Genomic DNA, 143,184 nt, shown 5'->3' on the forward strand with positions numbered 1-143,184 from the left:
GATGTCTGGAGTTTTGATCTCCTCCATACCTGCTTCATGCCCTGGTGGACGAGGCTGTGGCTCCCCCACAACCTCTAGCAGATCATTACATGAAGGAACCTTTTAAAAACAAGCGCGTTCATGCTCACAGGTGTACACACGGGTGATCACACACACAAACTACACCCTTTTTGGCTCCTACCTCAAAGCACACTGTGCGCTGTCAATCTTACGTGCTGCACAATGTTTAATATTTAGTATTTACTTTTTTCTTTCTCAACAGGTGATCCAGATGATTGATATATGTATTTTTTGTGTCTGCTTATTTTGTTGTTTTTTGCCCTTTATCCCCGTCCCTCTTCTCTACTGTTTTTCTTTCCCTCTTTCTTTCTCCCTTTTCTTTTCCTCATTCAAGTCTGTCCCGTATCTAACAAGTGAAAATGAAAAATAAAATAAACAATAAAAGGTGAATCAAATAGATATTACGGCAAGGCTGGGATGGTCCATTTGGTAAAGTAAATCCGTTGGGCATCTTTCTTCGCCTTTAGACAATAATTCTGATGGCAAAAGAACCAAACGGGACAGGCAAAAGAAACAAAAACAAAAAAAAACAACTTTGCTCTGCTTCTCTTCGTTTTTGACTGCACAATATTTTTAAGGTCATCTGATATAAAAACCCAGACCAGGAAAACCGCCTTCATGTTTTTCTGTGTTTTATCCTCAGTTACTTTGCAACAAAGGCATCTGCTGTGATGCTTACACCTTTGATAAAGTCTCACAAGTATCAGCTTTCTTTTTATAGATATAAAAATATAGATATGTACTGATAAGTACAGAATTATAATATTTCTGACTGTCTGGGGCAAAATTTCCCCGATTCAAATCGATTCAGGACCTTGTGAATCGGAATCGAATCAATTCTAGAAATCAGTGACGATACCCAGCCCTAGTGTAAACCTTACACACTGGGTGTGTAATAAATGTCTGTACAGGCTTCTTTTACAGTATTGATGACAACCACCATCATCATCGCGGAGGGATGACGCGAAGTAATTGATGATGGTTGTCATCAATTACTTTGCATCATTCTGTCATACTTAAAAAAAACAACACAAATTTAACATCAAATTATGGCGTGCACAGTGTTTATCAGCACAATAATTCTGGGTGAGTAATGTGAGAGGAGCAGTCTGAGCGCTAACGTTAGCTGGCTGCACGACTCTGAGCTTCTTCAGTATGAAATCGAGCCTGCATCCATCAACCAATCAGCAGAGTCGTTGTGACCGACAGGGATGCTGCAGGAACACATAATACTGTGTACATGTAAAGAATGTACACGCTTTTTCTTCTATATTTAGTTTTAATGCAGAACAGACATCATACAAACACATTTGTAGACACATGCACACATTTATAGAAAGACAGGTGATGTGTTTCTATTTACATCTGATCAAATAAATAAGGAGTACATAACATCGTCACATGACTGTTAACAGTGGACTGAGGAGCAGGATATGCAGGTGGGAAGTCACATGTTGAAATCTGCCATGTGCCTCTGAACAAAGTGCTAGCAGCAGAGTCCAACACATGACTTATTAGGAAAATATTGACTTACATAAAATATGATGAAATACAACAACAAGGCACAAAAACTGAAATTCCTTTAAATATCAATTATTAAATAAACTACTAATGACTTTTACAGTTGAATATTTATGATTGTTAACAGGAAAAAGAGAACTTGGCCAAACAAAAAAAAAAATCATTTGTACTTCACTTATTTACAGTTTAGTAATTACTGGACAGTTAATAAATCCATCACCTGTGTTTATTATTTTTTTTTCTAATGAGGCAGGTTTGGGGCTCCGTGCACTGCTCTGACTGTCGTGAACAATTACTCGTGGTTATGTCTTTGAAGTTCTAGTCACTGGAAGGAACAGTCTGACTTTAACATGGTGACCACAATCAGTGTGACCAGAAGCTGATGATCAATAACTGACACTGTGTGCAGGTATCAGGTGCGTTCATGTTGGCTTCACTGAACCGTCTTCTAGTCTCAACAGTATGAATCTATAGCAGGCGGATCCGGGAGAGGAAGTCCTGATCATGACGAGGCCTCTCACCCCAGCCCTCAGTCACGACCAGTTTGGTCAGCTCCTCACTCTACAAGTTACCAACTCACAAAGTGCAGATCACACAAACTCTGAGGGGCTTTTCCTCTTCTTTTGGAGCCAACACATCCCCCTACAGACAGTCTAAACGCAGCCAGTAACAGAGAGTTCGATATAAAGTACCGCTCCTTTAAAGGACGGTTTGGTCTTTGTGGTTGTGTGTCACGGAGGGATTAAAGCTGCCTTCATATCAAGCAGACATTAACACAAAGAACAATCTGACCTCACCGAACGGTGGCGTTACCAACACCCCGCTGCTCCGGGTGGTCCAAATACCCCAACCAAGCTCTGGTGATTCAGAGGTGACTGTTCAAAGACTCATTATCACCAAGGAATGGGTGGTCTCTGATAAAATCACCATCAAACAAGTGAAATATGAAGGCCGTAATTTCTGCAACAAGACCTCTGAAAACAAAGAGGTGAGTCTGGTGCTGACAATGTAGACCTCCATATTTTTAAAATCCAAAAATCCATATTCTGAAATTTAAAATCAGTGATCGAGTGCTGCAGTAATTCCAAACTACTGCATCAGTCTGACCTCTGAGTCACAGGAGTTGGGGCTTCAGGGAGGTCAGGTGAAGAGGTGAAATGCTCGGCACACAGCACACACTCAACCTGGTCGCTTTTTACACCGGGAATGAATGTGAGTTTAGTGGTTAGTCCTCTCACAGTGGAGCTTTAAAGTTTAAGTTTAAGTGGCTGCAGTTTGGAGCTTTAAGCGATCCCTTAGTGTAGTCCTGATTCCACCTGGACAGAAAATGATGTAATAACCCTGTGCAAAACACGGCATCCTGCACAGAAAGGTGCTCCCATCAAGATTTCCAATAAGATATTTACATTTCTCAGATAGCAGAAAGAATTCTAACTGCAGACTTTATATACACATATGATAACTTCTTTGTTTTAATATTTCACCCCCCTGAACATTTGTGCCATTACCACATGCTAGAACAGCTTTTCCTTTCATGCTCACATAAATTAAATAATTATGTCATCATTAAAACTTGAGCAGCTTGTCATTGTTACATCTTTGGTTATAAACTGAGAGTCGTAACATGTAGAGGAGAGCTCGGACAACTCTCTCTTCAGCTCAGGCTCTGAAACCTTTCCCTCAGGTTCTTCACGATGCTCTGCTGACCTTCCGCCTTCGGTCCTGAGGTTGATCTCGTTTTCTGGGAAACATCTTGATCAGCAGACAATGCTGTGGACTTGTTCTGCTCGGTTTTGGCCTTCAGTTCCTCCCTCTGTTGGTATTCGTCAGACTCCTGGTAGGCCCGGCACCGGTCGATGACAGCCATGATGGAGATCTTCTCTCTGCTGGTGGGTGAACGGATCTGGATGTAACTTTCATCTTTTTTGTCTCTGGCTGTTTCTTCTGGCTCTGGAAGCTTCTCCATGACAATGATCTTGTGTTCGGGGTCGTTTGTTAGGGGGGCCTCAGCTGCAATGTAGTAACCGTCGTTTGCCACCTGGTCCTGGAGTTTTTGCAACTCACTCATCTGAGATTCACTCAGCCGAGGATCCAGGGAATTGGCTCTGAGGAGCCGTCTGCTGCGTTCCTCTCGGCTGGCGTTTCTGTGAGGCCTTTGTGAAGAAACCCTTCTGGGAGCTTCATCAGCGAGGAAGCAGCCTGAGGAGCAGCTGGAGTGCCTCCTCAGACTGCTGTCGAACTGCTCCGGGATGGATCGACTCCGACTGACTGCGCTCTTCTGGGAGCAGCTGTTGGCGGAGTACTTGGAACGGAGTTCCTGGACATCGGGCCAGTTGAAGCCTTCGAGGGGAGGAGGTGGACTGAGGGGGCTGCGAGAGTGAGGCCGGCCCGAGGAGACGCCCCTGGAGTTTCCCGCTGAGCTGGAGGTGAAGCCGAGGGTTAAAGACCTCACGTGGTCTACGGGACTCAGCGGCAAAGAAGTTGCCTGCTTATGAGAAACCAGCGGCAGAGTCAGGCTGGATTTACCTGCCAGAAAAAAACAAAACAAACGAAACATATTTAAATCACTCTTAAATTTGATCGTTACAATGTTCGGATAACTGACAGAAATGATTAACAAAAGCCGTAATAATCCATAAACATATGTTTGGCTTCTACATAAATCAAACAATGGTACCACATGCAGCTGTGATATTTTACTTCAGCTTCAGGAAAGATGAGCTCATCACTTTAGGCTGTTCAGATTATAATCTGCCCCTAAGCAGCGCATTTTACCATCTTTACCTGAAGGTGGCAGTACAGAGTTATAACTACATGTGGTACCATTGTTTTTTGTTTTTCTTTTCATGCAGCGGGTGCAGACTAAGCGTGTGTGGGCAGGTTGGACTGATCGGTTGCTCAACAGGAAATGGTTTATTTAAAGAAGCAGAGTTTGCTGAAGGCAGGGCAGGCTCAGGCTGAGCAGGACTGAGTATATACCCAGTTTTGCAAACACACAGAACAAACATTTACAACAATTAATCGCTTAACATCCAGCAGGTCATCGAGCCCGTGCAGGACTCAGAGTATGGTCAGGGTTAACATCACACTTTTCCCGTACATGGTATAAAAAAAACAAGATACATTTTTAATCCAGTCTCTCCTTTGTGTTATCACCTTACAGGTGTACTATCTGATTTTCTAAATTAAAATTTCATATAAAATGGATAGGTTGACGATCGATAACCCTAACTGTACCACAAAAGGTCACTGATGACCTGGTGAATGTCAAGAAGTCAAAAGAGAATTAAATACAGTTTCTGAATTGCGTTGGTTGAAGATTTAGTGGTCCTATGGTCACATAGACAATCAATAGATAGATTTCCTTGAGGATTGCTGGTTTGAAATGTTAAGCAGTGTGCAAAGTGACGTACCCGAACCTTCCCTCTCCTCCACCACACTGGCTAAGCTCTTCTTTCCAAAGAGGAGACCCTGACTTCGCTGTCGGACCACCGGACTGGAGGTTTTGATTCGCTGACTGTACTGACGAGCCAGGTGGAGGACTTTGCTCGCAATCTTGTCCACTTCGACCACCTGGTCTGAAGCGCTACTGGGGTGGTCCTTTTCTGCCTCCACCTTCAGCTGGTTGACCTGAGGCACTGGAGCCCTGAGGACGGCGGCCTCTTCCCCAAACATCTTTAGCGTGTCCCTCACGCTTCCTGTCCGGTTCACCTCCGAGGCTTTGGGCTTGAGGGGCATAGGGCTTGTCGACTCTTCTTTGATTGTTCTGAGATCAGAAGCTCTGCTTTCTCGGGAAGAGTTTTTGGTTGGGAAAGAAAGGCCGGAGGTTCTGGAGGTTACTGCAGCTTCTTTGGTTCGATCCTGCCCTCCATCTTCACTCTGGGATTTTTTGATGTCTCGCTCCATCGCCTGCCAGATCTTAATCATTTCAGATGAAGGTTTGAAGTCTTCATCATCAGAGAGATTATCCTGCACACTTTGAGACCTGGACCTCTGTCTGCCTTCTGAATCTTCTGGATCAGTGCTTCTTTGTTCAGACTTCAAAGAGTCCAAAGAGCCACTACAACCCATAAGATCCTGGGTGTTTTGGGGTAAAGCAGAGTGTGACTCTGCATAAGTAGGGTCCACAGTGGAGGTGGAGGAGGTCGAGGTGCTGTTGAACCGGCTGACGGAGCTCCTGACCAACCCAGATGGTATGTATGTGAGGCTCTCTCTGCGCCGAAGACTGAAAGTGGCATCTTGGTTTTCAGCATTTTCATAGTAACTCTTGATTTTCCCAATGAGCAGCTGGTCCTGCTTGGACAGCGTGGAGTCCCGTCTTCGCCTAATGCTTCGGTCGCTGTCAAAGAGACTGTCATCTCGAGGAGACAACATGGTCAAATCGGATCCACCGAAGGTCTCTGCAGAATTGGCAACAAAGCTGCAGAGCCGCGGAGGTCGGTCGTCTGCTTCGGCACTCAGGCTGAGGCTGCTGCCACTCCTGCTGGGTAACCGAGGTGAAGGACAACCGAGAGAGCGGGCGTCATCCTGGGCCACGGTGCCTCGCTTGATGCTGTTGGTGAAGTGCTGGGCGATGGAGCTAGCTTTGTCCAGGACGGAGGATGGGAGGATGCTGATGGCTTCGCCTTCCTTCTCTGCTGTCTCCTTCTCGTTGTCCTCATCATCAGAGGACTCCCCACTGCTCAAGGTCTTCAAATCTGAATCAGGTGTAGCTGAGGATGGCTCCTCTGTGGGTTCTGGATCTACTTCAGGTTTCAGGTTGTCTGACTTTCGACAGGAATTGGAGATGTTGGAAGGGGTCGGATCAGTGAAATGTTCTGGTTCTGAGATTGGTTCAGACATCTTCTCCTGTGGTAGTTTCTCTACTGCTGGCTGGACAGGACAAAAATACAGAAGCGGTAATTAGAGGTGGGAAATACAGCCATGATGCAAGAGATTACGACCACCTGCAAACACCCCCCACCCCTCAAAATCAACAAGCACTGACAGCCCAGAGATTGGGCGATCTGGAGATGGCCTCACAACTGCAAGTCAGCGACTGAGTGTTACTTACCTGCTTAGGTGTCGGCTCGGTGCCACCTGGCTCTTCTTCTTCAGGGAGTCGTCCATTTTCTTTGTTAGAGTTGTCTGAAGAGACGCTGCCTCCCTCTGTCTCCTTCAGCAAAAAACAAACAGAACAGGAAGTCAAGAAATGCTGGAGGAAAAGAAAAGTTTTTATAATATGATTTAAAAAAATCAAACCAAGAAGTCATTAGTGTCGTTCATGGAAAAGCTTCTTACTCAGTTTTAAAGAGTGTTTGTTATTATTGTGTGAACTGAACCTTTATTTATTACATGATACAGAGCAGCCATCAATGCAAATCAATGCAACAAAACTGTGAGAGGCAGCAGCAAATGTCCAGTTCATCCAACCACACCTAGAAACGCGGGATCACCAATCGTATTCATGCTCACAGACAAAGATGGATGTAAAGCTGCAGGACGAATGTTCGAAGAAGCTCCCAGAGGAAAAAACAAACAAAACAACAACTTTTAAACTTTGCAAAGATAAAAAGCCAAAATCAGTCAAAGAGCTGTTCTCATTCTTTAATACGACAGGAACAGTTTTTGGGAAGTCCTTGTTTGTTTGTTCTCCAGAGTCGGGTGTTTCAGTGCATACAGACAACCTTCGCTTAGCAAAAACATTTGATCCAAGAAAAACTGTCAGTGTGCCTCATTAACCTGCTCACATTTCACATTTCTGTTTACAATAAACAACTTCTAAAGTCAATGTCCCCAACTGAAGGAGGTATTGACGGAGACACTGCAGGAGGCACAGAAGTCAATGAGATTATTTCTCAGTGTGAAAATGTAGAGCACTCGTGTTGTTGAAAAACATAACAGAAAATGCTTTTGTGGTTAAAGGAGGTTGTTTTTCCCGCTGCTGTGGAATAATGTGCACGCCCGGGATTGCTACAATACAGCGCTGGTGTCCTGACCTGGTACTGATGTCATTCAGACATCAAACTGATGTCATGATCAACAAACCAAATAATGTTCCAGACACTGACCACAGTATGGCCTTCATCGAAAAGATTATGGTGGGCAGCTGGATATTTTTCAGCTGAAGCACTTTGCATGAGGTATGTGGAATGGACCTGTTCTTTATTTCCACCTTTGAAAAGCAAACATGGGACATAATATTTGGCAGCTGGCTCAGCGACTTTGGGCTGTACAGACACTGTGAGCTGCATTCATATCAGCAACCAACCTAAAAACAGGACCTGGTCGCTCACCTCCTCACAGAGACTCTCACAGACTTCTTCCTAAGTTACACCTGTTGGTGTGTGAATTAGCTACAGTAGTAGGTTACCCTGGATATTTATGCACATTTCTGCTTTTAATAATCACAAAATAAAGTGCTGCACCAGTCTTTGCCATAATAAGAATAATAACGGCATAAATCTCTTTCTGGTTTAAATGCTCAGTTTGGTCAATTTTTTTCTATTGTAGGAAACATCATCTTCAAATGTTTTGTTTTTAAACACCAGAGTATGTATTTATTCAAACAGCAGAGGACCCAGGATGGAACCTTGTGGAGCTCCACGTGTTAGCTAACCAACTAGCCATCAGAACAAGAGCATACTGCTTGTTTTTAAGTCTCTTATAATGGATTAGAACTAGTAGAACTCTTAGGTCAGGTGATAAGTTGCTTCTGATTGTTCCTAGAAGCAGACTAAGACACAGAGGTGACCGGGCCTTTGCGATTGCTGTGCCTAAACTTTGGACCAGTCTGCCTCTTCAAATGAGGATCTCTCCAACACTCGACATTTTTAAATCCCGTCTGAAAACACATCTTTACTCCCTAACTTTTAACTGTGACTGAGTTTTTGTTTTGTTCTCGTTGTGTCTTTGTCTTTGTTTCACTTTTTAGTTTGTACAGCACTTTGGTCAACTGTGTTGTTTTTAAATGTGCTTATAGATAAACAGATTGATAAGATTCACAGAGCTTAGGACTTTAGAGATGATGACTGAGGTCATGAGTGCTCATAAAACCTCAACATCTTTCTGATTTGATAGATGTGAGGTTTTAACAAAGCTAGCCTAGCAGTTTGCTGTTGCTTCCAGTCTTTGTACTAATCTAAGCTAAACCTTTTGCAAAGAAAGTGACCCATCTGAAACAATCTGACTCAAGGAAAACAAAAAACAATGAATTTCATCCAAACATTGTCAGTTCCTTTAAACGCTGCCCCATGTGGTCACCCTGCGGTAGTTAAGTGTGTTGAACCCAAGCATGCAGCTCGGCTGGTGTTAGATGCCCATGAAGCAGTTACTTTGAGCTCCACAGCAGCATCCTTGTAGTGCATTACAGGGGCTGTGGGTGATGAAGACTGGGCTGGCACCGGAAAGCCTCACCGTCCCCGCGGCGGAAAAGAAGGCCTGGACAGTGACGTGCCAGCAGGAGATGGCAGCAAGCACGGAGCTGGCAAAGTCGTCTACCTGCTTGTCCTCCAGCAGAGCATCATCCAACTGACCCGCCTCTTCCACGCTGCACAGCAGGCGCTCTAGCGAGTCCTTCCTGCTGCCGAGCTCCGCCTCCTCCTCCGTGACAGACTCCCCCAGCATGCTGCTGCTGACGGCAGCCCGCAGAGAGCGCCTGTCATCTGAGCACTGCAGGACGTCACACACTATCATGTTTCTGCTTCCTAAAACTAAAGTGTGGCTCTGACAGCAGGACTGAGCCTCAGTAACCCTCACCGAAACATCGCTCATAAGAACACATCAGAAAGTTCACAGTCATAAACAGAAGAAAACAGAAGAAACAGTCTTTAAATCTGAGCAACAGCAAGCAGGCGTGTGTTCAATGAGTTTGGGTCTTACCTCCAGGAGTGCTGAGAGTCCAGCAGGGGATTCAGCAGAAGAACAAGAGCAAAAAGATTTGTTAGACACAACAGCTTTACTTGTGAACATCTGCAGCTTTAATCAGCCCAGAGAGCAACAGGCCTCAGAATCCTCACAGTGTTTTCTACCACGCTAACCCTTATTTAGGTCCACAGCGGGTCAATCTGTTAGAGTCCAGACATTTTATTGAATTTTGCCCAAAATAAACATCTGCAAAATATTATAAGAGATAACCTAGAGGTCCAAATGCATGTCTGAGAAGGAAATCTAAAACCTGGGCAGAATACAACCTAAACAAAAACGTTCCAAGAGAAACTACTATGAGGACAAAAGTCACAAAAGTGGACATACTGATCAAAGATTTATCAAAATCGATTTCAATGAAATGACTTTACCTTTGTTGCTTTTCAGGGTTTGTTTGATTGGCTCTGGAGAGGAAACAAAACTGGTCGTTACACATCAATAACAACAAGATACCTTGATCAGTAATCCAGGTAATCTGATTACCTGACTGTCGGCGGCCCTGACGAGCATCTCGTGGGAACTCGTCAGAGTGGCAGGATGTGGCTTTCTTCAGGCGCTCAGGACTGTAACGGTACTTGGAAGGATCTACAGGGAAGCAACAACAACACAGAGGAGCATTTCATCACATCCTTATTAATCTTTGCTTTTATTAATCTTCTACAGCAGAAGAGATGTTTACTCACAGATGGAGTCCATCTCCAGGATAGCTTCTTTTGCCTGAAACACACAACTAACCATTACTGGTGTCTGCACTGGTCACCTGGAGCGATATGGGTGAGTATACTGATGCTTCTGACCTTCTGTGGGATGATGGCTTGGTGGTTTTCCACAATGATGCGTTTGATGTGATGAGCCCAGAGCTTCTTCTCCTCCACCGTCTTAGCCTGAAACATTAAAAGACAAAAACACAGAGTGAACTCCGATCCTCTCAGGCTTAAATATGTTGGCTGGCGGGTGGAGGTCGACTCACCTGGACGGTGTGAGGCTGTTTGGGGTTTTTGTAATGCATGACGCTGAAACTCAGGGAGTCTTTGGCGTTTTCGTTGAGCGTCAGTGTGGAGCACTGAAACCAAGAGACAGAACTAAGAATCAAACCTGCACTTAAAACAAAGACCTGAAAACCTGCAGCTCTTAGATGTTTGTCTGCTGCCACTCACAGAGATGTGCGTCTTGTAGACATAGTGCTCGCCGCGACGTTTGGTGATGAGCAGCACCCGGTCAAAGAGAAAGAGCGTTCTTTCATTTCTGGCTCGATGGACCTTGAAATTTCCCTCCAGAACTAATTCTCCGTATGTGGTGAGATCAGGACCTTTCCAGTTTAGCAGCAGTGACTGAACCTCCTGAAGAACCAAACACAGAAACACTCAGACACTCCAGCCTTTGGTTGTTTTGGTTTGTTTTTAAGGAAGGAAGCCCTGAAACAACTTTGTAGAAAAAGAAAGTTCAACCTTTCCAGATTTAATTTCCTTTATCAGAGCAATTCAGTGCAGGGCTTCCTGTTTGAAAATGTCACCACTGGGAGCAAACTCTCTCTAAACTGTCACAAGATGTCAGAGCTAATAAATAGTTCTTATCTGGGACACGCCTCTCTTACATTTACCTTCTGATAAGAACTTCATCTGCACAGCCCAAAAATAGGAATGTATTCATTTAAAGTTATTTTCTATAATAATAATAATAATAATTATGTATACTTTATTGATCCCAGTGGGGAAATTCCTCTTTGCATTTAACCCATTCACCATTGGGTGCCCGGGGAACAGTGTGTAGGGACGGTACCTTGCTCAGGGGTACCTCAGGGTAGCCGTTCAGTGGATTCGAACCCTCAACCTTCCGATCATGGGGCCGCTGCTCTACCTACTGAGCTATCCCTACCCCAATATTTTCTTTTCACTTTATAGCCATAATTACAGTGTGTATAGAAAAAACTTTGTTTTGCCATTAGTTACCTGGAGTCGGACGGCGTGTTCGTGTTTTCTCTTCATGTCATTAATGTACCATGCCACTCCCGTCATAGTGTAGAGGGCCTCCTCTACCACCTCATAACCGTCATCCTCTGGGTCAAAATGCTTCTCTATCTCCTAAAGAAAACCATTACAAACACCAACAAATCAGCATAAAGTCATGTTCAGTTGAACTCGTTCATGCATGAATTATGACAACCTCAATCTGGATATTTTTCTTAAGTATTTTTATTCATCTTTAGGCATGAAAAAAAAAAGAATTTTGAACTTCATTATTTTTTAAACACTTAGGTGGACAACTGTGTATGGAGTGACACATCAGTGTCTAATGTATCAGTGTCTAATGTAGTGGTTTATGTGCAAGTACACCATCAACACTGACACAAATACCTGAAAACAGCCTTTGGATAGCTGTCCACTGTAGTGACCACTATGCATGAAAAGGTTAAAACATACAATTTTATGCAGATGATACCAATTTATTTATGTAAAATGAAAGAGACACGATCACGCTGTAGCTTCAAACCAAATAACCAAAAAGTCTGACAAATATTCCCCAATACATGCTTGAAAGTATATATAGTCTAAAAAATAAAAGAAGACTCCCAAAAGGTTGATTCTGTTCATCTGGACGTTTTCAGTGGGAGAAATCATCACTTATCCAAGTGACTTCTTCAGTCTCAGCTGACTGCAGGTTTCCCCAACTTTATAAACAGTACATTTGCACAATAACTGAAATGTTCACTGAATGAACAATGGGCTGTGAGGTCAGTTCGTTGATCATTAATATGAAAATTGTCATGACCATGGATCAACAACCATTAATCAATGAACACTGATCAAAACCTATTGATCAATGGCCACAAGTACCATTCACAGAGAGTTCGGGAATGGCTGCAATCACAGCATTGTAAGATGGTGACAGATGTACCATTAGGCCCCCTCCTCAATTCAGAGATGGGCTTTCCCTTTTCATGTGGCCTCCTTGACTCCCCGCTCAAACCAGCATTCCTCCCTGTCCATGATGTGTACATCCTCATCATTAAAAAGAAGACAGTCTTCTTTTTAATGAAGACTGAAGGAGTCTTCATTAAAGAGACTCCCTCTCAACCCAAACGAATCATCCACATCTGGACGTTTTTTCCCCAAATACCGTGGATATCCACTCAAACTTCACTTATGTGTTGCTCATATAGTTTTCAGTTAGTTGGCTAAAAAAAATATAACTAAGACGATAACTTCTGCTTTCACACCAGGAAATGTCTGAAGACACTTTAACTCTGACTGATCCTCCGGGAATCCGTGTGAGTCTTCGTGTGAAATGTAATGTAAACGTGGCCTTAGACATATTTGCTTCATCTCAGTCCTCTGGTCTATTTCTACAGGTTTGGATGTAGGTGTAACTGGTTGTCAGGTGTGCTGGTGTGGTACCTGTAGCAGCAGGTGGTATTTAAGGATCCTCTGAACAGGTTTGAGCAGGTATGAACCCAGAGGCAGCGAACGTTTAAGCGAGGATTGGCGGTCCCGGAAAAATTTGGCAAGAGATTTGTTCCTCATGCACTCCGTCAGCGCCGCCACCGAACTGCAACAGGAGAGAGGAGACAGACAAGTGTGGACAGGTTAATGTGAATGAGACAAGGTTTTTAAAATGTGCTCGAAACCTGACGTATGGGAAAGCAGTACAGCTGCTGTAGGGCTTACTTTGGGTAGTTGGTGCAGTACTGTGTGTAGATGTCAAAGTACTCGCTCTGAAATACAACAAACCAAGAGTTTTATCAGCCGCTGCTTGTACAAACCATCCTCACCCAAATCCAATCAGATCTGGTCTCACCTTGATGACAAAGCACCTGGCGATGGCGACGGGGTCGTTGTCACACTGGTCGAGATCCTGAAGCAGCTCGCTGTGAACAGGAAACACTGTCACCGTGGTGACCCCAGCAACAACAACGCTTTGCATGTCACCAGGAGCAAACCAAAGGAAACATGAAGTTTTTCTCTCGTTTCAGCAGTTTCCTTGGTTCTTACTTCAGAGTCTGAACCCTAACGCTCATTTTAATATTTCATGATGTTCTTCTGATGTTTTGGAGTTTTTACCTTTAACCATGAAGGCAGACAAGAAGGAGGGAGGAGAGCAGACGAATGACATGCAGTGAAAGTCTCTGTTACCTTCTACTCGAATGACTCGACTAACACTAAACCAAAGGCTGACATCATGGCGGTCATGGTTATTTTTATATATACACGATCTGGTTTGTGTTACGGTGTTCGTCTGTGGCTGCACCGTTCAGGAGTGAAAATGGGTGAAACGGTTTGTTCATATTTAACCTGCTGAATCGTTCCTAAACATGAAGGCACTCAAAGTCACAGCAAACAGAGCACTCCATGTTGTGCAGTAGAACAGCGCTGCAAAGCAAACTCACCCCTCGACAGGAAACAGAGAGCGCTGACATGGGGGAGACGTAACATCAGCGTTAACCGTTTTAGACAAAATATCGTGCTATGATAACGGACACATTAAACTTTGTCTTCTTCACCTGTTGAACTCGTAGATGTCCTCGATGTTTCCAAAGAGAGCGCAGACCAGCTCAGGACGGATCGACAGATCCGACTGGTCGGACTGATCGATGATGTGAGCCAGGTAGTCCTGCAGGACAGGAGGGAGAGGTTAGTAGAGTGGACGGAAGGAAGGAAGAGACAAGCAGGGAAGAAGAGGATAAGAGGAAGTGACAGAAAGGTCAGGGGTCACTTTTTAGAAAGCTCAGCATCAAATAAAACACCCTTTAAAATAAACTGGAATGTTTCCATTTCTCCAACAGGAGGCAGACTGAACGCTCACTGAGCTATACCACAGTAATCTGATTACTTCTGGCTTGATCAGAGATGCTTTCTGTTTGATTAAATATATATATATATATATTCCATATGTTTGGTATTTATTATTGAGGTAAGTACTAGAGATGGCACGATACCACTTTATGTCCGATACCGATTCCGATATCATAAATTTGGATATCTGCCGATACCGATATGAATCCGATATAGTGTTTTTTTAATCAACAAAACTGTTTTTTTTAAATATCTTGCTGCATTTTGTATAAGTTCATACTCAAGTTTAAAACAACAACTACACTAAAGCTATTCTGTTATACCTGTATGCAAAAAAAAAATATTTCATAGTTCAGCAATACTGATCAATCTAATAAACTTAAACCTACACCATCCTCCCTATTCTGGTATTTTAAAGAGTACTTAGCGTAAATATTAAGCAACCTAACTAATAGGGTTCCAACTCCCAGCAACAACAAAAATAAATAAATAAAAAATAGGGAACCACCCCTCACGCTCCACCTCATGATGCTTAATCGACGTAATCAACCTTAATTTGATGCAGTGTGAAAAAAAAAATGCACAGAAATCAATTATTTTTCAAGAAATATTAAATAGATTCAACATCTTTCTTCAACAAAATTGCAGACTGCACAGATGGTACCTTCCCAAAGGAAAAAGTACTATAGCTTACTAGGGTATATATATTAGACTTAATAGTCACTATATACAGTAATTGACTTCTATTCATTTTACATCAAATTAAAACTTTGGGTGTAAGATTCGGATAATTATTTATTAAAAGCTAGACATTTTAAATGAGAATAAGAAAGAAAAGTATGTCTTTGTGCCCCCTTTTCCCTGTTAATGCCCTGGCTAAACTTTGCTAGATCCGCCCCTGCACAGTTACCAGCCGTCAGCTACGTAGAAAAAGATCCTCGAGTAGAAAGTAATATTAAATAAATTCTAACAACAGCTTATCAAGCTTAAACGTGCTGCTGTTGTTCAGCCGCTGGTTTCCTCTTTCTGGTGCAAAGTGGGCCAAAAACAAACCGGAGAGATGGACTCGTGACAGAAAAGCCGATCAGCTGATCATTAAGCAGTTTCATGATTGAAGTAGCAGCAAGAAGAGGCAGTCGCTTGTTAAGCTTAATGCAGGAATGCTTTACAAACATTCAGAGATGGACTTACACACTTGCTTTACTACTCTCGGGGATAACTTTGTCGGAGATGAAATGCCGGGTTGCTAGGGAAGCTCCAAATGCTATCCGACAGGTCCCGCATGCCACAGCCGCTGTATCACGTGATGCATACTGCTCCGACGTGCTAACGTTCTGAGGTGAGTTACGGCGTGTTGCAAGTTTTGTGAGGTGCTTTCGTGATATTTAATGGATCGGATTACATTTTTTATTTTTCTCCGATATCCGATCCAGTAATTTAGGTCAGTATCGGACCGATACCGATACGTAATATCGGATCGGTCCATCTCTAGTAAGTACATAAACACATTTATTGTTTTAAATAAAAGTGACTACGTATTTATTTATGTTCATTTTTATAAACTGAACTTTAAAATCTGTGTATCAGTTTATGTTTAATGTGTCAGAGTTTACTTGATTTTTAAATATTTTAAAAATGGAGAAAACTCGTATGTCTGATGTGTTTACGGATTTCATATTACATATTCTATCTCACTTAGAGCTTTTTTAGGAAACCTAAAACTTGTTATTATTTTATTATAAGGACAGGTCTTTGTTATTCTCTGAAACCTTGGTAAATAAATCATAATAAATATCTGTTAGAGTATTTCTGTCGTATCCGTTGCTCCTTCACTGGTTTGTTTTTTGTTTTCCTTTTTTTAAACAGCCTGGTTTGATTGAGTCGTACTTCAGACACTGAAACAGGTGCGTGCAGCTTGGTGAGCCTGTTACATAAGCAGCTAATCCCATCACTGCAGAACGTCTTAGCTTGTTAATTATAGTCTGGCACTGAGTCATGGCCAGGGTAACGACTGACACCGCGAGCTGTCCTCTGTACGTGGAGACGCGTTCAGGAAACGTGTATGTTTCACGAGCCCAAAATGTTCAGACTAAGAAAAATGGATCAATTTTTGTCCTGCGTGCTTTCAGAATAGAAATGAAATGTTTGAAGTTCAGACAGTTTTACCTTGGTGAGTTTAGATTAAAACTAAAGGATGAGAAGCTCATGCATCAGCAGCTTAAAAACCAAACCCTGTCCAGCTCCATGGTCACTGATCATCGTTTGAAAATAAGACGCCAAGGATGGAAGTGTTTCTACTTCATGTTCTACACCATGGAAATGATCCTGGGCTCATCCACTGCCACCCTCTGTGGACATCCAGGTGTTTTCATGAGATCACAGACTAGACTTTCAGAGAAAAGCTTAGCGCCTGAAGTTACTTTAGAGTTAGTTTCAGGATAAAGCGCCAAACCATCAGCGAGCGTGATCAAAGCAAACCTGACTCGTCCTGAACCCGCCGCTAGCGAGCAGCAATCGATGTTCCAGGTATTCGGCAACAGAATTCCAGGAACTCAGGAGGTGGTCCTGAGTTAAACTACCAATGAGAATAAAGGATATGGTTGGACGGGTGGCTACCTAGGCAACCACAACGACCAACCATCCATATCAGTGACAAATTTGAGCCCGTAGAGCCCACACCTGTTACCATGACACCTATAGGGTCACGCAGTTAGGTAACTCACCTCCACGATCATGCGCAGATCTCTCACGTACATCCTCTCTGTCTCGATGATCTCCATGACGACGCGGTCTAGGTAGGTCAGCTGAGGGTTGGGCGCCATGCTGGCACGGATAAACGGTGAAGCCGGCTGCCGGCGGCTCAAGGTACGACTCCCCTTCCAGTCTTTGTTGTTGTTGTTTTTGTTATGAATGAAGCTCCGCCCCTTCCTGTTGGGTTGGGGGCTCGACCCCTGGAGGTCTGCAGCGACCTCCTCGGGGCTCAGGTTAAGGTTGATGTCAGGGTCCGAGGAGGAGCTGGTGATAGATGAAGGCAGCGCGAGGTTGTCGTCTCTGGAAGATCCAGACCCGGAGGACAAAGTGGAGATCAGGCTCACGGGGCGCCGGTAAGATGCCAGCAGGTCGGAGGAGTCGGAGGGTGTAGACGATGGAGCACGCTCATCGCTGCTGATGGAGGCGGTGGACAGGCAGGGGGACTCTGAGGAGGGGAGGGAGAGAGATGATGTCACTGATAGCAAACTTCTACATCATCACCTTTCACAATAAAAGCACTGAGGTTTTTCCACTGTCAGTGAGGGCAGAGTTTCACAATAAAAGCTTGTGTAAGGAGAAGTTAGAACATGATGAATGTTTGTCCGCAAGGACAGATAAAGCAGTGTGTTATTTTGGTCCTGGAGTCTGAATTCACTTTGAGGAAACACTCACGCCTCACATCCACAGCTGCAAACATCTGGACAGGTTGTAGCCTATTAACCACACCTGAGGAATGTCAGGAATCCAAATGTGTTTAGATGTTTTTACAGTGAAGAAACAGTTTGTACAGTGTGAAGCAACTGAACGAATGAGCAACATTTCAACATGTACATGCGGGCTGCTTGGCTGGGAATCAAATGTTCAGGAACTGACTCATCAGGTGGTTCGAGCTCCGGGAGTTTCAAAGTGAAACGCCTCAAACGCCCATTTCTTCCATCGACCTATAGTTCCTCTGGCATCCAGCATAGGCAGCAGTGAGTCAGTCCCCATTGACTCCCATATTAACATAAACATGTTTACAGCCTGTAAACAAACACTTTGATCTATCTTCAAAACACCTGTAGTCTATAACTCACTTGTTTAGTGTATGAAGACTGAGAGTTTGCATTATCAGGGGCGTGGCCTCTGTGACTTACAGGTGCATGGTTACACAGATGGGTGTAGCTGCTAGCTGTCTTATTTGTGCTATTTTATCCTTTAGGATGAGTTTCATGATATCATCGTGACAATAACAACATGGCTGCTGTGCAGTTACTTGCTGATGCTGGCAGATGTTTACAGGTATGACACTGTGAGAAAGTGGAAGCTACACATTCGTGTTTCATGTATGTAACCAGATTCTCGGATCAGGTGTTCAAGCATGGTCCAACCAGCCAATCACAGCAGGTTCCCACAGACTCTTTCAGTGAAATCAGCATGTAGCAGATCAGCGATAGTCATTGATTCCTTTTTGATTAATTGGTTTAGCTTCATTGACAGATTTCTTGGAATCGCATACTGAGAGATTTGGTTGGCGCACGTACCGGCTAACCAGTCCTGTGAGGGTTTGGCTAAATATCTGAAGAGCAGCGACACCGACAGTCCACCTGAGACACAGACACACACATTCAACATGTGGACGACAACAGTAGGACAGCAGAGCGCTCCTGAGACAGGAAGTTCCTGCTGCCACCGTCTCTGATGTTCCCGTTAAACATGCACAGAACTGTCAAACCTGACTTCAGAACACAGACAGAGCATGCTCCCCAACAGGTGGAAAAGCAGGCACACAAAGGCAGGGGGTAACCAGCTTTGGACCTGTCCTCTCTGCTTCGCTGCATACACATTACAAACTGCACTTGAACACAACAGCAGCTCAGGTCTGAATCATTTCAAACGGATCCTCTGTCCAATACTCAACAAACTCAGACACAAACACAGTTTCCTGAATTTCCTTCAGAATAAAAGTCAGTTAAAAGCCTTTAATGTGAAGCTGTGGGTGAAGTAAATTAACCCTGCAGGACTTTCAGCAGGGGGATCAGACGGACCTCTTCTGGCTCCGAAGAGCAGCTCAGCCGGAGGGTTTCACGCTGTGTTCACTTCACTCTCCCACATGACAGGAATCTCAGAAGCCAAAACACAAATCCTCCTTGAGAGGGAACACAGGAGAAGGAGGAGGAGGGGAGGAGGAGTGCGTGTTTGAATGAAAACAGCTTCGCACACACACACACACACACACACACACACACACACACACACACACACACACACAGTAGTCCGTTAGGTCTTTGGCTTCCTGCCATTCTGCAGCCAGGGAGGCGTTTACTCACCAGGCAGGAAGGGAGTGAGTTTATGGATGTGATAAGAGGCCTGGTGGGCCAGTCACAGCTCAGAGCTTACATTCAAACACCTTCAAACACACACAGGGTTGACCTTTGACCTCTGCAACCGTTGGACCAACAGGAAGAGCAGCTTTTCTAGGACCCTGACCAGAGTTTGAAACCAGAATAAAAACTCAAACAAACAGGAGAGAAATGAGCTGAAAACATCTGAAACCTCTTCACCTGCTCCGTTTAACACCTGTGAAGAAAAACGTGTTTGTTTAAAAAAAAAAAAAAAAAAAAAAATTATCCACTCCGCTCATAGCTTTAACACTAATGAGCTTTATTCAAACCTCTGACACTAGAAAACAGTCTCTGAGACCTCACTCCATCCAAAATGCTGCATCAGGAAAAAAGTCTGAGATTTTCAGGGACCATCTGACGACGACTCACCAAACCAGCGGCGCACAAACACTCGTCTGAGCCGCCGATCCTCCTCCACACTCCTGAAAGAGATCTTCACCTGTTCCTCTGAGCAGAAACACCTGACCACAGCTACATCGCCTCCTCCTCCTCCAGTCAGACTGCGCCACATGCTCCTCTGATACCCCATTGAACCTGAACGCTGGGCTCAACAAACGTCCTCAAAAAAGGCTCAAAAACAAAAAGCGGATGAAAGAGAAGAGGTTGAGTTTTCCTGCAGCTCTAAAGTGCCCTGAATGCCCCACATCTGTAAACTGTGACTGCAGAGCTGAACAGAAACATGAGGAGGAAGAGGAGGAGGAGGAGTTACAGGAGGAGGAGAAAGGGCAGACAGCAGGAGGAGTTGCTGAGGGGAGGAAAAGATTTAAAAAGTGAGGAAGATGAAGGTCCTTCCTCCTCTCTGTTTGGGTTCAAATGAATAAAAAAAAAAAAATATATATATATATATATATATATATATATATATATATATATATATATATATATATATAAAAGAATCACAAAGAAACGCTAGCAGAGGGAGGAGCTACAAACTGACCTGACATGAGCCAGAAATACACTAGAGGGCGTTACTGAGCAACCACAGAGACTCGGGATCTGATCAGAAACATCTGAACAAACACAAGAGCTCACGATTTAATGATGACATGCAGCAACACAGACACAACAACACGGACACAGGCAGCAACATGGCAAAACAGACACACAACAACACAGACATAAACAACAGAGTCACAGACACACAACAACACAGACACACAGGCAGCAACAAGACATCACAAAACACAACATTACAGCAACAGATACACAGGCAGCAACACAACAACACGGCAGAACCACGGCAACCTCGCCGTCGGCTCTGATTTACTCGTCGCTCGCAGGTTGGCCCTGCCCCTCTGGACAACTTTAATCACTGTACTCGACTGAGTGCCTTCCTCTGCGCCTCCTCGCACACTTTCTCTTCAGCTCTGTTCAATGGGACCTGAACTGCAGTCTGAAGATTACCCAGCTGCACCTGTACTCATCACTGATGTCATCCGTTTCTGTTCATAAAAAACTTTATTAGCATCATCATTTATTTTAGGTCCTCTTTTATTTCATTTTAAAGAGTCACATGTTTACTGGGGATGCAGCCTGAAACACATCACTGAGTGTGGTTTCATTTCAAATACAAACGGAGCTCCGCCTTAACCTACTAGGAACTGGCGTCCACATATGTGGACATCACATTTGTGGGATGTCTAGACCAAAATAATACATTTTGCTCTACAAGGGCTTGATATCCAGTTACGAAGACAGTATACTGCCACTGTTCTATCAAAATTTAAAACAAATGTCCTCCTATGTGGCTCTCATTTCTCTCAGAAACAAAAATCAGGTTTAAAAAAATAATAATAAATAAAAAATCAGCGGGGCTGATGACAGCAAGCTGGGCGGTGAGGTGAGCACCATAACACGTGCAGGCCGCATCAGGCGTCAGGGTTCACCGCCTCACAGCAGGTCTCAGCACACTCACACAGGAAGTAAAGGCGCCCTCCTCAGCGACCTGCACAAGTTTTCATTTTTCAAAATAAAAGTCTGCAAGGCACAAAAAGACACCTTTTTCAGTCTGACAATGAAGTTTCCCATCGCACAGTCTCTCATCATGTCTGTCTTTTATTATTTAAAAGCACGATGACCTAACCTGTTTCAGTGTGAGCCTGACATCACCGCGCTGCAGCTGAAGGTCTCAGGTTAGCATCTGTGGCAGAGGAGCTGGAACGTTCTGCGTGAATCTGTTTCCGCTTTCTCTGGATCACAACAGATGTGTGATCGTGTTGAAACTACAACACGGACCACAGATCACCTGACCTAAGTGATGCTCCATAAGTCACAGAATAAATTGTCTCACCATTCCTGCAGAGATGATCTGGGGGAACTCATTACCTCCATTGGTCAGAGGGGCCGATGGCACAATATGGCAGCCTCGCTTATGTCAGTCTGCCCCAGGGCAGCTGTAGCTACAATTGTGCTTTGCCTGCACCAGTGTGTGAATGTGAGAGTGAATGAATAATCGAATTGTAAAGCACTTTGGGTGCCCAGAAAAGCGCTATGTAAATGCAATCCATTATTATTATTATTATTATTATTATTATTAATTATTATTATTATTATTATTATTATCCCCTCCATTTCCCAGCTGACCTGAAGCAACCACAAACCCTGATCAGCAGATGCTGAATGGAAGCACAGCGATTCACAGCGTTTCCATGAATCAAACGTCCCTGCAGCCACGAGACGTTTAGGGTGTGAAAATTCAAAACATATTATGGAAATGGAAATGCTTTGAATGAACATTTACATGATCCGAGTCACGTTCGTCCTCTCCAGCACGCTGCGTAGCTATGAATAATTGGACATCATCTTCTCCTTGTCGCTCCTTCAGCTCAGCGAGGTCAGAGCTGAGATGTGTCTTACTTTCACTGACATTGATGGCTCAGCTCCAGTTTGAATGTTTTTATTCCTCCACCTCCTGCTCCTCCATTTTGTTTCGGTCTGTTTGTTTGTGTCCTGAAGCGTCTCGGGGAAGGGGGGGGGGGGGGGGAATAATGGCCAACTGTTCTTGAGACACAACGGAGCCGTTTAACCACAGCGTCTCGCCATGATGCCACAACACACGCCACTTGTAACCAGCAGGGGTGGACAAAATATCAGGAACAGGAACAGATCAGTGCTGCAAGAAGTGTGACGCTGTGAGTCGTGAACGGCAGAGTTACGGTTTGTATCATACAAGAAACATGTGTGAGAGGAAACAGTGAGTTAAGCATTCATCACGTTGAAGGTCCTGATCTGTGCAGCTTATCCTCTTTTAGAGGAACCAGACGGGACAGAAACGATCTTGATCTTCCTAAAGATCCTTCAAACCTCACACAGCTTCAGCCCAAAGTACTAAAACGTTTTATTGTTTGTTGTGATGAAAGAAAAATGTGTGAGTTCAGACAGAAGGGGTGCTGCTGCTGCTGCACAAGTCAACATCAACTAAAAGCCTTAGTTTCCTGATATGTTATTTTTATTAGGTTTTTTTTTTTTTAAATCTGCAGACGAACACAGTACAGGAAGCTGAAGAGCTGACTGGCTAAATCTGTCTCACGTGTGGCGTTCCACAGGGTTCAGTCCAAGATCCTCTGATGTTTCCTGTTAAAATATTTCCTAATGTAACACTCAGTACTTTGTTTTACTGGTTTATAAAAAAAAAAATCTGACATCTGAGATGACTCATGATTGGCTGCTTTCACACAATAACTTAGGAAGTGGTGTCTGAGGATATGCATCACTTCCTGTCAGAGTGCTGAGTCAAACAGCAGGTAAACAAAACATCTTCCCCCTCTGCGGGGAAGAAAGTAGGATTAACGTGGAGCGTCATTGTTCCTGCACACCTCGAATGCCTCATTCTAACAGGAATAACCCCTCGTTTCCCATAAGCCCCTTTCACCTCCTGAACCCCGACCACAAGCACGGAAACAAAATCTATAATCTGTCGGTGTGATCGATCAGCAGCTGCACAATGAACAAGTACAGTGACATTTACACCTACAGATTAATCATCTCCTTATTGATAAGCATGTTTCCTCAGCTGGAGGCGTGTGTGTGTTAATCTGGAGTAATGGGGATTAAAGTTGTGAGTTAATCCATCACAGATTACACACTGGAAACAACAACAGGAGAAGCAGAGCTGAACACTGTGGACCTGAGCCACTGTAATCTGCACAGGTGAGCTCACTTTAAAACACCAGCAAAGTATAAACTACATTCCGCACAGTGGCCATACTCTCAGGTACGCCCAGGACTACTGGCCTCACGTTACCTGTTACTCAGACTCACACCTGCTGACAAACAGCTTTATTTGACGTGTTTTTCTTAGCTGATGTCGGTAAGCCTTGTGGCCAGTCGTCACTCACTTCTCCCGTTTTTAATAATCTGGGTAAACGTTGATGTTTCACACTGTGATGAGGCTTTCAGTGATTACCATGCTCAGGGTTTCTGTTATTGAAGAACTTCTCTGATGTTCCAGTTTATTCATGTATGAGTATTTAGGTCAGTCGTCCACGGAGACAAACCTGCTGCACACACACTGAGATCTGACAGACAGCAGCTAGCACATGTTCATACCAGCGTTTCATGAACATGAACATGCACAGCTCTCTGAGTTAGAGCTGTGGGACAGACGGCCTCACGCTTACTCCACTGTGTTTACAGAGAAGTTGATGGTCCACTCTGATCATCACCGCTGGTCTGAGGTGTTTGATTCTGTCCATGATGGACCAACACCTGCACTCTGGTTATGTCTGTTCCTCTGGGCTCTGTTCAGGTGCAGCTGTGCTGCCCTGTTCTTTCACAGAGGAGAGGCTTTCTCTTGTGAAGTCCTTCCAAGCAGTCATACCCGTTCAGTCTGATTCTCAGAGTGCTGTCATGAACTCTGACCTCAGAGTAGCAACGATGTGCTGAAGTACGTTGTAGTTTCTCCACCTCAGAGCACGTCAGTAAGATCCAGCGAGTGCGAACAGCCGGACTCCAAACTTCACCTCCTCACACACAGGAGCCAGTCTGAACCAGTACTGTGTGGACCAGAACTGCCTCAAACCAGTTTAAACAAAGCAGCATGATGATGTCATCGCGATAACCCCACCACCTATCTTATGCAACACATCAGCTGGTTCCCATAGTGATTAAGAGGCAGGTGACTTGAGATCATGTTCAAGTCTGACACACACACACACACACACACACACCTCCTGCTGGGATCAAAAGTAATCAATAAGAACTACTCGGCAGACTGAATCTAGAGACTTCAGTTCCCATGACGCTCTGGGGCATGGCTGCCACATTCAACTGGTTTGAATCACACAATCAGGTTTAATCAGCATGTTTTCTACCTGCTGCTCCTACACGGAGTGATTTGATTGGCTGTTAAACAGAAAGGTAACCTTCACACAGTTGTTTCTACAGCTGATCCAAGTCAGAGACCAGATTCCTACACAAAAAGCTGAGTCACCTCTGCAAAAAAAAAAAAAAAAAAAAAAACATCTCTCAGCACTTCACCCTTCACTTGCAGAAACACCTGAGATTTGTGCTGAAACTCTAGAATCCCAGCCTACCTTAAAGGGAGCGAGAAGCAGATCCCAAAAGAGGATGTCTCCAGACCGAGTCTCCTCAGGACTGCCAGGTCTCACTGATCCACCTGCCGCCCTGATGCCAGGGGGTGGAGCCTAATCTAATTGGGCTCAGAGTAACGTGGAGCACCAGATGCCACGTGCTGGTGACTGACCTGCCCCGCCCCACCCACCCCACCCACCCCCTGCCCTCACACACACAAACACACGTCTCATTTTGATAGCTTAATGAGGACATCTAATTGACATAATGTTTTCCTGCCTAAACCTAATCATAACCCTGACACTAAAACTGCATTCTGAGTCTCAAAAATGTCTTCAAACCCATGGGGACAACCGTTTTGGTCCTCATAAGTAACTGTTTATACAAAGACACACACCCTTACCCACACACCCACACACACAGTCTCTTTCATTTCTCTTTGTTCAGGTTTAGTTTTAGAAACATCACTCTAATTTTTTATTTATTTTATTTGTTATATTATTGAAAATCAGATTATTGTAAATATTAAAAAATATATTAAATGTTTTAATTATTTATTATAATTATTTCAGTTATTTTTTCTTTTTATTTATGTGGGACCTTTATTTATGTTATTATGTTTTTTTATTTATGTTTTTTTCACTTTTTCAATTCATTTTAATACTTTTACTTTGCGAACTATAATTTTGTACATTCAGTGTTCTTCATTCTCAGGTTTTTATGTTATTGTTTACAGTCATTAAATTAATTATTAAAAGATTTGTTTTTATTATTGATGTTTATTTTCTTTTTATCATGAGTCGGTGGATGTTTGTTGTTTGTGAACGTGGCTGATTTTAATCTTGCTTCTGCTTTTTCACTTTTTGCTCTCCTGCAAATCGGAGCACCGCGCCTCGAAGGACGCAGCGTTCGCTTGCAGCTTCGTGTGCATGCAAACAGGAAACAACGGGCCTGACGTCACTCTGAGGACAGACACCCTTTGTCCTCCAACAGTGCCGCCAGCTCGCTCCAGCACGCAGAAGAAAGACACCTCACATCAACTCTCGCCAACAAAGACTCATCTGTGGTTGACCAGGACCAGAATCAGGACCGGGACCAGAACCGGGACCAGCAGATAGTCCTCAGGTCCACCTGAGGGAGTCGGAGTCTCACAGGGACACCCTTCTACAACTTAAATAAAGTTTTTGCCAACTGGAGCAGCTCCAGAGAGTGCCCCTACAGAACGGGAAGTCCAGATGCGTTCAGGGAGCTCATAATTTAAGTCAGAACTAAAACCAGGGTCCAAGAGGAATAGGAAGAGCGTCTTACCTTCATCCATGGGGAGATCTGAGGAGGAGCAGAGAGATCCTTCAGGCATCACCTGCAAGCATGCACGTGCACACACACACACACACACACACACACAGGAGACTGATGAAGACCTTCAGCTGTTTAACATAAGCGGCAGCAGTCAGTACGTGCATCATCCGGTGATGGAGGAGGTCATGTGATCAGACTCACCTGAGTGTGCAGAGTGATGATGAAGGCAAAACAGAAACCGAGCAGAGCGAGGACTGAAGAACTGGACCGACAGAAACCTGCATAGACATCAGGAAGTGACACGATTCAGAGTTCACCTGTGATGCATCCACTGATTCCTGTGTGATGATTTTATGTTTAAAGCTTTTGAAGCTTCCTGTTCACAAACTTATTACAGTTGTTATTTTTACTGCTCATCTGACTGTCCACAAACTCAAATATGAACATAAGCACCAACAAATTCAATTAAAAATAATTTAAACAAAATATAATATAGTAAATAATTTAATTAATGACTTTGTCATTTCTTAGGTTAACAAAATGACTTGTGTGAAAAAAAAAACCCAGGATTTAGAAATGTATTTATTCAATGAATTCAAATTTTTACTCTTACAATTCCTACAAAAATAAATGAAAATTTTAATAATTTAATCTGAAGTCTTTCAGCTAATTTCAGTTATTGGGTTTGGTTGATTTTGATGAATCTGAGTTATTCATCAGAAATAATTCATTAATAAAATGATTAAAAAAAAGAAAAAGTCTCATTCCTCAGGCAAAGAGACAGAGCACGTGCAGACTGCGGCACTGCGCAGGTATGAACCTTGGATGGTTTCCATGGCAACACATGAACGCGCACTGGTCGACTTTCCTGTCATGGTTTTCCAGGTGAGCCTGATTTGAATGAAGTTTTGCTGTTTATAACCTTTAGATGAACAAAAGCTCAAAGTGTTTATGAAACAAACACAAACAACCAAACATAAAGAAAAAAAAGGCAGCAGCGAGGAGCAGCTGTGATCTGAGCTCATTAAAGCTTGGGCAACGCGGCTGTTTCCTTCGCGCGGAGCTCCGTTTAAAGGCGTCTAATTTGGTGTTTTCTGATTTTCTCTGCAAACACAAACATGTCTGAACTTGATCGTGTACTTTTTCTGAAACACCTGGGCCCATCTTTGTTTTCGGCTCCTCGGGTTTCATCACACAGCCTAATCTGGAACGATAATCTGTGAGCAGTACAGACTTGCTCCCTGGTCTGACTGCTCCGACCGACAGCTGTAAAAGTTGAAACATCCAGGAGGAGACGCGGTGCCGTAGATTTGAGGTGCACCCGCCCTCATCATACCCCCACCCCCGAGTGTCTGTAATACGATTTGAGTTGATCAGCTCATCTTTAAATGTGAAGACTTCCTAACGGATTTATGACTGAGAATCCCACCTACACGCTACGTGCCTTTGCTGTGATGAAGAGGATCTGAGCTGAGCCCGGGCTCTTCCTCTGAGGCAGAACACTTCCGCGAGCACAGCCTGGAAAGTGACCCGGAGCCCTGGCAGGACTCGGAGCTGCTCCCGGAGGAGTTTGTGAGCCAAAAAAGTTAAAGTGTGGACTCACCTCAGCCTCATTTACAGCCGCCACAGCCCTCCAGCTGCCCCCAGCACTTTACAGGAAAAATAAACTCTGCAGCACGGCTTCCTTACGGTCTGCGCCGACTCCCGCTGCGCATGCGCACGCGCTCCCTTTGAAAAGTAGAAAAACGACTGAAACTGCGCTGACGCGTAAAATACACCTGAGAAGCGGAAGGTGAAAGAAATGAAAGACAGAGACACACGTGCGTTAATCAGTAAGAAGGGGACAGAGGAGAACAGAGAGTTGAAGGGTGAGGTTACTACCTGTCAGCGCTGGTACCTCTACATTTGGATGGACCGAAGGTGATAAGCTTAGTGCTGTCCCTGTTTTACTAGAGAATGTTATCAGACATCCAACATCGCCATAATAAAACACATCAGAGCTCTGCAGGTAAATACAGGAGCCAAAATAGATTTGCATAAACGCAGCGTGTCATTCAAGCAGCAGCAATAGAGGCTGAAAACGAGCCTCATCTGCATTTCTGCGTCATCGATTGAAAATACGCCGCGGAAGAGATCAACACAACCTCGTTCAGCTTTCAATTTGAAATCTGTGTGTTTCAGTAAGATTCAGTTATCCCAATAACAGCAGCACAAACAAATCATATTAATAAGAAAATAATTCATGAAGTAGAATAGCTCAAAAAATAAAAACATAAATAAATATGACAACCCCATCAAAATAGTTAAATCTTAAAAAATGAGAGAAAAAGGAAAAGAGTAAAACACACTCGCACAGACACACACTGTAAATGTGTGCACGGATCCGACACACCCAAACTGCACTGACCACTCGGGGGCAGCAGAGCTCCACAGCACCAGAGGAACTAAATCTGTGCACTTGTTCATTACTGGCTTTGAAACATGTTTGATTTTGATGTATTCGTGCCTGTGTTTTCCTGCTCGGTGGACTCGGACCTTCACAAATGTTTCCTCTGATGTTAGTAACAGTTTTAGTGCAGCAGGCTTCAGATCTGCCGATTAGTGAACTCAGACACATTCCTTCAGGTGGAGATTTGAGTCAGTGACTGCTGTGCGAGTCTGCAGATGTCTGTGACTCACAAAACCGTCAGTTACAGAACAGCGAGCCTAAAACGAGTCCCGACCTGTCCGAGGGCAGAAGAACAGCTCGTGACTCCGGCTGCAGCAGTGTCGAGTGTAACGTCTGAGAGCGCAGGCAGAAAAGTTTTCACCTCCGTTCTGGAGTGCAGTCTGACATGAGGCATGAGATTTGGTCTGATTAAAGTGAAATCCGCAGGCCGAGCTCTGGATCTCGACCCTGACCCACATCCACGCCTGTCACCCTGTCTGTAATCAGTCCAGACTCGACTTCCTGCAGCTGCTGGTTTCCACATTCTTCCACCCCATGATGGCTCTGGGAGATGTTCATTGGCTCCTGGTTCAATCTGATGTTTCAGCGAAATTGCTGAAGGACAGTGCTGATGTGACTAATGGAAGGAGTTGTAGTGATGATGCGAGAGGCAGGGTTTGGGGCCAGCTGCAGGTATGTATGGGCCTGAGAGGAACACCACAGAGAACACAGTTCGAGTCATCGATGTAACAAAGGAGTGAAAGAAAAAGGCAGTGCTACTGGTTGTGACAGGGGCCCAGACTCAAAGCCGTCAACACCATGCGTATCATATATGTTCTTTTTCTAACTTCGCTCGGTGTTTCACTATGGGAATCGCCTCGGCGTGACCAACTACGGAAGCTCCAATGACACCACGTCTGTCTATGACAGACCTGTCGAGCCGTGCTCAGGGCTCCACCCCCTCATACTAACACGGCCGACCAGCTCCTCCTAACTCATTCTCGCTTTCTTCCCGTGAGAAACTACTTTGAGCTCCCTCAGCGCATCCAGGCTAACTTGATTAGCTGCTTAACAGTTCTCAGGCGTCCCGTGTAGGAGTACGTCGCCGAACGCAGTTTTTCCGGTTCCAGTTTGGATCGTGCTGAGTAGGTCCTTTGAAAGAAGTGTACTTAGAGTTGCACTGTGGAACAGCAACCGCGTCAGGCGAGCTGTCCCAGCGGTTCCTGGTTTTAGTTAGCGAGGTAGCCGACATTGTGTGACTCTGGCTAACGCGTTACAGCGAGTTGTTTGTTCAGTGTCCGGCTACCATTAACTTGTTAGCAGGCCACGAACCGCATTAGCTTGTTGGTCGACCTAGGGTTCGGTTAGCATTAAGTTGCTAACGATATTGGCTAGCGGAGTGCAGCTAACGTGTCACGATGAGCTGACTCCCGCGGCGACTAGATCGGATTTAACACCCACTGCTAGTCCTAGCTCCTTACGGGCTAACGTGTCGAGACGAGCCTGGTGTAGCCTAGTCTCACCCCTTTCCGCTAACCATGTCTACGGCTCCTACTCCCTCCAAAAGGTCAGAGTCGAAGGCTAAAGAGGCTGCTTCCCGCCCGTGCCCCGCATCATGCGGTGCCACCATCTCGGGCAGGGACCCTCATCCAATGTGCATCGTCTGTATGGGTGCCAAGCATGCTCAGGCTTCACTGGCGGACCCTCAGGGATGCCCACACTGTGCTTTGATGCCAGAGAAAGTCCTGGAAAGGAGGCTGAGAGTAGCAGTAACGAACAGTCAGGACCCCTGCCTGTCAGCTGCTACTGCTACGAGCGATATCTGGGCGGACATGATGGAAGAAGAGTCCCCGCTCATGCCCCCATCATTCGAGGACGTCCTCGATCAAAACGTGGGCGAGCCGGGTGGCGAGGACGCGGAGGGCGATGCCGACTCCGACCTCCTCGACCTGGAGGACATGGATGAGGAACAGGAGGATGACTCTACCTTTCCTCCCCAGCAGTCCAGGCCACCGAGTGGGGCTGAAGTTGCACCCCCGGTGGACAGCAATTTGTACGAGGTCTGCAAACGGGCTGCTGCCAAGCTAGGCATCCCATGGACAGGCCGCCAAGGATGCCGAAGGGGCAGAACGCGACCTGTATGATGGCAAGAGGCTCCCACCAGCCTTGCCTCCATCGAAAGCAGCTTCTGCCAGCAGTCCCGGCCTGCATGAAAGAAATGAGTCGCTATTGGTCAAGCCCTTTTAAAAGCAAGCTTCTGACCAAGGGCTGCTCTAAGCTTGAGATCCAGGGGATTGGGTGAACTGGGGCTGACCGAATCCCCAGCAGTGGAACCTTCAGTGGCGTATCACCTTCACCCTAACCGCAGGGCAATCTCAGCTTCTTCTAGCATTTCTTTGCCCAACAAGATAGATCGCCTCACGGCATCTATTTATCAAAGGATGTACAAATATGCTGCACAGTCAGTATGCTCGCTTAATGCAGTCACACTGCTATCAGCATATCAGGCAGAAATTCTGGAAGACATGGGTCGTCAGCTTGACTCGGGTTCCCCGAACCCAGCCCTCTGGGATGAAATCTGCGTGGTTAATGATCTCATTCTTCGCTCCTCCAGGGGAGCAGTCCAAGGGTGTGGCCGCGTTATGGGCCTTGCAGTCTCGGGCGAGAGAGCCTTGTGGCTAAACCTGTCAGGCCTAGGTGATGCTCAGAAGGCTGAGGTCATGGATGCAGCCTATGACCCAACCAAGGGTCTCTTTGGCCCAGCCCTGGAGAGAATGAGAGAAACAAGCACCGGCAGAAAGCAGGAGGGAGAAGCATTCAACCTCTGCTTACCCAGAAAACCTAACTCTCAGCCCCAGCAGGTGCCAAGAGCTGGCTTTGCAGCAACAGCAGCAGCTGTGAGAGGGAGACAGAGTGGGGTCAGAATGCAGAGAGGAGCAGGAGGCCAGCAGGGTGCCCTCCAGGCCAAGATAGAGAACCGAAGACCTTGAGGCAAGCATTCCTTTGCAGCAGTTGCTGCAAAGAACAAGCCGTCACACCCCGGAGAGGGGAAAAAGAAGTGGTCAGCCTAGCACACCTGCAGCATTCTGTGTCACCCCTATTTTCTCCCCCAAAGAGAAGGAAGGTGTTAGAAGGGGTAACCAAATCACTCCAAAGTTCAGGGTCTCCGGAAGTTTCCAGTTCACCAGGAGCACCCTCTCAGTCTCCTCCTCCAGTTCAGGGAGGACAGACTTGTGGACAAATGGCGCAGTGTCACCAAACACTCCTAAGCACTCTGTCTGTGTCACCAAGCACTGCCCAGAGTCACCAGACACTTCACTGTGGTTTGGGGGTAACAAAAGAAATAAAACGTGCATTTCTGCAGCCAGGCAGTTTGCCAAGGGCAGAATGTCCCCCCAGTTTCAAAATAAGAACAAAATAAAATCACTGCAATTTGTCTTTGTTCCCAGCGGGGGGAGCTCACGCTCTTCCCGAGGGGGAGAGCCCCAACTCATTCCAGGAGACAGGGGTGACGTCACGCTACCGCGTCTTCAGAGGCCCGCTCGCAGCGCGGCTGGAGCGGTGTCACGCATGCGCAGTTCATCCCTGGGTCTTGTCAACCATTTCCCATGGTTACAGACTACAGTTTGCGGCAAAACCACCGAGATTCGGCGGAGTGTTAGCTTCTGTGGCCAGTGATGATTCAGCGAATGTGCTGGAGGAGGAAATATCCTCCCTGTTGCACAAACAGGCGATCAGAGTGGTTCTGAGCGAAGAAGCTCAGCAGGGTTTTTACTCCCGCTATTTCCTCATCCCGAAAAAGGACGGAACGTCGCTCCGTCCTATTCTGGATCTGCGTGTGTTAAACAAGCATTTGAGAAAGTACATGTTCAGAATGCTCACACAAAAGGCGCTTTGTCGCTCAATTCACACAGGCGATTGGTTTGTTACAATCGACCTATCAGACGCATATTTTCACATCGCCATTTATCCTCCACACAGGAAATATCTCAGGTTCGCTTATCAGAGCGTAGTGTACGAGTTTCAAACTATCCCATTCGGGCTATCCTTAGCTCCAAGGGTGTTCAGCAAATGTGTGGAGGCAGCGCTGTCTCCGTTAAGGAACAGCGGCATCAGAATATTCTCTTACTGTGTGGAGGCAGCGCTGTCTCCGTTAAGGAACAGTGGCATCAGAATATTCTCTTACATAGACGATTATCTAATATGCTCACGATCGCGCAAACAGGCGATCAAAGACTCCAAGGTGGTAGTGAATCACCTCACGGAGCTTGGGTTCACAATCAACCTGGAAAAGAGCCACTTGGAACCCGCACAGTTTACAGAGTATCTAGGGCTCAGAATAGACTCCATCTCTTATCGTATCGCACTTTCAGAGCGGAGGATCGCATCCTTCACTCACTGTCTTTCCCGTTTTCAGCTGGGGAAAGTCGTGCGATTCCGACTCTGTCTCCGCCTCCTCGGCCTCATGGCCTCATGGCCTCGGTGATATCGGTGGTACATTTGGGGCTGCTTATGATGAGAGATTTTCAGCGATCGGTCGCTTCTCTGCAGCTGTGTCCTCGCTGACATCTCAGTCGTGGTGTAAAAATAACGCAGCCGTGTATCGCGGCTCTCCGGCCTTGGAGAAGCCCAACAGCTCTCGCTGCGGGGGTACCTCTCGGGGCAGTATCATCCAGGGTGACGCTGACCACAGATACATCCCTGTCAGGTTGGGGTGCAACTATGATGGGCAGAGCAGTGAATGGCGTTTGGTCACAGAGACTCGCTCTGAATCACATAAATGTGCTGGAGCTCCACGCGGTGCTCCTAGCCTTACGGCATTTTCTGCCGTTTCTCCGGGGTCAACATATTTTAGTGAAAACAGGCAACTCCACTGTAGTTGCTTATATCAACCGCCAGGGCGGCACCCGTTCCTGGCAGCTACACAGGTTAGCCAGGGAAATAATTATGTGGAGCAGTACTCGGCTCCTCTCCCTTCGGGCAACTCATGTGCCAGGAATTCTGAACAGGGGGGCGGACCTCCTGTCCAGAGGAAATTCACTGTTCGGAGAATGGAGGCTTCACCCACAGGTGGTGGAGCAGATTTGGCAGAGATACGGCCGGGCTGCCGTAGATCTCTTCGCCTCGCGAGAAAACACACAGTGCCCTCTGTTTTTCTCCCTGTCAGACGCACATGCACCACTGGGCGTGGATGCGCTGGCCCATCCATGGCCAAAAACTCTGCTGTATGCTTTCCCTCCCCTCAGCCTGATCTCCCCAACACTGATCAGAGTGAGGGATCAGGGGCTGTCACTGATTTTAATAGCTCCACGGTGGCCATCCAAACACTGGATAGCAGAAATCATCCAGCTTCTGGTGGACGAGCCATGGCCGCGCGGGGGGAGATATACCATCCCCATCCAGACCAGGTTGCTCTCTGGGCCTGGCCCGTGAAAGGTGGAATTTGAAGGCAGCAGGCATGCCTCCGAAAGTTATTGAACCCATTCAGAATGCCAGAGCCTCCTCCACTCGTTCCATTTACAGCAGTAAATGGCGTGTTTTTGAAGAGTGGTGCCATGAAAAGCAGATTATCCCTTTTCAGTGTTCAGTGGTGGAGCTGTTGTGTTTTCTTCAAGACTTGCTGGACAAAAGGAAAGCTTTTTCCACCATAGAGGTCTATTTAGCAGCTATTTCAGCCTGCCACGTGGGGTTTGGTGATAAACCTGCCGGGCAGCACCCCCTTGTATGTTGCTTCATGAGAGGGGCGAACGCTCCCAGTTTCTAGACCACTGGTCCCTTTATGGGATCTGTCAGTCATTTTAGACGCCCTCTCCCACCACCCCTTTGAGCCTATTGGGGCAGTGGGGTTGAAGTTTCTCTCTCTTAAAACCACTCTGCTGTTGGCTCTAACCATAGCCAAGCGAGTTAGTGAATTACAGGCTCTGTCTATTCACCCCTCTTGTCTACAGCTGGCCCCGGGACTCACTAAAGCACTCCTGAGGCCTAACCCAGCCTTTGTCCCTAAAGTGTTGGAAACGTCATACAGGTGCTCTACAGTAGAGCTCCTAGCTTTTCACCCCCCTCCATTCTCTTCAGGGAGGGAGCAGAGGCTGAACACTTTGTGCCCTGTCCGGGCCTTGGGGACTTATGTTGACAGAACAGCTGGATTCAGGAAGTCGGATCAGCTGTTTGTTTCCTGGGCCTCCCCTCACAAGGGAAGGACCATATCACGCCAGAGGCTAGCTCATTGGATTGTAGAGATTGTAGAGCTGGATGTTGCACAGTAATCCCTGGCTCAGACAGTGCTGGATTCTGGTGCCTCAGGTTTGACCTGAGATACTGGAGTAGCATTGGAGAGTAGCTTCGGGAGCTGGCGCAATCCGGGAGTGGGCCATATCTCCCATAGTGAAACACCGAGAAGTTAGAAAAAGAACGTTGGGTTACTTAACGTAATCCCTGGTTCTTTGATAACAGAGTGAGGTGTTTCACCAACACTTCCCTCCTTGCTTAGGCACGGAAAGAAATCTGCTTGGAATGAGTTAGGAGGAGCTGGTCGGCCGTGTTAGCATGAGGGGGCGGAGCCCTGAGCACGGCTCGACAGGTCTGTCATAGACAGACGTGGTGTCATTGGAGCTTCCATAGTTGGTCACGCCGAGGCGATTCCCATAGTGAAACACCGAGCGAAGTTAGAAAAAGAACATATATGATACGCATGGCGTTGACGGCTTTGAGTCTGGGCCCCTGTCACAACCAGTAGCACTGCCTTTTTCTTTCACTCCTTTGTTACATCGATGACTCGAACTGTGTTCTCTGTGGTGTTCCTCTCAGGCCCATACATACCTGCAGCTGGCCCCAAACCCTGCCTCTCGCATCATCACTACAACTCCTTCCATTAGTCACATCAGCACTGTCCTTCAGCAATTTCGCTGAAACATCGGATTGAACCAGGAGCCAATGAACATCTCCCAGAGCCATCATGGGGTGGAAGAATGTGGAAACCAGCAGCTGCAGGAAGTCGAGTCTGGACTGATTACAGACAGGGTGACAGGCGTGACATTAGCATCACTGCACGTAGCCCTGTTATTTTAAGGTAATCTATGGCAAGATATCAGGGCAAAAATTCGCCACTTTTCTAACCTGTTTGGTTAAGAAATGGCGTAAAAACTGTGTTTAATTATTCAAAAGGCCATAAAAAACGGCGTTTGTTCCGACAGAATGCTGTTTTTTACGCCACAGACTGGTTCCTTGAACGCCCCATCTGAGTGGCATTCTTTGAACGCCGCTTTTTACATCACTCGGCAGAAAACGGCGTTCAAAGACGGATAAAAACAGCGTTGTTTTGTTTTTGTTTGGTTTTTTTTACAGCGTTCTGTGTCAGCGTTTAAAACGCCTTTTTTCTTGAAATTATGCAGGGCAGTCCTCATGGTGCCCTCATCCAATTACTTTCAACAGATTTCACCCAATCAAAGAAAAGGAAGTGCAGACCATACTAATTCATTACAGATTCACCTTGCTGCTAAGTGATTGCCTATTCGGTACCAATGTTTGTCACAGTATTCACTTGTATTATAATCCCACTATGCATTTTGATATGTTTAAAGCATAATCTAGCAGACAGAATGCTTTTTCTGAAACCTTAACTGTGTCTGTTACGACATCTTGATGCATGCTCAATCATCCAGGTAAGTAAATCTCCAAAAATTGATTCTGTTCATCTGGACATAGCGTTTTGTGGGAGAAACGTTTCGCCACTCATCCAAGTGACTTCTTCAGTCTCAGCTGACTGCAGGTTTCCCCAATCTTATAAACAGTACATTTGCATAATGACTGAAACCAGCCCACTGAAGGAACAATGGGCTGGGAGGTCAGTTACGACAGTTCTGCTCATTTCTGAGCTTTTTTAATATGTTCCTCTTTACTTCTCTTAACTTTTGACTTACATCTTAGCAATTAGATTCTGCCACCATGCACTACCATTTCGTGCTAGTTCTGTTTACTTTTCTCTTCTTTTGTCTCCACTTTTTTCACCCGTATTTGGAGACCCTGCGCATGGCTCCTTTGTTTATGTTAGGGATCAGCTGTTAGCGCTGCGCCCTGCAGCTGCGCTACCGGTGTTCTGGGAATCCATCCTACCTGACAAACCATCCTACCTGTTGTTTCTACGCATGCGCACAACACGAAATTCAGTGGCGAACCATCCTACCTATGTGAATATAAGCTATTAACATACTCTGATGGGTACAATTAAGTGCCAAACCGTCCTACCTCTGTAAATGTAACGTACAAGCATACGTTAACAGCTAAAATTAAGTGGCGAACCATCCTACCTCTGTGAATATGAGCTAGAAGCATAATTTTACAGCTAGAATTCAGTGGCAAATCATCTTACCTTTGTTAATAACAGCTAGACACATACTCTGACGGGTAAAATTACGTGCCAAACCATGCTACCTTTGTGAATGTGACCTACAAGCATACTTTAACGGCTAAAATGAAGTGGCAAACCGTCCTGGCTTTTTAATTATGAGCTACAAGCATACTCTGATGGGCAAAGTTAAGTGGCAAACCGTCATACCTACTTACATTTGTGCTGGAATGACACTGTGACAGCAGAAATGTGCATAAACTACTTACAGTAGGACATTTTGCCAAAGTAGGACGTTTTGTCAGAACACCGGCAGACAGACCCGACATCCCCAGTGAGGGGGAAGAGATGGGGGTGTCGTCGCTCGAGAAGGAGACGTTACAGACCATCTCTCCCTTCTTCTCCTCTTCTTCTTCCGTTAAGTCTGATGTCACTAGCCGTGTCTGGGCCTAAACTCCGCTGCAGGTCCATATATCAAATGATCACTATGGCATTACTGAGAGTTGAAAAACTGTCTAAAGTCTTTCATCTTTAATAAAATGATCAGCGTTCTGCTCTACCAGGTGTAACAATTGAGTTTAACATCCAGGCATCCATGAAAACGGAATTTATGACATCTAACGGAGTTAGAAGTTAGCAGGAAGTTAGCTCGCTAGCTTCTATCTAAATACAATATAGCATGTCCTGACTGCGGGGTTTTGGAAACAAATTAAAACGTACAGCTCTGTTATCACTTCAAACATAAATGAAGACAGAAAACTAAACAGCAGTGACGTTTGTAGGGTTATTGAAGTTTGGCTAGCTGGTATATAATGATGTGCTACATGACCGCTAGCGACACAGCTATGTTAGCATAACATAAACAGTGAAGCTGGAGGATGAACGCTAACACTTTTCCACTCGATAAAAGTTAACGTGAAGGTTCCTGATGGTTAGAGACAAATGCAATTGCATGGCAGGATGCTCTAAACGGACCAAACTTCAGTCAGGAGAACAACTGAGATAATCCATCCACAATACAAGGTTAGTCATTAATATACTGCAACAACATGGGAATAGAGCAGCTGCCAGAGAATTCAACATTAATGAATCAATGGTACAGAAGTGGAGGAAGCAAGAAGAATGAGTTTAATAAAGTTTGATTTATCTGACTGCTTTGTTTCGCTTAATGTGCCTTATAATCTCGTGCACCTTATGGTCCGAAAAATACGTACTGCACACTGCAGTTTAATGTTGCAAAGCACCTCTTTTTAACTTCAGTGGATATTATACATGGCTCAGGATATGTCAGCCCATTTCTACTGGAAATGCCTTTTGGTTAAACTTTCAGCAAGGAATTTGCATTTGCACTGTTACATTTTTATAAAGCTTTAATGTACATAAAAACCAGCTTCTTGTTTAAGTGAAAATAAATGGAAGGTTATCTTTTTGCGCTAGTAAAATTGTGGAGTTGTATTTTGTCTCGCATCAATTATATCGTCAGTTATGTTGTTATCGCAAATTTTCAAATATATATCGTGATAAATATTTTTGGCCATATCGCCCTGCTCTACCATCCACAATATGAAGTTAGTCATTCATATACTGCTGCGTGGGCTGGGCTGTAGTTACATCCTAAGGTTTTAAAAACTGAGCTTAAATAAATGATTAGCGCTAATAAAAGCCGAGGGAGGTCAACACTGATCACTGACTGTTTTAGGAGCTTTTTGAGATTAAATAGAAGAAAATACATAACATTAAACATGTTAACAACACAAAAGCCATATTAAACGCAGACTAATTTAGGCCCGGAAGTAGGATTTGTCACGTCATCACTTAACGACCGGATAACCATTTGAAATGTGAGATCGCTCCCTTGTAAGATTGAGAAGCTAATGATGCTAACCCGGTCACAGTAGCAGTACCCCAGCACTGCCCGGTACTTCCTCTGTGAGTAGGCTGCCCGGCTTCCAGCTGCTGCGGGCAGACAGGACAAGAGACAGAGGTGAGAGGAAAGGAGGGGGACTGGCAGTGTTTATTAAACGACAAATGGGGTATCCCTGGGCACATCGCTGTGAACGCATACATTACATACAACTGCAACGCATACATTGAGCTGTTAGCCATTAGCATGCGTGGATGCAGCCTGTGACTCTCTCTATTCTGGTCAGCAGACTGCAAACGCAATCTCCAAGAGCCCTTCTTCTAATACCAGGGGAATTTAATCATGTCTCACTGGACTCCACACTGCCCACCTTCACCCAGTATGTGACCTGCGCCACCATAGACAATAAAACATTGTACATGCCAATGCAAAAGTGGCATACATTACCCATGCCCCGGGAAGATCTGATCACAATCTGGTGCACCTTGACCCTGTGTACAGCCCTTAGTGCGCAGGGAGTCACCAATCACCCACACAGTGCAGAGATGGCCGGAGGAGAGCATGATAAAGCAAATAAATAACAGAATGATTTTTTCTGAAATAAGTGGAGACCTTAACTTTTATCAAAGTACTGTTTTGTATTCGGAGCCATTTGTCATTCTTTTCCCATCCAAGGCAGAGAGCATTAGGCGGCTAAGCACTGCAGTGAAAAGGCACTACAGCGTAGTTGTTCCCCCTTTGTCCTCCTGTTTCCACTCCCTCTCCCCTCCAGAGAGGAGTTAAACAGTTTGATGGCATGTGGGACAAAGGAGTTTTGAAGTCTGTTGGTTCTTGACTTTGTGAGAAGCAATCTGTCACTGAACAGACTCCTGTGGTTGTTTATGGCCGTGTGCAGAGGATGCCCAGCATTGTCCATAATGTCCAGCAGTTTCTTTAGTGTCCTTTTCTCTGCCACTGTCACCAGAGTGTCCAGCTTCATGCCGACCACAGCAGTAGTAGTTTTTCTTAATAAATTTGATTTGTAAAATTGATCTGCATCACCTCTGCTTGCTAATAACGAGCCTGTGGGACAGTGTCTAGACACAAGCCTTGTTAATGGAGTTTTTTGCAGATTGATCAACCTCTGCCCACATTTCCTTCGGAGCAACTCTGCTTCACTAAGATGCTGTTTTAATATCGAATCATGTAATCAGCCTTTTCTCGCCCCATACCAACTGTTTTGAAACATATTACTGCCATCAAATTCAAAAGGAGTTATTTTTAACGACATAGTCTAGGTTTAAACATATGACATATTTTCTTTGTTACACTGTGAATAAATAATGGCTTTGAGATACGCAAATCACTGCTTTCTTCTGTCTCTCTCTCTTTTTTTCTTACATTTTACACGGGAGTCTGGTATTTTCAGAACTGGGTTTGTACAATCTGTCTAGGGAAAAGTAATCTGCTCTCTAATGTTAACACTTTTTTTTTCAGCTGTGCACTGTCACCACTGTCACACTGTTGCACTGTACTGAGCCAATTCAAGACCTACTATACTGTTTTTTTTTTCAGTTAACTCTTTACTGTAAATGTTTTATAGTTGTGTTTATCAATATCAACTGCTGTAACATTTACATATACATGTATACGTGTGTGTGTGTGCGTGTGTGCGCGTGTGTGTCTGTGTACGAGTGTGCAGTGGCGGTCCTAGACTGTTTGGTGCCCTGGGCGAACACGCCCTCTGGCAGACGCCAACAGAATAAATAAATAAACTGATCCACAAGGCCAGTAATGTTGTGGATTGGAGTTGGACTCCATTAGGGGTGTGTCTGAGAGGCAGATGTTGTCCAAGATAAGGACAGTCGTGGATAATAACTCCCACCCACTCCATGACGTACCGGCTAGTCACAGGAGCATGTTCAGCGAGAGACTGACATTACCAAAAAGCACCACTGAACGACACAGGAAATCATTCCTGCCCGTCGCCATCTCCCTGTACAATTCCTCCATCTAATACACTGTAAACACTGCAATAGTCACACCCTTTTTACACATGCTCTTTTATACTCTGGAATATTCTTGTTAATTTTCTTGATATTTATTTATAATCATTTCTGCTAATCCTTGATATTTATACTTGAGTGATCTGTATATATTAGTGCTATTTCTTAAATGTGTAAAATCTGTAACATAATGTATTGTTTGGAGTTTAGTCTGTTGCTGTTTTTAGAATTTCTTCTTGGACCAAATGTAACCCACATAATTTCCTTAGGGATTAATAAAGTATTCTTAATATGATTCTGATTGTTTCAGGCCTGCAATTGTTCAATGACACATCTGCTTACCTGTATCTTTTCCTCATTTCTCCTCTTCTTTTCTGTCGACAGGGCCCCCTCCCCTGTCGACAGGTTGTGTGTGAGACTTTAAATCCATCCATTCATCTTCTTCTGCTTTATCTGGGGCCGGGTCGTGGGGGCAGCAGCCTAAGCAGAGAAGCCCAGACCTCCCTCTCCCCAGCCACCTCCTCTAGCTTATCCAGGGGAACACCAAGGCGTTCCCAGGCCAGCCGAGAGATATAATCTCTCCAGCGTGTCCTGGATCTGCCCCGGGGCCTCCTCCCTGTGGGACATGCCAGGAACACCTCACCCAGGAGGCATCCTTGTCAGATTCCCGAACCACCTCAGCTGGCTCCTTTCAACGTAGAGGGCTCTACTCTGAGCCCCCGAATGGCTGAACTTCTCACCTTATCTCTAAGGGAGATAAGGTGAGAAGCCACCCTTCGGAGGAAGCTCATTTCCGCCGCTTGTATCCGCGATCTCGTTCTTTTGGTCACTACCCACATCTCGTGGCCATAGGTGAGGGTAGGGACGTAGATCGACCGGTAAATTGAGAACTTCGCTTTTACACTCAGCTCCCTCTTTACCACGACGGACCGGTGCAGCGTCTGCATCACTGTGGCCGCAGCACCAATCCATCTGTCGATCTCCGGCTCCCTTCTCCCATCACTCACGAACAAGACCCCGAAATACTTGAACTCCTCCACTTGGGGCAGGAACTCATCCCCGGCCTGGGGTGGGCACTCCACCCTTTTCCGGCTGAGAACCATGGCCTCAGATTTGGAGGTGCTGATCCTCATTCCCGCTGTTTCACACTCAGCTGCAAGCCATTCCAGTGCGAGCTGGAGGCCTTCACCCTGTTGAAGCCAACAGAACCACATCTTCCGCGAAAAGCAGAGATGAGATTCTAAGGCCACATAAGTGAAAGCCCTCCGCCACTTGGCTGCGCCTAGAAATCCTGTCCATAAAAATTATGATTAGAATTGGTGACAAAGGGCTGCCCTTTCCCACCCACCGGGAACGAGTCCGACTTATTGCCGGCAATGCGAACCAAGCTCTTGCAACGATTGTATAGGGATCAAATGGCCCGTAGCAATGGGTCCAGACCCCCCATACTCCCACAGCACCTCCCACAGGACACCCCGAGGGACACGGTTGAATGCCAAAACAAGTCCACAAAACACATGTAGACTGGTTGGGAAAACTCCCATGCACCCTCAAGTATCCTTGAGAGGATAAACAGCTGGTCCAGTGTTCTGCAAACACGACGAAAACTGCATTGTTCCTCCTGTATCTGAGGTTCAATTAGCGGACGAACTCTGCTTTCCAGCACCCTGGCATAGACTTTCCCAGGGAGGCTGAGAAGTGTGATCCCCCTGTAGTTCGAACACAACCTCTGGTCCCCCTTCTTAAAAATGGGGACCACCACCCCGGTGTGCCAGTCCAGGGATACTGCCCCTGATCTTCACACAACATTGTAGAGGCATGTCAGCCAGGACAGCCCTACACACCCAGAGCCTTCGGGAACTCGGGGTGGACCTCACTCACACCAGGGGCTCTGCCACCAAGGAGTTGTTTAAGTGGCTCAGTGACCTCGCCCCCGGAAATTGGATGGTCATCCCCCTCATCCCCAGACTCTGGTTCGTCCTCGGAAGACGTGTCAGTGGGATTAAGGAGGTCCTCGAAGTACTCCTTCCACCGCCTGACAATTTTCTCAGTCGAAGTCAGCAGCGCTCCACCAGCACTATACACAGTGCAGGTAGAGCACCGTTTTCCCCTCCTGAGACGCCTCACGGTTTGCCAGAATCTCTTCGAGGCAGTCCGAAAGTTTTTTTCCATGGCCTCTCCGAACTCCTCCCACACCAGAGTTTTTGCTTCCAGACTTTAAATCATCAAACTGTAAATTATAAATTTTAAACTGTTATTGACCCCATTACCCCTAGTCCTAAAGTGTATATTTATCTTCTTACTCTTCTTCTATTTATTGTTTGTTTACTTGCACTGCTGTAACTGGAGCCTCGTCATCTCGTCTCTCTATATACTGTACTGTATAAAGTGGAGATGACCTCTCCTCCCTGTGCTGCAAGCAGCAGGCACACCTCGCAAACGGAGGGCGCCCTTACTCCCTGCAAATGGGCGGCAGAAAACCGACCGGTGCCTATGCCATCTCCAAAATGCGCTGGCTGATGTCGGGGCAGCACAAGTACGAGCAACCTTTTTTTGGAGAAGCCCGTGATGCCGCCCCCACCACCCGTGTGTGTATGTGTACGTGTGCATGTGTGTGTATATATATATATATATATATATATAAAAAATAATCAATCACATCCCCCATTTATGTATGCAATATTTTAAATTAGGTATTCAGCTCATTCACCTACATTACACATAAACCAAAACAGGACAGAGTAAATAATAAGACAACATAAACCTTTTTAGTCCCACATGTGAGAAAATTTTAGGTCATGGCAGAAAGTTCAAGTTTAAGAGTAAACGTTAAAAAAACCACAATAGAATAGTGCAGCTGCAGGGCGCAGCGCTACCAGCTGATCCCTCACGTAAACAAGGGAGCCAGTTGCTGGGTCTCCAAATACAGGTGAAAAAAGTGGGGGGCAAAGGGGAGAAAAATGACCAGAACTAGCACGAAACTGTAGTGTATGATCTCAGAATCTGTTTGGTAAGACGTAAGTTAAAGGTTAAGAGACGTAAAGAGGAAAATAAGAAAGAAGCTCAGAAATGAGTGGAACTGCCGCAGTTAAGGTCTCCACTTGTTTCAGAAAAAGCATTCTGTTTTTTACCTTGTTTGCTCATGCTTTAAACATATCAAAATGCAGAGTGGGTTACATACATTGGTACCGAATAGGTAATCACTTAGCAGCAAGGTGAATCTGTGATGATTTAATGTAGTCTGCACTTCCTCTTCTTTGATTGGGTGAAAGGAGTTGAAAGTAATTGGATGAGGGAACCATGGGGATTGCCCTGCATAATTTCAAGAAAACTGCATTTTAAACGCCATCATAGCTGACACAGAACGCCGTAAAAAACGCAGTTTTTATCCATCGTTGCCGTTTTCTGCCGAGTGACATAAAAAGCGGCGTTCAAAGACAGATAAAAACAGCATTTTTTTCCGCCACTCAGATGGGGCGTTCAAGGCACCAGTTTGTGGTGTAAAAAACCACAGACTGGTTGTGGTGTTTCGACAGAACGGAGATGGCTTGGTTTATAATGGAACGTGTACTCAGCAGTAGTTAGCCATCCAAAACATATCACAATACACTTCTCTTCTTCTTTTTTTTTTTTTTTTTTTTTTGCCTGTCCCGTTTGGCTCTTTTGCCATCAGAATTGTTGTCTAAAGGCAAAGAAAGATGCCCAACGGATTTACTTTACCAAATTGACCATCCCAGCCTTGCCGTAATGGTCCATTTGATTCACCTTTTATTGTTTATTTTATTTTCACTTACTGAATACAGGACAGACTTGACTGGGGGAAAGAAGGGGAGAAAGAAAGAGGGAAAGAGAAACAGCTGAGAAGAGGGACGGGGGAGAAGGGCAAAAGACAAAAACCAACAGAATGAGCAGAAAAAAAAAGAAAAAAAAAAGCATATATCAATCACCTGGATCACCTGCTGAGAAAGAAAAAAGAAAACAAGCAGAAGAGAACAAGAGTAATAGAATAAACAACATCACAATGATATATGGGAATATGACAGTAAATACTAAATATTAAACATTATTGTGCAGCACATAAGATCAACAGAACACAGTGTGCTTTGAGGTAGGAGCCAAAAAGGGTGTAGTTTGTGGGTGTGATCACCCGTGTGTACACCTGTGAGCATGGACGCGCTTGTTTTTTTTTTTTTAAAAGGTTCCTTCATGTAATGATCTGCTAGAGGGTGTGGGGGGGCCACAGCCCCGTCCTCCAGGGCATGAAGCAGGTATGGAGGAGATCAAAACTCCAGACATCCAGAGGCCCCCAGAACACAACAGACCAAGGAAGACCAACAGAGGGGCAGCCGCGCCACTGTCCCAGAAAGAGCTGAGGAGAGTCCCAGATGAGGGCTCACTCAGCAGCCGCGGAGCAGAAGCCAGGGGGAGTTGCAGTGACGCGCCCGTGAGCTCCGCCGGCAGCCAGCCATGCCTGAGTGACCGAGCCCCAGGCCGAGAGGCCGGGGGCACCCCACCTCCGAAGTGGCCCGAGCGAGCCCCAGGCTCCAGGCCCCGATAAGCGGCCGCCAAGGAGTGAGCCGGTGTGTACACAGTAAAAAACAGAGTGTCAATTTTACACTTAGAGAGTTGATTTTAACTCTGTTTCAGATAACATTTGGTCCCACTCAAAATTAGAGTAAAATTTACTCTATGGCCAATGTTAACTTTTTAGTGTTAATTCTACTCAGTTTAGTGTCAAAATTAACAACAAAATGTGTAAAAATATTTAACACTGAGGGTTATTCACACTGTTTAGAGTAATATGATTTCACTTTATAGAGTTATTTTTAGTCTAAGTTCACTCTAATGTGTAATAATATTTCATTTTCATTATTTTTTCATATTTATCATATGATGCTATATTTCTAAATGGCTGTGATCTATCCTATATTATGAAAATAACTACAAACATACAGGTTACAGTAACAGCATTTATTAGCATAACAAACTCTTACAAATGACAGTAGCTATGATGCTCACCAGAGAAAGCAATATGGGACCACAAAGAGAGCATTGTCATTCACTCCATACGACAATTGTATGTCAAAAGGCCTGGGATAATGCAGGCTGTCAACATGAAAGACAACTAAATCTTGCTTTGTCCTGGTCAACTCATAAGCATGGAAATGTTCTTGAAAGGCTACTGTACATAATGGCAAAGTGAGAAGTACCAGTTTCTCATGTATTATCAGAACTGACTCAATCTGGTAAAACACAGGCATTTCAGACACTACTTTGCCACAAATAACCAAATGCGGGCGGTAAACAATACCATTCTGTTTAGCCCAGTTCACTTTCATAACTTGAACTCTATTGGGCAGTTGCATTGCTATTGCAATTCCAGAACCTCCTTTTACCATATCTAAAGACACCATTTTTCCTGGACCAATGTCTAACCGACTAAAGGTTGTTGAAGATTGCCAAATGTATGCCATATAATTCTGGTGTTTTTTGGCCAGCGTTTTGGTGATATTTTTGAATGATTTGAGCTGTTTCTTGAAAAAATTGTGCTTACCTTCATAGCGCATGCACCAACTATGAAGTACAGGCCCTATTTTTTGGATGCAGCGAGGATAATGGATAAGAAAATGGTGCTTTGGTAAAAGTTTTTTCTGGGGATACAACATCTTGAACAGTTTGTGGTGTTCCACAATCAAATGTTTTAAATATAACATAGGAGAAACATAGGAGAAAATACAATGTTAACTATCTGTAGTAATAAAAGTAGTAGGTCCCAATGTTGGTCAGTAGAGGTTACCAAATCTCCAAACATGAGGGGAACATTCCTCAGTAAGCACCATGCCTGAATAGCATTCAGTCCCAGATCATTAGACTCTCCACCTAAATTCACAGCTACTGGCCTATTGTTTTTCTCCATGAATCCATAATCAAAACTTTGTATTCTCAAATTCAGTTCTCCCAATGTAAGATGTTGTTCTTTTAAATACAAAAACAATAACTTCAGTTCGTACTGGGCCACTCCTTCCAAAACATCATGCATCACATCAACTGAGAAGTTCTCAGTTGTGTGAAAATATGTCAGTGAATTCAATAAGCATGAACTCTTTACACCAAAAACATAAGGAAGCAATGGATTATTAGACATTTCCTGACAGTGAGCAGTGTGGTTGTCTTTGGTGCGCAACACTATTTTGGGGGAATCTTCAGAGAATTCTGTTTGAAAGTCATCTTTTTCAGCTAAACAAAACCTGCAACAGTACCTTGCACTGAAAGACTCCACCAGACCAAACAAGCTATGTAAGCCTAAATTATCACCAGTGACCTGTACCACACTACCACGAACATAACCACCGAATAGTGGAATCTCAATACCATCGCTCTCTAACACTTTAATGTCTCGAACAATAGGAGCAAGAATTTCACTAAAACCATAACGTTTCAGATCTTGTGCATGAAATAAGGCACAAAGGTGTATGTTGGCCAAAAAAGAATTCCATTTGGGAGAGAAGTTTCTTAAGGTAAAATATACTGCACCCAACTTGTGAATACCTCGCTTGGAACCAAGAGGATTTGCAACCTCAAAGTCATCATAGAACATTTGGATCTGAACTGTGTGCTTTTCTGTTGAAAAAAAGAGGGTGAGTCTTCAATAGAGATCCATCACAAATATCTCTGAGTCTTGAATCACAAGTGTCTGATTTTTTCAACATTTCTCCAACATGCTGACTCTTAAATATTGATTCCAATGTTGATAAAATTGGAACATACATGAATTTATCTTGAACAACTGCCTGATCATATGTTCCAGTCTTTTTATTTCGCCTTGTGTCAAATCTTGAGCCAATTACACATTCAACTGGTTCTACAGTTTCCCACTTGTCTGATAAATATTTTGACCTCTTGTACTCAGAATTAAGAACTGAGAAAGGATTCTCTAACTCATCAAAACATGCTTCAACTTTCTTGCACATTTCTGTTTCTCTTTCATTACTAAATACATGCTTAATGACTGTTTCTTTAGCATGTTGTTGGATATCTTGAACAATCTCTTCCATGGAATTCACTACAGAATTCACTACACTTTGGCCTACACCTGCTGCCTTTAGATCAGAAATAACAGCTGCACAACTATTTACAAGGTCTGCTGAAGATAATTCCGACTCAGCCTCCAAATGTTCAGGCACCACATCAACATTAGCAGTAGTACTTGTGTCCGTAACACTTTGAACTGGTGAAAAATCTAGTTCTGCAGAATCAAATAAACTGCTTACGTGGCATTTGTTCAGGTGCTTTCTAAAGCCAGAAAAACTACTAAAAGAACGTGAGCATCCCACTTGGCCACATTTGAGATATAGTGTCCTCCCAGTACAGAGACCATGAATTACCTTCAGGTGTTTTACAAGGCTGTTTGGTCTACCATGATCACTTTTGCAAAGAAAGCACTTCATTATTTTGATCTCAATGGATACTAACGCACCATTCTTGCTCGCAACTCTGCAACTCTGGGAGTTTCCTTTGTTTCCCCAACATCAATGTTGTAAATGGTTGTTTGCAGAAAAGTGAAAAAGTTGGTCAGGGATGAACTGTATGACGTATCAAAGACATAATGGGCCTTAAAGAGTTCATCAAGGGCTCCTACTGAACCTGTCGCTTTACATGGAAGTGCATGCTTGTCAATCACAATGAAGAAGGTGTGAATGCTGCTTCTTGTGGGTCCCTGAGCAAGAAGGTAGGGCTGACTGCTTCGGGTGATGTTGTCTAGATGCTGCTGTACACTGGTTCCAGCCTACGACAACACATTAAACAGCGGTATTTAGTGACCATCCCATTAGATTAGATCACCTTACTGTACATTACAATGGCGGTGATGGAATATATATTTTAAATAACATACCTTTAGGAATTTGATGAGGTTATCGACAGCTTGAGATGCAGACATCTTTCCTGGTCTCTTTCGCCCTTGTGCAGATGGTGGTAGCAGATGTAGCAGCAGCAAGATAGCAGACATATCACTGTCCCAGCCTACAGACGAATAAACAAAGAATTTCTCCAAAAATACATTCAATAGACAGAATTGCCTATGTAACCAACAATGGCAAATAAAAACAGTCAGTCATACCATTCTCCACTTCAGTAGCTGATTCAGCATTGCACATCAACTCCAAGAGCTCCGAGGTTGGTACAAGTCCATGACTTTCCTTTACAATCTTTGATTTGAGATCGATGGGCCACCTCTCCAAGAATTTGTTGGCAGTGATCTCATCAAACAGGAGTCTGAAATCTTGTTCTATCTATAATGCAAAAATAGAAGATAAGAGAGGTGTAATGAGTGAAATTGCAAGCTGCATGGAATATTTCAATGATTCAACAAATGAAGATGTCTTACCAGTCCTGGTGTGTCCAGAAACCGCGGGAAGACTATGAAGACATCTGCTGCATTCTTATCATCGCTGACCATTGAATGCCGATAAATGAAGGTAGCTTTCATCTTTTCACGGATAGTGTCTTCATCAGCAGAGTGTCTCAAAAGAGCAATAGCTGCTTTTACATCCTCATCTGATAACACTGTCTCAGTGGTGAGTGGTCTGGATCGACCACGGCCTGGCCCGCCAACTTAAGAAAAAACAATTTGATTGACTCCTGCCTACAAATTAGATCAGAATCATTTAAATCACAAAAATGAACTTACTTTTAGGAGATTTGGAAAGTGAGACACTTCTTTCCTCTGCAGCTTTTCTTTGAATTGTCTTCAACCGCCACGCAAGGTATCCTGAACCGCTCTCTGGATCATAGTAATGTTCCTATGTAATTAAATACAAGCAGAATGTTATCAACATTTCTGAGGGCAACTATGTGTTTAATGTTGCAAAGTCCCCTTACTTACATATCCATGTTGTGAATATGGGTCTTCCAGATATGGAAACAGAGCAACAATCCCCTGCGCATACATCACTCTTACACTTTTAGGGGGAGATGTCCTAATGTATAAATTCAGTGATGACCGTCACTCAATTGGCATTGAACATCACAATTAAAAATAATACAATAATAAAAATGTTTCTTTATAGACTACATTTATGATTCTTACCCATGTGCTTCTGTCATCTCAGCAGCAAGTATGTTTATCATCTGTCTTCTAGTTGCATCTGTCAGAGATTTGGTTTTTGCATACTCTTGTATGATGTGTTCACCACCAGGCTTTGTTGTTAGGATTTTTTCAATCAACTTAAATAGACATAAAATATGAAGTCAGAAATTTTTTAAACCTTGAGAAAAACTGGAAAACGATTACATAAAAACACTTCACATCAAACATGCAAATTAGACTAACAATGTTCACTACCTACAGCTTTTGCCTCATAGTTTATATGGCATGGCCTTTTAGGTTGTCTTCCTTCAGTGGTTGCTGCTTCTTCAGGAGGTTCACACATTGTGAAGTTTAGAATTATTGTATCATCCGATGGAGAAGATGATGATGACAGAGATACACCTGTGCATTAAGGAACATGACCAAAGCAGAAGCATTAAATTTAACTGTTAATGCTTCAATCTCAACCTTTAAATTTCATATAAACATATACGTATGTGAGTGATTACCAAGTTCTTCATTGCTCAGCATGACTCGGAAGGTTACAGGTGACCCCTTCACTATTTCTTCAAACACCTCTGCGTCTACTTCTGTGTCAGACTGGTCAAACACCTTCATATCTAGCTGTCTGCCTTCTGGTATGTTAAATTTTAGGCACACTGAAGTAAGGTAAGGGAAAAGAAATGTTACAGAAATTGTTAAAAAAAAAAAAAAAAAAAAAGGCCATGCATTTTCTTATCAAATGGTAGACTAAGGCTATGTCTTCACAAAATATTGATGAGATGAAGCTTAAGAATATAGGTAATTCTCATTCATTGTTGAAGTAGAAACAATTATCAACTTAGGTAGTTGAGTAAGAATATAATTAAGCTTATAATTAAGCTTGTATATTGACCAGGTAAACATTGTTATCTTGTTTTATCCTGATATTCTAACCTTCTTTCATGAAAGCATCAAATGTCAGGTCAGACAGCCTAACATACTTCTGCTCCCCACCAAACAAAACACGCAGCAACATATTCTGTTCACAAAACAAAAGAGAAAAAATAACAAAGGAAAGAGTTTAAGACTGTGGATGTACTTTAGAGCTTTAGTTTTTATACAAAATAGAACCAGTTAAAAGTTAATATTACTTAGCAGCTACAGTATGAAGAAATAAGTAACAGATTAGCTGCTAATAAAGATCCTTTATCAACCAGTGTTACTGCAAATGGACCAAGTGTGACTAACATCTAATATTGTTTAATAACTTTAGTCTACTTATCAAGTATTGGTCGCTCTTACTGCAATTCGCTTTATTTCTGTGAACAATTAATGTGTATTAACATATCATTAACATTGCTGTAAATTAATTTATACAAAATATTCTGAATTAATTCTAAATTAGTGTATGCCTTTGGCATTTGCTTAAAAGAATATAAATCAGTAGAGTAAACTTTATTGTAATGTTACCCACTTTTTCTGATAGTTCCTTCGAAGCTAATTAGCGATTATTAGCTTACTAATAAACGGTAATTTAGTTGCTAAAACTATCCCATTAGACATGTGACAATAATATTATCTAAGCTGCACTTAGAAGAAATACATAGTTAACATGTTTTAGGTTAATCTTAACTCAGTGAGAAGATAACGAACATTTGAACTTTTAGCAACGGTTAGCATGTAGCTACTCGATAATATCATTAAACCTATGGGTAAATGCTGCTAACATTTCCTCATTCGACATCAGTGTAACTATAAAGAGCTATTCAGTTTAAAAATACTTACTAAACAATGTTACCAGTATGGGAATGTTACTTTAACTTACCTGACTGTGGCAGCTCTTCGGAGAAAATTCCGCGTGCGTCACAGCTCTCACAGCATCACAGCATAGTCAGACCGCACACGCCTGCGAACTGGTACTAATCAACACTGTGTGGAGTTAAGTCTTCACTCCATGTCTACAGAACTTTACACTGACTTTTAACTCTGACGTTAGAGCTGATTTACTCCTCACAGAGTTGTAAATACTCTCTCTAGGTTAAAATAGGTTTACACTGAAATATTGACACTCCATTTTTTACTGTGTACCTGGACGCCCATCCCCGGACACAAAGAACCACCAACGCACCGATGTCTGAGGGAGTCCGCCACTGGCAGGGGAAGTGGTGGTAGGGGGAGATAGGCCTCCAAACCTTGGAGGGCCTAAGATGTCCCCAGAGAGGTGGCGCCTGACACCCAACCTGACATATAGACACAGAAATACAGGCACACACATATACAAACATCCATTCCCACCCTCATGCTCTCATATGCACTTACTCCACACTCAACCAACGTGGAGACAGACATAAAGAGACGCTGTACACACGATCACACTCCCCAAGCGTACTCTACAAACCGGGTCTAGGTACCCTTGCCCCTGGAGGGGGGAACTGCACCCAGACCCAGGTGGTGTTACCCTTTTCCCTGCGGTGGGGGGGAGGCAGACCGCCCCGACTCCGCAGCAGCAGGGAGGCCCCACACTCCAGACCGCAGTCGGACGGCCAACTCCTCCTCCTAGCCCCCCCGCTCCAGCAGGTCGCAGAGAATGGGGGTGAGAGAAGACTCCAAACCTCCCTCCACCCGCTCATTGTAGTGTTGATGCATGTGTGTTCTAAGGTGCATTTAAAACCCAGGAGGGCATGGAGCTACCTGCCAGAGAGCAGCAGGTAAGCGCATGGTCCCTCCTGCTAGCCCTCAATGTCTACGTGTATTTAACATTGAGAGGTGGGCAACGACGCCAGGGGTGGGGTGTACACCCTGATGGTACTTTGGATTCCGTGTATCGTGCCCACCCCCAAGATCCTATATGTATGTGTAATGAGAGTGTGAGTAATGTGAATGTCTAAGTTGTGGGATAAAATTGAGGCAGAGGCAGCCAGAAGGGGACGGGGGGACGGGGGGGGACGGGGGGGGGGGGGGTAGCCTCCTCTGCACCCTGGTGACATACCCCTACTCCAAGGTCCTGCATGTGTGGGTGGTTGTGGTGGAGCAGGAAGAGGGAGGCAGCTGGAGATGGGGAGGGAAGGAAGGGAGGGGCAAGTGACCCCTCCCTGGGGCCAGCTCCCCCGCTGACCCCAGTAGGCACCCCCATACTCCGCGACCCACCAGGGAAAGGGGGCCCAGGCCCATCCAGACCGGGGCCCAGCGCAGCAGCGCCTCCCGGCCCCACAGAGCCCGGGACAGTCCGCCCAACCCCACCACAGAGAAAACTGCACCCACCCCACCATCCACTCATCTTCCAGACTACATATGACAATAAACACCCAGGCTGAAATCTTCCTCCACCTCTCCTGTATCTCCCCCTCCTGCAGAGAGAGCCCCTGAGGAGAGGAAAGCTCCTGCAAGATGTGACAATCTTCCCCACCAGTTGAAGAGCCCCCCAGGTGGCTCGATGCACCGGCGGCACCCTGCTCCAGGGCTGGGCCCCCATGCACCCACCCGCCCACAACCCCGGCAACACACCAACCAGGACCCAAGCCCCCGAGGCCCGGCCCGGGCCCCAGCCCAGAGACAGAGCGCCCCCAGAACCTCACGCCCATCCCGGACCCACCCAGGGGCAGCCAGGCTACCAGGTCAGTAACCCACGTCCGTCAGCACAGACCCTCCCCTAGCCCCGCTGCACGCAGCCGCGAGGAAACAGTCACCTGAGAGTCAACAGAGCCCCTAACCGGACATGACCGCTACCCCGGGTTGAGCCCCTCAAGGAAGATGCCTCCGGGGAACCCCCCGACGCCCTAAGCCTGTCCCTACCCCCACACCAATCACAACAGTGAAGGCGGGACCAAACTATGACCCCCCACCCCCACTAGGTGATGGAGCTGATCAAAGGAGCCCAGAGCAATTGATCTGATGTGGTGGCAGAGGCTGTATCAAGACTAATGTAATCTAATAGATAATTTCTATATTGGTTAGAATTAAGATTATTTTTATTTTTCCAGTTCATGAGGACTGTTTTCTTGGCTATGCATAGGGCAGTGAAAACCATATGGGCGATATTCTTTTCTGAAGTGACATTATCTAAGCTGCCCAACAAACACACTAAGGGGGAAGTTGGAATGTTACATTTCAGACACTTCGATAAGTCTTCACATATCTCGCGCCAAAACTTCTGAACTGGTGGACAGAACCAAAGAGCGTGGATATAATTGTCCGGTGAATTGGTTTGGCAGTGTGAGCAGTTGTTGGTAGACGTAAAGCCCATCTTGAACATCCGATGACCTGTATAGTGCACTCTATGTAATATTTTGTATTGAATTAATTGAAGACTGGGATTTCTAATTAGATGAAAGGTTTTTAAGCAAATCTGAGACCAGAAGTTTAGGTCTAAGTTAACTGATAAATCCGCTTCCCATTTTGCAATAGGAAGTGATATTGATTCATCTGTTTTAGAAAGCATTCTGTATATTTTGGATAGTAATTTGGGGGTTTTAAGAGTAAGAAATTGAACCACACTTGGTGGTGTTTGTAGTTCAACTTGACCCGGTTTAAATTTCTTTTTTACTATGGATTTAATTTGTTGATATTCTAAAAATCTTTTCTTGTTGATCCCATATTGTGTAACTAGTCCGTCAAATGAAATAAATTCTGTTCCTTCTAGTATATGTTCTAAATATTTGATTCCTTTACCACTCCAATCTGAAAAGTTTATCATATTATTGTTTTGTAATATGTCAGGGTTGTTCCAGATAGGTGTACGTTTGCATGGGATTAATGAAGACGCCGTCAATTTTAGAAACTCCCACCATGCTGTCAGAGAAGAGCTGATGTTGATGCTTTTAAAGCATTCATGTCGTTGGATGTTTGAGCTGATAAATGGTAGGTCTGAGATCTCTAGATTATTGCAAAGTGCTTGTTCTACATCTAGCCAAGGTTCATCTAAGAAGGTATGTTTTAGCCATCCTGAGATAAACTGAAGCCTGTTGGCTAAGAAGTAGTGCTGAAAGTTAGGCAGTTCTAGTCCTCCTTTATCCTTGGTCTTTTGTAGTGTTTTTAAGCTTATACGTGGGGGTTTATTTTTCCAAAGGAATTTGGACATACATGAATCTAGAGATCTGAACCAATCTTGTGGCGGTTTAGTTGGGATCATTGAGAATAAATAATTTATTTTTGGTAAGACCATCATTTTTATAGCAGCAACCCTTCCCATGAGTGATATGGGTAGACATTTCCATCTAGCCAGATCATCTTCTACCTTCTTTAAAAGTGGGATATGGTTTAATTTAGTTAGATCTGCAAGCTTGGGAGAAACATTAATACCTAAATATTTTATATTTCCCGATTGCAGTGGTGTAGAAGAGGAATTATGGAGGGAGCAATTAATCGGTAGAACTGTAGATTTTGACCAGTTAATTGAGTAATCTGATATTCTTGCAAAAGAGTTTATCAATTCAATCACCCCAGAGATATTGGTTTGTGAATTTTGGAGAAAGAGTAACACATCATCCGCATAAAGGCTGATTTTATGTTCCACGTTCTTGCATTTTATGCCCTTAATTACTGAATTCTGTCTAATTGCTGCTGCTAGTGGTTCAATAAAAATTGCAAACAGTGAAGGGGAGAGTGGGCATCCCTTCCTGGTGCCCCTCAAGAGACAGAAGCTGGAGGATGTCTGGTCATTTGTTCTAACACAAGCTGTTGGGGAATTATATAATATTTTTAACCAGTTTATGAAAGAGGATCCAAAACCAAATTTGTGTAAAGTTGCAAATAGAAATTTCCAGTTAACTCTGTCAAATGCTTTTTCTGCGTCTAAAGAGAATATTGTAGTTTCTAGGTTTCTACTGTATGAGTAGTCTATGATGAAGGTGCTCAGTCCAGTCTGTTGCTGCACTGACAGTGGATCAGTAAACTGTCTCTCTCCCTTCGCCACTCGGAAAGGCTTACGTATCCGCACCCTGTCACCGACCACAAGCTGGGGAGGTTTTGCCCCCCTCTTAGCATCAGTGTAGCGTTTACTCCTACGTTGCTGGTGAAAGACTCTGGCCCTGCATTGGTCATACTGTCCTGTGTCTTTGGGAAACATTTAACTTTGTTCTCATTGGTCTCCCTCTGAGAAGCTGAAACGGAGCTGCTCCAGTTGTTGCATGAGCTGTAGCATGGTAATTCTGTAGCATCTCTGTTACGACGGGCTTCCACGGCTTCTGGGACACCTGTGCAGCCTGAACACAGTCCTTCAGTACTCTGTTGAATCTTTCAACATACCCGTTCGCTTGAGGGTGATACACACTTGTTCTAATGTGCTTGATGCCCCTTTCCTTCAGGAAATGGCGCTGGTGAGGTCGGCTGCCGTCACGACTGCTCCGACCACTTTTTCTTTGTCTTTGTTTTTTAAGTTAGTTTTCAGCGTTTCTAAATCGGTAAAATCATCACCATTGGGTACATTAGGTATGACAGTGACACTCTTGTTTCTATTGGTATACAATGTACTCACAATTCGAAGTTTTTAACTCCGGATCCGAGCTGGCCGAGTGAGATCTTGAGGGAGAACAAAGGGAAGCGGCGGCGGCCTAGAGGGAAGCGAGCCGGCGTCAGGAACAGGCTGAGAGCTCGTGCACACCGCACACCTCTGCCTAGCATCCTGCTCGCCAACGTCCAGTCACTGGAGAACAAGCTTGACGACCTCAGGGCCAGGATAAAGTTCCAGAGAGACATTCGGGACTGCAATCTCCTCTGCTTCACCGAGACATGGCTGAACCCAGCGGTGCCGGACCACGCCATCCAGCCGGCCGAGTTCTTCTCGGTTCACCGCATGGACAGGACACGGGACTCGGGGAAGTCAAGGGGAGGCGGCGTGTGTTTAATGGTGAACAACAACTGGTGCAACAGTGCGAACGTTGTTCCTCTCACACGCTCCTGCACACCAAATCTGGAACTACTGTCCATCATGTGTCGTCCTTTTTATCTACCTCGGTAATTTACATCGGTCATTGTAAGTGCCGTTTATATTCCACCACAAGCGGACACGGTCACCGCCTTATGCGAGCTGCATGAGGCACTCACACAGCACCAGACACAACACCGGGACGCTGCGCTTATTGTGACGGGGGACTTTAATAGCGCCAACCTCAAACGCGCAGCGCCGAACTTTTATCAACACATCACCTGCCCCACCAGGGGTGAAAGGACACTGGACCACTGCTACACTACGGTCAAGGACGGCTACAAGGCACAATCCCGCCCCCCGTTTGGCAAATCTGATCACGCCGCCATCATCCTCATGCCAAAATACAAACAAAGGCTGAAACAGGAAGTTCCGGTTCAGAGGAAGGTCGCGCGCTGGACGGATCAATCGGTGGCCGCGTTACAGGACGCACTCGATGACGCAGACTGGGGCATGTTCAGGAACAGCTCCGATGATGACGTCAACGTGTTTACGGAAGCGGTTGTGGGATTCATCGGGAAACTAGCGGATGATACCGTGGAGACAAAGACTATCACAACGTTTCCCAACCAGAAGCCGTGGGTGGATAAAACCATCCGCGACGCTCTGAGATCCCGCACCGCTGCCTACAACACGGGACTCATGACGGGGGACATGGACCCGTACAAAGCCGCGTCATATAACGTGCGGAGGGCGGTGAAAGAGGCGAAGCAGCGCTACGGGAGGAAACTAGAGTCACAACTCCAACAGAGTGACTCTAGGAGCCTGTGGCGGGGACTAAGGACAATAACGGACTATAAAGCACCAACAACCGGTATGACGAACGCGGCCGTGACTCTGGCAGACGAGCTGAACACTTTCTATGCTCGCTTCGAGGCTGCAGCTAAGGTCTCCAACAATGCTAGTGTTAGCGGCGCTAACGGCTGCAGACAGGAAGATACTGCCAGCACCGGAAACGTGCTCGTCATCTCCGAGCATGAAGTAAGGAGAGCCTTCAAGAGAGTGAACACCAGGAAAGCAGCAGGACCAGACGGCATCCCAGGTCGTATCCTAAGAGGCTGCGCATACCAGCTAGCTCCTGTGTTCACTGAGATATTCAACATCTCTTTATCTCAGTCGGTGATCCCCACATGCTTCAAAGAGTCCATCATTGTTCCTTTCCCGAAGAAACCCCACCCTGCTTCTCTCAATGACTATCGCCCTGTAGCCCTCACCTCAGTAGTGATGAAGTGCTTTGAACGCCTGGTCAGAGACTTCATCATTTCTTCACTACCAGACACACTGGACCCACTACAGTTCGCTTACCGTCCAAATCGTTCCACAGACGATGCCATCTCTCATCTCCTCCACACATCACTCACTCACTTGGACACTAGAAGGGGGAATTATGTTAAAATGCTCTTCATAGACTACAGCTCTGCATTTAACACCATAATTCCCTCCACACTCACCACCAAGCTGGAGCATCTGGGACTCAGCTCATCTATGTGTCAGTGGATCTCCAACTTCCTAACTGGCAGACCACAGGCAGTAAGGATGGGCGGACATGTCTCAGCCTCCACCACTCTCAGCACTGGAGCCCCCCAGGGGTGTGTTCTGAGCCCCCTGCTGTACTCTTTGTACACATATGACTGTGTGGCCACTACCAGCTCCACCACCATCATCAAGTTTGCTGACGACACCGTCGTGGTGGGCCTGATCTCTGATAACAACGAGACGGCCTACCTGAAGGAGATTAGGAATCTGGAGAACTGGTGCCAGAGGAACAACCTCCTTCTAAACGTCAGTAAGACAAAGGAGTTGATAGTGGACTTCAGCACTAAGCAGGAGAGGAACTACCAGACCCCCGTCATCAACGAGTGCCCAGTGGAGAGAGTGGACAGCTTCAAATACCTCGGAGTTCACATCACGCAGGACCTGTCATGGTCCTGTCACATCAACACCGTGGTGAAAAAGGCCCGTCAGCGTCTCTACCACCTCAGACGCTTGAGAGACTTCCAACTGCCCTCCAAGGTGCTCAGGAACTTTTACTCGTGCACCATAGAGAGCATCCTGGCGGGAAACATCTTAACCTGGTTCGGGAACAGCACCATGCAGGACAGACGAGCTCTACAGAGGGTTGTGCGGTCAGCTGAGCGCACCATCCGCTCCGAGCTCCCTGACCTGCACTCAATCTACAGCAGGCGGTGCTGGACCAAGGCCAGGAAGATCGTGAAGGACCTCAGCCATCCCAACAACAGACTGTTCTCTCTGTTGAGGTCAGGAAAGCGATTCCGCTCCCTGAAGACCAACACAGAGAGACTGAGGAGGAGCTTCTTCCCGCAGGCGATACGGTCTCTCAATCACACCACCACACAGTACTGACCCACACATACAGTTCTTACACACACACTGGACTTTCTGGACTTTGTTTTTGCACAACACTGGTCACTATATTCTTCATTTCCGGTTAATACTTGTACAGCTGCTGTTATTGTGTATATATTTATTTATATTTAGATTTCTTCATACATTCTTATATAGTTCTATATTGTGTATTGTGTATTTTGTTGTACAGTTATTTTATTTTCAACTTTAATTTATATATTTTATCTTATTCTTCCCAGTTAAATTTACCCTTCATTCTAATTTGTGTTGTACAGTTATTTCATTTTTAACCTTAATTTATATTTTATTCCTTCCTAGTTAAATTTACCCTTTTTAATTTTTCATATTTATTTCCTATCTTATTCATAGCCTTTTCCTTTTTGTTTTCTTTAGGTCACGAGCAGTTGTCCAAGCATTTCACTACATATCGTACTGTGTATGACTGTGTACGTGACAAATAAAATTTGAATTTGAAATTTGAATTTGAAATCAGCAAAGGCAGATGAAGTGAATTGTGGTCCATTATCTGTCGTAAGCTCACAAGGGTTTCCCTCCCATGCAAAAACTGAAGACAAGAACCTAATAACAGTGTCTGTAGTAGCTGATAAAGTAAAGGCTACTTCTGGCCATTTGCTGAAGTAATCGACCAGTGTGATAGCAAACCTGCAGTCCTGCAACCCACGGTCGCATGGAACACGTGTGAACTGGAACAGTCCCTCATGAGTGATGAAAGCAGTCAGCTTGCGGCTCTCCGGATGCAAAGGTATGCTGAGCTCAGGTCAATCTGGCTGTAGTGAGTGGCACCCGCCAACTCAGAAAACAGATCCTCCATATGAGGAAGAGGATGGCAGTCAGCAATGAGGCTCTTATTGGGTTCACGAAGGTCAACACACAGTCTCAACTCCCTTTTGCACTTCCGGGCCACGACCAGAGGACTCACCCACTCAGCTGCATTGATCCTTTCAATTATGCCAGCTTTGAGTAAGCGAGAGAGTTCTGCTGATACCTCTGTACGTACACTTAATGGCAGGCGTCTCAGCTTTTGACGTACAGGCTGCACATTGTTGGTTACCTGTACTTTATGGATGAACCCTTTACCACATCCAAGTTGAGCTGGTGGAATAGGATCAACATTGTATACAGCAGACTTCTGGTTAGTAGAATCCGGCTCATCTGCAGTTTCATCCTGAATGCGGTCCACTTTGCCTCCGACGATGCAGACGTTCAGTGCTCTAATGAGGTCGAGGCCTAATAGCGGGGAACCAGCTTTGACAATGTAGAAGGAAGCAGGAACTTTTTCATTCTGTGCATGCAGTGCAACTGATGCAGGCAGACAACCCATCACAGCTAACTCATCTTTAGCATAAGTAACTAGTTTGACTTTAGGTCGCACCAGTGAACAGTCTGCAAAATACTGTCTGTAGATAGTTTCTGGCAGAATAGACACAGAAGCTCCAGTGTCTACTATCAGCTCTACCATCTTAGAACCACCTTGTACAGTTTCAATGTCGACAGTGCAGGTAAGCTTATCTTGAATAGCTGCCATCATTTTAGCATCTTGCACGCACAGTACTGCCAGTTCTGGAACCACTACTTCTCTCACTTCACTGACTGACGACTTACGGTGTGTTCACACCGAACACGATGGACGCGAATAAAACGCCCCAAACGCCCCTAATTTGACGCGTGTACATTCGCGTCTCAATGCGTGTCCAAGAAAAATCCATCGCGCGTCAAAAGCGCGTGAACCGGAAATGTGGGAGGAATGTGGGAGGGAGTTGTGCCAGACCGGTATCTTTGCAAGATGGCAGCTGTCGAGCTAGCGCTTGAAGAGAGAGTCTCCCTTCTCTATGTACTGTGGAGAGCAGAGCAGCAGCCGTCCTCGCCGTACCTGGGTCCATCAGGTCCTCCAGAGGCATGAGCAGTTTGGTGAGTTTCACCACTTGCTCCAGGAGCTGCGCCTGGATGACGGCCGATTCCAGCGCTATCACTGTCGGCCAGTTTGAGGACCTGCTTTCCCTCGTCGGTCCCAGCATCGCCCGCCTAGACACCAACTACAGACGCTCAATCCCACCTGCAGAGCGCCTGTCCGTCTGCCTGAGGTTAGTAAAACTATTTAATACGGTAGTCCTTTATTGATATCTGTGCTAATATGCTAAACCATCCAGTTATACACTGCTAACATGGATGTGCTATGCTAACAGTGAATGCTGTCGGTGTTTACTGAAAGCAAACTGTGGTACAGAGACGACTCTTTATAATATTTCTAGTGATACTCAGAAGGTCTCATCAAGTCCTGATTTAATTCGATTTATGCTGTTATCAGTGTTTGCATGATAGCATGGCTGTGGTGTCCTATCAATGTATGCGCTCGGTGTTTGCTGATATCAAACTGTAGCATTAGGACCACTGAGTTAACCTTTGTAGTGATACTCACTCCTTTTTATTTAGAACTGGTTTAATTCTGGGATAGTTGAATATTTGTATATAATCCCTGCAGCTGTCAGACTCTATACAGGGGTCACCAGCCTTTATTAAAACAGAGTTAGATAAAACTGTGAACAGTTTGGTTCATCTTTAGTTACATGGTTCTATCTTGATAAGCTATGTCTTATCACAGATTAATTTTTCAAAAATATTAATGATTTAAGCAAGGAAAGGGCTACATGTCAACATACAACTCTTTATTTCTATTAATGTCTTACTTCATTCCTACCTGATTGACATGTTTAGGAATTATGAGTGATTGGCTCACTGTAGTTGTGAAAGTTGCTACCAATCAAATTATGATATGTTAAAGTTAAAACAAAACACAACTGTTTTAGATATTATCTAATATACATTTTGTAATTATCCTTATAATTACAAAAGGTTTTATGTAAGATTCATGTTTTGTGATTTAAATCTGACATCACAAAAGTATTTTGGAATTTGAATAATGTATTTTGTAACTGCAGTACACGTAATACTGATTTTGAACAATTTTGTCCAGGTTCCTTGTCACCGGGGACTCCTTCATGACCAAGCATTCAGTTACAGAGTCGGTGTGTCCACGGTGAGCCAGATCACCCCCCAGGCAGCGACGGCCATCTGGGACTGTCTAGTGGACGACTTCATGGCTGTGCCTTCACCTGGAGACTGGCGGTCCATCACAGAGGGATTCCAGGAGCGCTGGAACTTTCCTCTGTGCTGTGCAGCTCTGGATGGGAAGCACATCCAGACAAAGGCACCCCATATATCATATAGGAGACACACACATTGATATACACTAAATATTTATTTGATTTCTTTTTTGTGGTGCCCAAATTGATGCACCTGCTTGATTTTGTTTAAACAATTATTGCACACTTTCTGTAAATCCAGTAAACTTATTTTCACTTCTCAAATATCACTGTGTGTCTCTCCTGTATGATATTTAACTGACATTTTTTATTGTAACAACCAACGATTTATACAGGAAAATAATGTCTATTAACAAGGTTGCCCAAACTTTTGCATCCCACTGTATTAGTATATTTTGTCGTTAGTATAATATGAAATAAATTCTACATGTGTCAAGTCGTGTGCCAACATTTGCTGTGTAGTAGAACTGAGACATTAGTCATTATAAAAATTTATTTGAAATAATATTAAAAGTCTCAAACAGAAAAACATTAAACATAAATATATAAAATATAAGAATTTACAGAGAGACAGGAATAAAAAGGACCAGCTGCTCTCCAGAGCAGGAACATGGCTGAGGAGGAAATGCTCCATTGGAGACTGGTGTGGCCTCTTCAGGGACTCCAGGATGGCCAGCTCCACCGCCGATGGACCGTCCTGGGACCCGTCCCTCATCTGCCTCGGAGTCGTCCTCCCCTGTGGGCCTGTAAAACAGCACAAAACACAAAGAAATGAGAAGGCTGCTACTAGATTTTAATTTCAACATTGAAAAAAAAAAACAATAACAGGATATAATCAGATTGGTTGTAGATATTTAGTAAAGGTGATCACAAGGCAATCCCACCGACTAAAAAGGTATCAGTGCTTGCTGTACATATCTGTGGGTGCAGCAGCAGGAGCTCAGGGACTGGGGATGCTCTGCTGCAGAATCAGTTGGTTCTATCAATACAGTATTAAATGTTAACAGGTTGGATATAATAATCATAGAGTAGACAGTGGTCCCTCATTTATTGTAGGGGTTCTCAGAATAACTAGCCCCTGGTCACAGTTCTCACAATTGATTCTCAAAGTGCAAACCTTTGTAGATTGCAAAACGTAAAAGTATTATTATGCCGCGGTTTGTCTTCATCTGCCTGCCACTTTCGTGCGCCTTTTTCCCTCGCGGTGCAGGTGTCTATTTCCGAATGAGGGTCGTAGTTATGGGTGCTTTTGTGCTGTTTTTTCTATTGGACGTGATGGTTATCAAAACCAAACGTGATAAATTTGGCAAGCGCAGGAGACACGGCACGGAGCAGATTTGTCAATCAGGCTGCAGAATGCAATGCTGTACTGTGCAATAAAAAATCAGCGAAAAAGCAAAGCAGTGACGGATGAACAGCGGGACCACTGTGTGCTGTTTATTAATAAACAATAAAATATATTCCTAAATGACAACATGCATAAAAGCAGAACGGTATTTGTACGTCAGTGGGAAAATAGCGGTGGCTTGCTAGCTTTTGTGCGGCTTCCCCGGGTCAGTGAAAACTTTCAAAAGAGAAATGAATGAACTTACCAGGTTGCCCGATCTCTTCACATATCTTCCTCCAAGCTCGGTCCTTTTAATTCCTGTCTCGGTACTGAAAGCAGCTGGTGTCGTACAGCTCCGAGTTGTTTGCTACCGCATTGATTAGCCTTCCCCTCCATTGGAGTATGAAAGGCTTTGGCTGGATCTGCCCCTTTGACCTAGGTAACAGCCACGTTGTCGCGGCGCGATTTGACGCTGGAGTTCAGATTTTTCCAACTCGAGCGGTAGACGCGAAACGCGCGTATGCACAAAATGCAACACAAAAACTCACGCGCGTGGTTTTATTCGCAAGTCAAACGCGCCAGACGCGCTACACTGATGCGCGTTTCACGCGTTTTGGCGTTTTCGCGACGCAAATCTGCTTCCGAATTTTCGCGGGACCCGCAATCGCGCGTCATCGCGCCTTTCCATTGACTTTACATGTAAACCTGACGCTCTATTCGCGTCCATCGCGTTCGGTGTGAACACACCGTTACATACCTTGGCAAAATGTCCCTTTTTCCCGCAGTTGTTGCATTTTGAAGAAGCAGCTGGGCAGTTTTTATCATTAGCTAAGTGCTTGTGAGAACCACACCTGAAGCACTTCCGCTGCTGCTGCTTTGAACCTCCCCGTTTGCGTTGGTCTGGAGTGCAGCCTTTAGCAGGGCGAGGTCCTCTCTTCTGGTGAGCGTGGGAATTTGCCGCGTCGACTGTCTGAACAGGCGTGGTCGGAAACGAGCCGGGTGTGGAGAGTAGAGTAGCGTTTTTGACTGCTGCTTCCACCTGGCCTGCAATAGTTAGAGCCTTATCCAGTGTGAGATCGTCCTCCAGTAACAGTTTGTCTTTCACAGCGCTGAGATGAGCGTTGGAGATTAACTGATCTCTTATCATTTCACTTTCCATTTGTCCATAGTCAGTGTTGGGGAGTAACGGAATACATGTACCGCCGTTACGTATTTAAAATACAAAATATGAGTAACTGTATTCCGTTACAGTTACCGTTTAAAAAGGTGGTATTCAGAATACAGTTACTTTGTTGAAATAAATGGATTACACGGCGGTACTTTCCTGTTTCATTTTGTCGCGGGTCAGGACTGTTTGGGTTTTGTTTGACAGCTATGTTCTGTTGTTCCAGGCGGCAGCGTTACGGTTGCCATGGTTACAGGGCGACGCTCTCTCTCTCTCTCTGTGACTGCGTGTTTCCTGGGTGAGAGAGCGCCTTTTCGTTGTTGTTGTTGTTGTGCTAAGCTAACAGGCAGAATGCTACAAGCATAGCTCTAAAGAATGTAGCATCATGGGCAGTGTTGCAGGGAGAATGGACTGCCATACACGTTATGGGTCTGTGAGCGTGAGGAGGGAGAAAAAGGGGAGTGGAAAGGTACGAGCTGTCATCGAGCAAAAACGGGAGCTGGAAGCATGTAAATATAATAATAACCACTGCAGCCAAGAAGAGTGCCTGACGAGCCCAGTTGTAAGTAAGCTATTAAGACTCGACTGTACGCTGTGTTCGTGTTTTCCTCTGAAACAATAAGGCGTTGAAAGACTGCTCCGTTGGAGCAGTCTTTCAACGCCTCTCTCTGTCTCTCGCAAGAAAAGTTGACCCACACAACAAAGTAAAGCTATTTTTCGGCTACGAGCCGACAGGGACCCCGCCGTATTAGTCAGAGGTCCCTTTACTACAGTTCGGAGCCACGGACCTTCAGTAATAGTAATAAATCACAGCAATAGTACATTCACGTTGTTGTAAAAAGCATGATAATATATTAAGTAATCCAAAGTATTCAGAATACGTTACTGTCATTGAGTAACGTAACGGAATACGTTACAGAATACATTTTGGGGCATGTATTCTGTATTCTGTAATGGAATACATTTTAAAACTAACCTTCCCAACACTGTCCATAGTTAAGATCCAGCTAACGCTCTCAGAGCCACCACATACTGAGAAACAGTCTCATCCGCTCGTTGAATACGCTGTCTGAATGTATGATGGCACGCCACGACATTTACTTTCGGCACAAAGTGCTTCTCCAGTGCGCTCATGGCGTCAGCATATGTATCACCTTGCTCCGGTAACGTGTAGAATAACCGCTGTCCCTCCGGGCCCAAGCAGTGTAGCAAAACAGCGCGTTTCCTAGCATCCGGCCATGCGTCTCCTGTGGCATTGATTACTAGCATGTAATTGTCGAATATTTTCCGCCATGTAGTAAATGGAATCAGTGGCTCACCCACATGTGGAAGAAAAGATGGTGGACTCGGAACTGATGCACTCATCCTCGTCGCCAATTTGTGGTGTTTCGACAGAAGAACGGAGACGGCTTGGTTTATAATGGAACGTGTATTCAGCAGTAGTTAGCCATCCAAAACATATCACAATACACTTCTGTTCTTCTATCCTTCTATCACTATTAGTCACCAGAGATGGGCAATAACGCGTTACAAGTAACGCGTTACTGTAATCTGATTACTTTTTTCAAGTAACAAGTAAAGTAAGGGATTACTATTGCAAAAACGGTAATTAGATTACCGTTACTTTCCCGTAGGAACGCTGCGTTACTGTGTTACTAAAACCGTGATTTTTTGCGAGAATGTCTCACGACAGTGACGTAAGCGAGTGCGCCGTTAGTGACAACAGCTGTGTGCAGATCAACAATGGATCACATATCGATTGTGGGAGAGAGTATGAGCGTGCAGCGTTTAAAGCGTGGAAGTACTCACCTTACTTTGAGTTTGATTCCATAAAAAGTGACAAAAACATTAGCGCCCATCGTGCGTGGGAAGAAAACTTCTTTTTACAGCGAAAAAAACCCCTAAACTTCCAAGCAAGTACCGAGTGCGCAACGACGTAATCGGAAATTCACAGAGAAACTTGCGGATTCTTCAACTGACCGCGGCACACCTGCACCAGGGTAAACCTCCTCCTACCGCAGTCCTGCTTTACAGGTGAAAATAGAGCAACAGGACCGCTGAGTCTTTGACTTTATTTATTTTCTGCTGTCTTTTACTTGCATCTATTTGAAAGAGTGAGTGTAAACACAAAAAATATTTTATTTTATGTGCTGGAATGTGTAGAAAATAGGTTTAAATGTTAAACTAATTTATTCAAGTCAGAGAATGTTGCATATAATTAAATTTTTGCTTGATGCATAAAGTTAAAAGATTAAAACTGATAAAACAAGTTAAAAAAAGAGACTTTTCCATTTTATTACATTTTGTATGATGGATTATGTAGAAAAAGTAGAATTGGGCTGAAAGATCTATCGCTTTATCACCTCTTCAGGTTGTAAATCGTGTTTTTAAAAAGTAACTAAGTAACTAAGTAATTAATTACTTTTGAAAATAAGTAATCAGTAAAGTAACGGGATTACTTTTTTGGGGAAGTAATCAGTAATTAGTTACTGATTACTTATTTCAAGTAACTTGACCAACACTGTTAGTCTCAGAGCCCCCTACTGGTAACTGAGTATATGTTCATATTCAGTCCCCCTTGTAAAGCAACCCTTCACCATCTTCGCAGTGTATGTAAACATAACACTGGTGGGTTTTTTATGGTGTTTTGAATAATTAAACAGTGTTTTTTATGCCATTCTTACAAAACGGTTTAGAAAAGTGGTGAATTTTGGCCCTGATGGCTTGCCAGAGTAATTGATTCCTCTGGGAGTTCATATTGAATGAACTGAAATCAGTAGTGTGATCGTCTTGATATAAGGAATGAGAGAATTGACAGCTGTTAATTTTAATCAGCCTGTCTCAGTTGTTTTAACTCTTCGAATCACAAAGTAATGTGGTAACATTTGGACTGACGAGTTTACTGTCAGCATTTTAATTGCTAGTTTAAAGGCTGTAGGTTGCAGCCATTCCTCTAACACTGTATAAATGTAACAGGCCTCAGTGCAGGTTCTAATAGTCTGAGCTGCTTCAAGCTTTATTTGTGAAGAGCACAGCAGCTTACAAAACACGTAGCTAGCTCGTACAGCTACAAAGTAAAATTTTCAGCTAAGATTACCTTAAAATAACAGGGCTATGTGCAGTGATGCTAGTGTTAGCACGTTACCTTCAACAGGTGGTCAGACGGAGTAAACAAGCACACAGTCAGAAGTTGGGCTCTCCGTTTCGCTGTAGGGCAGGGGCGGAGCGTGGGGGTGGCTTACTGGGCTTAAGCCCGGGTTGTTTTGTCAGAAGCCCGGGGTCTTTTGGAGTGTAATTTTTTCATAGTTAGATGCCTGGCTGACAACTGTATAAAACAAAAAGTACACACAATATTCGAAGCACATAGTGCACACTGTGGGAATTTACGACTGTGCGTGAATCCCCCCTGATATTGGTATAATCCGAGCTCAGGCACTAAGCGACTGAGCGAGGGGGCGGGGCAGCTGCTGCCAGCAGTGAGTGCGCTGTTGGAGAAATGGAGCCAGCCATACTAAGGAGAGCTTAAGTTTGACCAGGTACCAAAGCAAATCATTCGTACCGTACAAATAATGTAAATATGACGGTGTATCACGAAAGATTGATATCAAACTGATCACTTGACCAATATTACGTTACTTGCTCTTCAAGTGAATCAACAAATGGCGAAATGAAAAGCCGAACAAATGCTATTTTTTTAGAGAGTCTTAGCTTACGTGTGTTTATTTCATATTTTCAGTTTTTATCCTCCCCGACTAAATCGGTTTCAGTTATGTACTGAAATATAAGAATGGACATTAGAGGGTTCTTTCAAAGAAAAAACTCAGGTAAATGTTATTTTATATATTATGCTTTGTATGTTGTTCAGTATATTTCTATGCAAAACAAGAGGGATTTCAGTACACAGTAGGATATTCACATTTGTAACCAGATATTTACATACACTTTAGGGAGAAAACATAAAACATTTTTACTGTACAACATTAATTTAGAGTAAACTTTTGTTTTAGATAAATATTGAAATATATTTTGAATTAGTTAAATGTCAGAATAAAGAGAGAGAGATCTGTCTATTTTTATCACTTTCATCCAATTTAGGAGAACACCAGGAAAAGAACTGTGGAGCTCCATAAGTGTGGCTCAATTTTGAATACAATTTGGTGCCATTTGCAATTAAGAAATACAGATAGTTTCTCTCTTTACTCTTAAAGTTAACAAATATGTTTTTTATATTTATCAATCTAAAAAAATAAACATTTAGTCTGATTTGATGTTACAATTAAAAAAGTGTTTGTGTTTTGATCTGAAGAGTATGTAAATATCTGGTTTCCCCTGTATATTTGATGATTGTCAGCACAAAGAGGGAGAGAGAGGAACAGAGAGGGAGAGAGAGGAGAATGAGGACAGAACAGAGATGGAACAAGAGCAGGTGAGACACACATGTTAGTCAAATGGTCGTTTGCCAAAAGTATCACCGTATCATAGGTACTCATGTATCTCGTACCTAGTGTTTCTTTTTAGGTTTGTTATTTTTCAAATTCTATATTTATTAAGTTATGCAGGCTTGTTTGCACAACAAGGCTAAATAATTATATAAACTTTTCTCAATCTAAATAGTGTACTTTGGTAGAATTAAAAAAACAAGTGTAGTGCAGGTATATGATGATTTTTAGTGCTACTTTCATCTAGTTCTGATTGTGGTTCTGTCTTGGTTAAATCCCAAGTAGTCCTGATTTTGAACTGTTGTAGTCCTGTTTTAATTCTGGATCAGTTCTGGGTCTGGTTGAATTGGGGTTTAGTCCTCGTGTCTTGATACAGCCCTGACCTTGTTCTGTCTTGCTGCTTAATTAAAAAACTAGTTTAAGGTGTCCTGCACATGTGATATATATTTTTCCCTATATGAAGTCATTCTTTTTTGAACAAAACTCAAAACAGAGCCTATTAATCTTTCAGTCATTTCTACCCCCCCCCCCCCCCCCCAAAAAAAAAAAAAAAAAAATCCCACATGCATACTACCCTTTTGGGCTAAGCCCCAGGTGTTTCAAATGTCTGGCTCCGCCTCTGCTGTAGGGTCCCTTCATTCTTCGCATATCCGTGTCGATCCGAGTGTAAATCCCGAGGCTGAACGGCCTTTGTACAAGGCACACACACTTCTTAGCAGGGCAAAGCTATGAGCTAGAAAAATCCAGGCAGACAGCCTGTGTCTGTCCAATCAGAGAGCTCCTTACATCCCAAGGTGTGGCTAATTTGCATTGCAACAGGATTTTTAAAATGAGTTGCTAATTCAAATGTTAATCCCTGAGCGAACAGGAAAGGGAAATGGATTTTGAAATGAGGAGTGGAATCATTTTGAAAATCAACTTATTAAATTGGAATTCGAAAATGGTTTTTGAAATGAGTTTTTTAAAAAGCATTTTGAAAATCAATTTATTAAATTGGAATTCTAAAATGGTTTTTGAAATTAGAGCAGGGCGATATGAACAAAAATATTTATCACGATATACATTTGAAAATTTGCGATAACAATATAACTGACGATATAATTGACACTAGACAAAATACTTTACAAGTCCACAACTTTATTAGTGCAAAAAACCCTATCAATTTATTTTCAATTAAACAAGCAGCTGTTTCTTATGTGCATTAAAGTTATATAAAAATGTAACAGTGCAAATGCAAATTCCTTGCTGACAGTTTAACCAAAAGGCATTTCCAGTGGAAATTGGCTGACATATCCTCAGCATAACCATGTATACTATCCACAAAACTTAAAAAGAGGTTATACACACACAATACCGTAATATTATGTTGAAGCGCAGTACGTATCACTCCGCGAGGCTCCTGCCTACGATAGCCGTAATGCTCCTACAATCCATCAAGCGGTGCCGGTTCGTAGCTTAGCAAAGTTGTACTAAAACATTTGACAGATTTTCGAGCGCCGTGTACCACATAAAATCGTTTCGAGGTCAGTAAACACAACCAGAATTCATACATTTTTCAGAAAAATCAAAGGATTGATTTTAAGTGTGCCCTATTTTCCAAACAACACGGTAATAATGACGGCCCGCTAGCATGCGCTACCAAAAATAGTGCTTTGTTGTGTATCTGACGGACGAAAGCTAAACCAGTTCCACACCACTGAAGTTGCAGCATTTTTACAAACCAATTCTGGTTCATCCATTTCATTTAACGATCTGCTTTCGCTCTCATTCTGCGTCGCCGCCATGTGCGTATGTAAACATAGGCACTGCGCATGCGCAGTTTACCCATATTCTATTGCGATATTTAATTTTCCTATCGTTGCCCAAAATTACACCGGTATTACCGTGAACGGTATGATATAGCCCAGCCCTATTTGAAATTAGTTTTTTAAAAAGCATTTTGAAAATCAGTTTATTAAATTAGAATTCAAAAATGAATTTACAAATGCAGAATTTATTCTACAATTAATTATTTAAGCACAGAATTCTTTATTTCGATGCACGTGGCTCTTGTGGTCCTCCATACATTTCAACCATAAGACATCAAAATAAATGATTCAAGTAGTGATGGTAAATTTGATTCTTTTTACTGAATCAAGTTTTAATGAGTCACTCACCAAAGTGAATCAGGGTTTTTTTGAGTCATTTGAGTCACTGAGTCAGTTGACCAGAGAGTGCAAAAAATGCACATTTTCACTCAAACTTAATTTGTTTCTCTTTTCATGTAAATCCTACTGCTAAGATGAATGATTCTAAAAGAAAACAACTATTTTATAGAGCAAAAAAGAGCAAAAACATTTCTAAAATTAAGCAATTTCCTATCAAAATTGCTTAATAAACATTTATATTTTTTTATTTTATTTTAATATATTTTTATTTTTTATTTTATTAGTATTTTCCTTAAATGTGTTAAATATATATTTTCTCATCTAAATGTCCACTGAGCTGTGAGCCAGGTGGCGGTAATGCGCCTTAACATTGGTTGCCAACCAAGAAGAAGAGGAAGCTGTGAGCCAGGAGGGAGGGGGTGAGTGACTGGTCGTGTCCAAATTCATGGGCTGCATCCTCCTGAGGCCGCATTTGTAGACCGATTACATCACAGCGACGCGCCGAAGGCTGTCCAAATTCGTAGACTCCTCCGAATGCAGCCGACAAATGTGTCCTCCTTTTCCCCGAATTTGAAGGATGGGTCGGGTGTGTCCTTTGTGGCCTACCATATCCCAGAATTCATAGCGCGGCCCAGCCAAACTTCAGTTTCCAACAATGGCGGCCGCTACTAAGTTTTAAAATTACTCATAATAATCTTTCTGGGTCACAAAATAAACTTTTAACATATTTTCAGGCGAGAAAGTAGTTGTGTAAACATCAAATATCTGCTCAATTTATCAAGATATCGCATATTTGCAAAAGTGCTTCGACGTTTTCGGAGACGTCTGCTACCCACCTGCTCGATAGCTAGCCGGGAGCTCGAGGGTTACTGATGCGGCCGAGAACAGCACAACTCCCGGCACATCATTTTCAGATCACCGCGGACTTTCGCTGCTCGGGTTAAACGTAATATATAAGTCACTTAGACAACCTAAAAATGTTATTGTTGGGCTTTTTTCAGTGTTTTGTTTGTTCGTGAGTAAATCGGTTTGGCTGAGATTAAAGTTATTAGATTAGATTAGATAAAATAAAACTTTATTAATCCCCCGGGTGGGTTCCTCCTTGGTTTTTACACAGCTGACTAAACGTCAAACAGAAAACTGATTAAACAGAAGTATGAGACAGTCGAGAATTTACGCCAGTGTCCCGTTATATTTTAGATAGCAAGGAGCAGACGGCTGAGTTTATTAAACTCCACCGAGACAGCGGTGACGCTAATCAGAAGGCTAGACCGTCCAATTTCATGGCCGTTTACTTCCGGCCTACCCGACCTAGACCGCGAAGGCCGGGTCCTCAGGAGGATGCAGCCCATGAATTTGGACACGACCAGTGAGTGATTCGTTCGCTCTATGATTCAGCACAGGAGGGAGGGGGTGAGCGAGTCCTGAGTGATTTGCTTACGATTCAGCACAGGAAGGGAGGGGTGAGTAGCTCAAATGTGATGTTAGCAAAGCGATGCTACTGTGAACCGAGGAGCTATTTTCTTGATGTGAGCTTCTACTCAGGGTTTTTTCTTCCAGTTCAGAGCAGAAATTTTTTTGTTACGATACTGGATGTTGTGTTTTTCTCCACAATTTTAATTATAAGCTAGATACATTGCTGCTAACAGCAACAGGGATGAGTCAGTGAGTCAGTTGGGCTTGTGAATCATGATTCATGAGTCAGTAAAGTGATTCTCGAGTATTGATTCGCGCATCACTAGATTCAAGTGTTTGCTGGGAAATAACGATAACAACACAACTAAATGCAGACTTTGAGGTTAAACAAAGTTAGTGCAAGGTTAAGAGAAAAAACCTCAGGAAAGTACAGACCACTCATGAATACATAAAGAAATGAAAGAAGTGTGGTGTGAGCCAACAACAGAAATAAAAATAATGATTTAAAGAAATTGTTTGTGATTATGTAGCTTCTGTAAAAGACTTGAACCCAGCATGACCTGGACAAGGTGGATGGAGAGCAGGCGGGGACTGAGGAGTCAGTGAACACACCACAGAGTCACTGTGAAGCGACCTGGGGTCCGTTCTTCGTACCGCTTACTACATCCAAGATCAAATGACACATCCAAGATCAAATCATCGCGCCAACTTTGAGCTCGCTATTCCGATTCTCCGAACACACCTGTTGTTGACGATTAGTACAGCTGGATGAAGTAATGTGAGATCACTGGGTGGCTTAAAAGGGGCTACGCATCGATAGTAGAAACATTGATCGGCAACCCTTTGATTGGTCGGCGAAAATGTCGAAGGAGCGCGCTCAGTATTTTTCGGCAGCAGAGCAAGAACTCTTGATTGAGGGATTTCAGGAGTTCCAGAGTTTAATTAAAACGCAAGAGAACACTGCAAAGGCTGCAAAAGCAAGGAGAGAGGGCTGGCAGAAAGTTGCTGACAAATTAAACTCGTAAGTAATTTATTATATTACATTATATCATATTACATTATATCCTCTTTCACATTAGAGCCACAACAGGACCCACTAGAACATGGGAACAAGTAAAAGTGAAATATAAGAATATTCTACAGAATGGTAATATTTATCACTTATATTGCTTTTAGTCTCTTGAAAAGAGACCCTGAAATAATCTATTTGTTTGTTTATAACAGCAACCAAGAAAAGGGCAGAGCAAAAAAAGACAGGTGGTGGTCCTGCACCCCCTCGTCACACCCCGGCAGAGGAACTGGCCCTAGGGTTGAATGCCACCAGACCCATTGTTGAGGGCACCCCTGGGGGCAGCTCTTCCTTAGACCAGCAGCCGGGGTGCAGTAGCAGCAGCACCTTCATAACTGGTAAATGAGCTCATAATTCTATTTGTACAATGTAAAATATTTGGTTGTTGCCTTAATTAAAATGCTTTTTGTACTCTGACATTTATTGACATTGTGGGTTTTTTTGTGTGTAGTTTTACATAACACTCAAGTCAAGTCAAGTCAAGTCAACTTTATTGTCAATTCTGCCACATGTACGGGACATACAGAGAATAGAAACTACGTTACTCTCAATCCCTAGATAAAAAAGCAAATGAACATTTAAATATAAGAGTGATTAAAAAATGCAGGTAAAATAATTAAAAAGTAAAAATTTAAATAAATAAATACAATACAATTTTACATATAACAAGAAAGCTATACAATATACAATATAATGGGTAAATGACATTGGGTGTAAACCAGGCAGAGTAGTGCAAATAGGCAAATAGTGCAAATGGAGATTTAGTGATGTACGGTAAGAGATAGTGTAACAACAAAGTCTTATGAGGTAATGGCAGTCCAATGCTCCACAAAGTGACTGGTAACTGGTGCAGGCCAGTGAGTGAGTCAGAGTGTGTGTGTGTGTGTGTGTGTGTGTGTGTGTGTGTGTGTGTGTGTGTGTGTGACAGAGTTCAGTGAGACCATGGAGGAGAAGAGGGGAGAGGGGGCAGAATCGGGAGGGAGTTAAGCTTCCTGACAGCCTGATGGATGAAGCTGTCCTTCAGTCTGCTGGTCCTGGCCTGGAGACTCCGCAGTCTCCTCCCCGACGGCAGCAGCTTGAAGAAGCTTTGCATTGGGTGCGTGGGATCAGCCGCTATGCAAAGGGCTTTTTTAGTGAGACGGGTGCTGTAAATGTCCTGGAGGGAGGGGAGAGAGACACCAATGATCCTCTCTGCAGCTCTCACTATGCATTGGAGGGTTCTATGACAGGACGCATTGCAGGCTCCAAACCACACAGTGATGCAGCTCGACAGGATGCTCTCGATGGTGCCTCTGTAGAAAGTGTACATGATGGGGGCTGGTGCTCCTGCTCTTCTTAGTTTGCGGAGAAAGAAGAGACGCTGCTGTGATTTCTTGGCCAGTGCTGTGGTGTTGTACGTCCAGGAGAGATCCTCTGTGATGTGCACACCCAAGAACTTGGTGCTGTTCACTCTCTCCACAGACGCTCCGTCAATGGTCAGAGGAGCATGTTGGGTGTGCACTCTCCTGAAGTTCACAACAATCTCCTTCGTCTTCTCCACATTCAGAGAGAGATTGTTGTCAGCACACCACGTGGCCAGGCGTCTCACCTCACTTCTGTAGTCGGTCTCATCCCTGTTGCTAATGAGACCCACCACCGTTGTGTCGTCCGCAAACTTGATGAAGAGGTTGGAGCTGTATGATGGAGTGCAGTCATGGGTCAGCAGAGTGAAGAGGACCCACTCCATCACTTTTACCTGTTCCCATGCAAGGGGTGACTGAAGCATGCACAGTAAGTTGGGAGATACAGTGGGGCAAAAAAGTATTTAGTCAGCCACCGATTGTGCAAGTTCCCCCACCTAAAATGATGACAGAGGTCAGTAATTTGCACCAGAGGTACACTTCAACTGTGAGAGACAGAATGTGAAAAAAAAAAAAAAAAAAAAAAAAAAAAAAAAAATCCATGAATCCACATGGTAGGATTTGTAAAGAATTTATTCGTAAATCAGGGTGGAAAATAAGTATTTGGTCAATAACAAAAATACAACTCAATACTTTGTAACATAACCTTTGTTGGCAATAACAGAGGTCAAACGTTTACTATAGGTCTTCACCAGGTTTGCACACACAGTAGCTGGTATTTTGGCCCATTCCTCCATGCAGATCTTCTCGAGAGCAGTGATGTTTTGGGGCTGTCGCCGAGCAACACGGACTTTCAACTCCCGCCACAGATTTTCTATGGGGTTGAGGTCTGGAGACTGGCTAGGCCACTCCAGGACTTTCAAATGCTTCTTACGGAGCCACTCCTTTGTTGCCCGGGCGGTGTGTTTTGGATCATTGTCATGTTGGAAGACCCAGCCTCATTTCATCTTCAAAGTTCTCACTGATGGAAGGAGGTTTTGGCTCAAAATCTCACGATACATGGCCCCATTCATTCTGTCCTTAACACGGATCAGTCGTCCTGTCCCCTTGGCAGAAAAACAGCCCCATAGCATGATGTTTCCACCCCCATGCTTCACAGTAGGTATGGTGTTCTTGGGATGCAACTCAGTATTCTTCTTCCTCCAAACACGACGAGTTAAGTTTATACCAAAAAGTTCTACTTTGGTTTCATCTGACCACATGACATTCTCCCAATCCTCTGCTGTATCATCCATGTGCTCTCTGGCAAACTTCAGACGGGCCTGGACATGCACTGGCTTCAGCAGCAGAACACGTCTGGCACTGCGGGATTTGATTCCCTGCCGTTGTAGTGTGTTACTGACGGTGACCTTTGTTACTTTGGTCCCAGCTCTCTGCAGGTCATTCACCAGGTTCCCCCGTGTGGTTCTGGGATCTTTGCTCACCGTTCTCATGATCATTTTGACCCCACGGGATGTGATCTTGCGTGGAGCCCCAGATCGAGGGAGATTATCAGTGGTCTTGTATGTCTTCCATTTTCTGATGATTGCTCCCACAGTTGATTTTTTCACACCAAGCTGCTTGCCTATTGTAGATTCACTCTTCCCAGTCTGGTGCAGGTCTACAATACTTTTCCTGGTGTCCTTCGAAAGCTCTTTGGTCTTGGCCATGGCGGAGTTTGGAGTCTGACTGTTTGAGGCTGTGGACAGGTGTCTTTTATACAGATGATGAGTTCAAACAGGTGCCATTCATACAGGTAACGAGTGGGGGACAGAAAAGCTTCTTACAGAAGACGTTACAGGTCTGTGAGAGCCAGAGATTTTCCTTGTTTGAGGTGACCAAATACTCGTTTTCCACCCTAATTTACGAATAAATTCTTTACAAATCCTACCATGTGAATTCATGGATTTTTTTTTCACATTCTGTCTCTCACAGTTTAAGTGTACCTCTGGTGCAAATTACTGACCTCTGTCATCATTTTAAATGGGGGAACTTGCACAATCGGTGGCTGACTAAATACTTTTTTGCCCCACTGTGTGTGTGTATATATATATATATATATATATATATATATATAAAAAATAAAAGGATCCTGTCTATCCCACAATATACGCTGAATTCTGAAAACTCTCCTTATCAATCTTGCACCTTCCGCAATGGGTGGCTCGCGTACAAACGGACAGGACATGGCTGCGACAGACTTCCCAAATCCACCTTCGCTTTTATAGCCGTGGCCTCTCATCTTAATTAGACGAAGTAATTTACAATTACAACTCTAAAATATGAATTACATCTGAAATAATCAAATACATGAAATAGAATGATTAATAGTACATTTCCCTTTTTTTTAGGAAATGACCTGTATGTATCTATATGAAATCAATAAAAGAATCAAATACTGCATTACCTTTAGTTACATTGATAATATTTATTTATGGAAAAACAGTGGAAAAATATCGCTGTTGCTTTCGTATAAATGAAGCGGACATACCTGAGTGGCCGCGATCTAATCCTGTTTACATAAAGTAAGCCTGCTCCCAAGCAGGTTTACGCTTACGGATCTGTTGCTATGACAGCAAGTCCCGGATGAGCTTCAGAGAACCGAACGATCCAAGATCACGCGAAATCGTCAACAATCAAATCCAGCTAACTTACTTAGCGAGGTACGAAGAACGGACCCCTGTTTAGCACCTCACAGTAAGCAGGAAGTTTGTTTTCAAAATAAAGATCACTTTTTGTTATGTCCAAACTTTATTACTACTTTCAAACTTTTATTAAAACTTTATAAGAGCAGAAGTTAAAAACCTGAGACCAACTTGGTATTTACATGAAAACTAATAAAACCTGAGACCCAGACGCTGAATTCATAAATACTGAAACACAAAGAGCAGTAAAGACGCCGCGGACAGGAAACTGACATCACCACAGAACTCCAGCGTCCCCAATAATCAATCATGAAAACAGCTGAGAAATAAAAACATTTAAAGGACACTTAAATCAAAACAAGGCAGCCGATCGTCACGGTAACGGCACGGCTGACGTCACATGGGCTTGGTGGTGCTGTTATAAACAGACGTCTCCTCCTTGGACAGTGCTTCGTGGGTGGGGCCCGTGTTGACGGGCCTGTGTGTGCGCCTCTTGCGGGCCCTCAGGAAGCAGTAGGCCAGGATGGCCAGCAGAGACAAGATGGCCACCGACAGGATCACGGCGAGCGTGATGGAACCTGTGGAGGAGGACAGTGAGGTCATGTCCTGTTTGTACTGTAGAACAGTTGAAAGCTGAGGTTAAATCTCTCACTTGAGTCGTCGTCTACTTCCTTGTCGAAGCGCTCAAACAAACCTCTGGCGAACACATCGTTCTCTGCAGGGAAAGAAGAAAAAGCAGCAGTGAGTTCCAAAACTCATAAGTGAGTGAGCCGCTCTCTCTTCCTGTTTCCTTATCTGGAAGTCAGCGAGTTTTATGAAGTTCTGCCGGAGTGCTTACATTTCTGTGCTTCAGCACAAACTGCGTCAGGTTAGCGAGAAGACGTCTGAATGACATTGTCACAGAGTCATGTGACTGCAGTGTATGTGAGCAGTTTCTCTGTGTGGAGCTCATCTCATGAGTGAAGGGTCCTAAAGTTTGATTTCCCACAGACAAAAAAATCCAAATTTTTACGTTTGTGTTAGCTGGTAGCCAAGGCAACGCCACCTTCAGCCGGCCAATAGAAGCCGCTCCTGTGCTTAGCGAGATGCTCACTTTCTTTAAGTCAGAGCGCTGCAGTGTGGGTGACGCTCAGGTTTGGTTGATCTTTAATCTGCTGGAAAGCCAGCGCTGTGTTGTGAAGATTAAGTGTTTGTGTGTGCGAATGTGTGTGTACCGCCGACTTCTTTGCAGTACTCTCTGCATGTCTGATCGTCCGGAAAGTTGTTTTCGTTCCTGTCACAGCCACCGTAGGTGAACTCGTGACACTTCTGGTCCAGGGGGTCATAGTACCAGCCGGGGAATTTGGCCCGGCATGGACCGGTGCGGGGAGGCTCCGTGCACTGAGCTGAGGGGGGAGGGGTTAATTAGTATGTAGCTTGTTAGCTTTGAGTATTTCTTTAACAAAGAAAATTAAAACAAACCTTTCTTCTTGTTCACATCAATGTCCAGAAGAAGGCTCAAGGTCTGATTCACTGAGGAGGAGGAGGAAGGTCAGCTACACTCAGAGTGTGTGTGTGTGTGTGTGTGTGTGTGTGTGTGTGTGTGTGTGTGTGTGTGTTTGTGTGTTTGTTTTACGTTGGTGGCACTGGCTCTCGTCTGATCCATCGCTGCACTGCTTCACGTTGTCACACTCCATACTTCTCTCCAGGCAGCAGCCGTTGCCACAGGTTAGCTGATCAGGACCGCACGGCGAGCCGCACACCTCTTAAAACACACACGCACGCACACACACACACACACACTGAGCATCCTGGTTGTACTGTGGAGCAGAGATGAAGAGGTGCACTGTGGGACTGACCTGCAGCGGGCAGAGTAACACTCCTCTGCGATGACACTGTGGACAAAAATACAGAAACAGTGTTACAATAAAAGTGTGTGTCTGTGTTCATGTGTTCATGTGTACATGTGTGCGTGTGTGTACCTGTGACTCCTCTGCAGGCAGACAGACACTCTTGTTCAGACAGGAAGTTGTTCTCGTTTCCTATACAGCCTCCGAACACAAACATCTCACAGACGCCCTTTGTGATGTTGTAACGCCAGCGAGTAAATTTTGCGCGGCACGGCCCGACCTTCACCGGAGCCTGACAGTATGCTGAGGGCGAGGACAGCGTCAGTTACATCACTTCCTGTCAGACTTTTACCTACAGAAATACAGCTGACTGCAGTGCTGAACACAAACAGGGTGTGCCACTGTGACAACACTTGCGCCATTTACTGTTTTGCAAACTCCCATTTTACGGTTTTAAAGCCTGACTCTGGTCAGAGCTGCGATCAATACAGACTCAGTGAATCACGTGACCCTGAAATCAGCTGAAAGGAAGATGTCAAATAGAATTATGTCAAGTTTCTGCTGTGAGTGTGGGGGCGTCCTCTGAGCGTGCATGAGTCAGGTAATCCAGTCTGACCAGTTTAAGAGGAGCGAGAAAACAAACACCATTCCCTCCACCAATTAGCTGACTCTGCTTCTACCACACAGTTTAACTGATCAATAACACAGTGATTCAGCCATCAGCTGATCGATAATGTGACGATAAGTGAAGACTTCAGAAATCAATAAAGTCAGACTGAGATGAAAACAAACTAAACGTCCTCAAAACCTAAAATTGACCAAATTCTCTATTGACTCTGGCACAGGGCTCTGCACATGCTACAGGCTTATTGTTGGAATACATATCCCATGAGCACTCACAGCTGGTCTGTTGTGGGTTAAGAACGAGGACTGTGACCTTGGCATCATCTGATTTGCCGTTGGAGTCGTTGACCGTCAGCTTGAAGACATACGAGCCTGTCTGCAGGTTGGAGAGCTGCACCTGGTCAGGATAATTGGTCTCCTGCAGAAGCCCATTCAAAAATAACAGCATTTAAAAGTGAAATGAGCTGGACTCAGTCACAGCTGAATGCTGCAGAGGGACGCTGAAGAACAATTACATTCACCTGGACACACCTGCACAGACACAAGTCCTTATTTTAACTTCCAAAAACCAAGGCAGAGTGAAAACTGGATGGATTGTGAATGAGATTTGGTGGGCTGGAAGCTGCTCTGCTGAATTTTATATTCAAAGTAGTGAATACAGTGAACTACCCGTCTGTCTCCAGGTGAATTCTCCCTGTAACACAGAAGCCCCCACCCCCGTGCTGCAGCACCTGTACCTCTATCTTTACACTGCTGTCTCCTCTCTCCAGACTCCAGCGGTAGTCTTTAATTTTTGCGCCGCTCAGCGCCACACTCTCAGTGCCGTTGAGCATCACAGTCTCTCCAGGCTGAATGGTGACATCACGGCCTGCGTTGGCGACGGGCGGATGCTTCTTACCTGGAGACAGAGTGAGGGGGAGCTGAAGTCAGATGGATTCTGAGACAGGGTCAGAGATCACGTGCATAGAGAGGCAGCGCAGCCTGAAATGATAATAATAATGGATTGCATATATAGCACTTTTCGAGACCCTCAAAGTGCTTTACAATTCCACTATTCATTCACTCTCACATTCACACACTGGTGGAGGCAAGCTACAGTTGTAGCCACAGCTGCCCTGGGCAGACTGACAGAAGCGAGGCTGCCAATCAAGTGAGGTGGGGGCTGGCCCCGGCCAACACCAGTAGGCGGTAGGTGTCCAAGGACACAACGACCGAGACAGACAGAGCGTTAGTCCCACAGTTACGATGGAGGCGAGCTGGTCACAGCGTTGTGCCGGTGGCTTCAGCCACAGATAACAGGCGTCTGTGCCGTGGTTATCTGTCAGCGTGGAGGGAACATGTGACATCCTGTAACACTTAATCAGCTGATCACGGCGGTCTGAGAGAACGAAGCTGCAGATCATCTTTAACCTGCTCCTCACACAGCGGAGGAACACGCCGTCTACACGACAGCTGCTCTTCAAAAACATTAAACAGAAGCTGTGTCCCAAAACCTAGGCCACATCCTTCGGGGGACCCGGCCTTCGCAGTCTATGTGGGCCGGTGTTCTGGGAGTCCATCCTACCTGAAAAAAACATACTACACGATGTTTCTGTGCAGACACAGTGCATGCGCACAACACCGAATTAACTCCTTTTTCTCTCACCCATCCGGAATACTTCTTAAGGTTATGGTTAGGATTATGGTTAGGGGTAGGGTTAGGTTTAGTCGCAAGTCACCCTCAAATTATAATGCGGGTAGGACATTTTGTCAGAGTAGGATAGTTTCTCAGAACACCCGGTCCTGCTCCGACGAACAGGTGTGTGTGTGTTCTGACCTGGCGACCCCGTCGGGCTCCGAGTCTGCCCACCGACCTCCCTGCTGACACACTTGGGCCCACAGCCAATCACCCGCCTCCATCCCTCCTCTTGCCTGCATCTTCATCCCCCTGCACATGCTCAGACCACTCTCAGCCTCCGAGAGTCCTTCTGATCCTGCTCACTGAGCAGAACTGACATCACGGAGAGTCAGTAAGCCTGAAAGTACTCACCTTCTTTCTGGGGGGCTGCCAGGTACTTCCGGTACACGGCGTCTCTGACGTAGCTCTTGTACCCGCTCTGGGTCACGAACCTGCACGCGAACCGATTCCTACGCACGCAGTTAAACAGCACGCACGTGCGGTTCTCCTCTCCGGGGACGCTCGGCTCCAGCAACGCCAGGTTGCAGTGCACTTGCCCGCAACACGCGCGCTCGCACTCGAGCTCGGAGTAGAAGCTCGCGGTGGCCAACATGACCGCGCCCTGCTTCACCGCGTCCTCCGCGTACAGCACGAAGTCCTCGTGCCCGCGCCGGAACTCGTCCTCACAGTGCGGGTCCACCGCCCCCCCGGACCGCAAGAGCGCGAAAACGAGGAGGAGGAGGGGGGGGGAGGAAGAGGAGCGCGTGGACATGTCCGTCTGCGGTCAGTCTACGCGCGAGGAGGAAAAGACGCTCAGCTCCGATGTACCTCCTCAGGTGTGTCTCACCTGCTCTCTGACAGGAAGACAAACACCTCGCCCCGCCCCCACACAGGTGATTCTGACGCGCCGCTGACGTCAACAACAACAGGTGAATTTATGGATCCGACAGGAGAGCGTGAAAAACATCACACATTCAAAGATAAGTAAAGGTGATCCCACTAAGCCCAGCGTCACAGACTCTCACACAGACGTCACTCTGTCTGTGACGCTGGGTTTAAGAAACAAGAGCTCAAAGAGTTAAAAACATGTTTATCGCCATCTTCTGTTAGTACGGAGCATGTGGTTGGCTAACAGACTCATATTAGTAGTGATGGGCAGATGAAGCTTCATGAAGCACTGAAGCTTTTCATCCAATTGGTTCATCCCAGCGCAAAGCTTCTTGAAGCTTCATTTGCTCTAGTAGGACACCTACTGGACGTAAAAATATTAGTTGGCATGAATTTGAAGAGTGTGGCCTTTTGCACACAGCCTGTAAATGTCAACAACAAAAGGAGTGTGTAAAACATCTATATTGTAGTGATGGCAGTATACTTTATATATTTATACTGGCAGTATGGAAAATGATCATTTGGAAATGCTTAAAATGGAAATGATCATTTACTGTGAGGTGAGGTGTGGTTGGGGTGTGGACAGTGGTTGTGCTTTTGTAACATTGAGGTATGGACAGCTACACACTGAGGCTTTGAGCCTCAGTCCTGCCCACATTTTATTCTGTAAAAACTAAATTTTCACTGCTTTTATGACCTTTTAGTGGGGAGAACATAGCTAGGATTTAATGATTTAAATAAATCTTTTAAATCCTTTGTCCTCCACAGTGCTAAATGGCTGGGAGTCCTCAATCACCATGCTAACCAGGTCTTCATCTATTGGAGATTGTTCTCCTGAGGAAAGACAATAAAGACAAAGCACAAATATAAATATCACACACGTAACTTATTACAGTTGTATAATATTGTTATATCATTTAGTAACATTACTGCATGCTATATTATCATGACATTTGATGGCTCACCTGGTCTTGCTCCACAATCGGTGTTCCCCTTATTCTCATGCAAAGCTCTGTAGTGCCTAAGCATGGATGAGGTGTTGTTGTTATATCCCAGCTCCCTGGCACATATCAAACACTTCACCTTGTACAAAAGTAAAGCCGCTTAACATAAATTGTATTGCACCATCAGTATTATGAAAATACATCTTCTGTAGAAATTTACATACCTTGTTGGGAGGAATAAAATCAAAATGTTCCCACACAGGGGAGGACATCCTCCTCTTCTTAGCTGGCTCCATTCTCTCCTGACTTTCTCTCCTAAACCTCCAAACTGTCTCCAAACTCTCACTAACCGCAACTCTCCATCAAACACCCACATTTTGAATGAAGTCTGAGGGGTTTATATCGCTGCCATAGCTCGCGGCAAAGTTCGAACCACTACATGAACCAGTCACGTGGTACAGCCGGGCAGCGAGGCTTCGGACGTCATCATTTTCAGCTCCTCCCATAAATGAAGCAAGCCTCGATACGCGCATCGCGGAAACGCCCCCTCAATTACTCGACACAAGCTTCGAAGCCTCGATACAGAACGTCACATCACTACATATTAGTTTATGTTAGCTAACTAATGACAGAACCAATAGCTCAGAGGAAACTAAACATCAGAATACGAGGATCACTGTAGTGCTGCAGCAGTGAGGCGTTAAACCAGGATATACTGTACACTTTACCTTCTGTGGCAGGAAGTGTCTGTTCGCTGTTTGGCTAGCTACATGGTTATGGTTGGGTGTTAGCCTAATTAGTTGTGATGTTTGCGTTTGTAAAGCACTTTATGGATTAGGACTGTGGAGCAGAGCGTGGATTTATCACTAATCAGTAAAATCGTTTCTAAATCAAGTACTGATTAATCAGTGCAGTACGATCAGTCAGCATTTCACACTCTGACCAGCAGGGGCACTGCAGCAACACCTGAAGCGGGCCAATGAGAGGCGCAGCCGGAAGTTAAAAGGCAGATGGTTTATGTGATTTTTACTGATTATTTGTGATTTGGATGATTTTCAGGTAAAGGAACGGAGTTTTGGCGGAGTGTGTTTTTTTTCCCCCATCTCACTTGATTGCTTCGCCAAACTCTATTCAGAAAAGATCAGATTTCAGTTAAACGTGATCAACTGATCTCTGTGATCTAAGATAGCTTTTATAGTTTTGGATGAAGCAGCAGGATTCCTACTTTAATTCGGCTCACTCTGAAACCGACATGGAGAAAGGTTTCTTAGTACAAAGCGCTGATGAAGATGTGATGATGCTAATGTTTTGATCCACTTTGAACGAGCAGAATTTGACGTTTCTATGAGCAGGTTTGGCAGGTCAGAGTTCAGGTGAGTTTCACCTTTTTTCACTTACAAATACTGATGTTGACTTTAAGTGATAATAAAAGCCGACAAGAGCAGGAACCTGTTTAACAGTTTTTTGCCTGCGACTAATGATTTAATTGAGATTACAGTTTAAAATGTTAAATATGTTTATTTAAAAATACAAAAATAATAAAATTTTCACTTTTAAATATCTCAAATAAATAAAATGCATCTTTCTGACACTTCAATTATAATTTTATTAATTATTTTTATCACTTTGACCTCTGACCTGCATGACATTTGATTGGTTGGTGGCTGTGTTACAGTTTTACTGTTTTAAAAAATGAAAAGTGTTTTTGTTTGGAGTTATGAAGCCTGGCCGGACTCATCTTCATCGCTCTGACTCTGACCTGTAAATGATTTTATTTCAGTTTAGTTTTCCAATAGTACAATGAAATTGTAAGACTGTCCCGCGTCAGCACTACGGCTGTGTCCCAATTAAGAGACCGCACGCTTGAAGTACGCGCACTACGCGTACTACGTACGGTGCGTACTATAAGTACGAGAAGTGCAGAAGTGAGAGGATTGTGAAATGGGACGGTCTAGCCTTCGTCGCGCTGTTCAGGTTGCCTAGCAACCATGATACTAACCGCGAGAAACGTTACATACAGCATTGTGTGACAGAAATGAAGGAGAAAAAATGTTTTTTTGTTAGTTCATTTTTGTCATGACATCACTGTGATTAGTTAAGTATCTGAGGCTGAGACCACGGGACTGTAAAACATGATTGTTGGGCTTCATTTCTGTACTGAACAGTCATTTCAAGATTAGTTAGTAAATAACAATTAGCTAATGTTGTTCATGAGACTAAAAGCATCTCACTGTGGTAATGTAAATATAATAAGGCCAATATTATATGTATTGTCAGATTATTATGATATATATATATATATTACAGGATATATTACAGCAGTGAGCTTAAACTCTGGGTCAAAGATTCAAGTTGCAGTTATTTATATTTCCTGTCACCTAAAATCTTCACTCAAAGACGAGTATCTTTGACAGTGTATGTACAGTATTATACATAAGAGACAAATATTGTTCGTTTAATATGTTGGCATTACATTACATTTGGCTCAATGCTTACATATATGTGTAAAAACAAAATGTAGGAGCTGTGAAAACTGTTGCTGATAGAATGAAGAGTAGACTGATATATTAAATATTCCTTTATTGGGTGAGAAAATCATACCATGTCATAACTGATTTAAGTCATACAGAATAGATATCAGAGCCTTAAACAGTCTGACTTCTGCTAAATGGGTCAAACTGGGCAGAAAGTATACAAACACATAACATCCTTATAGAATATGATGTAAAACTATAGATCAACTTACCTCAGAATATATAAAGCATATAAACAATTACAGTAATATGATGCAACAAACACAGCAGTACTACTAATCCAAAATACTCAAAGCTTCATAGAACTGAAACAAACATTTATTTTTAGGTCCATTCTGCTGCTGATACATACTTTAGGTTTCTGAACATTAAACTTGTTTCTGCCTTTCATAGTGTGTAACTTCACAAACAGGGAACAGTCTGTCTATTCTCTCCATCTGTCAGCTGCTGCTGGCTCTTCCTCCTCCTCTTCCTCACACACTGCTGAGTTTGTCCTGGTGGATCATCAGGGGTGCAAAGCCTCACAGATGATGTGCAGCAGTGGGTCCCTCAGTCTGTCCTCACTCTGGACACTTGCAGTTGTCACACATGGAAATCAAATGTGTGATAAGCTGCAGGATTCAAACACAAGTGTACCTTATAAATACATGTTCATACTTTTATTACACAATCAGAGAGAAAGAAACAGAGAGTTCAGGACAGACAGACAGGTGACAGTCTCAGGTGTATACACTGCTACAAAACAGCACAAGAGAAGGAGGATTTAGTGGTTGTGTTATTACGAGTGCTAAACAAGAAGAGTTCCCAGATGGTACAGTGGACACATGTGTGACTCCTGTGATTAAAGCATCTTTCTTTCAGCTTAACGAGTGAACCGTCAGCTCGTTCAAACACACGTTAAAGTCCGTTTGGCTCGACACCACCGAACAGAGGCAGCAATATAACATAGTTAACATTAACAGTGCAGTGGATCCTGCTTGTGCCGTGATATTCAGGACTGCAAACCGAGCAGCATCACTGACTTTCGGCTTGTTGTGTTTGTGGATATATGACTGACTTTAATTATCCATAAAATCATCACATTCTCTGTAAGATTAAGGTCAACTATATATATATATTGAAGTAGAGGCTTTAAAACCAAGTTGCTGAAAGCAAGCTGAAAACTACAATCAGGAGCAGTTGGAAGTGGAGGGTGAGTTCACTGACCATGCGATGCTCATGAGGTGTTCACTGATTGCAGGTTTGAGTTGATCAGCTGATTAATGTTTGTGTCTTCCAGAGAAACTGAAACCTCTGAGCGAGGAGGAGGAGCTATTTGTTGGAGTTGCTACCTCTGATTTTGGAGTAACCCATGAGTGCAGGAACTCAAGGCCTCAAATGCCAGTTTCCTGCAGGTTTTAGATATCAAGCTGGGTCAACACACCTGAATCCTGAATTAACCTGAATGATTAGTTAATTACCAGGCCTCTGGAGAACTTCAAGACATGTTGAGGAAGTAATTTATTCATTTAAATCAGCTGTGTTGGATCAAGGACACATCTTAAACCTGCATGACACTGGTGCTCGAGGCTTGGAGTTGCCTACCCCCAGAGTAACCTTTGGATGTATTCGGGTACATCAGAGTTCTCAGAGTAACTGTGGCTCTCCCTGCAGCTGCTTCCTGTCTCCTCATGTGGACCTCTCACCGGTGCTTCCTTCCAGATATACGACGAATTCCAGTCATATGCTGCAAGGCCTGCTGGATAATAAACATACACCCTGCTCTCTGCTGCCACCTACTGTGTGCACCAGAAACACTGTTTGTTCTGCACGTGTGTGAAAAGATGCTTACCGTAGTTTGAAAGGATTAAGTTCCTGTTTCCTGCTATCCATATGTCAGAGGAAGAGGACTGCTTACATCTTACAGTTACAGTCAATTCCTTCTTTTGAAGAGTGCTCCCTCTCATCTGTTTTGATTTTTATTAAAGCTTCAAACAATAAATATTACATCAAATTCACATCACGTTCCTCAGAATTCACTAATTAAGATTAGTGTAAGAAATCATTTAACAAAATTTATTTGATAGGAAAAATGTTATTGTTTGTTAGTCTCATCAGAATTTCTAAACAAAAACAGAAGCATATTTATATTAAGAAAGATGAAATTTTAATCAGATGATCTGCCATAAAATGTTTCATCATACTCCTGTTACCTGTTTCCTTTCCTCCTGCACAGGTGCAGTCATACAATGTGTTTTGGGCTTTTATTGTGAAAAGGACAGAAAAAATGCATACATCCAGGACAATCGAGTTTCTGGTATGGGTCGGCACGTCTCTGGGTGCATTCAGAAGTCAATGTTTCTCAGGCAGGTTCCTCACGCATAATCAGAGCTGTTCCAAACACTGAGGAAAAGAGCTTCAGTGCTTCTTCCTTTATAGCTCTGTTTAGCAGAGGAGACACTGGACTATCTTAGAAGTCCTTTGCTGGATTGCAGTACTTGGGATTCATGGTTACTTCAGGCCATGTCCACACTGATACATTTTTGTTTGAAAACGCATCTTTTTCTCTCCGTTTTGGCGTTCTGTCCACACTGAGACGGCGTTTTTGGTCAAGGAAAATGCAGTGTTTTGAAAAACCCTCTCCAAAGCAGATACATTTGAAAACGCCGTTTTTGCATGGCAGTGTGGACAGCAAAACCAGAGCCTTTTCGAAAATGATGACAGATTTTAGTCATGTGATGCAGTCATGTGATAGCAACTAAGATAGCGGAGGGCATTATACAGCAGCTGTTTTGTTTGCGCTCAATTTTGACAGCCCTATTAAAGATTATTATCAGTTTGTACATGCTCCAGATAGCTGTGGGGCTGACTCACTACCAGACTTTTGTGTTACAGCAAAAACTTCACCTCATCGTTAGTCCATTTTAAAAATTCTGAGCTTTTCCTCGACACTTTGCCGCGATGTTTCAAAGAGTCGAAAGTAAATAAACGGCAGACAGAATTGTCTTGTGTTTCACGCATGCACAGTACTGGAACGTAAGCGTTTTCGGCCGATTCAATGTGGACACACAACTCTGTGAAAACAACTGAAAATGATAGTGTGGACGCCGAGCGTTTTCAGACAAAAACGCCGTTTTCCAATTTATCTGGGCTATTGTAGACGTAGCCTCAGGTCAGCTGGGATCAGTGATGATGGAGGAAAACCTAATGAGGGAGGAGGAAAGACTGTCCACTGGAGGACGGAGTGTGAAGGAGAGCACTGCAGGCCTGCTAACCAAAATGAGCCAGTGTGAGCTCAGGTTCAGTGTTTCTCTCTGAAAACAGCGAGACACGTCATATAAATGAGAGGAAGCTGAAGGAGGATCGATTCCAGGGGCGGTTTTAGCCCATTTTTGGGGGTGCTTCAGTTACTCTTTATATAGTTAGGTAGGAGTTCCAACCTAATATTATAATGGATTGGGGAGATTAAAATTAATGATATATTTTTATGTGGTTCAGCCACAACTCTACTGAAACCTCAGCCAGTAATAGGTAGGCCAACTTTTGGACCGTCCAGTTGTCTGTATGACTGCCACAGTACGTGGATCACATTTGCACACTATCAGAAAGTGCCAAACAGCCCTGGTGGAGTGAGGAGCTGTAAAGAGAAGCAGATGCTCTGTTTATATTCTAAAAATGTTTTAAGCTAACTTGTTTCAAAGATTCTGTACAGCAGCTTTAAATGTTTTCCAAAAGCACACATACACTTACCTTATCAGTGTTTCTCAAACTTTTTACAGTGTGTACCACCTGAGAAAAATGTCAAGCTCTCTTAAGTACCACTATGAAAGCATGAAACTCATAAATCTTACAACACAAAATTAGTATCTCCAGTAAAGATTTTTTCATACATTGTATACATTCTACCACAGGCAAAGTTGCCTCCATTTTTATTTTAATATTTTGTAATAATTTATTCTGTTTTGGGAGTGTTTTTATGTATCTGTATTATATTATACATACACATTAAAAGTGAAAAAATACACTCAGTTTACTTTTTACTCACTATGAGCATCATTTATTATTCTCCCCCAGTAATTAAGGTTGGGATATGTATTCTTTTTTATTCCAATCCATTCTTCTTTTGCAGCATTTAAATAACCTTGATCAGATTTGATGGTTTTGTTACAGACTTTTCAAAAAAGTGTTTTGCTTTTCTTTCACAAATGTGGGGATTAAATTGTGTTAAAATGTACAAAACAGTGATGTCATGTTTTGTGACGAGGACCCAGGCACAGAGAGACTTGATGAATTTAAGAATCTTATGATTTAATAAAGAAATTTGCAGACTTGCACAGAGATGGTAAAATTATGATGACTGATAACGGAGACGAAGACAACAGACGACGAGGACAGGGAGGAACAGGGGTTTAAATGCACCAAGGAGACAGTCATAGAGAACTTGGGACAACTGGAGACATTTAAGGATGCAGGGACTGACAGACACGGGGAAGACGTCTCATCGTGACGAGTAAAGTTTATCTTGCCTGGCTGAGCAGCTCTCTGGGTGCTCAGCACCCCCAAAGCTCTGATCCTAGAATCGCCCCTGATCGATACGCTTTTGATTTAAGAAATAACACATTGAGCACTGTTCAAAAGTCTGAGGATCAGGACTCAGGTGAAGCTCAGATTTACCCAGAGGAGAGCTGCATCATTACAAACTGCACTCTGTGTGAACAGCTGACACTACGACGTGCAGAAAAACACAAATATTATTTACCGTTAGATCACGAGCCATTGCAGTTACTATGCTTACTGTGACACGTGCGTGAATATGTTCAGTCACAAGCTGACTCTGAGCCTCTTCAGTAACATAAAGAATTCTTTGTGCTCTGCCAACGTCAGTAAATGTGACCCTAAATGTTTCTCTATAATGAAAGATATCTTCACAGGCTGCCGCCATCAAACAACAGGGTTGGAACAAAATGCACATCTTACATTACCGCAGTAATGTAAGATGTGCATTTTGTAGTCCATCTTCTGCACATTGTAGTTTCAACATGGCGGACATCCTAAGGTGTTGTTTGACACTGTGATGGCATGCCACACATGGTAAGCTCCACACCTCACCACCCGTTGATTCACTTTAGTTTAATTTACAGTCACTACTTTAAAATATTCTACTTATTGTTCAATATTGTTTCTTTATTAAATGTATTTATTTTTCCATCACACCTTCCAATGTTTATATGGCGTGCACACATATTAACCTTGCAAGGTCAAAGTTCTGTTTTATGTTATATTAATACATCTTTCTTTGTTTGAGTTACCTGGGGGTTGGCTTCTCCTCCTGTCTGGCAAAAGGTGTGGCAAAGGGCTGGGAGACCTGAAGTACCACTGACAGCCTAATTGGATTGCACCACATGCTTCATTGCCTGGGGGGTGTTTCATGTTTGTTTAATTGTTTTGTATTAGTTGGTTATATGGCAGCCATCTTGTTTTCCCCCGTGTGTGTCATTTGGTTTAGCTAAACCAGTATTTAAGTTCCCCTGTGTGTCATTTCAGGAGGTCAGTTTGTCATATGTTTGTTTGAGGTTTTGTTAATTATTATTTTGAGTTTAGTTTATTGGGTTGACCTCTTTTATTGGTCTGCCTGTTTAAGTTTTGGCTTTGTTAAATATATTTTCATATTTTTGGGTCAATAAACCCCTTTTTTGAATTAAAACCACCTGTGTCCTTTATGCTTTACTGCTTGGTCCCTGACAGATAGTGATGGCCAAATGAAGCTTTCCGAAGCACTGAAGCTTGTATTGAAAAAACGGTTCATTACTCGAAGCTTTTCAACACAGTCCTCTCCGGTGACATCTGGTGGTGAAAATTTTGAAGAGCAGCTTGAATCTGCAAAATGAAACGGACTGCTCAATTATCATTGCTCACTCAAGAGTGGAGTTCTCTCTGATATTGGGCCACCGTTCCGTTGCTTTGAACATGTAATTGGTTTTGTTTTCTCGATTGGGGGGCTGAAAAAAATGTAATGCGTATCTGCGTAATACATTTTGATCAATAAACTTTCCCTATTTAAACATGCACTATGGTGTGGCCTTTCTTTGCTCATAACTCCTTGATGTTGGTAAATACAATAAGTGAGCAATATATACATTATACATATGATAACGCACAGCACATTATGGAGTATGCCCCTGCTGTGAAGTCCTGCCTCCATCTACTTGTCGTTTAATCACTGGACAGCTGGACAGGTTCATACAAAATATTAGATGAGGCCAATTCCTATACATATTTTTGACCTAGGGGTGGGATTGATTGTGAACTGGAAAGGGAAAATGCTTAGGGAGCTGAGTACGGCTGCATCGTCACTGATTTGTAGAATCATTTTGATTCGATACAGGATCCGATTCAATTTGATTGGAATCTGGAAAGTTTTGCCTCAGTCAGAAATATTACAATTCTGGTCATGTATCAGTATATATCCATAATTTCGTATCTATTAAAAGAAAGCTGACACATGTGAGACTTAATTAGAGATGTAAACAGAGAGTTATGAAACCTGCAGCTGCAGAAGCCAGCGAAAAAAAAGAGGCAAACACAGCGCGGACCCGACGACACACCAAAATCTGACTATGACGCGTCGGGTCCGCGCTCTGTGTTCACGTTTGTATGCAGAATCCGTAAACCTGCTCCCAGTTACTGTTTTAGCTGTATGGTGTTTGACGACATGTTGTGAGGTTTAACCTGAGATGCTGGCGTTTCAGGCATAATAACGTTAATTTACAAATCGACACAGGATTGTAATGAATCAATATCACTTTATTCAATTTAGCATGGATTGTAATCAGAAAGGCGATAATCAAAACCCACCCCTAATCAAGAACTTGCAAAGTAAAAACATGATCTATGTCAGGTAGCCCTTTTGTTATTTACAGTTAAAAAGAGGATTAGTGTTACTGTGCACCGGCTGAGTCTGTTTCTTTTCTTAGAAATAGTTTCTCCTGCCCTGGAGAAAATCCACTTGCATGGAACAGAAGAGGCTGTGGAGTGCAGGAACCACACTGCAAGCTGGTAGATATGCAGGTATCCCTGGGTCCTGCAGACTATCACCTAAAAACAATAAACAAAATGATTTTCTAAACTGTAGCAATGTAATGTATGTATAATGTCAAATACATTTTTGTAGTCTTCATTAGCTTTAATTCACATGGAAGTGTTCCTAAAGTCATATGCTGTAATGATATTTACATTATGAAAACATGATTTTGGACATTTCAAGTTTTTCACTTCGGCAGATAAAATGAATTGAGCAAAATCAACTCAAAATATTCCCACACGCCAGAACGTCCTCTCTTCCTCGCTGGCTCCATATCTGTCAGTGGAATGATCACCTCGTCGCTATCTGTCACCATCAACACACTCCACGAATCCCGTGGATGATTCACTTCCTTATATCCGTTTGAATCAGGTACCGAAGCAGTTACGTGCGTAATGAAGCTTCGGACGTCACTGGTCACGTGACTTTTGCCAAACGAAGCAAGCCTCGACACAGTGCTTCTGAACCAGTGTGTTGTTTTTTTCGACACACGCTCCGGAGCGTCAGCTTCAAGCGGGCCATCACTACTGACAGACACCATTAGCAATTTTGTTACTCTTTGTTCAGTGTATTTGTCCCTCTGTGCTTAGCATACTCAACACCTCACTGCTCTCTGCTCAAATCCCTGCTTACTTTAACAAAGCTGTCATCCACCCATTTTAAAACAAACCCAAACTTGACCTTTCTTAGCAATTAGAGACCAAAATGATCAGTTGTTATTGAGATATTAGAAAAGGTTGTGGCTATGCAGCTTAGATCTGTCTTGGATAATGACAGTGTACTTGACTCATTTTACTGAAATTGCTCTTCTCTTTGTTCTCCAGCAGCAGTGATGCAGGAGAGTGTTTGGTTCTGCTGATGTTGGAGCTGACCTTTTGATACTGTCGACCACCATAGTTTGCTCCATAGGCTGAAATGTTGGTTCTGTGTATCTGGGTCTGCTTTGCATTCTACATCAACGATACTTTTCTGTGGCCGTTTCTAGTCATAGGTCCTTGTTCTCTTCTCTTAGCTATGGTGTGCCATCAGGTTCTGTACTGGGCCCCATATTGTTTCTGTTATACCTGTTATATCACACATTCTGAGTACCTGCAAATTGCAGATGAATATCCAACTGTGACAAACATTGTTCTGCATACAGGGTCAAATGATGTGTCCAAACAACAGTCGGAGGTTCTGAAACGGGACTTTACTGGATTATTAAATGCAGTAAATTCTCTGAATGAAGCTGTATTCATCAGTGGACCTGTACCGCCCGTCAGAAGAGGAGAGGAGAGATTCAGCAAGTTGTTTGCACTAAATAAATTGCTTATATCAGCATGTGCTGACCACTCAGTGCATTTTATCAACAATTTTAATATTTTTTTGGGAACGAAGGCATTTGTTTAAACAAAATGGATTTAATTTTAACAAGTCAGGCATGCAACTGTTCCAACTTGTTTTACTCCATATGTCATCCATCTGTGCTTGGTGCCAAGGCTGAGATAAATGAGGAGCTATCTCATAGGGTGGAACAAACAAAGATTGAGGAGGAGCTTCATCTGCCCCCACCTGGAAAGAGCCTCAAAAAGAAGAGCCTTCAGAGGCAAGAAGAGGGGTCCTTATTTGTCTCCAACTCTCTCAACAATACCAACGACCAGGACCAGAGACCACAACCTTCCCCAGCCCCCCAAACCCCTGACAGGTCATCACCCTCCTCCCACTCCTTTTCTCCCTCCTCCCTACACCTGAAATTCACTGAGGAGATGATGGAGTGGGTCAATGCTGGACTTAGATCTACTCCCCGGCCCAATCCCTTTTTGTCCCCTATAAACCCCCCACCAGAGCGGCCTAAGGTTCACCATCGAGCCCCGCTCCCAACAGAGCAGTTGAAGTTACATTGCCCAGCTCCACCCCCCCTTAGTCCCTCCTTACCACCATCATGATCTGTCTCCGCAGTCTGATGTTTGATGTGTGATATGTGGAGGGCCCGGGCTGCGAGGGTTATGGCAGTGGTGAGTTTTCCCAGGAGAAGCTGGGACCAGGGGCGGATCTAGAAGGTTGGCATGGGGAGGCAAGTGCCACCCTAAAATGATCCGTTGCCACCCCAGTTTTGCATATGACTGTGTTGTTTATTAAAATAAGATAGCATTAACAGTTTGAGCGTAGTTACAGTCAACAGTGAATATAAATGCTAAAGCTGAATATATTGGATAGTGTTCCCCCCCTGCACCATTAACAAATGGTTCAGCCCACAGCAGGACCGGCTTTTTTCTTGTTTTCAGTAGCAAGCGATGCTTATGATTGTGCCAGAGCACATTTTGAACAACACCATGGGAATTTTGGATTTTACACAGATGGTTGGATGTTACACTCTGGAAATGGAAGGAAGGTGAGTGTTATTAACCCTCCGTGGTCCATGGACACGCTGCACCTCCAAATCACATGACTATTTTAAGCTGACATAGCAACAAGCTGCAGCCACGCTGAGTCTCTATTTCAGCCCACATTGAAAATTCGGACTTCAAAGTTTTTAAATTTTAATTACAGGCCAGTAAAACCAGAGTTATGATAATATATATAAGCCACGCTTTTTTTCTAAATACTGTCGTCACGTATTTGTGTGTGTGTGTTTTAAGTGTTTTCTAAGGACAGCACGAAAACAGTAAAGAAAGGGAAAAAAAGCCACCTCTTTCCTATCGGTGGAAAAATGCACTATGTCGACCAATTAATAACACTCACCTTCCTTCCATTTCCAGAGTGTAACATCCAACCATCTGTGTAAAATCCAAAATTCCCATGGTGTTGTTTAAAAATGTGCTCTGGCACAGTCATAAGCATCGCTCGCTACTGAAAACAAGAAAAAAGACGGTCCTGCTATGGGCTGAACCATTTGTTAATGGTGCAGGTGGGAACACTATCCAATATATTCAGCTTTAGCATTTATATTCACTGTTGACTGTAACGACGCTCAAACTGTTAATGCTATCTTATTTTAATAAACAACACTGTCATATGCAAAACTGGGGTGGCACTTGGGGTGGCAAGGGATCATTTTAGGGTGGCACTTGCCACCCCATGCCACCCTTCTAGATCCGCCCCTGGGCAAGGGTACCTAGACCTGGGGTATAGAGTACGCTTGGGGAGTGTGATTGTGTGTACAGTGTCTATTTATGTCTGTCTCCACGTTGGGTGAGTGCTGAGTATTTGCATATGAGAGCATGAGGGTGGGAATGGATGTTTGTATCTGTGTGTGCCTGTTTGTCTGTGTGTATATGTCAGGTCGTGTATCACACGCCACCTCTCTAGGAGCATCTCTGGCCCTCCAAGGTATGGAGGCCTATCTCCCCCACCACTTCCCCTGCCAGTGGCAGACGCCCTCAGATATCGGTGCGTTGGTGGTTCTTTGTGTCCGGGGATGGGCGTCCAGGTACGCACCGGCTCACTCCTTGGTGGCTGCTTGTCGGGGCCTGGAGCTTGGGGCTCGCTCGGGCTCACTCGGGCCCCTCCGGGGGGTGCGGTGCCCTCGGCCTCTCGGCCTGGGGCTTGGTCACTCTGGCACAGCTGGTTGCCGGCGGAGTTCACGGGCACGTCATTGCAACCCCCCCTGGCTTCTGCTCCACGGCTGCTGAGTGACCCCTCATCTGGGGCTCTCCTCAGCTCTTTCTGGGAGAGTGGCACGGTTGCCCCTCCGTTGGTCTTCCTTGGTCTCTTGTGCTCTGAGGGCCTCTGGATGTCTGGAGCCTGGATCTCCTCCAGACCTGCTTCATGCCCTGGAGGACGGGGATATGGCTCCCCACACCCTGTAGCACAGACCTTCCCAAAGTGTGGGGCCCGCCCCCTGGGGGGGGGGGGGGGGGGGCAGGGCCATTGCACGGGGGGGGCACGGAATGAAAAGGGGGGGGAAAAAACAAAACGCTTGGACACTGCTAGCACGGGGCGCCAACAGAAACGCATAGCAGGAGATGAAGCATAGCTGAATATGTTTCCAAACCAACTTCATTCTAAGCCAAAGACTAGAAAATATGGTGAAGCATATCCAGTGGCAGTCCTAGCCTGTTTGGCGCCCTGGGCGAAACCCCCCCCCACCCCCACACACACACACAGGATTGTACATTAACATATAACTGTTATCGGAACCAGACTGAATTTCACCAGAGAAACACACACACACACACATATGGAGAGAGAGATAGTATGCATAGTATGCAAACAGCTACCAAACGGCCATCATAATTCGTCATACAATGAGAACAGGACAAATCAACAATTGACAAAGACTAATTAACCCTTTAAAGCCGGTCGGAGGGGGCACACTCCGTTTTGCGTAACTTTTTAAAAATCCCGGTAGCACTGCAACCACGTAAGCTAGCGCAATAATTTTTTTTGTATATGAAACCGGAGGAGTTGTACTTACATCTTATGCCATCAGCTTGTCCTAGTTTCCTTCCACATATAGCTTTGCAAAAACTGCATAAAAAGCACTTGCAGCAACAAAAACATAATATTCCAGAAACACGCTTTGCCAATCCGATCAGCTGTTTGTAACACTTCCTACATCCATCAGCGCGAACTACCGCATGTCCGCCATGACCTGCCCGAAACCGGAAGTGATGTTATTTTGCGGAAATGTAGTTTTTTACCATTAGGGCCTTATGAGCCTATTCTTGTGTTTTTAAAAGTTATGTTTGACTTTATGACTTTCTGTGTCGTTTCTGGGATGCTTAGGACTCATATTGCACTGCTGGAAATAGTTTATTTTGATGCATATGCCGTTTTTTTGCAAATTTGCATTATAATATTTTCGTTTAGTTTTTTCTGCAGTATATAAAAATTGGTGTATTTCAAAAATAAAACTATGAAGACACTTAAAATAAATTTCCTGTGGTGGGAAACTATTTTGTGCAGCTTTTTTGTATTTACAGTTTTGAGGGATAAGCCTCTTAAATTCCTCTAACTAGAAATATATGTTAAAAAAATATATATACATGACCTGCCATTATCCAATGACACATCTGCTTACCTGTATCTTTTGCTTGTTTCTCATTTTTTCTAAACTGAGCACCTGATGGCTTTGAACTTTTCTTGTCCATCTTCCATTGGTTTTAATGTTGCACTCCAGTATGAACACCCATCCCCCAACTCGAGGATCACCACAACATAATCTAATAGACCTGCACCTTAGTTCACAGATTCGCTTTGTCTAGGGTTTATTTCTGGGATTTTGCACAACCCAGGATTCAAATCATGAATACATAATGGGCTTGGATTTACATCATTATGAATGAAATGTGCTCTATTTGGAAGCAGCTGGCTCTCCTCCCCTTTGGACGGGTTGTGTGAGACTTTAAATCATCAAACTGTAAATTATAAATTTTAAATTGTTATTGATCCCTTTACCCCTGGTCCTGAAGTGTATATTTATTTTCTTACTCTTCTTATATATATTGTTTGTTTACTTTCACTGCTGTAACTGGAGCCCCGTCGTCTCGTCTCTCTATATACTGTACTGTATATAGCGGAGATAACAATAAAGTTTACTTTGACTTCAGCTCAGCAGCGAGCAGGCGCACCGAGGGCTCTCGCGCTCACTTTTCACATAGAATTTAGAAAAAACATCGGTGCAAATTATAAGTCTGTATCATAATCAATGTTTCCTCTAAGCTGCGCACGTGCGCAATTGCGCACTGCTGGCACGGTCTCTGCACACAAAAAAATCTAACCTGAATTGAAATTAAAATTAATACTTTGACAATTCTGTTTTGCAGTGTTAGTCAGTAAGTGACTGGCTGCTCCCATATGGGATTAGAACGATGCCATCTTATCCCATAGTCCAGCCAATAATGCGATTCACATTCGCAAATACGCAGCTAATCAACGTCGTTGACAGGCTATGACAGCGTCCTTATATGCTGACACCGGTGTTTTAGCTAGCAAAGCGGCGTGGCTGATGTGGAGTGAAGCCACGTTAATGACAGCGTGTACAACCATTGGAGATGTGAGCTGGACAGACGGAACAATTGCCGGAAAAAGTGTGAACTTTATACTAGTTTTTAAATTGAGTTGATAGGCCACATAAAACCATAATTATGATAAAAATATCTGCAATGTTTGGTTTTCTTCCTGAATACTATCGTTGTTTATATTTACTGCGGGAAGAAACGGTAAAAACGGCGTTTTATACGAAAAAAGGCTCGAAAACACTCTCTGCCTGTGAGCAAAAACAAACCCTACCCCCCCTCTCCCTTTCCTATTCGTCCAAAAAAGTACCATGTCAACCAATCAAAAAATGATATGGCAACGTGGCATCTAGTTGTTAAGAAACGGGGGGAAGTTTTAGGAGTGACGGCGGTGTTTTGAGATGTGAGAGATTTGAGACGTTTAGTGCAAATCCTGTGTAGTTAGTGTGTAGTGTAGTCAATAGTTTTGTTGTGTGTGTCAGAACAATGAGGCGACTGCTGAATGTTACAGGTGTTACAGGAGTGATACATCTCCTGTTGTCAGGCCTGCAGGTATCAGGCTGTTGTTCTCCTTTATCTTATAGTGGACAGAAATTATATTTTGGAGTGGCACAAATGATTTGTGTGGCATCAGATTTGATGCAGAACAGCTGATTGTTCTGTAAATAGTTTGAAATGTTTGTTTAAAAAACGCCCTGGCTGCATTTAAAAAAATGTTGTTGTTTGCATAACTCAGTTACTTTTTTGAAGAAGTAACTATATAATTAATTGCCCAGCATTGGTCATTATGTACTATATTTTGCAGACAGAGAGTTACAGGACTCTCTCCCAGACCACAGACTCATAATAAGTCAAAGCTTTATAAAAAAAAAAGAAAGAAAGAAAGAAAGAAAGAAAAAAGAAAGTTGTGTTTTCGAAATTGGAGTTAATAATAATAATAATAATGGATTGGATTTATATAGCGCTTTTCAAGGCACCCAAAGCGCTTTACAATACCACTATTCATTCACTCTCACATTCACACACTGGTGGAGGCAAGCTACAGTTGTAGCCACAGCTACCCTGGGGCAGACTGACAGAAGCGAGGCTGCCATATCGCGCCATCGGCCCCTCTGGCCAACACCAGTAGGCAAGTAGGGTAAAGTGTCTTGCCCAAGGACACAACGACAAGGACAGAGAGCCCGGGGATCGAACCAGCGACCTTCCGGTTACAGATGCGATTCCCAACCCCCTGAGCCACGGTCGCCCCGTGGCACAGGGGTTCAAGTTATTTTTTACTTCCAATAGTGTTAACATACTACACAGGTCAATGCCTAGATTTTTTTTTACATTTTCATTGTAAATGGTCTAAAGCAGTTAATTAAAAGTAGTCTAACATAAATGTAATCGCTGGTGTGACCACAGTGCATTAATTAAAATTGGAATTAATTAATTAAATAAATAGTTATGACACATGTAATTAATTAATTATTGACACATTTAATTAATTAATTATTGACACGTTTAATTAATTAATTATTGACACATTTAATTAATTATTTATTTCACATTTTGATTAATTATTGACACATTTAATTAATTATTGACACATTTAATTAATTATTTAATGATATATTTATTTATTTCATTTTGGCAGTCCTGGCGCCTGGCTCTCGTCATGAAATAATTTTATCTGTCAGCCTCACCCATCAAACTCAGGGGGCGGGGTTAACGCTGCCCATGCAGCTTCTGCAACATTTGATTGGTTGCCGTGCAAAGTAAGTCAAAACAGGTCGATCCTAGATAATCGATTGCTTGTGTAGACTTTGGGCAGCCAGGTATCCCAGAATGCAGATCAAATCACAGGCAGCCATGGTGGTGGTGTAGTTTTAAAATACCCCATTTTTCTGTCACCAACTACACTTTTAACAGTGTTATCCAAGACAGTGCCTGGTCTTGTGTCTCTGTGCTTCGGTAACATAAAGAACGAGCTGACATTTTTCTCACGAAACCAGCGATCAGCTCAACAGACCCTCAGTTTACCTGCATGCATCCTCCTCCTCATCTGTCAGCTGTTTAACACCTGCTGCTAATTCAAGAAACACACCTACGTTACCTGGTGATAGTCACAGTTTAACTGGGCAGCCGGTGCTCGATATAAAGCAATGTCAGCGCATTTTTCTGCACAAGATAAGTAAATATAGTGTTTTCCCCAAGCGCAGAGCTGCTGGAGCTTGTTTCCTTACAGAGCACTTTATAGGCGAACCAGCTTCATCAGCGGCTGATGTCCAATCACCGGCACACAGCTTTGAAACCTCAGCTGAGTTTTAGCTCTCAGTGGTTAAACGCTGGACTTCATTCACGCAGGTTCTGTCTGTCGGGTCACGTTTACTTCGCTGTTTTATTTACAACTGAGCAAATCGGTTTGGCTGAGGTTAAAGTTACGTTTCATAACTGCATAGTTTCACAGACGTTTAATGGTTCACTGGCACATGTGTTAGACTGAACTATTCGCTTTTCTTTATCTGGTGTGTTTTGGATTTAACAGTGAATTTTGAGATTAAACTGACTTTTAAAATGTTTTTATACAAAGAGGAAAGAGAAGGCGCATTTCCACCGAGAGGAGCAGGGTTTGCAACAGCATGTTCATCATGAAGTCTGCAACCTGGACAGAAATATTATATCATCTGTTTTTTAATAGTTATTCAACTGTATTCTAAGCACCAGCTGTCTGTTAGAATGTGATTTTTTCTCTCTCTCTGTTGGCAGAGGTATAAAAATGCGCAGGAAAATCTGACGTGCATGGCAAACTTCACCGACGATATTTAGGGAGGAATAAACACACATCAAACATAAATGAACCATTTGCCTGTCTCCATAATTGAGAGCATTTTCTCTTCTTATGTCAACACTCTCTCTCTCTTTTTTTTTTTTTTTTTGCTTTTTCGGTCATGTTATGTTTACCTGTCAAAGGCTTGTTACAAACGATGAAACACATCGTGCAGACTTCTGGATGTTAGAAGAAAACTAATACTGCTCATGAAGGAGACTAAAGGCAGGAAGGTGTCCTTTAAAACTAAACATGTTAATAGGACCTCCCTATTTATATCATAGTTTATGATATAGCACGTGTATTTCAGTAATAGCCTGCTGATTTCAGTGTAGTGGTGAACAGTCGCACAGCTCACGTAGGCGTTATCTGTGATACTCCTTAACTATAATTTATCCAAGTTAACTTCAGTTAACCATTCAGACAGTTCTTTTGCAATGAAAAACATAAACACCCATGCTGCCGGTAGGTTTCCTCAGTGGCAAGGCAAGGCAAATTTATTTGTATAGCACAATTCAACAACAAGGTGATTCAAAGTGCTTTACAGAGACATTACAGTGCCAGCTGTTAACATTATAGCTGCTTATGCAGTAACCATGGTAACCACGGACTCTGAGCGGCTGGATCGACGGAGGTCAGACAACAATTTTACATATATGATCTTAAAACAGGACACAGCCACTATACGTGCTGGCCTCATATCAAATGTGAAGGCAGAATCAGTCTATGTTTGACGTTTTCTTTATATCTAATCTTCCTCTCAAACATTTAAACAGCAGCGAGTCTGCAGCTGAGGGAATACAAACTCAAATTGTCGGAACAGGTTTGCTCGTTTCTTGGATTCATTTGGTGATTTATTAAATGTATAACTGTTATTCTAATCTGCTGCTGAGTCTCTTACACTTTTCTTTATGCTGTATATTTTCACATCTCTGGAATAGTTGGCAGTTAGATAGTCAGCTGGGAAACTCTGTGTTAACTCATGGAGCTGAGGATATCGTGGATATGCTGACCTCGCTCCGTGGTGTACAGGGCCGTTTACCCTCATGATTAATATTCATGTAAAGTGTAGAAGTAAATTTAAATCTAATTTGATATACAAAGAGGTGTTTACAAAGGTTATAAAGCTAGTTATGTAGCTATTTGGTGGTTACGTGTTTTGATATTTACATGTTTACATGTTTGAATGTTTAGACATGCATGTTCAAACCAGTAATAAGTATGTGTTATATCTACCTGGTTGTTTTCCCTGTTTTGATCTGAGTATAAGATTTCATGGCTTCTGAGAGGCCAGTGAAGTATTCATGAGGGCGGCACACAGGAAGTGTGGGTTGTTGTTGCGGTGTGCTAAAAGTAAAGAGGCTGCTAAAAAGTTATCCGTCTCCGTCTTGCTGTTCCTAATTATTCAGAGAGATTCCAAACCATCTAGTGAACCCTCACGTTACATTCACAATAAAAATATTAGCCGAACATCATGAAGTCTGTATGTGTTTCATAGTGTCGAACAACCTTTGTACAGTTAAAGCCAGCAGTTACTACATGACAGAAACACCAACGTTATCTCTTTTATGCGTTTATACACAGGTCACGCTGATTACTGAACAAAAACCCAAAGATCAGATGTTAAACAGATTTATTTGCTCTCTCTCCTCCTTAAACATGTTTTTAATGTTAGTTATAATTCAGAATTGGCGACTGAAACACGTAGGACACATAAGAACATCAGGAAATAAAACACCGATAAATATAACCTCAGTAAAAGAAGTCAGCGGGGGTTATTACAGCTGTGTACTGGGGCCTGCACTTTGTCGGTGGGATTGCTTGCGAGGCGAGCGGGTCTATCCTACGCTTTGCCGTGAGACTGGGCAGACATCTCCAAAATCATCGAAGCACTTTTGCAAAGAGGCTGTATCTTGACAAACCGACCAGACACATGAAGATTAAACCACTACATTCTCGGCTAAAAAAATATTAAAACGGTATTTGGTGACACACAAACAGGGTTTTTCAAAGTTCAGTTCTGTTAGCTTCCACATGCCGGTTGTTGTGTGCTAGAAACAATGGCCACCAGGCTAAAGCAATGGTTTTGACTCGATCAGCGTTAACCCCGCCCCCTGAGTTTGATGGGTGAGGCTGACAGATAAAATTATTTCAAGATGAGAGCCAGGCGCCAGGACTGCCAAAATGAAATAAATAAATATATCATTAAATGATTAATTAAATGTGTCAATAATTAATTAATTAAATGTGTCAATAATTAATTAATTAAATGTGTCAATAATTAATTAAAATGTGAAATACATAATTAATTAAATGTGTCAATAATTAATTACATGTGTCATAACTATTTATTTAATTAATTAATTCCCATTTTAATTAATTATTTAATGGTGTATTTAATTAATTCATTATGGCAGTCCTGGCGTTCCATAAAAACGGCAGCCTCGAGCAAGCCAGGATATTAGTTTACAGAGGCTGTTAAAATTATATGTCTAACGTTAAAATGTTGGTGACACAATAATTACATCCTAATGGTACTGACGTATTCATGGGTCATAGTCATGAATAGTCCTGATTTTGCAAATATTCCACCTTGTAGTGCATTTTGCACAAATTGTTTTAAAAATGCACTCACCCTACAAACATTACTGATGAGTCAAGATCTGCACAAAGTGACAGAAACACTGAAGCAGCTCCACATTTTATTCTTATTGTCATGTATGTCCTATTTGTCAGGTGACAGAAGAACCAACACAAAGCTCAGAGAGTAATGGTGACACAAGATCACAGGTGAAATTGGATGATGACTTGTTGGTTCATTGCTGTATTTGAAGCACATGTGTGACTGCATGTATGTGGAATGTCTCACTGTTATTTATCAGGTGACAGAGGCAGCTCTGCCATGTTGTAGCTCAGACAGAGGTGAAGAGGCGAGATCACAGGTGACTGACTGATGATTTGGTGCTATTGATTAACTAGTATTTATTATCATGACAATTGTTAGGCTGCTGATGTAAATTGTTTCATTAGTGTATATTTGACAAAGAATCTGAATTGACATGTCTCACTTTTTATATGGCACGAATCAATGTGTTATTTTATCAGGTAGCAATATGTCCTTGTGCAGTCAGAGGGGAAGAGCCAGGACCAAAGGTGAGGCACATCAAGCACACAATAATAATTTTAATCTGAGGATAAAATACATGTACTGAGGCTGAAAGAAGCTTCAGTGCTCTCAGAAGACTAAAAACATGGCTATGGTCCACCAGGAGAGACTGGACAGTATAGATGTAAAACAAATATGCCAGCAGTTTATCTCAGTTAACGAGAGGAGAAACCACCAGGTCATTCAGTGTTCCCTTAGTGCTAATGCATATAAGAGATGTTGGTGTAGTACAACTGAAGTAATGTTGTTAAGTACTTAAAGTCATATTCTTTTATTGTCATGACTGTATTTGAAGCTATTTTTTATTTTTGTATGATACCTGATTTATATGGATTATGGCTGAAGTAAACTAAAGCCTAAAATACTTAGTCAGTCATTTGTTTAATAGTAATTTAACATTATATAATTCACATGTAAAACTATGAATTGTAATTTTAAATGGTTTAAAAGCATGTAAAATAGCATATGTAGGCAAGTATATTTCTCCTTTTGTTATGAAGAAGCAAAGACAAAAAGGAAAAAAAAAAGAAACAGGGCAGGGTTCGGTCCCCACCAACGCCAAAACCAAATCTACGCCCTTGGACCGTCCAAGGGATCGCTCAGGGAGTTTGTGTGTTCGCTCAGACACGTGAAAAATTAGAGGGAACATTGATCATAATGTCTGGTGTTTTCGTGTTTGTTGGTTTGTTTTCATTTTTTTATTTTTTATTTTGCGAGTTGGTTATTAGATGCTGCTCCAGCCAGCCAGAGAATCCCCGCCGCCTTGCCCTCTCCTCCCTGTGCCGCAAGCAGCAGGCGCACCTTACAAACGGAGGGCGCCCTTAATCCCAGTAAATGGGCGATAGAAAACCGATCGGTGCCTATGCCATTCCCAAAATGCGCTGGCATAACATCGGGTCAGCATGAGTACGAGCATTTTTTTTCCGATGCCCGTGATGCCACCCCCCACCAAGATGCCGCCCCGGGCAACCGTGTTGCCCGTATCATAAATCGCTACTGAGCATATCTTCCCTTTGGTTTAACCTGCACAAGTGCCAAGGTAGGTCTTTCCTGCAGAATTGGTTTTCCCTGCATCGGTATCACGCACTGGGCTCTTCAAATCACGGACGAACAGTATCCTACAGTTGTTTATAATTTTTAAGCCCATTTTGCACAGAAAGGCATTTTTTGAAAAATGTATTGATAGCAATGTTGAATATTATTACACATGAAAAAAACAACTACACGTAAAATAATCACACCGTGAGGCCGCTGCCTTTGTAAATGGAAGGACAGTAACTGCGTGTGTATATGTAAGCATGTAAAACCTGAAGATAGCCAGATTAACAGTAACAGTATTTTGTCTCCATCTGCCATTCTGCAATTCACCTCAAGGTGAGCTTGCACATACAAACACACCTGAATCTGGGGCCGGGGACCTCTGTGGGGACACAAACGAGCCTTCAGATTATGGGACCCAGTCTAAACCCAGTTTAACCTTGACTTCTGTTTATTTTTTGCTTTGCCTGCTTCAGGTGGACAGTTGCTCCACCCCCTGGGACTCGAGTGCCTCCAGTCTCTGATCAGCTGCTTCCTGTTTCTGGACGGCTGCACCACTGTCTAAACCACTCTGCCTGATCACCCGTTCACTGTGAGTCATTTCCTGTTCAGTCCTCTGATGTAATTAAATTCTCAGCATCCTGGCAGTGACTGTGTGTGTGGACGTGTATGTGTGACAGGAGCTGGCAGAGTGTGCTTCCTGTGAGCTGTCGATCAAGCACAAAGCCGTCAGCCTGCTGCAGCTTGTGTTGCAGCTGCACTCCTGCAGGGTGGTGCATGCAGCGCCGCAGCCAAACATTCTTACCTGCTGTCATAGGTATTTAACCAGACAAGTAGGGCAGGGGGGCGGGGTTGCACACCTGAGGCCTAACTGCTCCTGCAGAGGCCTGCATGTGTCCAACTCGGTGTTCCCAGTGAACTGGTCATCTTTGGTGGACCTGGAGCTCCAGCAGGAGATCAGGATAGTGCAGCTCAAGACTCCGTCAGTCTGGGTCTCCTAGAGCCGACTGCACCCCCACAGCTGGTACACACAACTGTCTTCGCAGCAAAGAACCCACCTCCGTTGCTGGGCTTGTGAGTGTGCTACCATCTCACCTGTCTGTACCTTCGAGGTGGATATGGTGGGCATGGCTGAAAGTGTCCACCTCTTACTGACTAAGAGCAGGATGAAGCTTTCGAAGGACGCTGAAGGCTGGATGGTGGAGCGTTTCAGAGGAGATGAGGCCAGGTGCTCACACAGGTTGATTAAAGCTTGATTCATCTTAATCCTGAGCTGAAGTTTAAGTACAGCTGTCTGCTTACTACAGTGATATATACACCCGAATGTGGAGGAGGCTTTTCCATTTGTTGCTGAATGCTGGCAGCCGCTCCTGTCGGAGCTGAAGGGGGAGCTGTCCGCTCTTTACTGCTGAAACTTTAACTCCTCCTCCCGCCCACCCATCTACCTGCTATTTTATTTCTAACTTAATAAAGAGGCTTTTTATGTCATTTTCCACTGTCTGCCTCATGTTTGTGCTCCATTATCAAAAACGATGGAAATCAAAATCAACCTTGACCATCAGAGGGCGCTGTGTCCTTCTGGAGCACATTCTCTGGTTAATCCGGGTTAACTGCGATGGCATACCGGACCAGTGTAGATGAGAGGCCCACATCTGAGTCTTCTTCCACAAACTTTCACGTCAGAGAAAGATTTTCGAAGAGCATGCGGTGAAAAGAGCTTCTACCGTTTCGTGACGTGATGATTGCAGAAGTTTGAATTTCTTTGAACCTTGGAAAATAAAAGTTATGCTACTGTGAATATATTAATCTCAGGTGTTTTTAACCTTTGACCCTCACCCTTCACCTTAGTTTAACAAAGAATAAAATATTAGACTATTGTAAAACAAATCAGCAGGTACACTAGGTGATTTTGGTGTCATGTGACTGAGTTGAACTAAGAAGGCGAACCCCGGTGTAGTTGGCACACAGTGTGAATTAAATCTTGTTAAAAGCACAGTGAACTGGCTTTACTGGACCCCAAACTGGTTCCTTTAGCGGTGTAAGTGTGAGAAGCAGAGTTCAGAGTGAACAGAGTGTGGCGGTTTGAGTCACATCCTCCCCCGCCTCAGGGCACGGCGATGCGTGCTGCAGCCTGCATGCTGACACAGACCTTGCCTCCCCTTTGTCTCCTCTGCTGCTTTCATGGACTCGTTGCTGTCTCAAAGCCACTTTTGATGGTTCTCTTCCAAAAGAAGTCACATGATCACCTGTGCAGGATGACCTGAGTTCATCTGTGCGCTCTGCTTTTATTCACACATCAACTGATATGTTTTCACTTTGCTGCTGTGTTTCGTGTCAATAAAGCTTCTTCGAATATGAAAGACTCAAACTCCTCCCCCTCCACCTGAAACCAGCTGAGACAAGGACGAGCGAGGTGGGGGAGGGAGGAAGACAGGGTAGGAGGAGAAAGAAGAGGAGCAGCAGAGAGAGAGAGTCAGTCCAAGGAGGAGAACAACAGCAGGAACCGACTCACCTGGACTTCGCAGCCAGGTGAGCATGTGTGTGTTTTGAGTTAAATTAACTGATTCTCTACAGGCCGCATTGTCTCTTTCTAGATAACGGCGTGTGTCAAATACCAGCACTGTGGCTTTAAAGTTCTACAGTTCTTTACAGAACCCGGTTCTTAAGCTTGCATGAGGACCTTTACCTTAACTGTGAATAACATGTTGGTATCAGCAGTCTGATTATGTATAAATATTCTATTTCTGTAAATGATCCAGGTTTGGGTTCTTAGTAGAACTCTTATAAGACAGAAACAGGAGGAGAACCCTCGCAAAGGTTCCTCATGGTACTACAACCCCTGTGGTTCTGAGTGATCCTGCGTTCATATAAAAGTGTTCTGTATAGAACCTTGCAAAGAAACCTGCAGAAAGAATAACTCTGCAGAGACAGTTCAGGTTGAAAGGGTTCCACTCTAAAACTTTTACCTAAGAACAACCTTCACGCGACTCGGGGTTCTGTTTTGTTCCGCAGAGGCTCAGTCTGCTGGTTTGTCTTTATTCAGTCCTTATGCAGCTTTAAAGACTCAGAACACACATGTTAAATCAGACAATATTTGAATGGAGTTTGGTTGTAGCAAAGAAAAAAATTCTGTTTAAAGTTTGGCCTCACACCTGACTCTGTGTGTGTGCGTGTGTGTGTGTGTGTGTATGTGTGTCTGGTGGGGTAAACTGATCTTCATGAATGGTGGTTCGGTGTGGAAGTGTAACTGACCTGGGAACACCTGCGTGTGTCCCTGATGGTACACTTCCGACTCTGACTTAAAAAAACACATTAACACACACGGCCAATGAAGAACCATCAGTTAACCCAGAAGCCAGAGGGGTTTGAACCTGGACCTTCATATCGTGAGGCAACCATGCTAACAGCTATAGTGTTTGGTTGCTCTCTGTTATTGCTGAGGAGCTTCAGAGGTGAGTGGGTGTGAACCAGTGGAGATGTGTCGTAGACTGATGTCTCAGTGTTTTCCTCCTGCTTTCACTGCAGACTTTGCCATATCCAGGCTTTTACACTTGGAGACACACAACCACTCAAGCCTGTGGGCAATCTAGAGTCACCAGTTAACCTAACCCCACTAACAGCATGTGTTTGGACTGTGGGATGAAGCTGCTGTGAGGCCACAATGCTGACCACATAAAAGTAAAGAATCTAAAATAAAATACAAGAAAATAATGACAGTTATTAAAAAAAGCTGAGTAGGATATTTTTTAAAGATGTCCAAAAAGTGTTCAAAACCAGCAACAGACTGTTTACAGAAACTGGAAACACTGCAGCTTACCGTGTTTGTTGGGAGCAGTGATGGTTATAAAGTATTGAAACAAGTGCAAAAATACAGCTCATAAGGTGGAAACTGAGTTTCACGTTTTTAATGACCCTGAAAGTGAATCTGTGCTGTGAGCCGTTTCATCCTGCAGCTCCATGTCAGCTTGGTGAGGATCTTCAGGAAGAGTTCCTCAGGCTTCTTCTTTGAAAGTTTCTGCCTTTTGTTCTCGGTCAGAATGATCTCACACTGCTTCAGTTATGGTGAGGTCCGGCTCTGATCACTCCCATGCTGAAACAGGAAACTGCTGTCAGTCAGATGTTTCCAGATTTTCCTGCATGATGGATCATCAGTTTATCAAAGATCTCCAACACCACTGACTGACCTGCAGCTGAAACTGTGACAGAGCCTCCACCGTGTCACAGATGGCTGCAGACTCTGTGAAAATGGTCAGGTACAAGGACTGAAGATGAGTGAAAAAGCAGCCAAAGTCCAAAGAAAAACTTTGAAAGACTCATGAGCACATGAGACTCATGAGCACTAAAACGTCAAGGAAGCCAAAAAAGCAAAATATGAAGAAATGAGGGGCATGTCGACTTCTGCACAGTACAATAGTCAGTGCAGTTTAACTTTCGTTCATTCCAAATGGTAAAGGTTTATATCGTTTTGTTTGAGCTTATCATTTTTATGGTGCTCTTTAGATTTAATCTTCTTTATTTTGCCTTTGTTTTATATTTAATTTTGTATTACTGTTTTTATAAATTTGTATGCTACATTTTATTTTCATTAAGGTTTTTCTGTTAATTTTATATTTTTGTTTTTATTTATTTTTTATTTTCTTTATATTCAATTTTATATACATGACATTATTTTTTATTGTATTTTCGGTGTAGTTTAATTTCACTTTTTATGATTTGTTTGTTTTTTTTAATTATAGTTTTTAAGTTTTAAAGAAATTTTATTTCATTGTTTTAGTTTATTTGAAATGTTTTCTTAAATGTGTAAAACTTTTAATTTAACATTTTAATAATTTTTCTTTAGTTTGTTTTTATTTTTATTTATTTTAATTTCATAAATGAGTTGTGAACATTAACATATACAAATTATACTTTTTAAAGAAGTCGGTAGCATTAAAGTTGTGCTCGAACATGCCTACATGGCTATGTGTAACTGGGTCACCTGACTTCTTGCTGTGATCTGTCATTGTTCCTGCAGCCACTGGGGGGCACTGTCTCTGGTAAGCCTGCCTGTGCATGGGGATGAGTGCAGTTCCAGTCAGACGAGGAGCCGTGGCGGAACTGTCTGGTCATGTAGAGACAGTTTCCTCAGGTATGTCAGCGAGCCAGCCACACCCTGAAAACACAGCTGCTAAAAACACCTGGAATCAGACCAGCACCAACAAAGGCTTCGTTCACACATCTGCAAAAAAGAGTTTTCCTCCAATTCAGGTTGAGGTGTGCACACAGAGAATATCACAGGGTTCAAAGGTCACGGGGATTCCCAGAAACAGTAAAACGGTAACTGCTCAAACATCCTGGACAGTTTACAAGGCCAAAGTTGAGCAGGAAACAGTCAGCTGACTCTCACTGGAGGTAAACTCGTGAAGGAAGAAGAGATGCCGCTGAAAGCTGAAGCTGATTTTACCCATAAGACACCAGGATTCTTTAAACGCGCGCATGGAAAAGCAGCAGCTATTCGGGGTGGTGCAGAAATCAAAATGTTAATATTCACGGAGAGGTATTTACATTTTATGAATGGGATTACATCGATTGTTTTGAACCCTTTCATCAAGCGCAGGATGAAAGCTTCCAGAAAGAGCACCCCCTATGGGAGAACGGCAGGTGGGTCATGACAGAGCTCCACAGTGGAATAATGGGGAGTTTATATTCTCCATTTGTATTTTGCTTACGATGTGGCGCAGACCACACAGCTCTGGAGTCACCCATTCCTTTGTTATACCTGCAGACAGTGTGTCTGTATCTCTGAGCCATCTTCAGGAAGTGTTCTCCAGATATGTTGGAGGACAAACTTCTTCTGTGGATGCTTCAGTAATGCTGAGCTCCAGGCTGGGTGGAGGCTGGTTCACTAACCTGATACAGTGACAACATCTGATTGGAGGAGTGCTCTGTTGCTATGGAAATGTTTAAATTAAATTGCAAGCTACACAGACACACACACACACAGGTGAAATGCTGCCCCTGGGTTAGTTTTATTGATATATCACAAATTCATAACAACAGAATCTCAGGGTACTTTATATTGTAAGGTAAAGACCAATAATACAGAGAGCTCACCCCATATGAGCAAGCACTTTGCCGACAGTGGAAAAGAAAAAATCCCTTTTAACAGGAAGAAACCTCCGGCAGAACTAGGCTCAGAGACGGACGGGGGACAGGACAAAGACATGCTGTGGAAGAGAGCCAGAGATTAATAACAAGTATGATTCAGTGCAGAGAGGTCTATAAACACATAGTGAGTTAAGAAGAAACACCCAGTGCATCATGGAAATCCCCCCGCAGCCTACACCTATTGCAGCATAACTAAGGGAGGATTCAGGGTCACCTGGTCCAGCCCTAACTATATGCTTTAGCAAAAAGGAAAGTTTGAAGCCTAATCTTAAAAGTAGAGATAGTGTCTGTCTCCTGTATTCAAACTGGAAGCAGGTTCCACAGAACAGGGGCCTGAAAACTGAAGGATCTCCCTCCCATTATACTTTTAAATACTCTACTAAGCCACCTGTACAGGTTGGTAAGGCCTGTCTGTGTATGTACTGGGTCAACCATTGGCTCCACCCCTTGCCTGAAACATAAACAGCTGGAAGGTGAAAGCTGATTAACAGCTCCTCCTCCTCCTGTTTGCTGAGAGGGTGCGGAGGAGGATGTGGAGCAATCTCATCCGGTCAGTCAGAGGAGGAGAATAAATGATGATGATGTTTGATGAAGAGGAGGAGGAGCAGGCTCTGTGCCTCATCATCTCTCTTGTTCCCTTTAGGCTTAGGTGGAGTCATCTGATCAGCAGCAGACCAGACCCAGTTTTACCTGAGGTGGAGAGACACCAACTCACACACAGGTGAGACAGGTGTGTGTGGAGCGCTTTGCTTTCAGACCATTTGGGGACACTGTGCTCGGTCCTCACTGGTGTGATGTGTGATGAAGATGAAACTGGTGACACGTTTCAGTTGTTCATCCAGGTATGATGAAGGCTGCACACACACCCTGCTTATTCTTCAATTCAAACTTTAGTAACACAAATGCAAAAGAATGCATCAATGAAAACAAACATGACATAAAATAATTTTTATAGCAGCAGAGTGTATTATTATTACTGTTGTTTAATAATGATGATGCAATTTAACACGGTTAAACACTGAGTATGAATCCTTGTCCCCAGTTGGGCGTTTACATCCATGACACATAAATATAATTACAAGTAAAATTTAAAAAACTTAAAACCACAACAGTCTAAGAACCAAATCTACAATAAACACACACTAACCAGGAAAACAGAACTACCAAAAATAAACAAAGTTAATAAAACTGCTGCTGCTCTGACTTTCAGCTGGCCGTCATCACTGTGAGAGGTTTAATACGTGCCCATGCTCCGCTGTAACCAAGGTCACTGTTGAATTTCACTTCCCACAGCTCATTTCATTTAAATTCTTATTGTTTAATTTTATTTTCGTTTTTAACAGTTTTCATGCTCCATTCATCCATCATCACCCACCCATCAACCAATCCATCCATCCATTCACCACCCACCAATCCATCCACCCATCCATCATCATCCATCCATTCATCCACCCATCCCACCCATCCACCTATCCACCCACCGACCAATCCATCTATCCATCCACCCAGCCACCTACCCATCCATCCATTCACCACCCACCCATCTATCCACCCACCAGCCAATCCGTCCACCCATCTATCCATCAATCCATACATCCATCACCCATCCCGCAGAGGGCACTCCACCTTTTCCGTGGCCACTGAGTTGGAGATGCTGATTTTCATTCCAGCATCTTCACACTGAAATGTAAACTGCCCCATAATGAGCTCGAGGTGTTAGCCTGTAGCAGAACAGACATCCTGAAGTCACCAAAGTCTCCACCTTCACCTCCATTCATTTACTGCACCGGAATTTCTATCCATTAAGTTAATTCGTTCATTAGTCTTTTTAGTTATCAAGTTGTAGAGGGCATTCATCTGGATGAACATCTCAGAAGATCAGATCAGGTTTTGGAATAAAAACACCTGAACCAGAGCCAAGTGGGAATCTGAGTTTCACCAGTACTTCATCAGTACTTCCCCAGTACTTCATCAGTACTTCATCAGTACTTCCTGATACTTCTGTATTGACAAATTGTCCTTTTGGCTAGGCGTTCAGTGCCGAATACCGTTTCATATTTTGTTTTGTTTTGTTGAAACGGGTCGTCCTTCATTTATATTTCAACCTAAACTCTGAAACTCTCACATTAGATCACATCTTCTTAAGATATGACAATGATGTCACCAAACAGGATTTCTATTTTCCTTCTTTTCCAAGCTGGGCTACAGGAGGATGCGTGTGTGACTGCTTTTAATTCTCGTAAAATCTTTATGTTCAGTCAATTTGAGCTTGGGATTGAAAACCAGTACTAAATACTAAAAACCATAAAATCTTTTTTTTTATTCAGTAACTTGATTGTAAAATGTCCCAGTGGACAAACATACAGAGACTTTTCTATAAGATGATTATGTCTCAGGCACAGAAGGACATTAAACTGCATCTGTCTGAATGTGCAGGTATGGTTTCTGCTGCCTCACCAGGTGATGTGGCAAAACATACATGACTGCCTAATGAGCATAGAGCTGGCAGCTGGCCAGCGACTGATGTCAAAACATCTATTTTGGTTCACAGGAAACATGTTTTGGTATTGTTTTGGTTGTAGTTAATGATCATAACCTTGGCATGCAGGAACTAATCCACGGATCAGATTGCAGTGACACAAGAATCCAGATTAATGTTGGATTAACCTGAAAGCTGAGTCACATCAACACCAACGTTCTGATGACACAGACAGCATAGTTTCGTGTAAAACAAAAGCACAACCCTAACCTCCCAGGCCATAACTCTGGCTTTTTTTTTTCACTTTTAGATTATAAATTACAGTCAACCAACCACTTTATTAGGTACAGCTTTCTACTTAACTGGTTGGAGCTCCTTTTTCCTTCAGAGCTGCTTTGACTCTTCATGGTTCAGATTTACAAGCTCAACAGGCACCTGGTGTGGTCTTTTGCTGCTGTAGCCCATCTGCTTCAAGGTTCAGAGATGCTATTCTGCAGTCCTTGATTGTAACGAGTGGTTATGTGACCTGTTTTCTCTGTTCCAGACCTTCTCTGTAAACTCAGAGATGGTTGGTGGGAAAATCCCAGCAGGTTGGTGGATTCTGAAAGAACTACGCTATATTCAAAGTGACTTAGGTCACCTTTCTTCATCATTCATGCTCAGTGTGAATGCCAGCAGGTTGTGTTGATCATGCCTAAATACCATGATGGTTGACGATGCATATGCACTAATAACGATCGTATGAACCCAGTGCCGTGGCTGATGAATGTATACAGAGTCATGGGAGCAGACTTAAAAGCAGTTGTTTTGAATGTGAAGTTCAGATGGATGGTAAATGTAAAGCTTTAGTTCAGGTTTTTCTTACTAGCAACTGTGCTGAACATTTAAGCCTGGAACAGTTGCCCACCAAAATAAAAGCATGCTGTGTTTAGTAACGGTTACAGGAGCACTGGATTCATTCTGAACAACAAAGCCTGATTTAAAAACACAGGCTGAGCCGATAATCACAGCTCCAAGCTGGTGGCCCGTGCCGTGAGCACATCAGAAAATGTCAGTTTTTGTTGTTCTGAATAAAGTTTCAGCAAATCGAAGCTGCAGAGTGACTCAGAGTCAGTTTCAGGTCAGCGCCCTTTTACTCATGCAGCCAGGTGAGATTGTCACCTGGGCTGTTTGGTCGGTTTCTGAGAGGGAGGGTGAGGTCATGTGACTCTGCTCAGGTGACTCACCTGAGCAGGAAGAGGAGCTGTCAGTGCTCTGACTCCCTGAGTGTGAATGTTTGCAAGACGTCCATCATGTCGCCGTCTGATTGCCAGTATTGTTGTTGTTGTTTCCCTCAGCTCTCACTACCCGGCTTGTGCCTCTGCCTCTACGCCTCCGTGCTGATGTTCCGACACAGGAAGAAGAAGCACAGGCTGGAGATCTCGGCGCCACAGGACTTCCAGCACCGCGTCCACACGTCGTTTGATGTCACCTCGGGATGCTACGTGGGGCTGCCGCCGCAGTGGCAGAGCGTCATCGACACGCTGAAGAGGCCACGCCCCCTGGTGGACCCCTCCAGGATCACCAATGTTGAACTAGGACCCAAAAAGGTGGGATCGATCATTTCAATAATCTCTCAAGGCTGCTGTAAATGTAATGGACCTGTGTCTGATGATCAGGTACCAACGCCAGCACGATGACGGATCAGTCGAATGTATCGATTGCGTATTTGCGTGCACTGGTCCAAGCGATGCGTCTCATTGAACATCAGAAAGCTGATGAAGAAGCTGATTTATTGATGAACAGTGACATTAACGACAATCACAGCTTTCTGCATAGATCAGAACCAATCTGAAGTACCTTCAGGAACTTTCCTAGAGTCGGGTCCTTCACAGTGACTGTGCTTCCTCGTCATGGATCACCATGTAAAAACATCTTTACTGTATCAATACTTCCTCGGGCACCGGTTTAGCTCAGTGGGATGAGCAGGAGACTATATGCCATATGGCTGACAGCCGACGGCATTTAAAACAAAGGGATCTGAATCTTTCAGCTGCACCACAAACACAAACTCTAAATCCCAGAATAAATTTCCTGATTCCTTCTGTCTGCAGCAGCAGTCTGAAACAAGGTGTTTAATCTTTAGTTCAGTTTGATTAGTACCAACTCAAAACTCTGCAGTACTTGGAGTTTTTTCTTCTTTAATATTGTAGCTGTAGTTTATCAGCGAGTACTCATGTATTATATACCTGTATCACCCGCAGTTCACGCTAAGCTCACCTGGTAAACCAGTAAAACTAATGTAAACATGACATCGTCAGTCATTGTTTTTGTTCTCTGGTAGGTAAAACTTCTTGTTAAAATGATGCTGATGCATACATGAAAACATCAATACATAAACAGGTGAGCAACTGTGTACTCACCCATTTTAAAAGGTTTAAATGGTAAATGGCCTGTATTTGTATAGCGCTTTTCTAGTCCCTAAGGACCCCAAAGCGCTTTACACAACCTGTCATCCACCCATTCACGCACACATTCACACACTGGTGATGGCAAGCTACATTGCAGCCACAGCCACCCTGGGGCGCACTGACACAGGCTGCCGAACACTGACGCCACCAGGCACTCTGACCACCAACAGTAGGAAACGGGTTAAGTGTCTTGCCCAAGGACACAACGACTGAGACTGTCCAAGCTGGGGCTCGAACCGGCAACCTTCCGATTACAAGGCGAACTCCCAACTCTTGAACCACGATCGCTTAAAGCAGCGGTCCCCAACCCCCGGGCCTCGGACCGGTACCGGTCCGTGAGTCATTTGGTACCGGGCCGCGAGAGTTGAGGCTCAGGTCTGAAATGTATGGCTTTCAGGGTTTTTATCGGTTTTCAGCGTTATTTTGTCATCGTTTTTATCGTTAACTCTGTTTTCCTGGGTCTTTTCACGTGTGTTATGAATAAATCTTCTTTTTTTCGGTACCGGTACTAGTTTTATTTTGTTGTATTTATCCGCGACACCTTAAAGGCCGGTCCATGAAAATATTGTCGGGCATAAACTGGTCCGTGGCGCAAACAAGGTTGGAGACCGCTGGCTTAAAGGGCAGGCTCACAACATCACTTTCTCATCTATTTATTTAGTTGATTATTAAACATTGATTTTAAATGCCATTTCATATTTTCAAACCAAAAATACTACTGCTACTAGTAATAATAATAATAATAATAATAATGACATGAAAAGTTGAAAAATGCTTCAGCAGATGATTTTGGTCGAAATCATCCTTTTTTATGTATCCAAACAATAATTTTTATTTGTTTTTCTTCTGGAGATCACCTCAGATATCTTACAGATTTAAGGGTCATGGTATTATTATTATCATTATTATTATTATTATCATTTTTATTATTATCATTAATATTTGTACTAGTAGTCGCAGTAGTAGTAGTGGCAGCAGCAGCAGCAGTACTAGTAGCTGTAGTATAGTGCTCAGAGTTCAGGGATGAGTTCCCTGTCCTACCACCAAGAGAGTTTCGGATGATGTGAGAGTACCAAGAAGGTGTTTGTGTATCTGGACTGAGGAAAGAGGATGAGGAGACTAGGTGATGGAATAAGGAAGTACAGAAGGTATTCAAAAGAAGATATTAGCAAAGTAAAAGGGGGACAGTCAGAGAGATGAAGGAAGTAGGCAGATGTACAGCAAAGAGAAAAAAGAATGGGCTTATAGTGAGCTGTATGTAAGGAAGACAGAGTGAGTAAGAGCAGAAATGTGCTAACGATTGAAGACACTGCGACGAGAAAATGGAAGGAGGACTCTGAGGAGCTGATCAATGTAGAAAATGAGAGAGAGGAGGACAGATGGACAGTTAGTGAGGACCTCAGGAAGTGCAGAGGATTAGTAAGGAGGAAGCAAAGGCAGGCAAATGACGCACCTGTGCAGGTATGGGGAGGTCTAGGAGAGGGCGGTGGGTGGTGAGAGGATGATGAAAATGAAGAACAAATCTACCGGGTCTGAGAACATGGTGATGTGCAGTACAGAGGGATGAAGCTGATGATAGCTGATGAGAGGGTCGATGGAGAAGGTCAGGAGGAGCTTCACTGAGTCTTTGTGGATCAGGGAAAGCAGATGATTTGCTGCTAAGAGAGGACGTGTGGTCCTGTGAGGAAGTCTGTAAGGGTAGTGCAGCAGTGTGGTGGTGCTCTGAGCCTTTGGAGTTACTTTGATTTGTTTTGGTTTCTTCTGCAGACCATCGTTCGCGGCAGCTTCATCGGCCATGGAGACTACATCAGTCACGTGATCTCTGAGTTGACTCGTATGTCGGTCAGCAGTTCCAACTCTCTGCGCCGGAGCAGTCCGTCGGCACGGAAACGTGCCCGATCGATGGGCCGGCTGGGAGAACTGGCCGAGGACGAGTCGTACCAGTACGAGGAGCTAGGTCACCGCGGCGGCAGTGTGAAAAGTGGTGGGAGCTCTACCTACTGGCAGGACCGGATACGACAGGTGCGCAGCGACAGCAGCAGCCCCAAACTGAACGGGGCCCTGCAGAGAGCCAAGTCTACATGCCAGGTGGATTCCTCGTCTGAAACCACACCCCTTAAACTAGACAAACCTCAGAGGACAGGTGAACCAAGTGGACTGTACGCCCGCAGTGAGGGGGCGGAACTAAGAAATAGGACAGCTTCCTACACTGTGGAGACCAATAGGCACCAGGTGAGGCTAAGACCAGCTGTGGGTCACCTGCCTGACCTGCTGTTCTCATCCAGAGAAAATTCAAGAAGACCGCATTCGTCCTACGACCTCCAGGTGAAACTCAGTGTTTGGATCACTTCCACCATTTTCACAAATTCATTAGAATGAGTCTGCTGAGGACAGACCAAACCATGTGAAGCTACACAGGCTAACATCAACACATCTGATTAGAACAAGTATAGGAAATGGCCCGATACAAAATGCAGATATATTAGCTTAGGATAAATACAGACTATAGAAATGTAAATAGCTAGCATAGCCTGACCTGAACAGGAAGAAACCGCTAGCACAGAGTAGCATAAAAAGGGGAAACACCTGAAGTTTTAGCTCAGTGTCTCTTTTTTTTCTCCATCAGCTGGCCTCACCCTCCTCCCGCCTCCTGCCTCCTCCTAACAGCACCAGCAGTCCCATCATCACAGGTAGAGCCGTATTTCAGAGGCTGCCTCGCCCATCCTCTGCCTTTAATGCTCCTATCAAATCTCCAAACTTAACAACTGAGGACAGCCCCTCCCAGCCCCACCCTCCCCCAACCGGCTCCCCAGGTCACGCAGTCGCCTCCAACCAGCAGGCGGGGTCAGATGGCGGTCCTCCAAAGGTGACACATGAGCAGTTCAAGGAGGCACTACAGATGGTGGTGGACCCTGGCGACCCGAGGATGACTTTGGAGAACTTTGTGAAGATTGGAGAGGGGTCCACAGGCGTGGTTTGCATCGCCCGGGAAAAGTACAGCGGGAGACAGGTGGCTGTGAAGATGATGGACCTCAGGAAGCAGCAACGGCGAGAGCTGCTCTTTAATGAGGTACAGGTGTGGTGAGGTGGGTGAAGATCTACCTGTTTGCAGTTTGACTGATCTTCATTTCATATGTCTCAGGTGGTGATCATGAGGGACTACCGGCACCAGAATGTGGTGGAAATGTACCGTAGTGCTCTAGTGGAGGATGAGCTGTGGGTCATCATGGAGTACCTGCAAGGTGGCGCTCTAACCCACATCGTCAGTGAGACCAGGTGAGCTGGAAGTCTCTCAGGTGTGTCGTCTGGGAGATGTTCTCTGTGTTCATGGGGCGATCGTGGCTCAAGAGTTGGCAGTTCGTCTTGTAATCATAAGGTTGCTGGTTCGAGCCCCGGCTTCGACAGTCTCAGTCGTTGTGTCCTTGGGCAAGACACTTCACCCGTTCCCTACTGGTGGTGGTCAGAGGGCCTGGTGGTGCCAGTGTCCGGCAGCCTCGCCTCTGTCAGTGCACCCCAGGGCAGCTGTGGCAACAATGTAGCTTGCCATCACCAGTGTGTGGATGACTGAATGTAGTGTAAAGCGCTTTGGGGTCCTTAGGGACTAAGTAAAGCGCTATACAAATACAGGCCATTTACGATGATGTTTCTGCGTGGTTCAGGTTGAACGAGGAGCAGATAGCGACAGTCTGTGAGGGGGTCCTGCAGGCGCTGTCTTACCTGCACTCTCAGGGTGTGATCCACCGAGACATCAAGAGCGACTCCATCCTGCTCACCCTGGACGGGAGGGTAACACCCTTCTTCTTCTTCTTTGTGATACATCTTTGACATTTACAGAACTTCTTAAAAATTAAACCTGGATTATTAACAGATACAGAGAATTCACACAAACTTGTGTTTATCACATAATGAGTACCCTAAACCCAAAAATACCTAATGAGGACCATCTCTATCTTTTTAAAGTTTGACATTACAGTTAGACAAAGCTGAGTGTTTGTGAGTTTTTATTTCTAAAATATTATAAATTTTATAAATTATAAATACTAAAAAATACTAAAATAATTAAAGACCATTTATAATCTCAAAGATAGACATGTACCAATATATGTCTGTCTTTGTCTGATTGATAAGAGGTTTCTAATCGTTTCCATTAGAGTTTGTATGACTGCCAGTACTACTTTACAGTAAGGAAAACAACTTCTGCTGGTAACCAGGATCAGGCATCTTTTTTCCAGATTATTTATGTTATTAGTTAGTCAAAACTCAAATGCCAACAAACTCAATAAACTGATCTGCAAGGCCAATAAAATGTGTTATCCAAGTTAAAATGGCCATGAAACATTATATTATAAAAGCCAGTCTAAATCATGAAGCCCTGATGTCAACTGTCCCTGATGTAACTGTGAAGGTGGATTCAAGCTGGAAGTTTAAATTTTTTAGAACATGTTCAGAGTCTAAGGGTTATTTTTGTGCAGCCCCTGGCTTCAACAATGAGTTTATAGTAAAAACAATGATATACTGTCCACTTTCACTCTCTGTGTTATCAGCAGTCAGTGGTTCTTTGTTGTTTGGCTAGCTGCAATGAAATAGGAAATCCACTTGTTGGTTGTCAGAGGTTGCAGAACACTTTATTAATAAGGACAGGGTGGAGGAAAACCTGTTTAAGTTACCAGACGGACAATCTGGAATCCGACACTCGTCTCGTTTCCTCTTCTAGACAGGTGTACCACGCTGTGCAATCAGCTGACGTCAGCACAAAACTGCTGCTGACTGATTTTTAGTTTCAGTGTCCTTATTTTCCTCTGAGTTATCAGTTCTGTCACTAGTTAGCTAACATAAACTAATGTGAGTCTATTAGCTGCAACCAACCTAGTGACATCATATTCTGTACTGACAGAAGATGGCGCTAAACACATTCTAAAGTTAAACATGTATACCTTAAATTCAGCTTCACAGATAAAGTTACATTTGGCAATGTATGAGAGCAGGGCTCAGTGGTGTACATTATACATGTGGTGTTTCATGTCCACTTAAAGGACAGTGCTGGAAAGCACCTCCCAGCCACTCCATAATGCACTGGCCAGTCACAGTAGCATCCTCAGTGAGAGACTGAGTTTACCCATAATGCACCACTGAACGACACAGGACATCATTCCTGCCTGTGGATATCTCTGTACAACTCCTCCATCTAAAGCACGGCACACAGTCCAATACCTGCACACCCTCTGCAGAGAAAATAACCGCCAGTATGAGGGACACCTCAACTTGAACTCTATCTATATTTAATTTTGTGTATATTAGAGCTATTTGGTAATATAATATTTTGCATTATTTCATGACCTTTAACTTGTTAGTTATGTCCTTGCTGTCTTGGAGAAACCGTGACCACATCATTTCCTCTGGTATTAATAAAGTATTCAGATCCTGATAACAGTGACTAATCAAGCCTCAGTCAGATATGACTGAAATACTGCTGAGTATCGGTCACACAAACAGCTGGAAAATGATTCTCAGAGGTTTTCTGTTAGTAAATCTATGAAATTCCTTCTTGGATCCTGCTGCAGATCAAACTGTCCGACTTTGGTTTCTGCGCTCAGATCAGCAAAGAAGTCCCAAAGAGAAAGTCTCTGGTCGGGACCCCATACTGGATGGCTCCTGAGGTGATCGCCAAAATGCCATATGGCACCGAGGTAAAGACAGCACATGAAGGATGTTCCTGCCTAATAATTTAATGAGTCGATTAAACCGGTGGAAAAAAGCTGGATAAGTCTTAGAGTTAAACAAAAGTCCAAACCTCAGTTTGAACAAGGTTAAACAAATATCACATTTATATTTACAGTAACTGATATTCACAGTTCTCAGTAACCAATCACAGTTTCACATGAAAACTAAAAAAACCATCAAATAGTTACGTTTCTAGGTCTTATTTCAAATTAAAATGGTAAAAAAATGGCCTGTATTTGTATAGCGCTTTACTTAGTCCCTATGGACCCCAAAGCGCTTTACACTACATTCAGTCATCCACCCATTCACACGCACAAATTAAAAGCATGCCTTTGAGGTCTGACCATTTCCTGTTTTCAGGTGGACATCTGGTCTCTGGGAATCATGGTGGTGGAGATGGTTGATGGAGAGCCACCGTATTTCAGTGACACGCCCATCACTGCAATGAAGAAGCTGCGAGACGAAGCAGTGCCAAGTGTCAAGAACGTCCAGCGGGTCAGACACACACACACTTAGTTTTATTTTTATATGGAGTGAGGACCCGAGACCTGAACATGCTTTGAGGACCAACAGACATACATATAAGGGTCCTTCTAAATTTTATCTGTCACATCTTCGTTCTCATGTAAGTTAAATCTGAAAACACAAAATCAGATTTTTTCTGAACATCAGTTACTAAAATGCTAATGTGCTGGTTGTGGGTCGTGGGCCCAGATTAGTTGTAGCATTTGATGATGATGTAATCATTCATCCTGACAGTCACTGATGATGTCACTGTGTTTGTCTCCAGGTGTCTCCCGTGTTGAAGGACTTCCTGGGCTGCATGTTGACCCGCGACACGCTGCAGAGGAGCAGCGGCGCCGACCTGCTGGAGCACCCATTCATGCTGCAGGCCGGCTCACCACGCTGCCTCGTTCCTCTGGTGGAGCAGTACCGCAAACGCATGTCACTCTGCTGAACACCCGAGACCCATCTGAAGAGGCTCGCCCGAACCCAACCCTGATTCCTCCGAAGACATCTGAGACTCAGCTGGGAGACTCTTATTGTGGCTCGGTTGCGCATCAGCTCATCTCTGATTGGCCAGACTTGCTGAACAGCTGTTGGTGCTACTCTGGGGCGAGTGTTTTTTAAAATGGAGAATTTAAACTTTAGAACATTTCAGGCTCCTTCATGTTTTCAAAGATCCTAGTTTATACAGCATTTCAGTAATTTTACAGCCGACGTCAAACCTTTAAATCACAGATCAATAATAATGATCAGCTCAGAGCTGTGGGTGCAGAACAGCTTCAAACAAACAAGTGAAAACAGACACGTTCGTTTCAGCAGAGCCGGAGATGATCCTCTGGCTTCAAGAAGTTTCTCTCTGTATCAGAGCCAATAAACAACCAATAAATTGATCAATGCTGCTCAGCAGAGATCAGCAGAGGGTCAGCTCTGGATTTAAAGCTCTCATTGGGAAAAAGTTTTACCCCGTGATGATGATGATGATGAGCTCTTCCTCCCGTCGATCGGTTTATTTTGAAGCTTTGCACAGTTTCAATGTGACTTTGCACAAAAGATGCAGATTAAATTTTTTTATTTAACCTTTTTGTCTTTTTCCGTTTGTCTCTTTGTTGAGTCCTATAAATATTTTTATTGAAGCTAAAATGGATCCTGACACAGAGAAAACGCCATTGCAGCCAAACGTCCGGTTGCTCCCTCACAAAGTCCAAATTTGACCTGTTACTGATGTTACCTCTTCAGGTGGAAAATCTGGATTTCTAAATTTAAAACGGGGACATGACACGCGTGTTAATCCAGTTACGTTAAAACATCATAACAAGAATCAAAATGAGAAATTACAAAGATTGTTGCTTTAATTAAAAAAATAACAGCTCATCACTCTGTTTTGCTTTGAGTGGTTTCATTCAGCTTTTTTATTACTAAAAAAGAAATAAAGTCCAAGATTTTTATTTAAACAACAGGCAAATGGCCACAGAGTCCTGAAATACTTCCCAGTAGCTCAAGCCTGGTGCCCTGCTCTCAGGGTTAAAAACCTTTTGACGTGCTCCTCATGAGGGAATAAGAGATGTCGGAGCCACTCGCTTACTCAGTGATTAGCTCCTATTCCAAAGACAAAAGTCTGCGCTGATTGATTTACAGGTGTGTGTCTGAGCTCAGAAACCTGCAGGACCCCAACCAGCTCTGAGAGAACGGAATCAGCCTATCAGATCATCCACGTGTGTGTGTGTGTGTGTGTGTGTGTGTGTGTGTATCACGCTGCTTTCTTCACTTCAACTGTTTCTTTTTAAATTCTGGTTGTTTCCTTTTGTTGACACTAACTTTAATATATTTCATGAAGCCAGTTTAATATCTTCATACTTTCAGGTGTGTGCAAGTGTGGTATACACAGGTAATCACAGGTAGAAGATGATCCTGGTCTCTAAATGCAGGTTCTGGTTTCTGTTCCTCGGATTTAGTCTTGGGTGTAAAATGCAGTTTTGAACATTCACGTGCAAATCTGCTGCACTGATGATGTTCTCAGAGATGCTGAATCATAATTAAAAGGCCTCCCTCTTTGCAGACTATGTGGTAAGTTCTGTACCTAAAACTAAAAATCAGAGTCTTTGGAGTTTAACGTTTTATCACTTTTAGACAAATAAAAGTTAGAAATGTTCAGATTTGATTAAAAGCATCCAAAGTTTATATGCTCAGTGGCTCAAAGCGGTTTTAACTGGCTTCATTTTTCAGCACTGGGTTTTTCAGCACAACAAACTGTTTTCATTTTTATTCTTCCTCTTTCAGCTGAAACTGTGGATTTAAACATCATGAATGCTGCTCAGTCTCAGTGTTCCAGTTTCACCTACACACATACATTCAAACAACCTTTGTAAAACATTTAAAGCCCTTGTCTCTTCCTGCAGTGTGAGTGTTGTCCTTTACAACCCTCCGTAGCTCTGAAACAAACTCAGTTTCAGGACCTCACTTTGGGAAAAACAAGTCGGATATGATTCCTGTTGGGTTTCCTCTGGTTCAGAAGTTTCAGAAGGATTATTAATCTGTTCATTTTAAAGATCACTGAGGTTCAGAGCGAGTCCTCGTGCTGCTGCCAGCCGGCCGTTCGTCCTCATGCTGCAGATAAAAACTGATTCCAGAGACTTGGGTTTCTATTTGGAGGCAGAGGAGCCTCGACTGCCACAGATAAAGAGACGCAGACACTCGAGCCCATCACAGCTCGCCTGCATATCACAGATTAACGCGACCCGAGTCCAGAGGTTAAAGCAGCTGAAGGACTTGGGCTCATGCAGTTCATGTTCAGTCACACTGCAGTTGCGTTTCTCAGTTTCACTCTCAGCTCTGATTGCTGCTGTTCAGGAAACACGAAGGCTTTTGTAATTATTTGGTGTGTCACACTAACAGCATTGAGGTGATGTTCAGATCTTTAAGCTGCTCTGAATGGACACATTACAGTCCCATCATAATCCCTGCAAAGCATAATGGGAAATGTGGGCTAAGTGGACCTATATGAGCTCAGTTCACTGAAGATTTAAGTTGTGAAGGTTTTTGATATTTTTTATCTGGTCAGACTGAACAGATGACACATCCTGAGACTTTAAATGACTTTAAATGTTAAGTTATTAATTTTGTGCATTTCTGTAATTTTATGTTTCTCATGTATCTCCTCCACAGGTGATGAAATTAAGATTAATTTCAAAAGAGTTTGCATGTTCTCCCTGGGTTTGCGTAGGTTCTCTCAGGTCCTCCCATAGTCCAAACACATGCAGTTTCTAAATTTCCCATAGGTGTGAATGTGAGTGTGAATGGTTGTCCTGTAACACAGCAGTCTCCAACCCCCGGGCCACGGACCGTGAGTCGTATGGTACCGGGCCGCGAGAGTTGAGGCTTGGGTGTGAAATGTATGGTTTTCAGGGTTTTTATTGTTTTTAGCGTTATTTTGTTATCGTTTTTATCGTTAACTCGGTTTTCCTGGGTCTTTTCACGTGTGTTATGAATAAATCTTATTTTTTTCTGTACCGGTACTAGTTTTATTTTGTTGTATTTATCTGCGACACCTTAAAAGCTGGTCCGTGAAAATATTGTCAGGCATAAACCGGTCTGTGGCGCAAAAAAGGTTGGGGACTGCTGCTGTAACAGACTGGCGACCTGTCCAGGGCGTACCCCACCTCTTGCACTAAGACAGCTGGGATAGACTCCAGCCCCCCCGAAATGGAATTAATGGATGGAGAGAAACAGTTAAAAATTCCTGCTTCATTCTGTTGGCACATTAGAGTGGATTTTATATCAATCACATCACAAAAAACGGCAGTAATATCATCAAGTGAACTAATCCATAATTTTGTGGGTTTTTTTTTTTTTTTTTATTAATTTACATTAAAACAGGAAAATCTGCACACATGTGGAGAGAGTCTGCACCAGCAGTGAAGCACACAAAAACAAGACATGCATACTAACTTACTGTTTTCATATTTGCTATCATCATGTTATTATACATGATATATTAATGCAATATCAATGTTGTGTTAATATTTTAACAGACGTTTACAGGATATCTAAGGATATAATTAAATGTTTGTTAAGTGATTGTGACGGTGGATGTTAAAGGGTAGAGGATATGCAGGATGAGCTCCAGGGAGGATGCAGTCTAAATGCAGACATGTTGGGACTATCAGCAGCAGATAAGCGGTACAACTTCACTTTTCCTAAAATGGATTCTAACAGCCAAAGGTCCTGAATCTGCCCTCATGGTGCATTCACTTGATCAGACAGATTTAGTTCAGCTGTCATCTCCTAATTTGGTCCACAGGGAGTCTTTATAAATATCACCTGCTGTGAGGAGACTGCAGTTCTCTATCAGCTTCAGCAGGAAAACTCTCTCACTTAGTTTGTTCTCTCCTCTGACTGCCAACGTTCTCCACCCTAAAGCATGGGCGACTCTCTGATGGCCGAGTTTGGGAAGGCTGCTCCTTACCTGAGGAAGTCTGAGAAGGAGCGTCTGGAGGCTCAGACCAGACCCTTTGACATCAAGACTGAATGTTTTGTAGTCGACACTAAAGAAGAATATGTCAAAGGAAAAATCCTGAGCAAGGACGGAGGGATGGTGACGGTCCAGAAGGAAGATGAAACAACGGTGACAGTGAAGGAATCTGACACTCACCCCCAGAACCCACCCAAGTTTGATAAAATCGAAGACATGGCAATGTTTACATTCCTCCACGAGCCCGCCGTGCTGTTTAACCTCAAAGAGCGTTACGCAGCCTGGATGATCTATACCTACTCCGGGCTCTTCTGCGTCACTGTCAACCCCTACAAGTGGCTTCCTGTTTACGATGCTGAAGTGGTGGCTGCCTACAGGGGGAAGAAGAGGAGCGAGGCCCCTCCTCACATCTTTTCCATTTCTGATAATGCGTACCAGTACATGCTGACAGACCGGGAGAACCAGTCTGTCCTAATCACCGGAGAATCTGGAGCAGGAAAGACTGTGAACACCAAGAGAGTCATTCAGTACTTTGCCAGCATTGCTGCAGTTGGTGGTGCAAGCAAAAAAGACAGCAGCAAGGGGACTCTGGAGGATCAAATCATCCAGGCAAACCCGGCACTGGAGGCCTTTGGCAATGCCAAAACGTTGAGAAACGACAACTCGTCGCGTTTTGGAAAATTTATCCGAATCCACTTTGGCACGAGCGGTAAGCTGTCGTCTGCTGACATAGAGACGTATCTGCTGGAGAAGTCACGAGTTACCTTTCAGCTAAAGGCCGAAAGGAATTACCACATATTTTACCAGATCCTGTCCAATCAGAAGCCAGAGTTGTTGGACATGCTGTTGATCACCAACAACCCATATGACTACTCCTACATCTCCCAAGGAGAGGTAACCGTTGCTTCCATCAACGACTCGGAGGAGCTGATAGCCACCGATGGTGCCTTTGATGTGCTTGGCTTCACTCCAGAGGAGAAAATGAGTGTCTACAAACTAACCGGTGCCATTATGCACTACGGCAACATGAAGTTCAAACAGAAGCAGCGTGAGGAGCAGGCTGAACCTGATGGAACTGAGGCTGCTGATAAATCAGCTTACCTGATGGGGCTCAACTCTGCTGATCTCATCAAAGGGCTTTGCCACCCCCGAGTTAAGGTAGGAAATGAATATGTCACCAAAGGGCAGAGTGTGGACCAGGTTTACTATGCCATTGGTGCTCTGGCTAAGTCAGTGTATGAGAAGATGTTCAATTGGATGGTGGTGAGAATAAACCAATCACTGGACACCAAACAGCACCGTCAGTACTTCATAGGAGTGCTGGACATCGCCGGGTTTGAGATCTTTGATTTCAACACCTTTGAGCAGCTGTGCATCAACTTTACCAACGAGAAACTGCAACAGTTTTTCAACCACCACATGTTCATCTTGGAGCAAGAAGAGTACAAAAAAGAAGGAATCGAATGGGAGTTCATTGACTTTGGCATGGACCTCCAGGCCTGCATAGACTTGATTGAGAAACCTCTGGGGATCCTGTCCATTCTGGAGGAAGAATGCATGTTTCCCAAAGCTAGCGACCAGACCTTCAAGGCCAAGCTCTATGACAACCATCTGGGCAAGAACAAGATGTTTGAGAAGCCACGGCCAGCAAAGGGGAAAGCAGAGGCTCATTTCGCCCTTGTTCACTATGCCGGGACAGTGGACTACAATATTGCTGGCTGGCTGGTCAAAAACAAAGACCCCCTAAATGAGACAGTGGTTGGTCTATATCAGAAATCCTCTCTGAAGCTTCTCAGTCTTCTGTTTTCAAACTATGCAGGAGCTGATGGAGGAGACAAGGGAAGTGGAAAAGGAGTCAAGAAGAAAGGCTCCTCCTTTCAGACGGTGTCTGCGCTTCACAGAGAAAACCTGAACAAGCTGATGACAAACCTGAAGACCACTCATCCACACTTTGTCCGCTGTCTGATTCCTAATGAGAGGAAAATTCCAGGAGTCATGGACAACTGCCTCGTGATGCACCAGCTGCGCTGTAATGGGGTCCTGGAAGGCATCCGGATTTGTAGGAAAGGTTTCCCAAACAGGGTGCTCTATGGAGACTTCAAACAGAGGTACAGGATCTTGAATGCATCCGCCATCCCAGAGGGTCAGTTCATAGACTGCAAGAAAAGTACTGAAAAGCTGTTAGGATCGCTGGACATTGACCACACTCAGTATAAGTTTGGTCACACAAAAGTCTTCTTTAAAGCCGGCCTGCTGGGTACACTGGAGGAGATGCGAGATGAGCAACTCTCTCGAATCATCACCAGGATCCAGGCCAATGCCCGAGGGCTCCTCATGAGGAAGGAGTTTATTAAGCTTGTGGAACGTAGAGATGCCCTAATGGTCATTCAGTGGAACCTTCGGTCTTTCCTTGGGGTGAAAAACTGGCCCTGGATGAAGCTCTTCTTCAAGATCAAACCCCTGCTGAAGAGTGCAGAGTCTGAGAAGGAAATGGCCAACATGAAGGATGAATTCAACAAGCTAAAGGAAACTCTGGTGAAATCAGAGGCAAGACGAAAAGAACTGGAGGAGAAAATAGTGACTCTCCTCCAAGAGAAGAATGATCTGACTCTGCAGATTCAGTCTGAACAGGACACCCTAACAGATGCTGAGGAACGCTGTGAACAGCTGATCAAGAGTAAGATTCAACTGGAGGCAAAGCTAAAAGAAATGACAGAAAGACTGGAGGATGAAGAGGAGCTGAACGCTGATCTGACAGCAAAGAAACGCAAGCTTGAAGATGAATGTTCAGAGCTGAAGAAGGACATCGATGACCTGGAGCTAACGTTAGCTAAGGTGGAAAAAGAGAAACATGCTACAGAGAATAAGGTGAAAAACCTGATGGAGGAGATGGCTTCACAGGATGAGAACATCACAAAGCTAACCAAAGAGAAGAGGGCGCTGCAGGAGGCTCACCAGCAAACTCTGGATGACCTGCAGAGTGAAGAAGACAAAGCTAACACTTTGACCAAAGCTAAAGCTAAGCTGGAGCAACAAGTGGATGATCTGGAGGGATCGCTGGAGCAAGAGAAGAAAGTCAGGATGGACCTGGAGCGCTCAAAGAGGAAGCTCGAGGGAGACCTGAAACTGATCCAGGAGAACTTGATGGACTTGGAGAATGACAAGCAGCAGCTGGAGGAAAAACTCAAGAAGAAAGACTTTGAGGTCACCCAAATAACTTCAAGACTAGAAGATGAGCAGATTGCATCAGTTCAGCTCCAGAAGAAGCTCAAAGAAAGCCAGGCAAGAATTGAGGAGGTGGAGGAGGAGCTGGATGCTGAGCGAGCAGCCCGGGCCAAGGTGGAGAAACAGCGTTCTGATCTTTCCCGTGAGCTTGAGGACATCAGTGAACGTCTAGAGGAAGCTGGAGGAGCCACATCAGCTCAGGTGGAGCTGAATAAAAAGAGAGAAGCTGAGTTTCAGAAGCTGCGTAGAGAGCTGGAGGAATCAACCCTCCAACATGAGGCCACCGCTGCCACCCTGAGGAAGAAACATGCTGACACCGTCGCTGAACTGGGAGAACAGATTGATAACCTTCAGCGTGTGAAGCAAAAACTGGAGAAGGAAAAGAGTGAGCTGAAGCTAGAGCTCGATGATTTGTGCTCAAACATGGAAAATGTAGTAAAGACAAAGGCAAACTTTGAGAAAATGTGCCGAACAATGGAAGACAACATGAATGAGTACAAGAGCAAATGTGAGGAGGCTCAAAGGACCATCAATGACCTGACAACCCAGAGGGCCAAGCTCCTCACTGAAAATGGTGAGCTTGGCCGGCAGCTGGAGGAGAAGGATTGTCTGATATCACAGCTTACTCGAGGGAAGAACTCGTACAACCAGCAGATGGAAGATCTGCGCAGACAGCTGGAGGAAGAACTAAAGGCAAAGAACGCTCTCGCCCATGCTGTTCAGTCTGCTCGTCATGACTGTGATCTGCTCCGAGAACAATTTGAGGAAGAGCAGGAAGCCAAGGCTGAACTGCAGAGAGCTCTGTCTAAATCCAACACTGAAATCTCTACATGGAGGACCAAATATGAAACGGACGGCATCCAGAGAACTGAGGAGCTGGAAGAAGCAAAAAAGAAGCTGGTTCAGAGACTGCAAGAGGCCGAGGAGGCCATTGAGGCTGTGAACGCAAAGTGTTCCTCCCTTGAGAAAACCAAACACCGCCTCCAAAATGAGATTGAAGACCTCATGCTGGACCTTGAGAGATCTAATGCGGCATCCGCAGCACTGGACAAAAAACAAAGAACCTTTGACAAAGTCTTGGCAGAGTGGAAGCAAAAATTTGAGGAGTCGCAGTGTGAGTTAGAGGCATCTCAGAAGGAGGCTCGATCTCTGAGCACTGAGCTCTTCAAACTCAGGAATGCCTATGAAGAATGTCTGGATCAATTTGAGACAATGAAGAGAGAGAATAAAAATCTCCAAGAAGAAATCTCAGACCTCACTGACCAGCTGGGAGAAGGTGGCCGCAGCGCCCACGAACTAGAGAAGATCAGGAAGCAACTTGAACAAGAAAAGGTTGAGCTACAGTCGGCGCTGGAGGAAGCTGAAGGTTCCCTGGAGCACGAAGAGAGCAAGATCCTCAGAGCTCAACTGGAGTTTAACCAAGTGAAGGCTGACATGGAGCGCAAGCTGGCCGAGAAGGACGAGGAAATGGACCAGGCCAAGAGGAACTACCAACGTATGGTGGAATCACTCCAGTCCTCTCTGGAGTCCGAAACCAGGAGCCGAAATGAAGCCATGAGAGTCAAGAAGAAGATGGAGGGTGACCTCAATGAGATGGAGATTCAGCTGAGCCAAGCTAACAGGCAGGCAGCTGAAGCCCAGAAACAGGTGAAAACCCTCCAGGCGTTCCTGAAGGACACTCAGCTGCAACTAGATGATACCCAGCACGGCAACGATGACCTAAAAGAAAACATTGCTCTGCTTGAACGCCGAAACAACCTCATCCAGGCTGAACTGGAGGAAGTGAGAGCCGCACTCGAGCAGACCGAGAGAAGTCGGAAACTGGCCGAACAGGAGCTGACCGAGGCAACGGAGCGAATGCAACTCCTACACTCCCAAAACACCAGCCTGATCAACCAGAAGAAGAAGCACGAAGCAGACCTCCTACACCTGCAGTGTGAAGTGGAGGAAGCCATACAGGAGAACCGCAATGCTGAGGAGAAGGCAAAGAAGGCGATCACAGATGCAGCCATGATGGCTGAGGAGCTAAAGAAGGAGCAGGACACCAGTGCCCATCTGGAGCGCATGAAGAAGAACATGGAGCAGACCATCAAAGACCTGCAGCACCGTCTGGATGAGGCTGAGCAGATCGCCATGAAGGGCGGCAAGAAGCAGCTCCAGAAACTGGAGGTTCGCATCAAAGAGCTGGAGAATGAGCTGGAGGCAGAGCAGAAGAGGGGAGCCGAGTCCATCAAGGGAGTTCGCAAGTACGAGCGCCGCATCAAAGAGCTCACCTACCAGACCGAGGAGGACCGCAAGAACATGGCCCGCCTCCAGGACCTGGTGGACAAGCTGCAGCTGAAGACCAAGTCCTACAAGAGAGCGGGCGAGGAGGCAGAGGAGGCGGCCAACATCAACATGGCAAAACTACGCAAGCTGCAGCACGAGTTGGAGGAGGCAGAGGAGCGGGCCGACATTGCCGAGTCGCAGGTGAACAAGCTGAGGGCAAAGACTAGGGATGGATCGTCTAAAAAGGGCCTGGATGAGTGAGGAACAGGAACAGGAAGTGCACATCGCAGGTGAGAAGAGTCAGTGACATAGTCAGAGCTCTGTAAACAATACGGTCTATCAGGTTTAATGGAACCCTAATAAATAATTTCCAAATAATGTTTATGCATTTTAATTGAACATTTACAAACAGAAAGAACAAGATAATAAGATCATAAATAATGTTTAATAGCACTACAGACCTAAGGACCTAATCCGTTTTAAATTCATTACCACAGCTATTGTAAAGTTAAACCACAACACTTTAGCAATTTTCAAACTTTCCATCAGTTTGAGTTGAATAGTTTCTGCTGATGAGATGTTCTTCACACTAATGTGTTATGAATCATTCCTGCTGTGTTTTTGTTTCTGTCTTTTACATTGTGTTTATTATTTTAAAACATCTGATCTATTAAATATATATACACAGCATTAAAACGCATGACATTAATGCTGTTTTACTCATGAGTGTGTATAAATCCTCGTCTGTGGCCTTAACAGCACAGATTTATTTCTGTATTTTTTTCATGTTTATGTCATTAATGTTTGAATCTGTTTCCTCCCACAGATGTTCCTGAAGCTGAAGCTGAAACCGTCACCTCCCTAATCAGTAATTAGTATTTGATGTATTGATTATTCTGCTGATCATGAGTTCTCTGAAGCTTTTCATTCACTTGATGTTTAAGGATGTTTAGTATGTTTATGCTCACTCCAGTAAAACACATCTAGCATCACAGAGACTGAAATAAATCAAGTTCTGCTTCCATACTGTTGTTTTAAATTTGGTATACCTGCAGCTGAGGATTTTAAACCAATACTTGGGTTAATTGATTGTTTCAGGTTCGTATTCTTCTCTGATTCACAGTTTTGAAATGATTTTCAGAAACTCAGATTTTCCTGTTTCAGCAGTTTTCAGTCAAATCTTTGGGAGAGATCTCTTTGCTTTGATTCTTTCTCTGCTGAACTTTGTTTGTTTGCTTTACTGCATTTCTTTGAATGCTGAAGTGTTGATGTTATTAATGTGAACATCAATAAAGTCCCAGCTGATCCCTGAAAACTGATTTCTGATTTCAAATCACGTGACATCGATAAAACTGAACTTTTAACTGATGATGTTTGAAATGTGAATCAATCTAAAAGCTTGTGTGTGTGTGGATGCGTGTATACCATGTTTAGATATCTTATGGGGACCAAATGCCCATCCCCAGAAGTTTGAAGGCATGTTTGAGGCTCAAAATATGGTTTTAGTGTCAGGGTTACAGTTAGGTTATGGTTAGGTTTAGGCATTCATTTTAGGCTACATCCACACTAGCCTGAATAGATTTGAAAACGGCGTTTTCATCTGAAAACGCTCCGCGTCCACCCTTGCGTTTTGAGTTGTTTTCAAAGAGTTGCACGTCCACACTAAAACGGCCGAAAACGCTGACGTTGCAGCGTGAAACGCAAGACAACTCGACCTGCGTCATTTCCCTCTGCCGTTTACTTACATACTTGCTCTTTGAAACATGGCAGCGAAATGAAAAGACAAAGCACCGAATTCTTGGTTTAAGTGGTCACATGACTGCATCACATGACCAACATGCGTCAAGTTTTCAAAAGTCTGCGTTTTCGAGTGTCCACACTGTGATGGGACAGCTCTGTTTTGAAATGTATGTGTTTTCGAGTGTCCACACTGTGACGGGACAGCTCCGTTTTGAAATGTATGCGTTTTCAATACGCTGTGTTTTTCCTTGGGGAAAATGCCGTCTCAGTGTGGACGGGAGGCCAAATAGGAGAGAAAACAGTGCGTTTTCAAACAAAAATGCAGTAGTGTGGACGTAGCCTTAGATGGTTAGGGTAAGCGCTTAGGAAAAGGGTTATGTCAATTAGATCTTCCCACAGGATATGAAAACAAGTGTGTGTGTTTGTATGTGTGTGAAAAACAATTTATATATGTATATATATATATATATATATATATATATATATATATATATATATATATATATATATATATTAGGGGTGCAACGATACACAAAATTCACGGTTCGGTTCGGTTCGATACTTTGGTGTCACGGTTCGATATTTTTTCGATACAAAAAAAATTCATGCTTTTTTAATTTGTCATTTATTAAAATTATAAATATATATTTTAACTCAAAAGTACAGTTTTTAAATTTAATGTTGCTGAAACAACAAAGTCATAAAAAAATAAATCTATCTGATCGAGAAATCACTCATCTTTGGAAAAGAGTTTATTACAGAGAAATGGCTCTTTCCAAAATAAAAGCTATACTATACGCTTCTTCTGGGCTATATTCTCAGCAGCATATTAAACATATCAGGTCCCCGTAAGGAGAATCATGTGCTAACGGCTGTCTAAATGACTCGGGTAAAGTTTGTAGTGTGCGTGCTTGTTGTTTTTGTCTGCTTCCACTTGTCTTTGCACTAGGATGATGTTGGAGTAAATGTGCAGTCATATTCATTTTGTTCCCACTAGTGCTGTCAGCGTTAATCTGAAATGACGTTAACGCCACAACACAGCAAATCTCCGTTAACAAGCTACCGTGGATAGCCCCGTGCGTGGGGCTGGACAGCGTTAACATGTTAACGAGCTAACTGCGCTAACGCAGTAGTTCCCACCCATGTAATTGAGCATTGCGTGGCACATCCGACATACTGTTTTACTTTTGTCCATGATGCGCTTACCTTCAGGGTCATACTTCACATGAAGACCAAAATAGTTCCAAAGGCTAGATCTGAATGAGGGTGGGGGAGGTTCAATTTGCCATGTTGCAACGAGCTTAGCTTCTGTCTTGTGCTGCGCTCAGTGGATCTGCGCTCGACAGTGCAGCCTAGGCGGAGTAGTCGAACGCAGATCCACTGAGCTCTCAACACAGACAGCATCGTCAGAAGAAAAGTTAATAAAATAAATTAAAAATTTTGTATTGTTTGATACATATGCGTACCGAACCGAAAGCACTGTATCGAACGGTTCAATATCAATACGTTGCACCCCTAATATATATATATTAGGGGTGCAACAATACACAAAATTCACGGTTCGGTTCGGTTCGATACTTTGGTGTCGCGGTTTGATATTTTTTCGATACAAAAAAAAATGTTCATGCCTTTTTAATTTGTCATTTATTAAATTTTCACGGCACATTCCGCACCACATCTCTGTGCGTTCATCATTTGTTTGAAGCCAGCTCACCTCCTGCAACTACTTTTCCGAGAATACGTGCTTCTTTTGTGGTTCGGACTCCTGACATTTCTTTGGAGGTGGAGGAACATCACAGTAATTGCTTAAAGGAGCTTGCTTCTTTGACATCTTTAAGAGTTCTAAACAAATGTCTGTCCTCCTCCTGAAAATCTTATGTACGCAAACACGCGTTGCAACTTCTTATCTTGTGCACGTTTTTTATTTTGACAGCAAATGCGCACCTGCGGACCACTTATGTGCAGCCCTGGTTATTTAGCTTGTCATATTGCAGCCACAGAAATTCTTTTGTCCATGAAACCATAAAGCTGCACTTTCTTTTTGCCTTATAGTCTGATTTGTCATAACTTTTCCGTTTTGTGGTAAGCTTTTCTTTGGCTGTCACTTCTTCACCCTGACCTGTCTTATTTGGCTCAGCAGAACTAAAATATATATCCTGCTGCTTTTACACACGCACTCACATAACGCTCAGCGATTCTCTGCACGATTAACCTCTCACAAGTTTAAGCTTGCTGCGGGAGATTTCACTTGTCATGTTTGCATAGTAAGCTAACGATTGATAAGACGATGTCAGAGGAATTGGTGCGCAAATTATCATCACTCACAAATCAGTGCTGTCGCTCTCTATACACAGTTCGCGCGATTGCAAAGTGAAAGGAAAAAACAAGCGCAAATTCAAACGCGATTTCAATATGTCACATATTGACAGTGGCTCACCGATGCCAATGACATAATTACCCAGCTACATTTCCGAAAGAATGCAAAAGCATTGACATATATTTTTCCTTCCTACGATAGGCCGACGGGCAGGGCAGAGATAGATTTTGGTAGCCCGACTGGAAAAATCGCTAGCCCCGGGACGTCGGGCTAGCGATTTTGCGAGCCCTGTATCTGATTGAGGAATCACTCATCTTTGGAAAAGAGAGTTTATTACAGAGAAATGGCTCTTTCCAAAATAAAAACTATACTATACGCTTCTTCTGGGCTATATTCTCAGCAGCATATTAAACATATCAGGTCCCCATAAGGAGAATCATGTGCTAACGGCTGTCTAAATGACTCGGGTAAAGTTTGTACAATACATGCTTGTTGTTTTTGTCTGCTTCCACTTGTCTTTGCACTAGGATGATGTCAGTGTAAATGTGCAGTCATATTTGTTGTGTTCCCACTAGTGCTGTCAGGGTAAATCTCGTTGAAATGACGTTAACGCCACAACACGGCAAATCTCCGTTAACGAGCTACCACGGATCGCCCCGTGCATGGGGCTGGACGGCCAACACGTTAATGAGCTAACTGCGCTAACACACTAGCTCCCACCCATGTAATTGAGCATTGCGTGGCACATCCAACATACTGTTTTACTTTAGTCCATGACGCGCTTACCTTCAGGGTCATACGTCACATGAAAACCAAAATAGTTCCAAATGCCAGATCTGAATGAGGGTGGGGGAGGATCAATTTGCCATGTTGCAAGGAGAGCTTAACTTCTGTCTCGCTAGCTTGCCCTGCGCTCAGTGAATCTGTGTTCGACTACTCCGCCTAGGCTGCACTGTCGAGCGCAGATCCACTGAGCGCTACCAGAGTCATTTAGACAGCCGTTAGCACATGATTCTCCTTATGGGGACCTGATATGTTTAATATGCTGCTGAGAATATAGCCCAGAAGAAGCATATAGTATAGCTTTTATTTTGGAAAGAGCCATTTCTCTGTAATAAACTCTCTTTTCCAAAGATGAGTGATTTCTCAATCAGATACAGGGCTCGCAAAATCGCTAGCCCGACGTCCGGGGGCTAGCGATTTCTCCAGTCGGGCTACCAAAATCTATCTCTGCCCTGCCTGTTGGCCTATCGTAGGAAGGAAAAATATATGTCAATGCTTTTGCATTCTTTCGGAAATGTAGCTGGGTAATTATGTCATTGGCATCGGTGAGCCACTGTCAATATGTGACATATTGGAATCGCGTTTGAATTTGCGCTTGTTTTTTCCTTTCACTTTGCAATCACGCGAACTGTGTATAGAGAGCGACAGCACTGATTTGTGAGTGATGATAATTTGCGCACCAATTCCTCTGACATCGTCTTATCAATCGTTAGCTTACTATGCAAACATGACAAGTGAAATCTCCCGCAGCATGCTTAAACATGTGAGAGGTTGATCGCGCAGAGAATCGCTGAGCGTTATGTGAGTGCGTGTGTAAAAGCAGCAGGATATATATTTTAGTTCTGCTGAGCCAAATAAGACAGGTCAGGGTGAAGAAGTGACAGCCAAAGAAAAGCTTACCACAAAACGGAAAAGTTATGACAAATCAGACTATAAGGCAAAAAGAAAGTCTAGCTTTATGGTTTCATGGACAAAAGAATTTCTGTGGCTGCAATATGACGATTCGATCCACTATTCGATTCGATTCTATTCGATTCAAATTGGGGAAATTTTGACTCAGACAGTCAGAAATATTATAATTATGATCACGCATCAGTACATTTCCATATTTTTTTGTCTATAAAAAGAAAGCTGACACTTGGAGACTTTATCCAAGGTGTAAACATCACAGCCAGCCTGTTTGGCGCCCTGGGCGAACACTCCACACTCCCTCTGGCGCCCCCCCCCCCCCCCCCCCCCCCACACACACAAAACATATTAAGGATTGTACATTAACATAAAACTGTTGTACACACACATATGAAGAGAGAGAGAGTATGCATAGTATGCAAAAGGCTACCTAACAGCCATCATAGTTCGTCATACAATGAGAAGAGGACAAATCAACAACTGACAATGACTAATTAATATTAAAATCTGTAACATGGTGTATTGTTTGGAGTTTAGTCTGTTACTGTTGCTATTTTTACCATTTCTTCTTGGAGCAACTGTAACCCACATAATTTCCTTAGGGATTAAAAAAGTATTCTGATTCTGATTGTTTCAGGATGACCTGCCATGATCCAATGACACATCTGCTTACCTGTATCTTTTGCTCGTTTCTCCTCCTCTTCTTTTCTCTTTTTTCTAAACTGAGCACCTGATGGCTTTGAACTTTTCTTGTCCATCTTCCATTGGTTTTAATTTTGCACTCCAGTATGAACACCCATCCCTCAACTCGAGGATCACCACAACATAACCTAATAGACCAACACCTTAGTTCACAGATAGGGTGCATTTCTGAGATTTCTCACAACCCAGGATTGATATCATGAATACATAATGGGCTTGGATTTAAAACATTATAAATGAAATGTGCTCTATTTGGAAGCAGCAGGGCCCACCTTTCGAAGGTTTGTGTGTGAGACTTTAAATCATCAAACTGTAAATTTTAAATTGTTATTGATCCCTTTACCCCTGGTCCTAAAGTGTATATTTATTTTCTTACTCTTCTTATATATATTGTTTGTTTACTTGTACTGCTGTAACTGGAGCCTCGTCGTCTCGTCTCTCTATATACTGGACTGTATGTAGCGGAGATGACAATAAAGTTTACTTTGACTTCAGCAGCGAGCAGGCGCACCGAGGGCTCTCGCACTCACTTTTCGTGTATAGAATTTCGAAAAAACATCGGTGCAAATTATACGTCTGTATTATAATGTCTGGTGTTGTCGTGTTTGTTGGTCTGTTTTTATTTTGTTTTACTTTGCGAGTTGGTTATTAGACGCTGCTCCAGCCGGTCAGAAAATCCCCCACCGCCCCGCCCTCTCCTCCCTGTGTCACAAGCAGCAGGCGCACCTCGCAAACGAAGGGCGCCCTTAATCCCAGCAAACGGGCGATAGAAAACCGATCGGTGCTTATGCCATTCCCAATGTGCGCTGGCTGACGTCGGGGCAGCATGAGTACGAGCATTTTTTTTGCCGATGCCGGTGATGCCGAACTGAGGATAAAACACAGAAAAACATGAAGGAGATTTCCCTTGCCTGTGATTAGCAGATGACCCTAAAAATATTCTGCAGTAGATCAAAAACGAAAGAAAACCATTAATCAGCATATGAACATTACCTGATGCTGCTGAAGCAGAGCAAAGTTACAGAGGTTTTAGACACAGCAAAGAGTTTTGCAATTTTGCATAATTTTAAAAAGTTTTAATTTGTTCAGTAGCCTACTGAACAGCAGAAATGAGGCTTTCTTGTCGGAAGTAAGTAAAAGGGGAAAAAACAGCGGCCGACAGCTCTGTAAACAACTTGCGTGTAATAAGCAAGCGAATAATGCAGAAAACAGAGATTTTTAGATGTGAAACTGTTCTTGAAGTACAGGGAGAGAGAGAGAGAGCTCTGCGTGAAGTGTGATTTTATCATGGTGGAATCAAAACAGGAAAAGAATTCATGACGATGTTTATGTGAAGCGAAATGTGAAGCATAGTTTGGATGTTCTTTTGCTGCTGGTTCAGTCAATATTGTTTGGAGAGAGATAAAACCTGCAGCTTCAGAAACTAGCGCAAAAAGGACGTAAACACAAAGCGCGGACCCGCCGAAACATCAAAATCAGCGAGCTGTCGGCTTTCAGCCCCGACCGTGTCCGTGCCGTCGGATGAGAAAGGCGACATTTCACTGACTCTGATCCGTCGGTGGTCCTCACTTTGTGTCTTTGTACAGAATCCGTGTACCTGCTCTCATTTACTGTTTTAGCTGTTTGGTGGTTGTTGAAATTTTGTGACGTTTAACCTGAGGGCAAAATAAATTTATATTTAAAAATCGACTCAGGATTTCAATGAATCGATATCACGTTATCCAAGCTAGAATTTTAATCGATAAATCGATAATCAAAACCCACCCCTAGTTCTAGTCTCTGTGAGACTGAAACCTGTGTGTTTATTGTGCAGCGTGAGGTCATCTGTGCCTGACAGTTTGTGGAAATGAGGACTAAACGATGCCGTGCTCTGATTGGTTCAATCTGTCCTTCTGAGCGGCTTGCTCCTGCAGCTGGTACCTGCTGAGAGGCTCAACCTGAGCATGTGCATTGTGGGTGTATCTGATTGGAGGAATTTGATTTTCTGTTGCTATCCATTTATTATTTTTTCTACTTCAGTAAAATCTTTTTTCTTTTCTTGTCCTTTTTTAAAATTTATTTTAGTTTTTGGTCACAGCAAACAATCAGGAGCAAAACTCAAACTTTATTTTCAAACTCGCTTTGAATGATCGTGCTTTTATTTTGGAGGCGTGACCATAGTTTCCGGTTCGTGCTGACCCGGTTCAGCTTGACAGAGTGGATTTAAAGCTGCGGATCCAGCTGTGGGTCCAGCTGTGGATGACGGAGGGACCTGTGCACTCTGCAGGCTCTGCCTGACTTCACGCACCCACACGAGCACACACACACCTCCTGCTCCTCCGGCTGCCACCATGCGGGAACCCCGCAGCTGGACCCGGAGGTTCGTGCCTGCGGTCCGCGGCAGACCGGTCACCTACACTGGGGAGAAGAAGGCGCAGCTGGCGGCCAGCGCCAACCGGAAGTGGGTTAGGCTGGCCACAGTGGCGGCGTACGTGCTGAGCGTGTCCGTGGCCGCCGTGGTGCTCGCGGTGTACTACAGCCTCATCTGGAGACCCGGGCAGAGCCGGGACCGGAACGGGAGCCCCGGGGCCGAGCACAGCCGGGGAAAGCACTCCGAGTGTGACGTCGATACGGACGGTGACGCCACTGATAACAGATCGATAGCTGAACGTTTACTTGCTGACGGTCACGTACCCGTCACCGCTCTGAGCGCAGAGGTGTCTCCGGTCCTCGCCCCCGGACCCACCGGACCTCCCGGGGCCGGGCAGGGCTCCATCTCTCCGGCCGCCGTCACCGCGGAGGATCCGTCCAACCTGCCGACCCACCGCGCCGCCCGACACCGGGAGCCAGCGCCCTCCGCCAGCTGGCCGGAGGCGGACTCCGCCGGGTCCGGGTCCGAGGACTTTACTGGATACCAGTGAAGGCTTTCACAATAAAAGCTCCTGTGGACGCTGAGAGAAGTCTTCCATCGGTCCAGTTATTGATCCGAGCGCGATGATTTATGACTTATTTTTATTGATTATTGTTCAGTTTGTGTTTCTCTGAGCTGCTCATTAAAGGAGCATTTCTA

General features: G+C 43.9%; 5 protein-coding genes, 2 long non-coding RNA genes and 1 pseudogene across 14 annotated transcripts in view; 4 read left to right on the forward strand and 4 right to left on the reverse strand.

The window, feature by feature from the left end:
• Positions 1-1,319: 1,319 nt before the first annotated feature.
• LOC120725456 (pleckstrin homology domain-containing family G member 3) lies at positions 1,320-28,445 on the reverse strand. Of its 5 annotated transcripts, XM_040018384.1 has the most exons (22): positions 28,124-28,445; positions 27,846-28,020; positions 26,444-26,520; positions 26,252-26,303; positions 18,551-18,613; positions 17,000-17,472; positions 13,985-14,094; positions 13,282-13,351; positions 13,152-13,198; positions 12,882-13,032; positions 11,436-11,567; positions 10,644-10,826; positions 10,457-10,549; positions 10,284-10,370; positions 10,170-10,203; positions 9,970-10,071; positions 9,858-9,890; positions 9,442-9,452; positions 8,977-9,231; positions 6,635-6,736; positions 4,995-6,453; positions 1,320-4,107 (listed from the first exon to the last, which is right to left on the reverse strand). In XM_040018384.1, the coding sequence occupies exons 4-22, from the start codon at positions 26,298-26,300 to the stop codon at positions 3,236-3,238; spliced, it is 4,326 nt and encodes a 1,441-aa protein (XP_039874318.1). In that variant the 5' UTR covers positions 26,301-26,303; positions 26,444-26,520; positions 27,846-28,020; positions 28,124-28,445; the 3' UTR covers positions 1,320-3,235. The 5 variants fall into 5 exon arrangements, with proteins under 5 accessions (XP_039874318.1, XP_039874320.1, XP_039874316.1 ...); XM_040018386.1 differs by lacking the exon at positions 18,551-18,613 and having other exon boundaries at positions 28,124-28,444; XM_040018382.1 differs by lacking the exons at positions 18,551-18,613; positions 26,252-26,303; positions 26,444-26,520; positions 27,846-28,020; positions 28,124-28,445 and adding an exon at positions 19,781-20,188.
• Positions 28,446-32,094: 3,649 nt separating this feature from the next.
• LOC120724619 lies at positions 32,095-34,170 on the forward strand (annotated as a pseudogene).
• A 10,296-nt stretch (positions 34,171-44,466) lies between these two features.
• LOC120725493 lies at positions 44,467-61,019 on the reverse strand. Its single transcript, XR_005694125.1, has 4 exons — positions 60,839-61,019; positions 59,246-59,251; positions 58,421-58,428; positions 44,467-44,477 (listed from the first exon to the last, which is right to left on the reverse strand). It is a non-coding gene; the product is annotated as an uncharacterized LOC120725493 (long non-coding RNA).
• On the reverse strand, positions 48,135-52,014 carry LOC120725466. 2 transcript variants are annotated; one of them, XM_040018414.1, is made up of 11 exons: positions 51,759-52,014; positions 50,888-50,972; positions 50,461-50,610; positions 50,211-50,353; positions 49,952-50,088; positions 49,748-49,841; positions 49,553-49,664; positions 49,250-49,476; positions 48,983-49,154; positions 48,758-48,885; positions 48,135-48,649 (listed from the first exon to the last, which is right to left on the reverse strand). In XM_040018414.1, exons 2-11 carry the CDS (start codon positions 50,967-50,969, stop codon positions 48,332-48,334), a joined length of 1,563 nt encoding a protein of 520 aa, XP_039874348.1. In that variant the 5' UTR covers positions 50,970-50,972; positions 51,759-52,014; the 3' UTR covers positions 48,135-48,331. The 2 variants fall into 2 exon arrangements, with proteins under 2 accessions (XP_039874348.1, XP_039874349.1); XM_040018415.1 differs by having other exon boundaries at positions 50,888-52,014.
• A 16,999-nt stretch (positions 61,020-78,018) lies between the features above and the next one.
• Positions 78,019-82,993, reverse strand: LOC120725469 (kunitz-type protease inhibitor 1-like). The gene is made up of 10 exons (XM_040018424.1): positions 82,414-82,993; positions 81,122-81,282; positions 80,661-80,802; positions 79,893-80,063; positions 79,770-79,805; positions 79,547-79,675; positions 79,393-79,443; positions 79,146-79,316; positions 78,584-78,646; positions 78,019-78,509 (listed from the first exon to the last, which is right to left on the reverse strand). Exons 1-10 carry the CDS (start codon positions 82,811-82,813, stop codon positions 78,328-78,330), a joined length of 1,506 nt encoding a protein of 501 aa, XP_039874358.1. The 5' UTR covers positions 82,814-82,993; the 3' UTR covers positions 78,019-78,327.
• A 25,629-nt stretch (positions 82,994-108,622) lies between these two features.
• LOC120725464 (serine/threonine-protein kinase PAK 6-like) lies at positions 108,623-124,803 on the forward strand. 3 transcript variants are annotated; one of them, XM_040018410.1, is made up of 11 exons: positions 108,626-108,948; positions 111,434-111,547; positions 113,210-113,287; positions 116,383-116,634; positions 119,263-119,820; positions 120,122-120,565; positions 120,638-120,771; positions 121,155-121,281; positions 123,090-123,182; positions 123,577-123,711; positions 124,007-124,803. In XM_040018410.1, the coding sequence occupies exons 4-11, from the start codon at positions 116,428-116,430 to the stop codon at positions 124,172-124,174; spliced, it is 1,866 nt and encodes a 621-aa protein (XP_039874344.1). In that variant the 5' UTR covers positions 108,626-108,948; positions 111,434-111,547; positions 113,210-113,287; positions 116,383-116,427; the 3' UTR covers positions 124,175-124,803. The 3 variants fall into 3 exon arrangements, with proteins under 3 accessions (XP_039874345.1, XP_039874344.1, XP_039874343.1); XM_040018409.1 differs by having other exon boundaries at positions 108,640-108,948; positions 123,057-123,182; XM_040018411.1 differs by lacking the exon at positions 123,090-123,182 and having other exon boundaries at positions 108,623-108,948.
• A 3,057-nt stretch (positions 124,804-127,860) lies between these two features.
• myh6 (myosin, heavy chain 6, cardiac muscle, alpha) lies at positions 127,861-135,792 on the forward strand. The gene is made up of 2 exons (XM_040018368.1): positions 127,861-133,974; positions 134,511-135,792. The coding sequence occupies exon 1, from the start codon at positions 128,141-128,143 to the stop codon at positions 133,943-133,945; it is 5,805 nt and encodes a 1,934-aa protein (XP_039874302.1). The 5' UTR covers positions 127,861-128,140; the 3' UTR covers positions 133,946-133,974; positions 134,511-135,792.
• A 3,649-nt stretch (positions 135,793-139,441) lies between these two features.
• LOC120725489 overlaps positions 139,442-143,184 on the forward strand; it is a 5,508-nt gene continuing 1,765 nt past the window's right edge. Inside the window, exon 1 of the long non-coding RNA XR_005694122.1 lies at positions 139,442-139,682. This is a non-coding gene — a long non-coding RNA (uncharacterized LOC120725489). The remainder of the gene's footprint in view (positions 139,683-143,184) is intronic.

Source organism: Simochromis diagramma, unplaced genomic scaffold, assembly GCF_900408965.1.
Source record: "Simochromis diagramma unplaced genomic scaffold, fSimDia1.1 OVJJ01000802.1, whole genome shotgun sequence".
In the NCBI taxonomy this organism is placed as follows: Eukaryota; Metazoa; Chordata; class Actinopteri; order Cichliformes; family Cichlidae; genus Simochromis; species Simochromis diagramma.

Bases quoted from the DNA above. Each gene is read 5' to 3' on its own strand.
- LOC120725456 (XM_040018382.1), bottom strand. From the start codon at position 19,940: ATGGGGTATCAGAGGAGCATGTGGCGCAGTCTGACTGGAGGAGGAGGA. The intron at 13,033-13,151 runs GTAAGCCCTACA...CTCCTGTTGCAG, and splicing joins TACTGCACCAACTACCCAAA to TTCGGTGGCGGCGCTGACGG. The intron at 10,204-10,283 runs GTCAGAAGCATC...TGTGTGTTTCAG, and splicing joins AAGCCATCATCCCACAGAAG to GCAAAAGAAGCTATCCTGGA.
- LOC120725466 (XM_040018414.1), bottom strand. From the start codon at position 50,969: ATGTTGCTGCGTGTTTTGTTTGGTGGGGAGCAGAAGTATGTTAGGCTG. The intron at 49,477-49,552 runs GTAAGTTCATTT...TTTTTTCTTAAG, and splicing joins ACTTTCCAAATCTCCTAAAA to TTGGCGGGCCAGGCCGTGGT. The intron at 49,155-49,249 runs GTAAGACATCTT...TTTGCATTATAG, and splicing joins TTCTGGACACACCAGGACTG to ATAGAACAAGATTTCAGACT.
- LOC120725469 (XM_040018424.1), bottom strand. From the start codon at position 82,813: ATGTCCACGCGCTCCTCTTCCTCCCCCCCCCTCCTCCTCCTCGTTTTC. The intron at 80,064-80,660 runs GTGAGTGCTCAT...CCTCGCCCTCAG, and splicing joins TAACCCACAACAGACCAGCT to CATACTGTCAGGCTCCGGTG. The intron at 78,647-79,145 runs GTACACACACAT...CTTTCCCTGCAG, and splicing joins GTACTGCAAAGAAGTCGGCG to AGAACGATGTGTTCGCCAGA.
- LOC120725464 (XM_040018409.1), top strand. From the start codon at position 116,428: ATGTTCCGACACAGGAAGAAGAAGCACAGGCTGGAGATCTCGGCGCCA. The intron at 120,566-120,637 runs GTACAGGTGTGG...CATATGTCTCAG, and splicing joins GAGAGCTGCTCTTTAATGAG to GTGGTGATCATGAGGGACTA. The intron at 120,772-121,154 runs GTGAGCTGGAAG...TGCGTGGTTCAG, and splicing joins CACATCGTCAGTGAGACCAG to GTTGAACGAGGAGCAGATAG.
- myh6 (XM_040018368.1), top strand. From the start codon at position 128,141: ATGGGCGACTCTCTGATGGCCGAGTTTGGGAAGGCTGCTCCTTACCTG.